Raw genomic sequence first — 144,179 nt, 5'->3', positions numbered from 1 at the left:
ATAGTTGTGGGGGACCAAGATCCACAGGAGCAAAAGCCTTGTCCCATGATTCTCACCCTGCCCAGGTTCTTCCTCCAAGACCTCCTGCACCTGCTGTGTTTCCAGTAGCTTGGGAAATGCCATCCAGCTGCCCACACCCTTTTGGGGGCAATTCAAGACACAGAGGCAGAGCAACAGCTGTTTCAGGACAGCTGTAATTCATGAGCATTTCTGCATTGTAAATGTTCTGGTTTAAGAGAGGAAAACGTGCTGCTCCTCTGCTCCTGCCATTAGTGCCTACCAGCCACATAAAGGAGGGAGGTGGCCCTGCGGTGAAGGATTTTTCTATCACGTAGCTGCCTTCCTGCCCTTATCCCATTGCATATATTCTCCTGTGCACTAGGCAGCAAAGGAAAGAATACATCACTGTGTAAAGTCATCCAAAGTAAAGAGTGCAGACATCCTGTTTTAAATAGGAGATGCTGAGTACTAAGTCACACTTATGATAGAAAAGACTATCGAAAAGACTAATTTGAATTTTAACACCCTCAGAAAGAACATTGCAACAACAAATTCAGGCCAGTTACTCAGAAAAGCAAAAGCTTTTGCTTACCAGTGTTCATCAACTACAAATTAAACAAATACAAAAGAAGGTCTAATCCTGTGAGGCGCTGAGAGGGGATTCAGCTGCTGTTCTGGATTTGGAAACACTTATTTTAAATGTTTTTGTATGAGTGGTAAACTTAAGTTAAAACTGGAAATGTCTCATGGTTTTAAATGGTGGCTATTATTGGGGCATGAAGGGAAGACAACAGCAAATAATGTCTCCTATACGACTATTTTCAATACCCCTATGGCTCAGAAGGCATTTGTTTCTGAAAGATACAGCTATCTATGGAGGCAGTGTAATGGTCATAGTGCTAAATGCAGAAACCAGTTAGAGACTCAGGATCCGACCCTCAGCAGTGCAAATTTACACCAGCTGAGAATCTGTTATATATGTTAATACCATTGGTTAGGTGTATTTACTCCCTTTCTACAACTTCATACTGTTTCTTAAAGAAATTAGTTTTCGTTAACTATGTTAAATAAAACTAAAAAGATTTGCTGCACATGAATTATAATAATTACATATGCCATATGTTTCAGTAAACAGAGTATTTTACGCATAACTTAATGCTCCTCTGAGTATTTAGAATCACTCAGGCCTAGTCTACACTACGGGGTTAGGTCGAATTTAGCCGCGTAGGTCGATTTTAAAATGAATGCGTCTACACAACCAACCCCGTTCCATTGACTTAAAGGACTCTTAAAATCGACTTCTGTACTCCTCCCCAGCGAGGGGAGTAGCGCTAAAATCGACTTGGCTGGGTCGAATTTGGGGTAGTGTGGACGCAAATTGATGGTATTGGCCTCCGGGAGCTATCCCAGAGTGCTCCATTGTGACCGCTCTGGACAGTGCTTTGAACTCCGATGCACTAGCCAGGTACACAGGAAAAGCTCCGGGAAATTTTGAATTTCATTTCCTGTTTGGTCAGCGTGGCGAACTCAGCAGCACAGGTGACCATGCAGTCCCCCCAGAATCGCAAACAAGCTCCAGCACAGACTGAAAGGGAGACACTGGATCTGATTGCTGTATGGGGAAAAGCATCTGTGCAGGCAGAACACCGATCAAAAACAAGAAATGCAAATATGTTTGCCAAAATCGCACAGGGCATGGTGGAGGGAGCCTACAACAGGGACACACAGCAGTGCTGCGTGAAAATTAAGGAGCTGAGGCAAGCCTACCAAAAGACAAAGGAGGCAAACAGTCGCTTCAGGTCAGAGCCCCATACATGTCACTTCTATGATCAGCTGTATGCCATTCTAGGGGGAGTGTCTACCCAACCACTGTCCATGGACACCTGCAAGGGGGGAGTCTCATGCAACAGGGAGGAGGATTTTGTGGCAGAGCAGGAGGAGGAGGATTTTGTGGCAGAGGAGGAGAATGCGCAACAGGCAAGCGGTGAATCCATTCTCCCCGGCAACCAGGACCTTTTCATCACCCTGGAGCCAATACCCTCCGAAGGCGGGATCCCCGACCCTGAAGCTGGAGAAGACACTGCTGGTGAGTGCACATTTGTAACTACAGTACAGGGTTTAAAAGCAATAGTGTTTAATGTTTGATTTGTCCTGAAGATTTGGGATGCATTTGCAGCCAGTACAGCTACTGAAAAAGTCTGTTCACATGTCTGGGAATGGAGCGGGAATCTTCCAGGGACATCTCCATGAAGCTCTCCTGGAGGTACTCTGAAAGTATTCTGGAATCATTGCAACACAAAGCATGGCAGCGAATGGTCCTGGGTTTTGGTCGCATTCAAGCAACATTCGGTCTATATCTTTCTGGGTTAGCCTCAGGAGAGTGATATCATGCATGGTCACCTGGTTGAAATAGGGGAATTTTTGTAAGGAAACAGTAAAAGGACCCCATTCATGTTGGGCTGTCTGCGCTTGGCTAAAAGAGATCATCCCGGAGAATAGCCACACAGTGGGGTGGGGGAGGTGTGTGTTCCACATCCACTTAAAAACCGCAGCCCCTCCTTTTAAATGTGAAACCCAACCCATTGCTTGCTATGGGAAAGGATGGCGCTGCAGTTTGAAACCATTCCCACATGTTATGCATCAGAAGCCAATCCCGCATACCCTTTGCTTTACCATGGCTGCATGAAAACTAAATTCTGTTGCCCAGCTGTGTGTTATGTGTCATCATATAATATCAGGGTTGGAAGGGTCCTCAGGAGGTCATCTAGTCCAACCCCCTGCTCAAAGCAGAACCAAGGCCCAATTTCTGCCCTGGATCCCTAAATGGCCCCCTCAAGGATTGACCTCACAACCCTGGGTTTAGCAGGCCAATGCTCAAACCACTGAGCTATCCCTGACCCCAGCAAGCACTCAATATAAAAGGCGAAATGTGACATTGAGCTGTCTGCTGTGAATTGCTTGATTCACTGTGAAAACGTCTCCCTTTTGTTCTCAGAAATGTTGTCAAGGTTCCTTCCCCACTCTGAACTCTCGGGTACAGATGTTGGGACCTGCATGAAAAACTCCCTAAGCTTATTTTTACCAGCTTAGGTTAAAACTTCCCCAAGGTACAAACTATTTTACCTTTTGCCCCTGGAATTTATTGCTGCCACCACCAAGCGTCTAAAAATATATATAACAGGGAAAGAGCCTGCTTGGAAATGTCTTTCCCCCAAAATCCTCCCAAACCCTATACCCCCTTTCCTGGGGAAGGCTTGATAAAAATCCTCACCAGTTTGCATAGGTGAACAGAGACCCAAACCCTTGGATCTTAAGAACAATGAAAAAGTAATCAGGTTCTTAAAAGAACAATTTTAATTGAAGAAAAAGTAAAAGAATCACCTCTGTAAAATCAGGATGGTAAATACCTTACAGGGTAATCAGATTAAAAACATAGAGAATCCCTCTAGGCAAAACCTTAAGTTACAAAAAGACACAAAAACAGGAATCTACATTCCATTCAGCACAGGTTCTTTTCTCAGCCATTTAAACTAAACAGAATCTAACACTTATCTAACTAGATTGCTTATTAGCCCTTTACAGGAGTTCTGACCTGCATTCCTGCTCTGGTCCCGGCAAAAGCCAACACACAGACTGAGAGAACCTTTGTTTCTCCTCCCCTCCAGCTTTGAAAGTATCTTGTCTCCTCATTGGTCATTTTGGTCAGGTGCCAGCAAAGTTATCCCAGCTTCTTAACCCTTTACAGGTGAAAGGGGTTTTCCTCTGGTCAGGAGGGATTTAAAGGTGTTTACCCTTCCCTTTATATTTACGACAAATGTATCATCTTAAATTTTACTCTCCCTTTTTATCTCCGCCCAGATGCAAATGTTTCTATGCTCCCCCATCATCTCCATCCCTGAGGTTATCACAGATTAGAAGGCAAAAAAACCACACTCGTGATGACATGTTTTCTGAGCTCATGCAGTCCTCCTGCACTGATAGGGCACAGTTGAATGCATGGAGGCGTTCAGTGTTAGAGGTTAGGAAAGCATTAAGTGAGCGCAAAGAGCAGAGGCAGGAGGCGATGCTAAAGCTAATGGGGGAGCAAACAGACATGATGAAGCATCTGGTGCAGCTGCAGGAAAGCCAACAAGAGCACAGAGCCCCGCTGCATCCATAGTACAACCGCCTGCCCTCCTCCCCAAATTCCATATCCTCCTCACCCAGACGCCCAAGAACGCGGTGCAGGGAAGGCTCCGGGCACCCAGCCACTCCACTCCAGAGGATGGCCCAAGCAACACAAGGCTGTCATTCAAACAGTTAGATTTGTAGTGTGGCTACAATAAGCAATGTGGCCTTGTCCTTCCCTCCTCCCCCACCCCACCCCACCCGGGCTACCTTGTCAGTTATCTCACTTTTTTTTTTAATTAATAAAGAAAGAATGCATGGTTTCATAACAATAGTTACTTTCTTTCGAAAGGGGGAAGGTGGTTGGCTTACAGGGAATTAAAATCAACAAAGGGGGCGGGTTTGCATCAAGAAGAAACACACACAACTGTCACACCAAAGCCTGGCCAGTCATGAAACTGGTTTTCAAAGCCTCTCTGATGTGCAGAGCGCCTTGCTGTGCTCTTCTAATCACTCTGGTGTCTGGCTGCTCAAAATCGGCCGCCAGGTGGTTTGCCTCAACCTCCCACCCTGCCATAAATGTCTCTCCCTTACTCTCACAGATATTATGGTGCACACAGCAAGAAGCAATAATCAAGGTCAGCTCCCAGAGTGCTGCGCTGGGCATCACAACATGGGGAATAGATGGCCAGCCCTCTGTGGAGAAAGAGGTGGTTAGGGACTATTTAGAAAAGCTGGACGTGCACAAGTCCATGGGGCTGGACGAGTTGCATCCGAGAGTGCTAAAGGAACTGGCGGCTGTGATTGTAGAGCCATTGGCCATTATCTTTGAAAACTCGTGGCAAACGGGGGAAGTCCCGGATGACTGGAAAAAGGCTAATGTAGTGCCAATCTTTAAAAAAGGGAAGGAGGAGGATCCTGGGAACTACAGGCCAGTCAGCCTCACTTCAGTCCCCGGAAAAATCATGGAGCAGGTCCTCAAAGAATCAATCCTGAAGCACTTACATGAGAGGAAAGTGATCAGGAACAGTCAGCATGGATTCACCAAGGGAAGGTCATGTCTGACTAATCTAATCGCCTTCTATGATGAGATTACTGGTTCTGTGGATGAAGGGTAATTGGAATCATGGCACCAGGAGAGCAGAGTTGCAGTGGAAGCGGTGGATGACAACAACATGGAGAAATTTTCTATTGCAACTGAGCTCATTTACAAGAGCAGGAGAGCAGACTTGCAACAGAAGTGGTGGATGATGACGGTAGGCAGTTGTACTGCATCATCTGCTGACAGCAGCACCCAGGACACAACAGCAGCGGTGATGGTGAGCTGATCTGAGCGGTATGGCGCCTGCATGGAAAAAAGGCACGAAACGATTGTCTGCCGTTGCTTTCACAGAGGGAGGGGCGACGGACGACATGGACCCAAAATCACCCGTGACAATGTTTTTGTCCCATCAGGCATTGGGAGCTTAACCCTGAATTCCAGTGGGCGGCGGAGACTGCCGGAACTGTGGGATAGCTACCCACACTGCACCGCTCCATAAGTCTATGCTAGTCACAGTAGTGAGGACGCACTCCACCGACTTAATGTGCTTAGTGTGGACATACGCAATAGACTGTATAAAATCGATTTCTAAAAATAGACTTCTATAAAATAGACATAATTTCGTAGTATAGACATAACCTTTCAAACACATGTGAATAGCAAGACAGAGTATCTCAACATTCCATTTAAAGTCTGTATCTAGATTAGCTCATTCAGTAAATGAAAATCTACAGCTCAGATTTATTAGTCAGTATAATAAAGATGAAAGATGAACTTTCTCACTTTGTCGGGCATGAAATATGCTAAAAGGTCTAGGCAATGGATCGCAGTGGAAGCATAACACCTCTATTCTAGTCTGAAAAAGTAAATCCCATTGGATACTGTCATACAATCATAAAAGTCAATTGAATTTAGATATAACATTGCAGTAGTTTATAATCAGCCTCTGTCATAATGTTCAACTGGGGTATCAAGTAATATTAATCTAATGAGGGGAGCTCAACATCCAAGTTGTGTGTTAGACATTAATGAGTTTATTCTTGTAAAATTGTATAAACACATTATAATTAAATCTTTATTTAAATGTTTCATCAAGAAATCAATTTTCGTATAAATTCTGGTATGGGTCTGGTCACTACTTCGTGGTGAAAAAAGAAAAAAAGATGTAGAAAACAATGCTGTGATTTTTCCTCTCTTGTACCCTAATTTATAGCTTCCGGAAATACTGCTGACCCTGAAAATAATTTGATGTCACAAGTAGTGAGCAGTTGGAAAATATATTAGCACATTGAGATTTCTAGTGGAAGCAATGTATATTATAGGTTTAACTCTAGCTAGAATTCCAAAGAACTTGGCAATGTACATATGAGAACCACAGAGGTATTTAGAGTAAGAAACTGTTGATGGCGCAGTGGGACTGGCAGGTTTCCTACCCGGTTCTGCTCAGCTCAACTCCCAGGAAGTGAAGACATGTCCCTCTGGCTCCTAGGCATAGGGGCAGTGTGCTGCCCCCGCCCTAGGCGCCAGCTCCACAGCTCTCATTGGCCAGGAACCGCAACCAATGTGAGCTGCAGGGGTGGTGCCTGTGGGTGGGGGCAGCACTCTGAGCCCCTGTGGCCGCCCCTTCCCCTAGGAGCCAGAGGGACGTGCCGGCCGCTTCCTGGGATCTGCTTGACATAAGCACCGCCTGGCGGCTGCACCCCAAACCCCCTCCTGCACCCCAGCTCCCTGCCCTAGCCCTAAACCCCCTCCCATACCTCAACTCCCTCCCAGATCCCACACCCCCTCCCATGCCTCAACTCCCAGCCGTGAGCCCCCTCCTGCACCCAAACTCCCTCCCAGAGCTCATACCCCAAACCCCTGCCCCAACCCTGAGCCCCCTCCTGCACTTCAAACCCCTTGGTCACAGCCCCCTCCTGCAGCCCAAACCCTTTATCCCCGGCCCCACCCCAGAGCCCACACCCCCAACTCAACCTCCTGCCCCAGCCCTATGAAAATGAGCAAGGGTGGGAGACAGCAAGAGATGGAGGGAGGAGGGATAGAGCAAGCGGGAGGCATGGCCTTTAAGAAGGGGTGGGGCAGGGCCTCATGGAAGGGTCACGGCAGGGAACGGGGCAAGGTTGTTCAGTTTTCTGCAATTAGAATGTTGGCAGCCCTAACTAGCTGGCAGCAATATTCAAGAATAAGGAATTAGCTTAACTGGAACAAGCAAGTGAGAGAGCAGCCACATGTCTGTTCATCAGTGCACAAATACAATTTTTCTAAAACTAAGGGTTGAATTCACAAAAGGACCTAGGCATTTAATTGACACTTTAAGCATCTAAATCCCAGAATCAGGCCCCACTGGGATTCATAAAGCCCCCACTCAGCTGCCGCTGAGCCCTGAAAGCATCTAACCTCACCTGGTACCTGTGTTTTAGCAGTAAGAGTTGCTGAGCTATGTTTCTGCTTTTGACTACACACATTGCAGCCCCCTATAGATAAACTTACATTAAATGCTGAGGTGGGGGAGGACTTCTTCCTTCATAACTTCTACCCTAGTGGCTAGGGTACTTAGCTGGGATGTGGCTAACACCAGATTCATCCCATCCCCCTCCCTTCCTGAGGGAAAGAAAGGCTTTCATAGAATCATAGGACTGGAAGGGACCTCAAGAGGTCATCTAGTCCAGTGCCTTCCAGTCATGGCAGGACTAAATATTATTTAGATCTCTGAACTGGGATCAGCCAATTTTGAGGTGAGTGCCCTAACCACTGGGCTATGGGATAATCTGATGTAGGGAGTCCTTCAATCTCTCCTGTTGAAGGTGTTCCACTGTGGAGAAATAATCAGAAAAGTTACTGGTGCAGGGGGACTGGTTCCTGGTCTTCCACCTCCCAGGTGAGTGCACTAACTACCAGGCTACAGAGTCACTCATATAATTGCTTTCTCTCTCTATGGCCCAAAGACTGAAGCCATAAAAATTTGTTTTGGGGTGATCTGTCTGAGGAACCAGAGCAAGCCTTTATAGGAGACTTAAGGCTTCACTTCCTCTATTGACAATAACAAAAACAGCAACAATGTTGATGCTCTTGAGACAGTTTTATGAAGCTTAGTGAAAATCACATGACAACTTGATTGCGTCCTCCACAAACTGTTTCACACAAGTAGAAGAGTATCTTGCTACACAAATGAACAGGAAAGCCAGAGGCTAACAAAGAAAAACCCTTTTCAGGTAAGCATGGGGGCACTTTAAGAGCAGATAAGCAGATTCCCAGAAGAATAAAACGTGCTTGACTTATATAAAATAATAGGAGGCTCTTGCTCTTCAACTATGTATTCCAGCAAAAAAGGATAACAATACGTAAGACATAACACCCATAACACACACACTGACACAGCCACTGTATGCAAAACAGTCTTTCTGCTCCTTCCTCTCCTCACCTCTCCTGTAAGGAAGGTATCAAATGCTCCCTCTCCCCCTGTCCTGTACCCCAAAAAGCCTCAGTTCCTAAAGGGGTAGTGGGATAGCTCTGCCTGCTTCTTGCACTACCCTTGATTGGTTGCTCTACCCCAGTAGGAAGGGAAGTAGGGCAGGCAGCCACCTAGAGGGGATTTCCCTCAGTCAGGGCTAAAATTTACCCGAGTGCTGGGACTTCTTACATCATAGTGAGATTGGCTCCAGCAGGTACCAAATCATGTTACTTGTAATGAAACCATGAGAGCTAGTGGCAGTCTATACTGTGTCACCTACAAGAAGTGAAAGGGACAAGGCGGCCTCTGGCTTCAGTCCCATTGCTAGAAGCAGGCCTCGGTGGCCATTTTAGATAAAGGCAAATAAAAGGCAGAGCTTAGAAAATCATCAGACTTATTTCAAAAACAAAAACCACCCACCAAATATAGTGACACTTGTAATAAAATTGTGATTGCTGACTACAGTGTCTTCTCATCCCCAACCTTTACTTCCAATTGTCTGGAAGATCTTGATATACATTAAGTTACATGATTGTGTTGGCTAATATTATTCAACCTCCTCTCCTGTGAGCCATTATTCAAGCCACATGAATTCCTTTGAAAATGTATGCTGATTTTGTAGCAGGGATGCTTAACCCTACCGCCATTTCAGGCATCTAGATGCAAATGCTAAATATTCATTTTTTCTTTCAAAAATATTTCAATGTTACTATTGTTAAAATTATATTTCACCAGTAACCCTCCCCTCCCCAACCATTAATACAGCTGGCTCAAAGAGTCTAAGAGAGCATCATGAAGCCACTTTATTTCCAGTAATAAAATGGGCAGAAATCAAAAATGACAGGGGAAATACATCAACAAATGTAACAATAAGAGCAACTCAGTGCAAAGAGGGATCTTAACATGACAGTTGGTGAGCTGCATGGCTAAGGTACACACACATCAGAGGGCAATGTCTCACAACGGGATCAGCTTCTAAAGGTGTGACACTGTATAAAAGAGAGAGGTGACCATGTTTATAATGATGTATCATCACTGATGTATGACCACTATTGCACAATTGTGATAAATCTTGTACAAAGTATGTCATGTAAGGTGTCAAGGTTCCTTCCTCACTCTGAATTCTAGGGTACAGATGTGGGGACCTGCATGAAAGACCCCCTAAGCTTATTCTTACCAGCTTAGGTTAAAAACTTCCTCAAGGTACAAACTTTGCCTTGTCCTGGAACCGTACGCTGCCACCACCAAGCATGTTAAACAAAGAACAGGGAAAGAGCCCACTTGGAGATGTCTTCCCCCAAAATATTCCCCCAAGCCCTACACCCCCTTTCCTGGGGAAGGCTTGATAAGAATCCTCACCAAATTGTACAGCTGAACACAGACCCAAACCCTTGGATATTAAGAACAACGAAAAATCAATCAGGTTCTTAAAAGAAGAATTTTAATTAAAGAAAAGGTAAAAGAATCACCTCTGTAAAATCAGGATGGTAAATACCTTACAGGCAGTGGTGAGCTGGAACCAGTTGATAAATTTAGAAGCCCTTTTAGAACCGGTTGTCCTGCGAGAGACAACCGGTTCTAAAAGGGCTTCTAAATTTAACAACTGGCCAAAAGTGGCGCCTTAGACGCTGACTCCTTGGGTGCTCTGGGGCTGGAGACCCACAGGGAAAATTTCATGGGTGCAGAGCATCCACTGGCAGCTCCCTGCTCCGCGCCTGGCCCCAGTTCACCTCCGCTCCTCCCCTACATGCGCCGTCCTGCTCTGCTTCTCCACCCCCCAGTTTCCAGCGAATCAACTGTTCACGCAGGAAGCCTGGGAGGGCTCAGAAGCAAGTGGTGGCTTCGTGCTCAGGCCCAGGAAGGCGGAGGTGAGCTGGGGGGGGAGGCGCGCGAGGAGGGCCGCCTGCGCCACAGCAGGTAAACTGGGGGACGGGGGGCGCACAGGGGAACCACTCCCCGCCCCAGCTCACCTCCGCCACCCTGGGCCTGAGCGCAAAGCCGCTGCTTGCTTCTCAGCCCTCCCAGGCTTCCCGCGCGAACAGCTGATTCGCGGGAAGCTGGGGGGGGTGGAGAAGCAGAGGGGGGCGGCGCGTTCAGGGGAGGAGGCGGAGCAGAGGTGAGTTGGGGCCAGGCCTGGGGCAGGGAGCTGCCGAGCACCCACCAAATTTTCCCTGTGGGTGCACTCCAGCCCCGGAGCACCCACAGAGTTGGTGCCCAAGGTGCCATTTTTTAAATGATCAGTTGGGGGAGCAGCCACTCCCCCTGCTCCCCCCCAGCTATGCTACCCCGCCCCTAGGAGCCAGAGGGACCTGCCGGATGCTTCCTGGGAGCTGCCCCAGGTAAGCACCGCCAGGACTCCCCACCTCACCCCCCGGCAGATCCCTCTGGCTCTTGTGGGGGCTGGGCACCCACTACGGTGGCCCATGCAACCCTCCTGCCCGGTTCTGGGGGCAGTCAGGGGACAGGGGAGGGTGGTGGATGGAGCAAGGGTCCCAGGGGGTTGGAGGTAGGCCACGACCCCTTTGTGGGGTGAGGGGGGAACCTGTTAAGATTTTGGCAGCTCATCACTGCTTACAGGGTAATCAGAGTCAAAACAGAGATTCCCTCTAGACAAAACCTTAAGTTACAAAAAGACACAAAAACAGGAATATACGTGCCATCCAGCACAGCTTATTTTACCAGCCATTAAACAAAAGGAAATCTTACGTATGTTCTAGCTAGATTACTTACTAACTTAACAGGAGTTGTAAGGCTGCATTCTTGATCTGTTCCCGGCTAAAGCATCACACAGACAGTCTAACCCTTTTTTCTCCTCCCTCCAGATTTGAAAGTATCTTGTCCTCTCATTGAGCATTTTGGGTCAGGTGCCAGCGAGGTTACCTTAGCTTCTTAACCCTTTACAGGTGAAAGGGTTTTGCCTCTGGCCAGGAGGGATTTTATAGCACTGTATACAGAAAGGTGGTTACCCTTCCCTTTATATTTATGACATAAGGTATCATTGAAAAAGTTATAGTCTGCTAAAGTATGATCATCCTGTTTACATGCATGTATCATTGTATATTAAGTTATGAAACTGCGTGTTTGTTTTTCAAATCTTTTGTGTTTCTGGGTAACACCCCCAAGATCAGAGTTTAAATTCAGTCTGAGCTGTCTGGAGCCAAGCGCTGGTAAATTTTTAAAAACTTGTGGGAGTCCCGGCACCTCCTGCTGGGCTGAAAGCCCGAGCCCCAGTGCGCCCCATGGGGCTGAAGCCCCAAGCCTCCATGCCACAACGCCCTCCCCAGGCTAAATCTCTGAGTCCCGGTGCCCCACCCCAGAGCTAAAACCCCAACCGCCTCCCCGCAACCCCACAGCTGAAGCCAGGAGTGCCAAAGGGATTGTGGGTGGAGGGTGGACATAATCTCTGAGATTTAAACCCTGCACAAAACAGATTGGCTAGCCAGTCTGCTTGATGGCCCATTAAGGAGAATCAGCTCTTCTAGGGACCCCTCCTGAGATCCCTTCAGGCAGCACCTAGGCAATGAATGGCTCATGACTCAGCAAGACCCAGGACTCCATGTTTGCACCAGTAACTTTCCAGGCACCTGGACTAAGACGTATCAATTGCAGATTGTCCCATCATTCTCGGACTTCATTCCTGCTCCATCTCTGGACTATGATTTCTAGCAATAATAAAGAATAAAAAAGACTGATGACTCCCCCAGTCTTTGGTGTGATCCAGAGAGATTTATTGCAAGCTAGCAGAATTACCTTCACTGCTAATATCCTGACCTACACTCTGAAATCAATTGTAATGTGTATGATTCCTTGAACCAATTAATAACTCTCTTCTTTTCTATTAAACAATCTTTAGTTTAGGCTGCAGCCTGGTATTTGGTAAGATCTGAACTATAGATTCACCTGGGGTGTGTGGCTGGTTCTCTGGAACTGGAAAAACCTTACATGTGGTGCTTTTGGTTTTAATAACCTGACGTCACAAAGGCCAGTTATCTCGGTGGTGATAGGGGCTGGATTGCCTATAGGTGACTGTTCTGGCTCCTTGTTAACTAGTTTAGTGATGCAGTAGTTCACTTTTGTTACTGGCTTGGTGACCTCTAATGATAGAATAAACCACCAGTTTTGGGGTATCTGCTCTGTTTCCTACAGTTTGTTCTGAATTGGGCATTTTCAGCTGTGACCCAAACCAGGTACAGTGACAAAGAGATTAGGGAAGCACAGTTGAGGTGAATACAGTGCTACTAGCCTCTGGGGGGGTCATTGCTCACTAGGGTTGTTGCCCCTTGGGAAGGAATGAGACTCAAGAAACTACTGGTTTGGGGTATTGTCCATAGTTGCTGTGATTCTGTGATCATGAGCACCCGTGATAAGTACAAACCCCTCAGAAAATTAGCATTAGGCACAATATCTACTGGGGCTGTTGCCCCATGGGGTGGAGCAAATGTGAGGTAAATCTAGCAGAAGGGGTCATTGCTAGTAGTGTAGAATCAGCCACAAAACTGCAAGCCTCAGACATCATTTACACATGACAGAGACTGTATAGGAAACACTCAGAATGACAGCCACACCCAACCCATAGCCCAGCCCAGCCACCAACTGCCTCTCGGAACTTCCTTCTAATTTACAGCAGGAGGGAGAAGAGCCAGGAGCCATTTTGAGCTGTTGTCCACAAGGAGCACAAGGTATCAGCCTCCACACTAAGTTGGTAGTAAGGCATATTATAACAACAGCACAACAAATGCCCCACTCCTGGCCAGTCTCACTAGCTGAACTCTGGCTATGGCTGTGTTTTGAAATGGGAGGCATTGCTTCCTGGAGATGCACTGTTGAGAAGCTAGCGTATTCAGGTCTGTCCTTCAGTGCCCGGGACAAAGCGTCAGGCACCATCCTGAGTTTCACCCGCACTGAACCTTCCCTTCTACAGTACCCATGTAATGATGGTGACCCTTGGGGACGCCCCAATCCAGCTGTGTACCTGGGACAGGTGGTTTTCCTCAGCACAGATGGATTTGAAAGTAGCCTCCTGCCACTGACCATCCCTTCTGAGCTAGAGACCCCAAATGCCTCAGTCAGTGCCACGGCCTTTGTGAAGAAAGATCGGTTAGCAATGGTGATAAATGGACGGGTCTATCTCTACATCTTCGTGGCTGGGGAGCAGGAATGGCTCCCAGTACAGGGGATCGATTCCTTGGTCACTGAGCTCTCGAACACCCACTGCTGCTACCCAGGGCAGGACCCAGACTGCCAGGCCATCAGTATGACTATTTTTGCCTATGAGACTGGGCATTCAGCCTCCAAAAGCCACATCTTCCTGTCAGAGGATGGGGGCTACACGTTCACCCCTCTGAAGCTGAGCCCAGAAGTGCACGGGGTGCTGCTTGGTGTCTACAATTTTGTTTCCCTCTCCCAGATTGGGATTCTCATCAACCACACCCAAAGTGGTAGGGAAGGGAAAAGAGGAGGGGCCTATTTCACATACATTGGAGGCAACATGAGCAACATGTACAGCCACATCTCCATGGGCTTCCACCTGAAGTCCACCGGGGGCCCAGATGTCCGGAGTATCCAGCACCCTCACCTGTGGGGCTTTACCATCCTCTGGACCAAAGACACACTGCTGATCTCCTCCAATAATGGCTTGCTTGTGGAGCCAGTGACTGTGCAGCAGCAACAGGTGCCTCCCACAACCTTCCATTCTTTCCCTGGCAGCGGCCTCTGCCACGTGGTCACCAGCAACAGTGAGATTGCAGTCCTGACCCAGGACCATCAGCTCTTCCATGGCAGCCTAGACATGGTCTCCAGAACTATGGTGCACATTGGAGAGAACGGCCACCAGAAAGGCCTGTGCAGTGCGGTGCTGATGTTTGACAAGGTAGGGATGCTAACCGTGTTGAGCCCTGTACCTACTAATAGTTCCTCTGCCTATAACTTCCAGAAATGCACCTTCAATGTGCAGTGGCTGCTCATGGACATTTGGCCATTTCTGCAAGAGTGCCCAGTTAAGATCCTCAAGGGCCATTTCCATAACAAGATCTATTACATCGACATGCAGCAGAAGCTGAACCTTAGTGCCACGTTTGTGCCAAAGCCAGGCACTGGGGCTTTTCCAGTGGTGACTGTGAGCAACCCTTATGTGCTAGGGTTCCAGGCAAAGATAACAGAGGGTGGGTACACACATGACAGGAACACCAAGTACAGCTTACACATGCAGCTGCTGCAGCAGTGTTTCTCTGGCATGGCAGACCCTCATTTCAGTGACACATTCCCTTCTGGCGGGATGTCTGTCCTTACTGTGGACATCCCCAACAAAGGCGCCTGCTGCATTGATATGCATCCTTTGTCTGCACTTATCAAAGTAGGTTGCCCACCTACTAAACATATTAAAGTTTTTAAAAACACAACAGCATGCAGCAAAGGCTTATTTAATCAAGGCACACTGCAAGATAACTTCACTTATTCTATCAGCCACAATTTATATGATCCAAATTTTCTTGCCACACCACAGTTAGATCAAAGTGATCTTGAAGTTCTGTACAAGTATAATGAACTGGGGTGTCCTCTTCTGCTGTATTATGACACTCCTTGGTTGCCAGTCCTTGAACTGTGGGAAAACAATACATTTGTGGAGTACGTTTCTGCTGACTTTGTTGTGTTTGAAGTCAATGGAATGTATAATTATGATTATCTCTTGACAGCTGCTGAAGCCAATTGTATCTCTCAACCTCAGAATTGGACTGCTTTGATACAAAAGCAAGATTCTCCAAATCCACATACTGCATGGAGCAGAATGAACTATGAAAGCTGTAAGAATCACGATGGACCTAAATTAGTATCACCCTCAGCCAAATATCAAATTCTTGCTCAAAATAAAAAGAACAAGATCACTTTTTCACACTATAATGGCTTTTATATCTTTAAAGTCATTGTTGTGGACAAATTATACAGTTACTGTGAATTGTCTGCAACTGTCAGTGTATATGTCACTGGAGCTCTCCCAAAGACTTTCTTACATGCTTGGACAATGCTGACAGCTTTTCTGACTATCATTCTGATTGCAATTTTGATGGGATACCTCTTACATAAACTATCACTTATGAAAAAATCCCCAAAAGTTAAAGTATTTTGAGCATAATTATTTAGAAACCTAGTATGGTGTTCAGGGAAATTAACGGGGGTAGTGTTAAGAATTCTCATAGGCTAGTTTTATAGTTCAGGAGAGCAATTTTTTTTTTTAAATGATAAAGCCCAATTGAGGCAGGCTGGTTAAAATAAGGAATGCCTATGCATGAAAGAGGAAATGATAAAAGGCACAGTTATATGTTTTCTAACTTTATAGATGTTGGAGGGGTGATGTTCTACTCCAAGCCATTAGATTGTTAAAGGGTGGATGTTCCTTTAGATCTATTTTAACACACTCATTTATCTTCCCCAATTCTTTTTCTCATTTTTCATGCGATAATCTTCCGTCTCTTGGCTTTTGTGAACAATCCTCACAGCCAGCTATTTTATTGCTAATATATTGCTTTTAAGTGTGTCACCTTTTATTGATGTAGTCAATTATATTAACCTATTCAAGAGCTGGATCTTCTAATCCAGCTGACCCTTTCTTCAAAAAAGAATAAAGATGTTCTTGGAGCATGGCCGGTGCTTGTTCCATGGACAGTATGTCAATGGAAATCCAACAGATTCCTGTTTCCTCTATTTTGCATTCCTGTTGTGATTAGGGTGTATATTTTCCTCCTCTCCCACCATTTGCAATATTAATTTTAGTTTATATCCCATTCCATTTGCTGGATGGCAGAATACTGACACTTCTATTGGGTTCTAAAGAACTCTCCATCAAAACAGTGAAGTACAATTATTTTCCAATATGAGAGAATTGAAGAGATTCTGAAAACATTACTGAGGTTGAATAGCACTTGCCTTCAATGGGATTACTAGCGTGAGTAAATACGAATTAACATGAATAAAGGTTGCAGAATGTGGCCCCTGGCTTAGTTCATTAAATTAGGTTTTTTAGTTGACAGACCAATGGTTTCCTGTTGTCTCATGTGGTCAACCAAGTATTGCCTATTTAATGAATGTACCGTGAAACTTTGTTGTGGTCCACTGCCATAATCAATTCATACTCCTCACCATTGAGACTCTCATCCCCCTCCCCTTTCTCCCCACCCCTACACTTGCAAGGACCTTTCAACTTGGTATAAATAGATTTAAAAAAAAACTTTATTGGTAGGCACAACGTATGGGCTAACACGACAACGGCATGCAACAGAAACAAACCAAAAACAACATTCATCATTTAAGAAACCAACTGGGATTTTGTCTTCACATTTCATATTGTCTTGACTATAGAAAAAGTATTTTAATGTTAATTAACATTTTAATGTAGCAAAAGTATTTTCGACAACTGTCTTTACATCTCTGTAGTAAAATTGTTCATTTTTATTTGTTGTTAACTGAGGGCTCATTTGTGGATTTCTTGTATTTATTAGTGTAGAGCAAGTGAAGAAACAATATAGTTTCTTCAGATAAGATGCTTTAGATGTGTTTTGCTTATAAAAACAGAACTTTTGCTTTTTTTACCTCCATATTATTTGGACATTATTAGATTTAAAAATAAAAATTTGTCAGTTTAAAAAAAATGGTAACAGTTTGTTCTGTCTATGGAATGTAAGATGAATAGTTAAAGTGAGTTCCCTCATGATTACCCCTTCTGTAAAATCCACCCCTCATGCTTTTCACGCTGGGGATTCAACTGTCTAGATCAACAACCTGGAAGAGACTCGTGTGTATTTGCAAGTGAAGGAAGGAAGGTGTTCTGTTGGGCTGAGTTTTCAACCTGTTGTTGGAAAGGTAATCAAGAAAAAAAACACAAGAAAAAAGGATTCAACAGACTGCAAGAAGCGGCAAAACTGTGTCACAAAACTAAATTAATAGGATGCAGTAAGGGCAGGAATTAAGGAGAAGACCTGCCCTCCCAGAAGGCGAATATGGTAATGAAAGCACAAAATACAACCTCTCTTTGGATTGATGAAAAAATGTTGACATATATTGTGAGGTATCCCTTTGAATAAACTGGCAGAGTAAATGAATTGCATAAGATTAATCAAACACATTATTTGATTATTCTTAAATGATGTACAACCAAGCTTATTTTAATAACCAGCACAAACCTACTTAGAAGAGATGAAATCTTGGACTTGTAAGTCAACGATAACCAATCAATAGCTATCCTGGAACTCTAGAAGCAATTATGCATCAGCTACTGGATAACAGCTACGTGGATGTTTGATATTCTGGCCAAACAGATTTTTAAACAATTTATTATGAATATGATTCTGTTCTTCAGACTTGCCCTACTGGGCTCTCTCTTTCCTTTACCTCTCACATTCAGACTGTTGCTAAATTGTACATCTTTTTGTTGTACAACATTTTTCAGAATCCATGCATTACTTTTCAACTCTACTGTCAAATCCCACAATTGTCCCTTGATAATCTCACCTAGGCTAGAGTAACCATCTTCTCAATAGTCACCTTGCTTCCCTCCAGTCTATTCAAAACGCCACCGAATTTATTTTCCTCACCCACTCCTCTGACTACATCAACCATCTGGACACATCTCTACTAGTTTTACAACCTTTTCATCATTTTAACCCCTTCATTCTTGCTTGCAAGGCTCCTCCCAACTCTGCCTTTGTCTACAACTCATTTTTCCCACCACTCCTCTGTTCAGGCCATGTGCTCTGCCATTTTTGCCTCCCTCCATGCCATTTTTTTTACTTTTCCCCTCCACAAGTACTCCTGTTTTCACCTCACTTGCCCCATACCTAGAATGTTCCCTTTGATCCTGTACACCTGGAAACTTCCTGCTCTTTCAACACCTTCCTCAAAAATCCTTCCCTTACCACATTCTTGGAAAGCAAACTAAGAACTAACACGTTGCATAGTGTGCATCACCTAACCCATTACCTGACTCTATATTCTCTCCTCTATCCCCAGTGGGTGATTATCTTCTCTGAGAGTCCTGTCTTGTGATCAGTTTAGGTCATAAGCTGTTTAGAAGAAGGATCAGGGGCTGACCGATAGCTGGAGTAAACTGTCATAGCTCTATAATGCATTTGCCCCCAAATCCTTATTTGCGATATAAAACCCCCTGATTACCACACAACAGTTTCTAGACAAATTCTAATGGCAAAATAATGTGTGGAATATTATCCCAATTCACTCTGCATGTGAATTTTAAAAAAACCTACAAACTACAAAGCCAGCAAGAAGAAAAACCTCCTCGGAGGGAAGTATGAGAGTATGCAATTATTGGACAAGCTGGCTGAACTACTGGGCCCAGTGTAAAAGTAACAGGTAAACAGAAAGGAATTGGTAACCGTATAATGAAGGCCATTTAGCACCATCCATTTTCAGTTACACTAACTTTCCTTAACATCGCAGCCATTCTGACCCACATTCAGTTGAACGTGTTTCACATCAATGAATATTTTAAGCTTTAAATATACAATAAAGATTCCAGAATCTTTCATTCGATTGCACCAAATGTTACTCTTGGTTATACTTTTTCGGTAAACATACCATGCTACCCATGGAGGATTCTCACTCATGAGTCCTATGCTTCTTAGCACAAGACTGGCTGACCTACCATAGCTCTCCCATTTTCTTACCCTTGAGGTCAGCAGTAGTGAAGTAGAGCATGCCCCAATATCTGTTAAATCTCATCTACTTTAACAGGAGCAGGTTAAGGCTAAGTGAAATTGCTGCCATACCAAACAAACATAACAGGCAATGCCAAGCTACAAATAAAAAAGTAAAAAAGTATCCATAAATATCTTCTCCAGGATATAAAATTAGTTTCAAATGTCTCTGAAGCCAATAATCTAAGTAACTGAACCCAAGTGAGGTCTAAACAATTATTTTTGACTCAAACTATTTGCACCACTCCCTACTGTGAAACAGAATTTTATTATAAATCCACGTCCCCAAGGGGTAATCCAAAGAATCAAGGAAAGTTTTCATCAGTACACAATTCAATTACCATTATTATGATAAGAGGATATAGTAATTATAGCACAAGCATGGACATCAATTGTGTTCTAGTGTCAGGTTTTATTAGCAACAACTTTGTACCTAATGTAAGATGACATTAAGTTCAAAAATAATATAAGCACAAAAGAACTCTCACAGAAGAACAAAACATATGCTCTATGTTGTATTTCAGAAATTCATTAAGGACTGTATTGTAATGTGTATACACACAGAGCAAAGTTAAACTTAGGCATGCAACTTCAACTTTGGCATTTCTGCACTTTTGATAGCTTAAATTTGCACAATTAACATTCTGACCAGTCTTTTGCATGGAATTTCCCAGGTTGCTGGGTTGTTTTTGTTTGCTTGGGGTGGGGTGGGGTGGGTTTTTCCTCCCCCCCTTTTTGGGTTGGTTGTTTCTGTTTCTTTGCGGGGTGGGGGAAGATTGTTTTTCAAGAATAGAAACAATCAAAAAAATTACAAATTCAGCATTAGGATTAATCTTAAATGAAATTCAGATGTGTTAAGGTATGGAACTGCACATTTAAAGCAAATAATCCTAACTCTGCCTGGTAGTGACACCATCCAATAACCACACAATTATGTTGGTATTTTGGTGTTTAAAAACCCAGATTGGATATACCTAATTAAAAAAAAAACGTGCTTTTCCCCACTTGCGATATAACTACAGGCCATAATTAAGGGTGTTTAGATGCCTTGTGTTTTTCCATGCCTTATTTTGATTTATTTTGGATTTAAACTTAATTTTTTCTTAGGTTTGTAATGCTTGTATTGGAATAATTACAGAGTTCGTATGGTTTTAACCTTGAGTTTACTTATATGCATTCAACCTTAACTGCAGCTTACCATAATACTTTTTGGAATTTTTTGTTTCTCGGTCTCTTGGAAAATATATACATAAGAAAGAGACAAAGAACATCCATATTAGGAGTTCTCGGGACTTAGAAAACCTAACTTAACTTAGTGAAGACCTAAGTGAAGCAAGTAAGGTTTAGTTCAACAAGTGTACCAAATTTGAAGTCTAAAGCAACTTTAATTAAAATCAAAGGAGACTTTTAAAAGCAAGGGAAAATAAAGTAGGGCAGCAAGAAACTTTTAGCCTTAAACCAGTTGTAACAAGGGAACTATAGGTTCTTTCTAAAGAGTAAACAGAACTTGCTTATCCTGTTTCCAAACCGTTATGTTGCCTGTGTAAATTACTTAAGGGAGTTGTTCTCACAATCCCACTATTTTAGATGCAAAAATAGGTTATTTGAAAAGAGATCACATTAGGGTCAATCCCCTCTAACTGAACGATTCCTAGCACACAGAATCACAAGGACAGTGGATACAACTTCCAACTTATCTGTATGTGTGTATATATATATATATATATATATACACACACACATATATATCTTCTTACTATATGTTGTATTCTATGCATCTGATGAAGTGGGCTGTAGCTCTATGCTCTAATAAATGTGTTTGTCTCTAAGGTGCCACAAGTCCTCCTGTTCTTTTTGCGGATACAGACTAACACAGCTGCTCCTCTGAAACCTGTCAGTAGTGGTTTAACACTCCAAAATTGTTTTTCCAAATCTCAGAATATGATTTTTTTGTCTTTACAATTAGTTAATCCTTTTGTCCCTCATACTAGAATGTCTAAAGCCTGGAAAGAAAAAGCGGTTTCCTGTACACTTCATAAGCAAATTGAGCCATTTAAAAGCTACCTTACAGCAAAATTCATGAAAGCTTTGAATTTGCTATGTCACAGTGCATTTTAAAACTAAAGCACCGACTTCAAAACTCAAGACATTTTCACTTTGATCAAGTTTTAGTCTATTCTGAGGAAACTGGCCAAGGAATTTTGTTTACTCTCATTTCAGCATTATACATGAGTGAATGTCAATCCTACTTCGAGAACCTTGCAGTCTATCAATATGGGCCATTGGCTAGATTCTTATTATTCAGAAATATTTGCTTAGGAATTTCCCTGAAGTATTTGATTTCTGGGTCTTTAACTCAATTCATTATGCAATACATGCTTGTTTGGTACAATCAAAAATTCAAGATAGCTTTGAAAGCAAACAACCGATACCAATCACTTTTTATTTCTCTTGGAATTTCATCTCAAAATTTCAAGCAATGTTTAACAAATTGTTTACTTAATCACACAGATTAAAATGAAGACTGAAGAATGTGGGAAAAGCTTTGTTTTTATAGGGATGCTATTGCTGAAAGCTAGCTGCACTGAAATTCAGTTCTGTAACACTGAATACTATTAGCCATCTTCTGATCAAAATTCCTTTAAGCTGGCATCTATGTTTTAAGAAAGCCTGATTGATATGCATTGGGATGAAGAGCTCTCAGCTAAGAAAATAATTCTTTCCCCACTATTTGGTTTGCAGGATCCCACAAGATTCATATTAGAACCTCTAGTGGGAATTCACACAAGTTTGCCACTTTGCTCAGCTGACATTACTGTAAATTATCTGGTAAAGGAAGAGCTATAGAAAGCCCTGTTATTTACCATAGTAACTGTGACTCTTTCCTATACGGATCTATGCACTTGGGAATTACATACACACACATTTGGAATTTCAGCTAGCAGTATCTGTTGTATGTACAAAGAAGGGCTGAAGACGGGTGTGGTCCCAACCACACACAAAAATTTGACAATTTACACCAGTGGAACTGAAACAAAACCTAGCCCTAAGTGTCTGCTTAATTGTTACCTTCCTCCATCTGGTGAGAGCTATTCATATCTATAATTATTAGACAGCATGCATGCCTGAATTTCTACAGACTTACTCACTTAATAATTGATAAGGATTTCACCTGCACAGTCACATAGATGCATCTGATGCAGATCAAGTTTTAACTCAAGATTGTGACAAGTATTGACTTCCTAAGTAAGTAAAAAACAGGACATGCTAAATGGGTATTAAGCAATGCTTTAATATATAACTTTCAAGTCCTCTTGGAATTTTTATCATCTATTTTCATCGTATTTATTCTGAGAAAATTTACAACTTGGCTGTAACAATTGACTGCAGGCTGATATCCAAAACATGGTCTCAAGTTTAAAGCAATTTTTAATATAAATCTCCAAGGAAAAATGTATTTTTAGAGAGACCAGATGACTTTTTCTAACTTAAGATGCTCTTACTGTAATTTAACTTTTCCACAACTCTGCCCCCACCCCACCACCCAAACCTTAGTTTTGTTGAATACACAGAATTAATCCATTGTGACATACCAGGCTGCAATCCAGACCAGTGAGGGGCTGTGTCACTCCTTCCTTGCAATCTTGGGTGCCTTACAATGCCTTGCTGAAGCAGCTCCTACCTGGGCCACTCACAAACATCCTTCCAGCATACAAGCCAGACCCAGAGTGTCTGTGTAATTACAGCCTGCCAGCCATACTTGGGTTACAGTCTGGCTCTCACTAGTCTTGGTTATACTGCAGGGTGACCCCAACACACACACCAGTCTCAGATTTCCCCCAGAAATGTATGTCCTGTACTGTCCAGCCCTCTCCTAGATAGTACAAATATTTAAAGTCCATTAATCCTTAAAGGGAATAATATGCCATTTTATTATCTCCAATAGTTATTCAGACACTTCAATTTAAACACGCTCGATTAGATAGAACAGTTTATTAACTACAGAGCAATTTGGAGTGAGTAAAAGTAACAAGGCAGAAGAGTAAAAAATAGTGACAAGACAAATAAAAGCCAAGACGTTGACTAACACTTAAACTGTATCAGGTTCAAGCAAGGTGTCTCACCACATGCTTTCAGCAGTGGTCAGCACCCCTTCCCCAGAGTCCAGCAAACTCTTCCTTTGCCCTTCGAGTGCCGAGAATGCGATGGGCAGGGAGAGCAAGAGAGGAGACCCTTGGGTTGTTTGTCCCTCCTTTTTATAGTTTCAGGGTCCCCCTCTTGAAAAACATTGCCAGCTGGGCACTAGGAGACAAAGTCTTTGTGGAAGGATATTTCCTGCTGGCTTTTTCTCACCTGTTTGAGCTGTCTTTGTTTCCCTTCCTGCTTGACGACCATTTACTGCTTAAATGCAAATTAAGCAGAGCACATATTCCTTCATTTAGGATAGAACTGTTTGCCAACTTCTGTTTGGGCAGGGCTGTGGGGTTTGGAACATGTGTTGTTAACACCATGCAGGGGAATGTTATAACTTTACATACCACGCTGCCATACATTTTTATCAGGATAATACTGACGAGCAAATTATGACTTTTCAAATGATACCTTACAAGACATGCCTTGTACAAAATTATTACAATAGTATGTAGCGTGTGAACACAGGGTATATTCTGTCACATCCATGCACACAGCTCTTCAGCCATGTCACTTCTCAAACTCTGTGGGTATGTCTACACTGCAATTAAAAACCCACAGCTGGCCCGTGCCAGCTGATTTGGGTTAAGGGGCTTAGGCAAAAGGAGTGTTTGTGTTGTAGACATTAGGGCTCAGGCTAATGACCAAGCTCTGCGACCCTCCCAACTTGCAGGGTCCTAGAGCACAGGCTCCAGTCCAAGCCCAGAAATCTACACTGCAATTAAACAGCCCCACAGCCTGAGCACCCTGCAAGCCAGAGTCAGTTGGCACAGGCCAGACCGGGGTGTCTAACTTCAGAGTAGACACATACCTTACAGTGTAGGTGTCATTACTCATGATTTCATTTGTTCGTTTAGTTGTTTGTCAGTCAATATTCTTTTCCACTATTTCAAAAATCTTCAAAACAAAACACAATTTTAAAAAAATTGTCCACTCTACTTGTTTAATGGATGATTAAGAAAGCAGGATGCTCTTTCCTGGCTTCTCCCCCCAACTTCAGACTAAGTTTCAGTATCTATTGGAATGATTTTTAGGTGTAAATTGTTCTTTTTATACTCAGAGGCGGACAAGCCTCTGTTCATGTTTCAACAGCATCAAGGACACGGAGGTTCTAATCCTGCTTCGAGCGTGTGGATACTACTGCACTAAACACGAATAAGCACTTACACTATCACTTTAAAACAATTTGTTTTATATATATAGAATCATAGAATATCAGGGTTGGAAGGGACCTCAGGAGGTCATCTCGTCCAACTCCCTGCTCAAAGCAGGACCAACACCAACTAAATCACCTCAGCCAAGGCTTTGTCAAGCAGGGCCTTAAAAACTTCTAAGAATGGAGATTCCACCACCTCCTTAAGTAACCCATTCCAGGGCTTCATCACCCTAGTGAAATTTTTTCCTAATATCCAACCTAGACCTCCCCCACTGCAACTTGAGACCATACTGATGCTCTCTAGTTTATACATAATAATATACAAGAGATTCTTATATACTTTATACACATATATAAGAATTGTAGCCTCTAGTATTATGAAATGTGGTAGATCAGTGTTTCTCAACTTTTCCAGGTTGATCACTCCATATTCAAAGTCAAGTTTCACAAGCCCCTTACACTTTACTATAAAAGAGAACAAAAATAAAATATCAGTGCTAAGCCTATGTAACGTGAGTGTTTCAAAACTTAAAGAATACTTGACCTTGAAGGATATGGGCATGCAGGGACTGAGCCTTCGCTTTACATCGTAATAAATTTTTAACACCTTCTGGTCTTTCCACCTCATCCCAATTGCCTTTTCTGACCCTCTGGGGGCTGTAACCTGCTGGTTTGGAAACACGGCCTGGACACGAGGGAAACTCAGACAGAGATCATGGACAGAAACTGATCAATTGGCTTTAAACTTGTAAGGTACTTCTAATTTTCAGCAATTTCCAGTCAACATGATTTAAGATAGGGATATTATACCTGTGCTATGCCCATCAGTAATGGTTAGTAGCCCTCCCTAGTATAAGCTGCCAGTTTCTGCAGTTGCCAACTATTTACTCGGCTGTACTCCCCAACTTCAGTATTTGCATCCCCCTTCATTTCTTCCCGGACATTGCTATCATCTTCCTCTTCAAGTGATTTCTCTTGGATGCACGTGGAAGATATTACATTTATCTTTCCACAGTGGGACAGGAAATACGATGGAAGATTCCTCAAAGTAGTGATATATTTACATATATTCCAAAGAAAGAGAAATGTGGTAGCCAAAAAAGGAGTTGAGTTTACAGATGAACAGGTAAAGATGTTATTCTGCAACTGGCACTGCTGTAGAACCTAAAAGGTACCATCTCTGCAACAATACCCACTGCTTATACTGAAATATAGTTTCCTAATGAGTACTGCCAACATTTAAGAACTGCCTTCGTCAGCAGCTTCTTGAACTCGCATGGCGTCCTCTGGCAATTCATTAAGGACAACAGTTATCCCCCCCCCCCAGTTTGTATTCTGTAATAACTTTTCTATTCTATTTTTTAATTTTCTGCTTAACATAGCATTCTGAAAATGAACAGTATTGCCATAAACTGTGAAACTTACCGGCAGATAAAGTTCAATTTAAATGAGCATTTGAGCTTTAATAATAAAATCATCATGTGGGTCCTCACTGGTGGACATCTCTAGAACAGACGCAAACAATTTTCATAATCTAAAGTACCGGGAAACTGCTAGAAACATAAGTATTGCTTTTGAGCAAGGCTGTTGTCACGAGCAGTTAGCTCAGAATTGACTATTTTAATTAAAAAGTTTGTCCTTTTCAGTTAAAATATTGCAAAAAGTGCTTTTCAGTAGGACCTTTCATACAGTTGTGTTGAGCAAAAACAATCAGCACATTTCCTTTTAACTACGTAGTCATATACTGAAAAAAATATTTCTCTCCTCTAATGATGAGGTCCTAGCCCTATAAACCAGATCTATGAGTAAATATTGCTAAGCTTAGTATTTGTCAGCTCTTCCATCTAAAGACCTGGCATTCGTTCAAAAGATAAATTCATTGGACTCATAGATAGAGTGAGGACATGGAAGCATCCATGTTGATGCAGCAGGTTCCAACGGCAGCTGCCCAGTCTTGTCTACACTACAGAAGTTTGGTATGCTAGCCATTGTTTAGACTCCTGGCACACCATTAAGACACCACATTTAACATGCTCTCAGCAGCACATGGGAGTTCATACTGGCAAGTGCTGGCTTATTAATCTGAAGGGTTCAAAGAGTCCTCTGACTACGGTCCCACAGTACACCAATCACTGTATACGTGGCCTGTCTAGCAGAGTTTCTGTACCCAGCTGAGCAGGGTCAAGTTTGCCATAAGCCCCCTTATCCTGTAGAATAGAACTGGGTTTTATTTCTTGCCAATTCTTTGCAATTAGTGTGTTTAAAGAAAGCACATTTCAAAACATGCATCTGAAGAGCATCATGTACCAACCAGCCCAAGGCTGATATCTGCACACTTATGACTATATGGGGTGAGAATGATTCCGTTTTAGCTAAACCGTAATTTGAAACACCCTGGCCTCTGACTGGGTATCCAAATGCCTTGTTAAACATGGCATTAGTCACTTCAGTAAACAGTGCCAGGAGGAAATAAGAAGACTGAAGATGCAATGTAACAACAGCCACCTCGTGAGCAGGGAGGAAACCCTACCCATTTGTTAATGAACTGGAGCATATTCTTGGCTTTTCCCCAGCGACAGAGCCCCGGATGCTACTGGATAGCATCCATCTGGCAAATTACAAGGAGAACAATGACACATCTAGCGTAACCCAGTTAGAGACCATGGATGAAGCAGAGGACCAGAGATGTCCGATATCATGCAAAGATTGCAAGACTTTTTCAGTCTCTTCAGCCCTGGAGACAAGCAGGAAAGCAGGTTTTGGTGAAGTGGAAAACACTGGCTTTTTTTAAAATAAACATTGGAGTAGGACTTACATGTATGGGGTTGGACAGAGGGTCTTCTGCATTTATGTAAGGCACCTCCATTATTGCAAGACTGGTGGATGCAGCCTCACATGAAGGCAGAAGTGCGGACTTTCCCCTACCTCCTTAAGATCCTCTCCTTCCCAACTCTGCTTCCACTACCGATGGCAGCTCCCTCCTTCTTGCACTTGGTTGACATTTGGTGGCCCTTTCCATAAACCCCCTCCTGTTCCACTGCATGACCTTCTTTCCAAGTAATGGCAAAAATCCCTAGGACATGGTAGCTCCTTGAGCTTTGCCATCCCATTGGATTCAGAGAGTTGTACCAAGAACCGGGGGACTCAGAGCAGTGCACTGTCACAGGGTGGCTGATCCCTGTAAGTGTCCAGTGTGTCCAGTTCTCCTCTACCAAAAGTTGAAGCTAGACAAATTCAGACTGAAAATAAGGCTTACATTTTTTTTTAAAGGTGAGAGTAATTAAACATTGAAACAATGTACCCAGGGGAATGGTGGATTCTCCATCACTGGAAGTTTTTAAATCAAGATGGGCTGTTTTTCTAAAAGATATGCCCAAGGAATTATTTTGGGGAAGGTCTATGGCCTGTGTCATACAGGTCAGACCAGATGATCACAATGGTCCCTTCTGGCCTTTGAATCTATGAATATGTGCTTCCAGTTTAGCCAACTGGGGAGGTGGGGGAGCAGCTGGGGCTTTAAAAGGGAGGAATTTTAAAAAGGAGGATTTTCTCCTCTCTTCTGAGGAGAAAATCTGGTTAGTCAGGGCTGCCTGAAACCACAGACTGGAGGAGCAAAGAAAACAGGCTGATGAAAGCCACTTCTGAGAGACAATCTGCAAAGTGCAGAAAGCTCTGCAAGCCCTCCCTGGGAAGAGCGAGGGATTGGCCTAGAGGCCAGCGAATGGGCTAGTTTGCTGACGGTCCTTAGCCAGAGAACCTGTGGAGGGAAGCTGAGAAGGGCTAAAGGCTACAAGCCAGCAGATGACCTAACCTGCAGATCTTCCTGAGCCAGAGAGTCAATACCATGAGGCTGAAAAGGGATGTGAGCTGTTGGACTGTGTCTGAATACGTGAATCATGAGACTGGTCACTCAGTGGGAAGGGCCTGGAGAGTGGGACCCTGGAACAAAAGCAGAAAGAACTGGGAATCGAGTGCTGGTGAACTCCAAGGTGGGTGCCTCTGAATGACATCCCTGGAGAGAGGGGCAGAAGATTTCTATACACCTTCACATTTACTGTAGGTTTGCTGAGAATGGTTTTACAACAAGGATTTTAGGGAAACAAATTATGCCCAGAGATGAAACTTTGTATGGAAAATAGAGACTGATCCTTTCACGGTAAAACAGAAGAGGAAACAAAGGTAGGTGCATGTCTGTACCATGGCCTGCTGCAAGAGGACACTCCAGCGGGGTTGCCTTCTGACAAACAGCAACTGCAGCTTTTGACTAGAATGCTGTATGTGTACATGGGCTGGAACTGCACCTAAACCAGCACGTCTAGTGTGGATGCATTGCGCCACTGCTATTTACACTAGCGTACAGCTTCTAATTAAGACAATCTTTGTTGACAGGCTACTGCTGTAGATAAGATGCGAGAAAAAAATATGCAACAGAAGTCTATACAGTGAATATGGTGTATGTTTTATTCTATTTACAGTACATTTGTTATAAATATAATACATTTCTTGAAAAGCTTAATTAACTTGAGTAGATTTTTTTTTTAAAACAGATCAACTCAGTTGCTATAGTTACATAATAAAGTGAATGACAATTTAAATGACAATTTCATGGTTGTGAAATAGTGCATTCTGTACTGAGATGAATGAGAAAACACTCATACTGGTTTCAAAATTATTTTCAGAACATCTTCGGTGAAGTTGTGTGTAAGCCATAAGGATCACTGGCTATTAGAACATGAGGACACAATAACAAAGCCCCAAACAAATTTTAAAAACTGAAAAGCGGAAAAAAAAACCCAAACCAAAAAAGACCCAGTATAAATTGCATTTAACAACCTATCAAACTTCACAGTAAGGTTGGCATTTCTGATTAATAATGGCTTTAGTCAGGAAAAGAGACAACAAGGGTTGTCTTCTAAAATGTCTTTAATATAGCCACAAAATATATTTAAAACATCATGCTGGAAGTTGTAACAGCAGTCAAGCTGCCTTTTTTATTATTATTATTATTTGGACAGGGCCTGGGATTCACAAGTAAATTCAAACAGTTTTATAAGGAGTATTTTAGTTCAGTGTTATGAGTATAAATTACCAGAGATGCAAGAGACATTAAAAAGGATATATGCATTTTCTGTCCAACGTGCTTTGCATTAAGAAACAAATTGGCAAGTAGTCTGAATATTTTGCTATTGTCTCCTACACGATCTTTTGTAAGTTAGATGTTGGGGTAACACATTCCAAAACTGGAATAAATGTCAATCCGCAGAATAAGAAAAATCAGATTCTTTTGGTTTTTAGTATGATCTTTCAGGTAATTGGTCAAATGTTATTGATGATGATCAGTGCTGGCATGGAGTTCTGCTGACTTGTTTCAAACAAAGTAACTTGGTCTGCTAACTTGGCAAATACTCTGTGAGTTCCAAGATTATAGACTCCTGTACGAACAAAGCAAGCTTTCAACTGCAAGCTACAGACCTCCTGGTTTTTAAGCTGAAGTTTGTACTGTGTTTGTCCAAGCCACGTGAAAGAACCATGTATTTCTAGTGCTTCTGGACTGAAAGAGAGAGGGGGGGGGAATAAAAAAAATCAGATATCTACTTCTGAACCTCTTATGCTTAAGTGTCTACCAAACACGCACACATTCGAAATGACTGTCCTACAAAAAATTTTACTTCACTGTGTAATATGTTTCCTGTATTAACTGGTATGCAAATGCACTGTATCTCTGGTGTTTTGGCTGTCCGATGTTTTTGAAAAAAGTGATTAGATGAGCTGACTAGTGCTCAGCTCTCCATTAATTCTATGAACTAATATATAAATGAGTTATTTACAAAATTGTTCAACTGGGATTTCCTGGTGGATTACTGTCCTTACACTCTTCTATCTGTCAACATTTGTATTGGAAGCCTGGCACATGGAGTTTCATACCCATCTGGCAACCCCTTGGCACTGGGCAAATGCATTCTGATTACACTGAGTTTTGCTAAATCTGTCTCAATTATTGCCCTTCAAAATCCATCTCTGGGAAACTTTTCAGAACGCCTAATTGGGACAATTGCTGAGAATACTATTCAGCTATTTAATTACACTAAGTCAAGTTTGATGACAATCAGGCACTTAGAATATTTTTTGGTATTCAACCACTTACATAGATTGTGGAATAAAATATTTCGAGACGAAATTATACACAGAATTCAACCAGCTCTCCTATAGGTAGAGCATCAGAGGCATCTGATTTTTGCCTCTTTCTATGCAACTTCTATTTTAAAAATCTCATTATTTGTTTTTAAATGTTTCTAACTCAGATGCATGGCTATATTTCCAAGTAAAAACTATAGTCATGTGCAGCAGTGGATACAATCTAAGAACCTGTGATAAGTGCTGTTAAAGAAGTTACAATTTTTGTTAGGATGAGAAGTAATTTGTCAAATTTTGTATTGCTTATCCTACAATATGGATTTCTACACAGTAATTCTAACAAACATAGCAATTACCTACACATTTTCAAAACAATGAACTCTTACTGTACACCATTTTAGAAGAATCTTAGATGAAAATAACTATATTTTAGCATTTTAAAAGTTAACTCTTGTTACAGTTGAGAAATTGTCTTAAACAAAATTAATAATTTTTAAAGAAAACAACATGTGTGTTGATGTTCCTCTCATTTTGCTGATCTCTTCATTGTAGGAAACATTTCCCCAAACCAAGGAGATTTAAACAGCAAAAAAATAAAATATTATTGTCCCACCTTTCTTTATAATCCAGTCACTGCTCCCAGCTCTCTTGGCAATACAATCCATTTCTGTTTTACTTCCAAATGGACATGGGTTTTTGAAAAATACTCATATTGACTTAATTACGTTCTTATTGAGATGATGAAAACCTCCCATTGACATCAATGGGAACACAGTGAGGATGAAAGTCCTATCCTAAATATTTGATACATTTAATACACACTTGATAAAATAATGTAAATAAAATCGGATTAAGAGATCTTAGTAGCGCTGTGACCTATATTCACAATAAACATTTGTTGTAATTTAACAAAGTTTATTACCTTGTTGTTTTATGCCGCAAATCAATTATTACATCAACATCAGCCTCAGAACAATTGGAAAGTAGAAGAGTGACAGGTACTAAACAAAGGCTGCAAGAGAAAATTTGTTTTACGATGCAAGATTTATACATATTACTGGTCAGTCCTGAGGATTACAAAATGTAACAAATCTATTTTAAAAGAATTCTTATGTTCTTAATTACTCAATCATGTAAACATTAAAATACATAGTGGTATTTTGTATGACATTATTACAGTCTAATATCAGCTCTTGCAGGCTGTCAGATAACCATTTTTACTTCTGAAAAAGGAAATTCACTGCAGTATATTTATGCCTGTGACCTCAGAGAAAAAAAATTATCTCCTCAGTTTGTCTAAATGAGATCTGGTAATGCAATACTTCATAGCGTAGCTTGATTTTTGCAAGCTTTCTATAAAAAGATCATGTACAGCAAGGTGCATTAATAACAAAGTTTAGAATGTGAAGAACATTTGGCCCAACATGCTGGTCTAAATTTCGACTTGCTGCAATAATATCTTTACACTTTCTCTCCATATATTTCTATCCCGTTCTGCATACTGTTGACTAAAAGGGCTATTTAAACTATTTGCTTTAGTTGCCTGAAGAAATACAGGCATTTTAGCCAGGGCAGGTGAACAGTGCTCAACCTTAGCTGGAGAAGTATGGACATTCGAGTCCAACTTATTGCAGGTTGTTTTTTTAAATTTAGGTATTGCTTTGTATTTAGTATCCTGAAGAATTCTACCTGAATACACTTATTAACACTAATGCTTTTATACAGAACACTCCTTCCAGAAGGATCCCACAGCACCTTTATACACAAATTTTTCAGGGTCGCGCCCCCGCTTTCTCTGGTCTGCTCCCCAGGAAGGGTAAGGGGGCTGTCATAAACATAAAGGGAAGGGTAAACACCTTTCAAATCCCTCCTGACCAGAGGAAAAACTCTTTCATCTGTAAAGGGTTAAAAAGCTAGGATAACCTCGCTGGCACCTGACCAAAATGACCCATGAGGGGACAAGATACTTTCAAAGCTGGAGGGGGGGGGGGGGGGGGGAGAGAGGGAGAAACAAAGGCTCTCTCTGTCTGTGTGTTGTTTTTTGCCAGGAACAGAAAAGGAATGGAGTTTTAGAACTTAGTAAGTAATCTAGCTAGATATGCGTTAGATTCTGCTTTGTTTAAATGGCTGATAAAATAAGTTGTGCTGAATGGAATGTATATTCCTGTTTTTGTGTCTTTTTGTAACTTAAGGTTTTGCCTAGAGGGATTCTCTATGTTTTGAATCTGATTACCCTGTATGGTATTTACCATCCTGACTTTACAGAGGTGATTCTTTTACTTTTTCTTCAATTAAAATTGTTCTTTTAAGAACCTGATTACTTTTTCATTGTTCTTAAGATCCAAGGGTTTAGGTCTGTGTTCACCTATGCAAATTGGTGAGGATTTTTATCAAGCCTTCCCCAAAAAGGGGGTGTAGGGTTTGGGGAGGATTTTCAGGGGAAAGACGTTTCCAAGCGGGCTCTTTCCCGGTTATATATTTGTTAGACGCTTGGTGGTGGCAGCAATAATGTCCAAGGGCAAAAGGTAAAATAGGTTGTACCTTGGGGAAGTTTTAACCTATGCTGGTAAAAATAAGCTTAGGGGGTTTTCATGCAGGTCCCCACATCTGTACCCTAGAGTTCAGAGCGGGGAAGGAATCTTGACAGGGGCCAGGGCTGGGGTTGGGTCAGGAATGGAGCTTTGGCCGGGGATGGGGCCTGGAGCAAAGCCGCAGCCAGGCCACGGTAGGGGGCTGGGGCGGGGCTAAGATTACAACTAGGGACAAGACTGGAGAAGAGTTGGGGGAGGAGCGGGATTCGGTGGCAGCTCCCTCCCCACCCCCCACAATGGGGACTGGCCCGGGTCCGCCACGCCCCCAAACGTTCTTCTGCACCCTGCTAGAGGGGTGCGCACCACAGCTTGTGGACCATGAACTAGTGGTATCACTTCATCACTGAAATGCATCAATAGGATTGCTTACCAGTGAACACTTTAAGACTGGAAGTAAAGAATGCCTTCAAGAACTGACCTCTGCAGGGGGAATTTAGGTAGTAAGCACATAACCCAAATTGGAATATGACCAGAATTAGACCCCTATTTGAATAAGTGCAGGCTCTCATCATTATATCAGTCATTTTTGTACTTCATTCCACTTATGTTAGTTAGTTTCACTTCAATATCTATTGTACTAGCATAAGAATGTAATAGTTAAGTTGCCAAAGCAGGACAAGGAAATGTATACATTCTAAAAACAAAACAAAAACATCTTTTTGCTAACAATTAAATCATTAATATCAAGTTTTGTAAATAAAATTCCAAAACAATCTAAATTTGAAACCTAAACTAGTTCCCTTTATTTTAGTTTAATGCTTACCAAAAAATTGACAAGACTGTCAATTCAATAAGAAGCGCATAACCACAAAATAGAAGCTACAGGAACACAATTATCAAAATGAAAAATCTTTTCTACAAGTGCTTTAGTTCATTGGTACTACACTAAGTTTCCACTTTCAGCCATGTTAAACATCCTTTTCCTGCCATACTTTATATCCAACTCATGTTAACATTTGGATATTATACAGACATAGTAACTAAAAATTAATAACTAGAGCAAGAAGTTCTTTTATCTGTTCATTCAAATATTGTCATTTTGCAGCATATATAGCGTTCACTTTCAACCCACTTCTTAATCACTGTTTATGCTGTGATTTTCTCAGGCTGTGAAGACAAAGATATTATAGATTTCTTCATCATTACTTTCATTAGCTACTTAATGAGTTATCTAACTTAACATTCCTATTTATTTTTAAAGTGAAATTATATAAAGCAAGGGGTAGTCAACTGGCAAACCACAGGCCAAATTCAGATGACCAGATGCATTTGAATGGACCCCGAAACCTTTTAATTTTCTTATTATTGTTTTTTTTATTACTTTCTCTGGCGTCTGGACTTTGACTAAACCTTGACCAAGAAATTTGGATCTTGATAAAAAGTAATTGACTACTCTGATTTATAGCAGTGGTTCTCAAAGCTGGTCCGCTGCTTGTTCAGGGAAAGCTCCTGACGCGCCGGACTGGTTTGTTTACCTGCCACGTCCGCAGGTTCGGCCGATCGCGGCTCCCACTGGCTGCGGTTCGCTGCTCCAGGCCAGTGGGGGCTGCGGGAAAGGCGGCCAGTACGTCCCTTGGCCCGCACCGCTTCCCACAGCCCCCATTGGCCTGGAGCGGCAAACCACGGCCGGTGGGAGCCACGATAGGCCGAACCCGCGGACGCGGCAGGTAAACAAACCGGCCCAGCGCGCCAGAGGCTTTCCCTGAACAAGCGGCACACCGGCTTTGAGAACCACTGATCTATAGTACTTCATTTTCATTTCATGTGTCCAATCGTCAACTGATAGAAAATACTATTGTGTTGCAATTTTACCAATACATTTACAAAAAAATCATTTTTTTGCTTTATAGCTTGTGTTTGTGTTGAATTTTTCCTTGTTCATGGCAATTTTATTTTATCCCTTTATTTCATCCTTCCTCAGAGCACGATCTAAAGAGGATTTTTATTAAAGAAACAGAAAAAAATAGTTTCCTAAAGGAATCTGGAAATATTTTAAAACGTCATATTAATCAAACCTTTTTTGATGAAATGAGTGATTAAAGGACTCTGGATAATGAAGACTAGTCTTGATAAGGTTAGAAAGCTGGTCTGGTGTTGGTCTTGTGGGTAGTGAAGAGCTTTCTGGTCGAAAAAACTTTAAGAAAACCATTTCTGGTGATTCCTAGAACACACAAATATTCAGACAACTTCATTTAAAATACTCTTATAAATACACTAACACAACACACTGTACAACAAGGGATTAACCAGACAGATGTTAATTTGAAGGTACTATTTTCTCCTAAGAACTGTAGCTTCCAATAGATTACACTACTGTGTCCCAATGTTTATGGGAGGCAATTAAGGAAATTAATGTGTCTTACTGTTTTAGGTGAGGAAGTGGTGCAATTCTTACGATTGGGCTCCTATATCACAGGCAGACTATTAAATTTCCTTCTCCCAAAACTGCTTTTTTAAACCAATGTGTTAAGAGTTCTGCAAATATGCATTACTGGTAAGATAAAAATGGAACAATGTTTAGACAGTGCACCAAGTTAATCTTGGGTTTTCACAAACCCAAGGGGAGGTTGCCACTAAGGAACTACAGGTAGCCAGGAAAGCTCCAAAAGTGGGTGGCATTGGGTGGGAAGGGAACATGTGGTAATACAGTACATCTCTAAAGCTGGAACCTAGGAAGCTCCTCCAGAAATGAAAGCTACCTTCCCCTCTAGACAGAGGAAAGCCCAAGGAAGGGAGGTGGTGGAGTACTCTCCCCCTTGGGGGATATCAACCTCCAGGACCGAGGGGATTAGATGATATGGAAAGGTGTAACTTCAGTGCATCACCCTGGCTGCATCTGGTTCAGAATCTAGATGATACGGTACTTGTCCAACACCATCCAGTCTGTTATCTGCTCCAATCAAAGTTACTGATGAGGGGTTAGCTTTCCTTATTCACTTATGAACCGTTGATGCAGAGTCAATAGTTAGTGACATAAAATGCATGCCCAGTAATCAACATGCCAGCAGCTGCTAAGTACAAGGAGTTGATTGATTAATCCCATTTCTGCACTTCACTAAGAAACAGTTCACAATATTCTTAGTTTATTGCTACACTTGTGTCAACAACTTCTATGACAATAATTTCTTAAAATACTGAAGACAAAACACACTATGAGAAACACACTGAGATTGTGACTTGAGTCAATAAAAGATAGCAGCGAAAATCCTGGCCCACACTGAAGTCAATGGAAACTTTGCCACTGACTACAATGGTGTTAGAATTTCACCCAGGAAATTTAAATAATTATTAATTATTTGCATTATAGTAGCATCCCCAGGTCTGGTCATACTAGGCATAGGTCATTAGATGACAGCATATGCTTGAAAAAAATTTAAGATTATGCCCTTTAAACCAAAACTGTAATTCGCTGCACTCAGACCAGCAACCTAAACGCTCAAGAAGCAAGAAGAATATTCTTATTAACAATGGAATATAGTTGGAAACTATCTTTTTAATTCAGTTGGCATTTCTGGTCCTGCTGTAATGGAATCCATCTTGCTGAAAGGTGACACCATGTGTAACACTAGCTATATTTAGAGACTATACAACTCCATGTAGGGTGTGGAGGGAAGGTTATAAGATTTATCTAACTGGAGAATATTCAATATTATCTTGGATAGCATATATCAACACCCTAGAAATTGCTCTTCCCCCTAAAGTCAGTTACCTGTTCCAAGTCCTCCCAATCAGAATTCCCGAGTATTTTTTTAAAACCCTACAAAAAACAAATATCAAAATTTATCTGGACAGACAGACAAAAATCAATAGGATAAGTTACAGAAAAACAGGTAGACAAAGTAAGTCTGGCATCATTACACTTCATTATTTGATTACTTAATATGTTTGAAACCCTTAGTTCAAAGCAACATTACACTGGTACTGAAAGACTGGCAACAGATTGACAATTTAACACCCCAAATTTAAGACTAGTCTTTTGGTTCCTAAATAAGACATCACTTTGACAACCCTCTTTGTACCCAGAGGATGAAATACTGGCTATGCTGAAGTCATGGCACAACTCCCATTGACTTCAATAGGGTCTGGATTCCACCAATAGTTATTATATTTGGGAGGAAAGGCTTTCAAAACAAGCACTCAGAGTGCTGGCTCTCCACTAACAACATCTCACTGAGTTTCCTTTTCCTGGAGAGTTTAGGAAAATCTAGATAAGAAACCACAGAATTAGAGAGACAAGGTGGATGAGGTAATATCTTTCAATTGGACTAACAGAAGTTGGTCTTGTAAAAGATATTACCTCACCCACCTTGCCTTTCTAATATATCTTGGGACAAACAAGGCTTCAATTGTCATACAACTGTCAACTTGTAAGCAAAAGAGATCTCTGTTCTCAGGAACAAATTTAAATAGAATTCCACTAATATCAATAACGAGGAGACCGATGGCACCTTAAAGACTACCAGATTTATTTGGGCATAAGCTTTTGTGGGTAAAAAAACCACACTTCTTCAGATGCATGGAGTGAAAATTACAGATACAGGCATAAATATACTGGCACATGGGTACCCGCATGGCCCCACAGTATGCCAACATTTTTATGGCTGACTTAGAACAACGCTTCCTCAGCTCTCGTCCCCTAGTGTCCCTCCTCTACTTGCACTACATCTTCATCACATGGACCCACAGGAAGGAGGACACCTGGATTTCAACAATTTCCACCCCACCATCAACCTCAGCCTGGACCAGTCCACACAAGAGATCCACTTCCTGGACACTACAGTGCAAATAAGTGATGGTCACAAACACCACCGTATACCGGAAACCTACTGACTGCTATACTTACCTACATGCCTCCAGCTTCCATGCAGGACATATCACACAATCCACTGTCTACAGACAAGCCCGAAGATACAACCGCATTCGCTCCAATCCCTCAGACAGAGACAAAAACCTACAAGATCTTTATCAAGAATTCTTAAAACTACAATGCCCACCTGGGGAAGCGAGGAAAGACTGACAGAGCCAGAAGACTACCCAGAAGTCACCTACTGCAGGACAGGCCCAACAAGGAAAATAACAGAACACCACTGGCCGTCACGTACAGCCCCAGCTAAAACCTCTCCAGCACATCATCAATGATCTACAACCTATCCTAGAAAACATTCCCTCACTCTCACAGATCTTGGAAGGCAGGCCAATCCTCACTTACAGACAGCCCCCCAATCTGAAGCAAATACTCACCAGCAACTACACACCACACCACAGAAACACTAACGCAGGAACCAATCCCTGTAACAAACTCCGTTGCCTACTCTGTCCCCATATCTACTCTAGCGACACCATCAGAGGACCCAACCACATCAGCCACACCATCAGGGGCTCATTCACTTGCACGTCTACTAATGTGATATATGCCATCATGTGCCAGCAATGCCACTCTGCCTTGTACATTGGCCAAACCAGCCAGTCTCTATGTAAAAGAATAAATGGACACAAATCAGACATCAGGCATGGTAACATACAAAAGCCAGTAGGAGAACACTTCAATCTCCCTGGACATTGAATAACAGATTTTAAAAGTTGCCATCCTTCAACAAAAAACCTTCAAAAACAGACTTCAGAGAAACTGCAGAGCTACAAGTCATTTGCAAACTTAACACCATTAATTTGGGCTTGAATAGGGACTGGGAGTGGATGGGTCATTACACAAAGTAAAACTATTTCCCCAAGTTTATTCCCACCCCCCGCTGTTCCTCAGAAGTTCTTGTCAACTGCTGGAAATGGCCCACCTTGAGCACTATAAAAGCCCCCCCCCCCACCCCGCTCTCCTGCTGGTAATAGCTCACCTTACCTGATCACTCTCCTTACAGTGTGTATGGTAACACCCATTGTTTCATGTTCTCTGTGTATATAAATCTCCCCACTGTATTTTCCACTGAATGCATCCGATGAAGTGAGCTGTAGCTCACAAAAGCTTATGCTCAAATAAATTTGTTAGTCTCTAAGGTGCCACAAGTCCTTCTGTTCTTTTTATTGGAAACATTGTTACCATTCAACTTCATAGATTAACTGAATTAGTTATAACACATTTTTAACTTAAATGAGAAAAAGCAAATATCTTTACATAATACCTGATCTCTGTTGCTTGTATTTCAAATGAGCTTACCATCACCTGTACTACTATGATCATGTACCTTATGCTGGTTTCTTCAACGTGGTTTTAGAATGTTTTTTGTAACCACACTAGAATCTCCATCCTGCATTAATATTGGTTTATACAAAGTCTAAGAATTAGTGTGTTCAAACTAAATTTAAATTGTTAAGCCAGTATTAAAGCAGACTTAGTAGACTTGTAAAGGTCTCCCAAGTAAGTGTCAAAAGGTGCTGCTTTTCAACAAGATGGGTGCCAAAAGGAGGTAAAAGCTTTTTTAAAAGCACATTCACCTTCAACTGTTTAAAATCAGTTTGAAGTTTTTGTACAATGAACGTGATCTCAAGAGGTGTTGGGCACCTTCAAGTCCACAGATTCAATGGCAACTCCTCCCAGTCACTTGACAATGTTTATGTGCTTTTTACATCTTTTCCGGATAATGTTAAAAATACTTGGTTTTAAAATTAACTGATGTATTTAGCAAAAAGAATACTTAATATAATTTTACACAAGTCTCATGCAGTTCCAAGGAGAAAAATACATGCTCTTAGCTGAGTTTGAAAGATTGAGATAAATAGGAAGGCAGCAAGAGCTGCAAAGAGAAGGCTCCTGAACCAACTGAGTAAGGACAGAGGAAGCAAGAGCTAGAGAGAAATGGAAAAATCCCAGATTTTAAGTGGTGTGAAGTGCCAGTGAGAACAAAAATAAAGGGATGTGGAGAAATTGGAAATATCGGGAGAATCTAATTAGAATCAGTGAGCTCTCGTTTCAAACCTCAGATTAACGCTATTCCCTCCCCCCCCCCCGCCCTTTGCCTACTTGTTTGCTCTCCTGTGTTAACTTTAAGTACCATTCATACCAATTCCTAATCATTTTGAAATTAAGGCTATGTAAAAGATGTTATACAAGACTGCATTGTATACTTTGCTCAAACCTAATTTAAAATTAATACTTTTTACATTATTTAGCTGGAAGAGTAAACAACACAGACAGGACTGGGGTGTCAAATTCAGCTGTATGGCTTCAGTGCAAGATTATGAGAGCGATTGGGCTCTGAAAAGCACATTTTTTTAAACTATTAAAAACTAAAGTCAGAGGAACCCATTTTGCTGGTGTGATCATGCTGTAAAAGAACCCTCTAATAAAAACTGGTATAAGAGTATACTAATACCCACAATATAAAAGTGACAACCTCAAAGTATTTGTCTCGAAATGGGTACTAGAGGGGGAAGATCTCCTGCGTTCTTTCCATAGAGACTCATGATGTGAACCAAAAGTATTGATCTATTTGTAACATCCCACTTTCTTATAAATTATGTTTAGCCTGAATAACCTATCGATACCCAATTTTATCCTCCAATTTCCTATTCCATATATGAAGCTTCACTGGCACAAGCTACCTCCTCCCTCTGAGAACTTACAAATAGTCACTTCACAACTACCAGTTTTTGCCCCAAGGTTCTCTTCTCTAAACCAAATTGCTCCAACCCAGTCTTTGGTCTTGTACAGACTTGGATTTAAAGGTGTGATATTAGCATGTGTTAGCTAACACGTGCTGGCACATTTTAAGAGTCTACTATAGATAAGTTTCAGAGTAACAGCTGTGTTAGTCTGTATTCGCAAAAAGAAAAGGAGTACTTGTGGCAACTTAGAGACTAACCAATTTATTTTCTTTTTACTATATATAAGGAACACTACCTTTAACTTGTGCCAACTGGCAGAATTAAAGCCTAGTGCAGAGCTAAAAACCACAACTTTAAAACCAAGCCTAGGCAAGGCCACAGTCTGAGATACTACCGGTATTCAAGTGTATGGCAGAGGCTTGAAACACTAAACCTTTGGATCGTTATCGTGCAGAACCAGACATCAGCATGGAAGCATGTCTTCTGGAATGGTGGCAAAAGCATGAAGGGGCGTACGAATGTTGAGCATATCTGGCACGTAAATATCTTGCAATGCCAGCTACAAAAGTGCCACATGAACACCTATTCTCACTTTCAGGTGACATTGTAAATAAGAAGTGGGCAGCTCCCGTAAATGTAAACAAATCTGTTTGTATTAGCAATTGGCTGAACAAGAAGTAGGACTAAGTGGACTTGTATGTGCTAAAGTTTTACATTGTTTTGAGTACAGTTATGTTAGAAATGTAGATTTTTTTTGTAAGTTGCACTTTCACAAAACAAGACTGCATTATTTAATTGAGGTGAATTGAAAAATATTTTTTATCTTTTTTGTAGTGAAAACGTTTGTAATAAAAATAATATGAAGTGAGCACTGTACACTTTATTCTGTGTTGTAATTGAAATCAATATATTTGAAAACGTAGAAAAACATTCAAAAATATATCTAATAAATTTAAATTGGTATTATATTAACTGTGTGATTAAAAGTAATTTTTTAATCAAGTTAATTTGTTTTGAATTAGCTACAATTGACAGCCCTACTTTTAATTAAAATTGCAACATTATCCAGCCCAATCTCCTTCCAGTCTTATTTTCTTGCCTTGAGATTCCTTTAGCCTGAATTTCTATCCATGTGATCAAGAGAAAAATGCTTTGACAAACAGTAAGGAATATTATAATATGGAGAAGTGGCTGAAGTTGAATGTGGAAAATTAAAAAGTAAAGGATTTCAGGTTACTGTAGGTTGGGAAACAAAGGGGGAGGAGATTGAGGCTGTTGAAAACTGAAGTGAGCCAAGGCAATTATAGCTTGGGAATAGTCACATTTTGAGCTTTGGCTAGCTAAAGCTAATTGGTCACTGCAGATGAAGATGACAGGTAAGACTCCAAGTGTTAAAAAAAGAGCTTCAGTATAGCAGTGTTAGAGGCAGTGGCAAGGAAAGTTCTTACAAATACCTAACTAATTTTCACTGAATTGCAGTAATTCCTATCCTATAATGAGTACTTTCATAGATGGACCTTTGTCCACAAATTTTACATATTAATGGACATAGCTGGTTTAGTACTAGAATATCTAAGCCAACAGTAGAGCATGAACATCCTTTTAAAAATTATTTTATATATTTAAAATATATATACATATACATATACAGAGAGAGAGAGTGTGTGTGTGTTCGTTCCTCCTCTGCCTTAGTGGATCCTGCGCTTATTGGCGGATTTGCTCACCTCAGAGGTTCACGGCAGCCCTCAGTTTGGCCACTTTCGTGGCTCAAATCTGCCGTTCACTCAGTTAGCTTCATCACAAGACAACATGGGGAAAAGGAAGAACAATTTCCCACAGTCTCTGCTGATCCACCTAGTGGGTCTGGGAACAGGCCAGAGACCTTCCCCTCTGGTGGAACCCACAGTCCAGTTCAACTCCTCTGGTATCAAGTAGGAGTTGGGGGGATGGAGGATTTGGGGGGAACCCGGGCCCACCCTCTACTCCGGGTTCCAGCCCAGGGCCCTGTAGATTGCAGCTGTCTACAGTGGCTCCTGTAACAGCTGCGTGACAGCTACAACTCCCTGGGCTACTTCCCCATGGCCTCCTCCCAACACCTTCTTTATTCTCACCACAGGACCTTCCTCCTGATGTCTGATAATGCTTGTACTTCTCAGTCTTCCAGTAGTATGCCTTCTCATCACAGCTTCTTGCGCCTCTTGCTCCCAGTTCCTCGCACACACCACAAACGGAAGTGAGCTCCTTTTTAAACCCAGGTGCCCTGATTAGCCTGCCTTAATTGATTCTAGCAGCTTCTTGATTGGCTGCAGATGTTCTAATCAGCCTGTCTGCCTTAATTGTTTCCAAAAAGTTCCTGATTGTTCTGGAACCTTCCCTGTTACCGTACCCAGGGAAAACAGACCTACTTAAACTGGGGCTAATATATCTTCCTTCTGTCACTCTCCTGTAGCCATCTGGCCCAACCCTGTCACAATATGTATATGTATTTAAATGGTAGGTTTATTGCCAAAGCTTGTAATTTTGTAGGCCAGACAGCTTTTACAGTAACATCTCTATTCAAATGTTCGGCTGTATTATTAGTTTGCTTGAATTGATTCCGTTTTATAAATAAAAACCCAATCCTCAGTTTATATTCATAAATTCCTATTTCTAATTTCTGCTTCATATTTTTGCTAGAAACTGTATTGTACCACTTAGTTCTTAAAGAACTCAGTCACACCTGGCCTAGTTTCCTTTTTTTCCCCACCCCCGTCTCTCTTTTTTGTGCTGCTCAAAGGAGTAAGCTACATTTGGCATTCTTTGATTCTAATTTTATCTCAAGAGCAGTTTCTCATGTGTAGACTAGGAGGGGGGGAAGCCAAGGGGATAAACAGATTCAAATTGTCTGTTCATTAAAGACACTACTACACTACTGCACATGAATCAAGTTTTTAAAAAGCAATGTTGCTTAGCAACATTAGATGCGTCAGAGCACATGGATGTAGCAGCACTGTCAGTTATAATTTCTATTTATAACTTATTAGAACAAAATATTAAGACTAAGATGTGCCAAAACAGATAGCTGACCAATCTAGTCCAATATTCTGCATCCAACAGTAACCAAAACCTAATGTAGAATATGAAAGTGAAAACTCCATCTCCTCATAATGCATATATAGACAGTGGTATAATACCATACATATAAGGGGAAAAATCTTTCTGATTTCCACAGGGAACAAGCTATGCTATGAAGCATATGATATTACTCTTGTGCTAGCTAGGATAGCAAAGAGTGATTTAGAATTCCTAATTTCATGGCCAAAAGTTTAGGGAAGGAAATGTATCCATTTGATGTTGAAAGTGCAATTTAATCAGTCTGGTAATATGCAATTATTCATACTGGAATTTGATTAGGTCCAGGATTACACTAAGTTTTTTTTTAAACAGTTCTGCTGGAATTATTATGGACTCCATGTTGTCAGCATCTTGGTTTTACAGTCTCCTTGAAAATTGCTATGGTTCAGTCAGTTGTGGATGATAATCACCTGCTGGCAACTGCTGGAAAGGCAATTATATGTTCTCAGTTTAGAAGCATTTGGTAATTGAAAAAAAATGGCTGAACAATTTCTCCCTGAGCAGCATGATTCCACCTTGTAATCTCTTCTGTTCAGTTACAGACAGTGAGGCCAATAGTTAAGGTTGCCCAACACTTGTAAGCCATTGGTTTCAGTTGCTAACTTAAGTCAAAACAGCTTAAATTTGACAAAGTTTTCCATGCCAGGTGTCTGCTTAGGGCTGAATTTTTGGGGGGGTTAGTTTCAGTAAAAATGGTTCAGCCATTTCTCAAAACAAAGCTACTTTTCAGCATGGCAGAGGTTTCTTTTTTTAGTAGTCACAAAATCCATTGTATAAGCCAGTTTCATGATATGAGGATTACACAAGAACAAAAGGCTTTATAATGTGTACAATTTTAGATAAAATAGTGAAATATTTACATAAATAGCTTTTTTAAAAGTACTGACCGGTTACCAGACACTAATGACAAAAATACAACCATTCGTACCAAAATGGTTAAGAACTCGGAAGCTTGCTCCTCTTAAGCATAAATGGCATTTGGATACCACAGAGGAAAGATGCTCTTATAGGGGAGGTACTGGACAGGAACCTAGGGAGACGTGGGTTCAACTTCCACATCTGTCACAGACTTGCTACGAGACACAAGGCAAGCCACTTACTCTGTGCCTCATTTTCTCATCTATAAAATGGAGTTAATACATCCCACAGAAGGGTTGTGAGGACAAATTCATTACATCTTCAGATGCTGCACTGACAGGGGATATGTAAATACCTAGACCAGGGTTCCCGAACTTGTTCTGCCGCTTGTGCCGGGGAAAGCCCCTGCTGGGCCAGGCTGGTTTGTTTACCTGCCACGTCCGCAGGTTCGGCCGATCGCGGCCCCCACTGGCTGCGGTACACTGCTCCAGGCCAATGGGAGCTGCTGGAAGCAGCGGCCAGTACGTCCCTCGGCCTGGAGCAGCAAACCCTGGCCACTGGGAGCTGTAATCCACAAAAACCGCAGACGCGGCAGGTAAACAAACCAGCCCAGCCCGGCCGGGGCTTTACCTGCACAAGCAGCAGAACAAGTTTGGGAACGACTGATCTAGATACATAACCATATCTGCTTTCAGATGCAATCAGAAAAAAAATTAGCTCTTGTCCTGGCAAGCTAACAGTATAAATATAGTCAAGTTTGCTATACGTTTTTGCAGAAGGGGGCTCACAGGAAATACATAAATACAGATTTAGGGGAAAACAAAATTAAGATAGCTAACATGTAAACAAAAATAGGCAGGATAGTGTTACTTAACTTTTAGTTACTGAGACTCACCTACCTTTACCTTGCACATTACTCGTTTTAAATTCTTCTTCACATTCACAAATACATTGGACTATTCATGTGTTCAGTATTACACTGAGTTAATACAGTTTTGTACACTACTAATTCTTGTAATTACCAATGCTGCACATACACTGCTGCACATACTCATATATTCACCACTTTGTTGCAGACCCAAATTATTCATTTTCTTCTATAGCTGTTTTTGTGATATCAGTGAGAACAGATATTTTAAAATTTAACTGATCGATCTCTCAATTCAGTTTGTCAGTTTCTCTAGTTATTTCCTCTGATAATTCTATTTATTTTTATAACTTATAAGTTTTATAGGGAAAGCTACACTAGTGCACAGAATACATCAGAATAAAAGAGATTCAAGCATTTTTATTTAATCCCTTAGTGCATCAAAACTCAAAGTCCTTATTTTGGAAGCAACTTATTTTATTTATTTATTTTAACCCAAGTTGATTGGGTCTTTTTTGTGTCAGAGGGAACTCACCCAAGTTTCACTACTATTATATTACCAGGTACCTTTCTTATACTAACACGCTGACTTCTCTATTGCCTCTTAATACAATATTGTATTAAGAGCTCTGAACTTTTTTCATCCAGTTTGATTTTAGTCCTGCAACAAAACTCAAGGAAGTAATTTGTTTAAGGCAATTATGCAGTTACATCTCATCTACATGGGTCATGGGCTTACTGCCTTTTTTCCTTTAACATGAAATTAAGTTAACCATTTTGAGGTCCAGTAATTAACACTACTAAAAATTAAGTAAAGCCAGTAAGTGTTAAAACACTGAACTTTAGCTCTTAATAGATTTGTCTGAATATCCTATGATTGTTTAATTAGGTTTAAAAAGCTTGCGCATTCAACGACACTCTTCCATATACTTGACGTTCCCATTATCAGCAGATCACTGAAGTACACTAACAACTTCCAAGACGAAAAGGAGTACTTGTGGCACCTTAGAGTAGTCCTTGTGGCACCTTAGAGTACTCCTTTTCTTTTTTGCGAATACAGACTAACACGGCTGTTACTCTGAAACTTCCAAGACATTATTCAGATCTAGTATGTAAAACATGTATTTAGAGAATCCTCAGTGCTTATATCAAAAGTATAATTAGGAACTATGCCATACAACAGTATCTAAAATTAAAATTTTATTCATGTCTTTGTCAAACAATCACTTCTGTTGCTTACACTTTTATATGTTAAAAACACCTAGCCAATATTACACGTTAACTCCCTTCAACATTTCATATGTTACACGGCACCAGCAGAAAACCTCTAAGAGAGTGGTTCTCAGCCTGTGGTCTGCAGGCCACTTGTGGTCCAATCAGCACACCACTGTGGTCCATGTAAACATTCTCAGGGCCACACAGGTAGTATATAATATAGTGTGGATGTGGCCCGCATAACACCGAGAGCTGCATATGTGGCCCAAAATGGTAACTAGGTTAACAACCACTGCTCTAAGACCTTAGATGTATTTACGTTTTCCACTGAAAGTTTTGTTTTTATAGTTGTGTCAGTTAAGACTTGAAAGTATGTTGCTGAAATTAGTCTAAAATTAGCAGATTCCTTTTAACTTACAAGATGTATACTTACAAGAGCTTTACAAAATTACTACTACAGAAGCCTTTACAAGGTAATTTCATTAACTTATTTAGATACACACATTTTGGAAACATACCAAACACTTTATAAAGGCTTTTGTAAAGCAAGCAGTTTTTAATACAAAAAAGTATTAGGATTACCTGCTTTTGAGGAAAGGAATAAGCCTCCTTCCCTACTGTGTGAAGAAGAATATGATGCTGGCCTTCTAAAATAAGCTGCTTGTTGTCTTCCACAACATACGCCTAAATACAAAGATAACAGACATTTAATATTTCTTAATTTGCTGCAAACCTCAAAAGTGTTATTCTCTTTTATGATACAAACTTTAGAAGTGATGACTACCTTGCATTTATACCACCTTTTATTTAGAAATATTCCAAAGTACACCATAATCTTTACCAACAGATTTACAAAATTATGAATAAAGGAACCACTTCATCTTCCAATAAAGTGCAATTACTTTGCAGTAGAAAGCTAAGCAGCTAATTAATAAATCCCATCTAGAACAGTCCTCTGCGTTGCCTTAATGTTTCTAATTCAAGGAACTGTGAAGAGTGGGTATGCAGTGTATTTCACAAAAATAATTAACAATAAAATTCATTTTAAACAAAATCTCAGGTGAACTATGTAAAATCTTAGGATACATTGTAGATACACTTATTTAAAATCAGTTTTGCTCCATTCTAGCATTGTGGTATATTTTTAGAATTATTTCAACACTACTAAAGATTACCGAGTCAGTGCTTAGTTAACATTGCAGCATATTTTAAGGGAGATTTTATGGAAGTCTCCTGGCAGCTTCTAAGCTGCTATCATGGGTGGGAGGAACCCGTATTTTCCACTGTGTTTACCAAGGTCCTATTCTGCAGCCTCAGAAAGCAAGACTCCCACTGAAGTCAGATCCTAGATGAACGCATTGTGAACTTCAGGGGAAGTCACTTATTTCATTTCAAATAAAGGGAATTTTGAATCTTACTGTTTTTGCAATTACTCTTCATTTGGAACACCACTGCATGTCAGCAGTTACAAGATTCAACACTTCTTTAGTGTTGCCAACTCCCTCTATAGGAACTCTTCACAACTCTCATTATGAATCACAGTCTCTTGCGTCTACCTTGGAAGGGACACTTATTCCCCCACTGTAGAGGGAGGTAACAGTTTGCAGAAGCTCACTTGAGACAGAGCTGGATCTAGACCTCAGGTCTCTAATATAATGAAGCCAAGTCCCATTTATTTTGTCTTTCAAAAACTACACTCTTAAAAAAGGTGCTGTGTTACACACTAACAGTGAGTGGACTCTGCGTTATCTGTAAATAGCTAAGCCATATAAAGGATTTTATGGCTCTGCTATTGCTTCTATACTAGGGTGACCAGATAGCAAGTGTAAAAAATTGGGACGGGGGTGGAGGATAATAGGTGCCTATACAAGAAAAAGCCCCCAAAAATCGGGACTGTCCCTATAATATCGGGATATCTGGTCACCCTATTCTATACTAACAGGTCATGATTTTGTAGCTCAAATGGTAGAGATGTCAGGTTCAGTCCCTGCAGACAATCCCAAATGGGGGCATTGTTACATTTAGCTATACTGTTTGTAACCACAATCTGCCCCCAGAGCCAGGAAGAGAAACCCTAAAGCAGGAATCCAGCAGTGTTCTACTGCTGTCTAACATGTCTTGCATGTATGGGCCAGTCAATTTAGGAAAACAGCAGGCTTTCACCCTCAACAATTTCTTCCATAACTGAAGTGGAAAAGTCTGGTGCTTCGTGGAAGTGAAAAAAAATATATAAAAGTTAGCATGCAGACTCCCGAACAAATGTTGGAATTTTATATTGCCAAACATAGTATTTAGATTTAGTGTAATTTGTTATGTTGATACATTTTTAGTGTTTATACTTGGTAATTAAAGCCACCCCTTTAAAAAGTGAGTGGGAGCATTACTTCAAATAAACCCTCTAAGAATGTGAGCAAAGTGTGGGAGAGTCTACCTGTGTGTCCAGAGAGATAAAGACTCTGGCTGCATAAGGTTCAAAGAGGTCAGAACTTGATTTACTATCTTTCAAAAAGCAAGCCTCATTCACCCTGAGGAAACATAGGCACATATGGAGGGGACAGAATCTCTCAAGTATTAAGCCAATCACATTTAAATCTAGACATGTTTCAAAAAATGGCTTTATTATAGTAATAATTTTCAGTAGTGAAACCAACCTTGGTTTCCAACCAACCAACCTTGGTTTCAATTAACTTAATTTCCTGTTTTCAGACAAACTAAAGTTTAATGAAAACAAAAGCTAACATTTGTCTGCAAATTAGGAGTACATCTCAAGAACATTACATTAGATATAAACAAAATCTCATTTGCTCTTATTTTCTACTAATCATGTTTCATAATCAAGCTACTATATGGATAATTGAGAACAGACCATACATACCTTCCAGAGAACAACAATATTCAAATCCACCTTACTACATTTTTGTATCAATCTGACTGCCTCATCAAATGACTGTTTCACAGCTCCTTGAAACATATTTGATTGTGTGTGTGTTCTTTTTAATTCAGAGGATAAGCTTCGGAAAAAAAAGTCTGCACACGGACTAGCTGAACTGATTATCTGTAAGAAAACACCACATTTTGCTTTCAGTACATGTAATAAACTGATTCAAGTTTAGTCTATGAAGGTGGAATTTCCTCTGTTGTAGAGCTTCTCAGCACTAACTCCCTGGTAAGCAAAATAATCATGCATATGGGCTTTTGCAAATCTTCTGTGCCACAGAAGTTAACTCCATACCAGCTCTAAATAAGCCAGTGTAGAAGAGAGGAATGGAGATAGTCCAGTTCTATCCCATGACCAAGGGGGAACCGAGGGTCTACTGTTCCAAATGATAGCCTGCCCTATTGAACTGATCATGGTTTGGGACTCCCCAACAGGCTTTAACTACCTGCTAACTCATGTAAACATTACAACTGCCCTATCTTAACTAGGCTTTTACCTCAAGTTAACCAACTCTAGTTAGCTAACCAGAATTAAGAACACCTCTTTTGTTGTAGTGCATACCCATATTTTACTCTTATTACATTATTTCAGTCATTTTTATAGGAAGCTCTAGCACGCCTATGATTTGGAGCAAAACACGATTTTTGAAAAGGATGTGCTGTTTGCAATCCCCAGAGAAATCTGGCCAAGTTATAAGCCTGAATATCACAGTTCACTCATGCTTATTAGAGGTTTGTTAGAGTTTGGCAGGTAATTTCTCCAAAGATTTGATCAGCAATGAACATGCGCCATTCCAACAGATCTTCTATGTGGTGACTAGACTATACACACATCACCCCCACAGAATGAATGTGCAGGCTCAATGTCTGGGCAGCAGGACACTGCAGTTGTTTCTTGGGGGCCAGACATCAGCACTGAGACCAGAGACACTCCTGTGCTCTCAGTGCCATCACTTCGGGACCCAAACAGCCCAGAGAAGAAAAGTAGCCTGACTGGCATGCAGAGAGGTTAGGAGAAAGACTGGGAAAGGAGACAAAGGGTTTGTAGCCACTGGACAACACATCCCTCTCAAACCTTGAACTGAATCCAGGATTCTGGGGTCCCAGCATTATACTGTTATCTGCAAACCACTGTGAAACCCACTGGTAAAATCTGTTTCATCCCTCTCTAGTGGCTGGTCCATATCGAGTAGTGTTTCTCAGTGACCGGTTCTTGGATCTCCATGACACAGTTTAGAAAGGCAGCAAGCCGGTCAAAAAGGTTGAGAAACACTGATGCAGAGGAAGACTAACTACTGCTATTTGTTACTTCATTGCCCAAGAGAGAGAGCCCTGTGCTGTAGTGCTAAAGGTTCCAGCCCTGCTGATGACTCTCGAGGGCATCAATATGGTTCAAGTGTTGCATTTGATGTTTTCCTGGAGGCTTCCCAATCCTGCAGTCCTGACTATATAAAAATTTCAACTTTCATTTAAAAAAAAAAAAATTAGTCCTCACGGTCAGAGAAGAGTTTGAAATTGTGTCCTGAGTACACACTGAAAGCTTAGAAACCAGAAGCAAAGAAAACCAAAAAAATTGGGTCTCATGATTTTCTCTCTTTTTTTTTTTTTTTTTTTTTCCCAGGCCAGACTAATTTTTGAGCTCTTGATGATAGCAATACTATGGTTCCCAGCATGAAATTAGGATACAACTTCCTGTGTGTATAAAATAGCAAACTTAAAAAACCAAAAAGCCATTAAAATATTAAGGCTGCAAAGTCTATACATGGGGTAATAACACCTCATTTCATTTTCATTTTGCAGGCCCAATCAATTTAACCAAGAAAGCCTCTTTCATTGCCCTTAACTATACCCAAATTGAGGCTTGAACTTTGACAGAGGCAGTGGCCAAAACCCTGGTCTAGGTCATTATGAGGGGAATATGAAGTTGGAGGACAGAAAAAAAAAAAAAAAAAAAAGATATCACTACGATCCATCACTTACTCCAGAACTTTTTCAACCAAATCTCACAGAATAAAGTAGCCGTTGAGGAGTCTGTCCTTGGGAGAAGACTGGACAAGGAGGTGGTGGCAATATTTGGTGCGTCTTCCTACTCCTTCATCCCCACCCTTCAGAGGTCTGTCAAAATGTCCAAACTATATTATCTTGTGCAACGCTGTTAGCTGTTGTGTATTGGCAGATTCCTCAGACCATGGGAGAGGAATGATCAACCCTGGGCTTGGGGAAGTAATAGTCTATGTGTCAGTATAATAATGCCCACATCTGTAATTTTCACTCCATGCATCTGAAGAAGTGGGTGTTTTACCCACGAAAGCTTATGCCCAAACAAATGCGTTGGTCTTTAAGGTGCCACCGGACTCCTCGTTGTTTTTATGGGAGAACTGTGTTTCTAGAAAGTTTTCCTACAAGGGAGACTGATGAGACACAAGGACTCTATTAAATTTGAAACACACACAGAAGAAATACTGCCCTGACATTTTTGTGGGCCTTACTATATGAAACTGCCCAGGATTTTTACACTTAACTAGTATTTGTATTCATATATCTGAAAGCCTGGACTAAAGACTGCCATTTAAACCCGTGCCAATGATGGGCAAGATACACTAACAATTGAGTAAATATCAGAGGGGCTATCTTACTGCTGCTTATACCTCCTGGTCCCCCTACTCCACTGTCGTGATGAGATGAACCTGCAATTCTATTGCCACTCAGCCACCCAAGTTCATGGTGAGATAAGGCACAGTGGGAACGGTCAGTCTCCTGAATTTTATATAGACACACATTTGGTGCATGATAGCAAGGCAGGCACAGGAGAATGTGACAGAAAAGCCACCTTTCAGAGAACCTTAGATTCCTGCATACTGAGCAGATCAATGCTAAAATGGGGGGAAATTAGCAAGGCTTTGCATTTGGGGCATTTTTGGCCCTGTCTCATGAGCCTTTCAGCCATTGAAGTAAATACAAAGGAACCTGAACACATGGCCTGCTATGTCTCAAACACAGAAGAGAGCTGAAGTCCACATGGAATTGGCATGACCAGCAAGAACAAACAGTTAAAATCTTCAGCCACTGATCGGGTCTGCTATGCTGAGCAATGTGGAGCAAACCCAATCATTAGGAATTTGAGGCTCAAAAAAAAAAATGTAGAATACAAAAATGTTGGAATTGATGCCCTTTTAAAAAGTAATGACTTGGACCAATTCATTCAGATTAAGATCTATTGTCTTCCACAGACACTTAGCTAAAAGCAATTTTGTGTTTTTCTGATTGTGAAAATATCCCACGATATCTGTATTTTCATAAATTCCTTACCAACAAGTTCAATCAGTACAATTCATACCACCAACATCAAGGCTACAAAGTGCCATGGACCTGTGCAGTGAGCTAGATTGCACAAGCAAGTTGCAATTGTGGCTCATGGCCAAAAGAAGCCACTATAGTACCTGTTGAGTAAGTAGCCTCTGCCTTGTGGCCTCCTTCCCCCCCTCCTCCAATGGATTTTAATGGGGGGAGGGAGGAGAGTAGCCTGGAAGGGTATAACAAAGCAGTGATAGAAAATTATTGGGATCCCAAACTGGTCCCAGGCTCCCCTTCCCCAGCCAGCATCAAGATAGCTTATCAGACACTTTCATCCACCAGGCTCTGAAATCCTCCAACAGAGCCCCTCCCCAGCTACCTCCCAGATACCCCTCTCCCCAACTACTCCCCATCAAATCCCTCTCATTCACATTTTCCCCCTTAAATTTCCCCACACTCCCAGCTGTCCCTGTCTTCTCCCACAAGCTATCCCCCACGCAGAGTCACAAAACTCCCCCACTAACTCCCCAGCCTGAACAACCATCTCCAGTTGTCCTCTCCCCTAGCCCAAAAATTCTGCTCATCACTCAGGTATGTAATCTTGCCTCACCTTTGGCTCTGACCTCTCTCTAGGACCTGACTTCCACATTATGGCTAACTCTTGCTGATTCTTTCTGCATAAGGCTTGAGAAATAAGACTTAAGACATGCCTTTCCTCTCCATCATCCAGCTAAAATCCCTATCCAGGGTCTCATTTCACATCTCAATTACTGCAACACCCTGTTCTCTGGCCTGGACAAGTGCAATCTTGCCCCAATGATATCCATTCAATGCTTCTGCAAAGACCATTTTCCTTGCATGTTCCTTTGTTCATGTCACCCCTCTCTTTGCATCCCTCCACTGGCTCCCCCTTTCTCTATTGCATCCAGCAGCTGCTTGTCTTCAATTTTAAAGCTCTACACAACCTATCCCCACTCTACGTATCATATCTCATTCACAATCAAGGTCAACTCCCACCTTCAGTTGGACCATGATGCCAATCATCCATTTGCTAAATTTTTAAATAAGCACCTTCATGTTTCTCCCATACTCCCCCTCATGCTTGCGAGATAATTCCCATAAACATATGCAAAGCTACCTCATTATCCTCCTTCAAATCCCTCCTGGAAAAAACCTTCCCCTTGCCATGATACACTAACAAAAACTTGACAATAGTTAGAATGCTAGTGTACTCAGACCACTGTCATTGACAATATTATCTCATTGTTTCCTTGTACTCCATCTATTTGTCTATAACCTTCTGTTGTCTCTTGTTATATACTCAGATTGTAAACTTTCATGGGCAGGGACTGTCTGTGAACCACCTAGCACAATGGAGTTCTGGTCCATGACTAGAGTTCCTAGGTGCTACAGTTATAAGTAAGTTCTCCCCCAGACAGCTCCTACCCAGCACCCACCTACAGCCTTCACCAAGCACCCAGCTTTATGTACCTCCAGATCCCATCCTTAGCACAGTTTGTGGCAGAGGGTATTGACCATAAGATGAAGTTTATGATCCTATGGTAAATATGTAAGTTAGTTCACATAACATCACGTGGAACTGTACAAAGCTTAGTGGTGATGCAGAATCTGTATCTTGGCCAGTTCTGAACTCATTTTCCTTTCTAGTATACCTGGGATGGTAGCATTAGTTTGCCAAATTTCTAAAAAGCAACAATTTAAGTGTACATGCTTGTCTTCCACTAATGCTCATCTATACATTGAGTACTGACTAAATGTTAACTTAATTTTTACTTATTATAGCTGAACTGATATCTAAGATTGTAAATAAAATTAGATGCTTGTGTTTTACTTGCTGTGAATGACAAGTCAACGATACAAAATTCTGTTCCAGTATATGCACTGCAAACCCTACATTCTTTGATTGTGAAAGACCGAGAGAGTGTCTTAATAGTTTAAAGTCTTATGATTAAGTATTTTAAATCTACAAAAAATGCCATTGAACTGGAACAGTTTGCTATAGATGAAACCAAGCCAACTCACGTTCCTAAGAGGATAGGAACCTGCTTGGTCCTGCTTCGAGCAGGGGGTTGGACTAGATGACCTTCTGGGGTCCCTTCCAACCCTTATATTCTATGATTCTATGATAAAAAGCTTTCAAATATATCAGCATGTTTTCACAGAGAAATCTTAGTGTTCCATGAAACAAACAGTTCTGTTGAAAATATTAAAAATGCAGAGAAACTGACTAACCCTTATTTCAAGATAACAATCAGCATCTTGTTTCATCTGTGTTCAGATGCAATCAAAGATGATCTGCTAAATAAGCAGACACCAAGAGAAACTGCTACTTCAGGATGAGGTGATACAGATTAAGCTGGGTGTTATCTGATGGGCAGAGAAAATTACTAAATGGCATTATAATAAGTAAGTAAAGAAAAAAAGCAAAGGAGCTTTATGAGTTTCCCCACTGATGCTCATATGAAACTACAAAAGAATAACTGTGTCTACCAGTGCTCTCATCTTGAAGTTTAAAAGTCACATTTACAGTTACTTCTATAGAATGTGCTGCCTTTCAACTACGTACAAAGTCAAACAAATCTTTTTTTATAGACACATACTGTTCTATAAAGTCTCAATATGAACCATTCCCTTTGCTCAACATGAACTGTTTACTGGTTTTGACACAAAGATACCCTAAAGCTTTGTATCAGTGTTCAATCTTGTTTCTACTGAAGTCATCATCAAGACCTCCACCAACTTCAATGGGAGCAAATCAGGCTCGTCTATGATCAATTTGACCGAAGGCATCAGATACGCTCTTAGCTCAGTAAAATCAGACACAGAACGGATAAGATATACTATGCATTTAAAGTAAGATTAAACCAATATTATACACAATCACATAAGGTATTTTGCATCTAACAAGCAATATCAGTGAAATCTCAACTTGAAGTGTCAGGTATACAAGCTAGTTAAAAAAAATAAAATGTAAGAAGGCACAACTGTTTAAAAATCTGGGCACAGTGGTCACATTTGAAGCATAAGTCTATGCTGAAAAGTGATTTTGAAGACAGACATTACCTTCTCTGCACTGAACCTAACATAGCAAGCCCCAATCATCATCCAGACAATACCATATTGTAAATACATAAAACTAGCACCTTTAACTCAACAAATCTACTCTCCATTTGCATTCAGAGTCAGAGGGCTACTTTATTCACAGTTCCCCCTGCCCTGCTCCACTCTCCCTCTGCTATAAGCATTCAATAACTATGAAAGAATATGGATTCTTCCAAACTCTGCCCTCAAATATACCTACACAATCCCACTGATTGTGTTGCACAGGTATATCTGACTGTAAAGTCTTTATTATTAGTGATAGTGCACAAGACAAAAAATACAGATCGACTTTTTGGACATAGGTGGGGTTTGCAGGACTGGCAATTAGGGAAGAGATCTACTTGCAACACAACAAGCATATCTGGAATTCACTGAAACACTCATGGAAACCCCCCTCCCCCTCCCCAGTATACTTTTTACAGTCACATATGTGAGCAGAACAAATTTTTAAAACTATCAACAAATGTAATAGTTATTTTTATTATTTCTATTACAGTAACGTCTAGAGGCCACAACAGATTAGGGTTTCTCTATCCTAGGTACTGAACTGCTTACAATCTAAACAGAAAAAACAGAAAGGGTGGGAAAGGAAAGAGGTGAAGTGAACTGCTCAGTGCCACAAAGCAGTGGCAGGGCCAGAAATAGAACCTAGGTCTTCAGATTATCCACTACCCTATCCATTGGATCATGCTGCCTCCCATATTGTCTATATCCATATTGTTTATTCTGTCTATGTACCCTGAGGAAGCAAGGAGAAAGACTTCAGGGGATAAGAATTTGTGTTTTTAAAATACTAGCACAAACATGAAGTGCAAAAGATAATTGTATGCCACGTACGGAGGTATTTCTTGGGTAATAAAGGCTGTGACTGGGTCATATGTACAAGACAGGTATTTAATATTGACAAAGTATTAAGTTGTATCAATTTACATACCTGCTCATTTCCAAAGACAATGTCTGCAAATGTGTAATTTTCTAAACGACAAAGAGAGAAAGTGTCACTTCATCTGCATGCAAAGTCACACCATGAGCACTTAAGTTTCATGGAAGGCACAAATACTTTTGAAAATCCCACCCAAAACCACCGTCCAATAAAGTTAAGTGAACCTACCTCCAGAGTTTTTGCATCTTACTGCTTTAAAGCATAGCTTTCCTCTCTCTCTACTGGCAAGTTTATAATCTGAAAGAAAGATGTTGAAAAAAAACATTTCCCATTGAGCTAGATACTTATATGGTTTCCACTACCACAGCAACTGAGCACCTCCCAAAACCACAGTCTTTGCAATCTGTAAGCCTGATGCACATAGGAGACTAACTATTTAGAATCCGATGAAGTGAGCGGTAGCTCACAAAAGCTCATGCTCAAATAAATTGGTTAGTCTCTAAGGTGCCACAAGTACTCCTTTTCTTTTTGCGAATACAGACTAACACGGCTGTTACTCTGAAACCTATTTAGAATCCGCTCATGAACCAATATTGTAGAAGTTAGTTGTCTCCAAAACTATAATAGAATTTACTTAGCAAATAAGAAATGGAATCCAAGTTAACAGATACAAAGAATCCATCTTGCTATAATTATCTGGTATACCGATACCATGAGTCAGTGAATGAAAGACTTTCATTTGCACCTCCTATTACTTCTAACTTAGAGTAGGAAATGTCAGAGTAGAGAAAGGAGAAGCAGGTATGGGAAAGGAAACAATTACAGCATAGTAATGTCTGACTGTTCTGGTCATCAATTCTAGTGCAACAGGAAGCCCAGATGTTTGGACTCATGTTCAAATAAGCAGAGAGCCAATTTTACAGGTATGGATAAAGTAAATTTGTGTAAACTGAAGTAGATTAAATTAAAAATACATAAAGGAAATAGATAACCGAATAGGTTAAGTATCATTCTACCGCTATAAAAATAAATAGATGTAATATAACAGAGGAAGCAAGGCAGAGGGAGATCGGCAGAACCAGAGATGTAAACTCCGCTAGTCAACCAATCCAAACAGCTTGGTTGAACTATCCATATACAGATGGATTTTTAGTTTATTGGTAGAGCAGAAATGTCTTTTAATGATAATGACAAATTAGTTTCTAAAAATGGTAAAACAGAATTACAAGAAATTTATTTAAAAAAGACAAAAGAGAAAACAAGTATATTTAAACAGTATAATTTGATGCCTTCTCTCATAAGATTAACTGTTCTTTGCCAAACAGAACAGTGACTAGCTTATACCTGATAAAAATACAAACCTTTGTCTTCAGAGAGATTTACAGCTTTCTGTAACTTCCAGTGCTTGCTGTTACTTGATACTTGTACTATATGAAATTCTTTAACCCCAGCTTCACTCTAAATAAGAATGAGAAAGTTAATTGTGCCAATCTAAACCAACTGACAAAAAGAGCAAATTTTTATTCTAGAAATGAAGAGCCCTATTTCAAAATATATGAGGCATCTGGCATCTTTGGGGAGGCCCTAATCCATAATATTTGTACAGGTATATCCAGAGGCTACAACAGATTGGAGTCCCTTTGTGCTAGGCATTGTACGAAGACAACAAGAAAGTCCCTGCCCTGAAGAGCCTTCAAATTAAATAATCAGTCAAGAGGACGGATGGAAGAGAAACAGAGGCATAGAGAGGTGAAGTGTCACACAGCAGGACAGCAGCAGAGTTTGAATAGAACCCAGGCCTTCTAATTCTCAGTCCAGTTTTCCACCCACTAGGACACTTTGATTTATCCATATCTCTATGTCTAAAATTACTTCGGTAAATATTCCACAACACATGGGCCAGAAGCACAAAACCTATGTTTTAAATCAACTTCAAGACTTAATGTGGCCTAAACTCCTGTTTTTCTTAACATTTCCCAGAATGATAAAAACATTCTGCACAATTCAGTTGCAACTAAAACACTAATTAAAATTGTTTTATTTGAGGCTGAGGATGCCTACTGAGGTCAGAATTCCTCAGCACCAGAAGCACTGTTACAGTGAACAAGAGTTAAATGCTATGTGGCCAGTGAGAAGCACACTTACAAGTGCCCATATACTAAACCTACAAAGACACAGCCTCTCACAAAAAACCATCTGCTGTTTCTTATCATGACCCAGTCTCTCAACGTTGGCTTGTAACAAGAAAGTACATTTGGGTTTTTGGGTGTAGTGTGGAAAGATTGCGAACCACAGCTATACAGATCATCCCAAGCTACTGTACCAGCAGCACCCATTACTTCAGTTAGGGGGATCTATCAGGTTGAGAGTTTGGCTAGTAGGTGTAAGCAAGAGTCAAAGACTCAGATTCCAAGTTCATAATGTTGAACTGAATCATTTTTTCATTTGCAGTTAGCAACAAAACTTGTGTGATAGAATGAAAGGCTTAGTTATGACATTCAAAGCTAGTTATCCATGCTTTGCAACTGACGGGTATCAAGAATGCTTCAAATGTAACTTACAATACACACCCTCTCCAGTCAAATAAAAATTGGCACCTATCACAGTTCCTAAAGCACATTTGGGGGGAGGGAGGAATTACAGTGGAACTTGTCTAAACTGAACTTTGATTTAGTGAAATTCCACTTGTAGTTAAGAGTCCTAAATTGTTTCAATGCATTTTATTGAACGTTTCGAACTTCATGTTTGTAATAAATATGTTTTGCAGAATAATTTGCCTTAATTAGTATGTTAAAGAGAAACTTGTCTATAAGCAGACCAAGCATATACTTACAGAAACACATCCAGATATGCAGCCATGAGAGTAAAGCTTGGTAAAAGAGTATGAAGAAAATAAAATCCCCTTTTCTAAACAAACTTACAGTATTGATATTTTCCACATCCACAAATACCAGCATATTGTCCCCTTTGCCTTCATCCTCAAGGGCATTACTTCTGCAGACAGTAGCTCGAACATTCAAAGATCGGCTGGTACAAATAACTGCAGTGTGTCTTAATACTCTATGACTAGAAAGAAAGTATCAGGTTCTAAATTGCAATACTGGTTTATCAGAGAAATTCTCATTAACTATTATGCTTTTACATTTAAAGGCAGATGTAAACAGGCCATTAATTTGTTTCCAGCTCCCACTGAAGACATCCTTTTCTATATAGCATCTCCGGACTCCAAGATAAAAGATATAGCAAGTTGATACTCATGTTTGTAGGTGTTTGAAAACCTGTACTACTTATTAGGCTCAAGGTCCTGGAGAATGTAAATACAAGAATCACAACAATGACACAGGTTCAGATCTAGCCAGATGCAGAAAGCAAGCTTCTACGGCTGCTGGTCCTAAATTTTAAAAGTCTTACTCTAGTGAGTACTTCATTGCTGATAAACATATATGTTAATTTCTTTAGTGCCCAAAGGTCCCATAGATCAGTCTGTATTTTGAAAAGTACAACTTTCAATTAGCTACAGTCACACACATATGCTGAATATGCAAGCACTTTGAAGTGTTGTTTTAGTCCAAAAAGACTAAAAATGGCACCACATTCAAAAACATAAGATTCTGGATGCACTACTTACTCCAGCAAAAAAGGCTTATCTCTAATCCTGTTAGCAGTGCAAAAGCAAGTCAACTATTGTGAGCTTTATATTTTTCTGGCTGGCAAGTACTTGACAAAGATACAACCATTTTCTAAAGGTCAGCAGGCCTGTCTGAAGTCTGCAATACACCAGAAATTGAGTTCTGCAGACCTTTTATTGAGACACCCTGCACTTGGAATAGGACAGGAGGCCTGTGAAACTCACAGTGCACAAGTATAATATGCTTATAGCAAAGTCAATCAATATTTGATGGTATGTACCCAGTTACATTATATGCTCTGAGGACACAACCCACTTAAGACTGTAGGATGGGTATTTATGGGGAGCTAAACAATAGAATTCTTCAGTCCAGTTTACATAACTCTCTTCTATTAGACTTGAGAGAGATGAGGTAATATCTTATGAGACCAACTTCTGTTGGTGAGAGAGACAAGCTTTTGAGCTCCACAGAGCTCTTCTCCTGTTAGATTTGGCAGGTAAACTGAACTGTAGCTAGGTTCTTTTTATGGACTACATCACTATAATATATAAGTATCTCAGGCCCATTAATTCATCCTCAACATCTGTTTGAGGTAGTGAAGTATTCTCACTTTACAGATGGGGAACTGGGAAAAAGACGAAGTAAGTTGTCCAAGGTCACATAGGAAGTATTGGTACAACTGGGAACAGAACTCAGATCTCCCAAGTCCCAGTGACTTAATCTAGGTAAAGCTAGAGGTTGAGAAGGTGCAGCAAGCCAAGAATATGAACAGCATCCCTGCACTGACTTGAAACTGTAAAAACAAGCCAGGACATAAATTATGAAGGGGAAAAAAATGAAAGGCAGAGAAAGAAAAGAGGGATTGAAAACACTGAATTCTCCACTCTGATCTATGAGCAGATAGAAATTAAAATGTTAGGTGAATGTATTGGTTCACTAGTGTCTCCTGAAGGCTCACTCCTCCACTGTCTGGACAATTGACGCCTGATCAACTGATAGCATGGTTCTTTAAAGCCTGTTTACAAAAGACTGAGCCTCTATCTGCTGCTACTCCTAAACTGTATTACCCAGGACAGGGACTGAACCTGAGAAGCAGTATAAGTCTCTCTGTAGAGCCATAGGAGCAAGGCACAATAAGGAAGGGCATGTTATGGGACCAGCTGATGCATCTTGTACACTCTTTGGAAACCTGGGAGTGGACAATGGATGCAAATATGGTTCACCTCTGTTAAAAGGGAAAAAAGGAAGACGGAATCTATGGATATTTGGGAATCTGGAGGGGTGATGGAGTGGGGGAGGCAGCCAAGCATTTTGTTGATGGCTCCTTGTGGCGGATATCCAATGCAGGAACTCTGTATGGAAGGGATATGGTTATCAGGTAATAGGGATTGGAAAAGGATTTGAAGGAAAACACTCCTTATGGGAGCTGCGGAAGGGGGTTTGGCGCCCCTATGTCTTGAACAGCAGGGAGCTGACCCCTCCTCCCTGCACTGTACAATTTGTTTCTGGATACTCCCAGCTATTAAAAGGAAATAAAGGTGCAGCCTAATTAACCCACATGCATGGCCTCCTGTTATTCTTCCAGTGTGGACAATCTCTTCTTGCCTATGTCAACCTGATTAGCTGCTATTTTGTAAGTGGTAACAAGAAAAGAAAAAAAAAAGTATAGAAAAAAATCACAAATTGTAAGGCCATCTTCTTTCCAGATGAGTAGCAAAACAAGTATCTTGAGTAAGAAAGCAAAAAGACATTACTGTGATTTTGTATTTGTGAAGAGACTATTTGTTTTTGAATATTGGTTGAAGAAATTAATAAGCTGGAACTGCTGGTCAAGTTCTGAAATGAAAGCAAACTTTCTTGAGGCTCTGATGTGGACAGAGCTTCCCTTTTACAGTATCCAATAGCATCCACTCCACTCTCTCTTCCCCTAGGAAAGTAAGACAACCCACGAGCAAGAACTAAATATGTTTCCACGGCAAAAGCCTGACTTCACATACATTGTCCTTTGCTAAGAATTCATAGAGATTTGTTTCATTCAGGAGAGTAGTACTTTGAAAAATTGTTCTGTCCAAAATATATGCAATCAGTTTGACAATTTAACCAGAAAGTTAATCTAGCAGCAGTGAGTTCAGTGTAATATATATATATAGCCACTAATGTTTATGCTTTGCTTTATTACTACAGCAAAAGTTAGACACCAGTTTGACACCACTTTCATTTTTATGGCACTTAAGTCCAGAAATATTTAACATACCTAAATACATTCAGTGTCAAGTAGTTTACTAGGTAAGACCTAATTTAGTTTGAAAAAACTTAGTTTAAAAACTTACCACATTTTTGAGTGTTTTTTAATACTTTCATAGTAAAACAAAAAGTTTATTTCATGAACCCCTTCTTCATCTGGTCCATGTAACCACATTGGCAGCTGGACTGAAGCCCCAGGGAGGAGGACAGAGTCAGGAAGTGGGACATGTATCACCTCTGGCTGACTTCCTGTGCCAACCCCAAAGTTTACAGAAGAAGCTGATGACATCAGTGCTGTACATACAGAGGTAGAATCTGTCACAACAGTCTTGTAAGCACTACAGTTTTCAGAAGCTGAGGGACTCAGTGGTGTTAAAACAGCAGTATTTCCACCAAAAGTAAAAAATTCTGGATGTTTTGATACAACCTTCAATGCAGTAAGAGGACACTTGCTCACATTCACAAATTCTACATATGCTTTTCTGATTTCTCCACAGAGCAGACCCGTAGGAAAATTTATAAAGAACACCTGCATTGGGGGAAAAAAATTTATAAGGTTAACAATTTAATAGTAACATATTTCTGAAAATAACTTGAAAAAGCCGCCACAGTGTTTATAAACTAAAATTCTAATTTGTCAATGTTAAATTTAACAGTAAAGGGAATCATATGGAACCATTGTAAATGAAGGAATTTTTCTGTTTCATTTTTGCTTTCACTGACCCCCTTCATACTCAGGAAATAAGGCTCTACCTTGGGAAATTAGGTTTTGCAACTGGAGATAGAGAAACCAAAATGCTAATTTGCCAGCTGTATTTTTTTTCCTTGCAACTTTTACTAATAAAGTTGTCTTAACTCAAATTCTGGCAGAAATGTGTATACTTCAACAGGGTCACAAATTTTGTGATGATACCTGTAACCCTCTGAAGTTTCACCTGAATTAGATACAAACTTGGTACTTTGATTTACATAATCCACTACATTCTGCCCCATTATAAGATTGCCATTTTGGATGTCAGGTCAAAAGACAGCAATGCTATAAATAAAGTTAAACCAAAAGTAAAAAATATTACTATTTTATAAAGGTATAGTTGAACGTTTAACTATGTGCTCAAATTATTATCAGGGGAGAATATAAAATACCTCCAACAAGGGCATTTCCTCAGTTATAATAGGATCTAAACGTCGATCTGGTCCATATTTAATGGATGTTTTTTCTTCTTTTGTATTATTAAGTCGAGGGCCCTGAATTTCTAAGTCCTGTCGTCCTCGTACAGACATCCCATTATAAACAAATTTTCCTGAAACAACAACCAGCAGTTTGAAACCATGAAGTTACATAAACAATATAGTTTACTTGTTATTTTTTCAGCCTCAAATCCTTTCAATTTCATGGCTTTCTAAAAAAGAAGATATACTTGAAAACCATTTACTATTTTTCATTTTAAGTGTGAACATAATGATTATTAATAGTGCCCTATCAAATTATCGGCCACAAAAAAAGCATCATGGACTGCGAAATCTGGTCTTGTGTACTTTTACCCTATACAATACAGATTTCATAGAGGAGATCAGCATTTCTCAAACTGGGAGTCCCAATACAAATGGGGGTCACAGGGGGGTTGCAAGGTTATTGTAGGGGTGTCACAGTATTGCCACCCTTACTTCTGCGCTGCCTTCAGAGCTGGGTGGTCAGAAAGCAGCAGCTGCAGGCCAGGCACCCAGTTCTGAAAGGCAGCACCAACAGGAGCAGTGCAGAAGTAAGGGTGGCAATGGGCATCTGAAAAGTGGTGGCTGCTGGCTGAGGGCCCAACTCTGAAGTCAGCAGTACAAAAATGAGGGAAGCAATATCATACCATGTCACCCTTACTCCTTTGCTGCTGCTGGCGCTGCCTTCAGAGCTGGGCTCCCGGCTGGCAGCTGCCGTTCTCCAACCACCCACCTCTGAAGGCTGAGAGAAGCACTGCAGAAGTAAGAGCGGCAATACCACAAGCCCCCTACAATAATCTTATGATGCCTCCCCATCCCCCTTTTAGGTAAGGGCCCCTACAGTTACCACAGTGACATTTCAGATTTAAATATCTGAAATCGTGACATTTATTATTTTTTAAATCCTGTGACTGTAAAAGTCACCAAAATGGACTGTGAATTTAGTAGGGCCCTAATTATTAAAGATTAAATGGCACCCTTAGAGACTAGCATTCATGAAACAGGAACCGCACTGCCAGTGCAATCTGCACCTGCATAGAAGCCATGCCTCAACTGTTTTGGAAGGACCAAAACAAGATATTTCAATTTTTTCCTAATCAGTTCTTATCCTCTCAGAAATGTCAGAAAACCCAATTACATGGGTCTTCTGACTTTTCTTAACTAGGAACTGGATTGAGACCAATCATACAGGCATAGATAGCAAAATATTTTTTTTCACTCCTAACCTTAATTGAACTTCTGTATAAAGTTAGAGAACAAAATCTTTCCTGGAAGATGGTTTAGAAGGAAGAAGAGGGAAAGATATAGACCTATTTTGAAATGAAATTAAAAATTATATGAAAGCACCCCCCACCCCCACACTGGTCAAAGAAAAGTAAAAAGGAGTGTAAAACATGATAGATAGAGCTCACTAAATGTGGCCATTTTGAAAGATTAAAAAGTAAGAGACACTAACCAGGGGGCTCATAAGTAGAACCATCCGGCTTACTCTACACAAAGTATGTATCTAAAGGAATAGCATGTTTTAGGAAAGAAAAAAGGGGTGACAACTGAAACATTTAAGAAGTTCTTGGCTGAAGTAATTTTTAATGTCATATCAAATCTGATTAAATTATAGCTTTATGACAAAATATGCCTGAGAACTTCACATTTTCAAAGCAATACTGGGAAAGAAAGCTGGTGATTATAAACAGGAGGAAAAGATGAAAGCCCAAGTGGCACTGAGATAGGAGAAGACAGCTAGAAGAGAAGTAAATGGAGAGGGACTCAAGAGAAAAGAAAGTTGCAATGGCTAAAGAATGCAAAACATAGTAAATGTGAATTTGTTTTGCTTCAGATTTGATTTTTAATTTTCCTGGTTTTTAACTTAAACCCAGGATATAAGTGCTGAAGGGAACGTAGTTTAGGTAACAGTGAACCTCTACTTCCCTTCCACCCTCTTCTAGGTTCTGCTTCAGTCTGCCACTTGTGTCCACTTACTTTATCAGTCTCTCCCTCCTTCTTTAGACATGCCCCCTCCACCACCACCAGCTGCCATTCTTTACCTGACAGACTTTAGTTCTATTCTGTGGTACAAACTAAGATTCTCTGCCATTTCTCAAGGGAATGCCATATCCTTACCTGCTTGCAATCCAATAGAAGGATCAATCCCATCTAACATCATAGTACCCTGAATAGTGCCAAGATTGTAAACGACTCCCAGAATATGTAGCTCCCCTGTTTGATGGGGAAAGAGCTTTAGTCTTGCCTGTGGAGATATGTTAAATTTTGTTGTTGATGCTACTAAGAAAAAATCCACTTATTTTTTACATTCAATGTCCCATTTTTACAAAAATTCATAGCAACATTATATAATCTCATATCAGATGCAACTGTATATTATACAAATTAAATCAGAAAAGCGTTAATCATAACTAACTCAATATCTACAAGATTTCTGTTTTTACATTTTTGCAGAATATTTCATTTGCACATCAGTAGAGAAATTATCAAGCACACAGGAAAAAATCTCTTCAGAAAACATTTCTAATCTGGAATTAGCCTATAACAGATCTTAAAAACAAAGGATAATACTGATGCAACAAGTACTGCAGTAAAAGGAAATTATTCCAAATGGAACTACCTTCTGTTTGATAGAAATGAAAGACAAGTTTAGATATTCTAAGAAAAACATTGTATCTAAATATACAATATTGGATAATGTGCATTCAAAGTGTAAATATAAACATTTACCTACTTACCATTTTTGTCTCTTCGCTATTAATTAAGAACTCAGCTATTACTTCAGCTCCTATCATGTCATTTCCACATGCCTGGGGAGGAAGGAAGGGAAAAAGGCAATTGGTTGAAGAGCTGTTTTTATATCTTTATTAACAATGTTCCTCTGAACTAAATTGCTACAAATATTAGTTCTTGCAACAGTGTGTTGTTTTAGGGCACTTCAAACAAGCAAAAGCATGCACAATTTGAAACCGTAAACAGGAACCTGTAGAAATGCGACCAGCGCCAGCAGATTTCCTTTATTGCCACTTTTAAGGTAGATAGGTAATTTTTAAGCACTGATCAACCTTCCAAGCCTAGTGAGTCACTTCGTTAATTAACAGAGTTCCAAAGACCAATTCTGTTGTTTACATCATGATAGCGCATCTGAGATTCATCATATGTTGTGAGATGATCAGCGCTGAACTATGGATTTCATTGAGAATTACAGAAGGTTATATAGGCTTGCACCCCTTGCACAGCAAATAAAAGAGTTTTCAGAAGGAGAAAGTTAGCCAAACCACAAGTATGAAGTTCCCTCTTTCTATGGTTGGCTAGAAATAAGTCAATCATTAATACATTATGTAAAAAAAACCAGTAGTCAGTTGAGAGATTAAGAAAGTGGTCTAAACAACACCTTTTCACAGGAAATCAACTTGATAAGAAATAAATGTACTAAACATTTCAGAATAACGAAAACTTTACAACAGATCTCTTTGAATAACAAGGGTAATTTTAAGAGGAAATTCTGCCAACGAGATACATTATCCAGAGTGCCATGATAAGTATAGGCTATTTTAAATATCAAGGGGTTGATTATGAAGTTATTGAAATAATAATGAAAGGTATCAGAAAATATTCATGTTACGTAAAAGACTACATGAAACAATTTATGTTAAAAGAAGCCAATGAGAACTGAAAATCTAGGCAAACTAACTCAAATGTAACATAAGGAATCAACTGGCCACAGAGCTATACTACTTGATTATAAATATTGCAGATTAAGTGACCCTACCTAATTAGTAAGAAAAAATAGGTATTGATGCCAAGGTTAAAAATGCATAAAAAAGTTTCATCCTGCTGCTGTTATACCAAGTTTCAACTATCTGAGAACAGATGACTCAAGCTACTTTAAAGGGTGTGTAATTTAAATAATCTTATTAAAATCAGAGATTAGATATTTACATAATGTCTGTACTTCAAACTTTTACACTATTTACCATTAAAAGACTAAGCATTTGCCAGCTTTTAACAGTCATCCCCCCAAAAAAAATTACAGCAGAAAATAACTAAAGTAACTCATATGGTAAGTGTTGCCTTTTTAATAAAAACAACATCTCAATATTATGCCACAGAAGAGTAAGTTTAAGAATAAAATTGTAAAAAAATAGTTCGGCAGTTAAACGTTCTTAATTACTCACCAACTCTTTTGTTTCTCCATTATGCTTTGCATTGAAATCTTTAGGTTGGAATTTCCAAAGCAACGATAGATCAGTCAACAAAAGTGGAACCTTCAATGGGTTTCTAAAGGCTACTTCCACTGTTACTGGTTCTATTAAAAAAAAAAGCTATTATGCACTTTATGTAGGAGTACGTATTTCAACAAGTGATTACACGCTATATATTCCTAATATGATCTGAAACTCAATACTCACCTCCAACAAGCCATATCACAAAAAGTAGCTTGGTTAGTTCCATAATAGCAATGAAACTTCCTGCTTACTTACTTAAACTTCCAGTTTACATTTAAAGACTTCTGATTTTTAAAGAATCCATACGCTATAAATTTACCTTCTACTACAGCAAGTGGAAACTTGGAGTTATCTGAATAGCTGTTCAAACAATACTGTGTCGGTTGAAAGTTTGATGGTATTATTCCTTTGTTAACCACAGCCACAACCTGTTCTTCAAGCTCCTTCCATTGGTGAGAAGATTCACAATCATATTCCTGATCAAGACTTATATGTGTCGCTGCCTGCTTTTCACCTAATAGAGAACAAATCAAAATTAACTGGCATAAGAGTGGTGCGCAACAGCTACAACATAAAGGGCTGTATTGGCAACTTGCCATTGGCCCAAGTTTCATAATCAATTTTTATATCTGATTAATTTTATAACACTTCCCAAGTGGGTCATGTGAGATACCTTATTCACATGTACTTGTGAAGTACAGTTCACTCACAAAATATATTCACATTTTCTCAAGCCATTTGATTTTAAAATGTAGATGCAGATAATCTTCAAGAGGTTCACACAATCTTTTTTAAATACACACACTTGTTATACCAATAAAATAAAAACCAGCAGGATCTTATTAAAGGGAAAAAGGCAAAAATACCACATTTATTATGAATACAGAAAGAATCATAGTAAGCAGTTAGTTATAGCTATAACATTCCATTCAATCTCATTTATTCACACATTCATTCATATACACATACACACACACACAGGTTCTGCAAGGTTGTTATCATAGTTACCAGCCTTAGAGTTGCTCATGCCAAGCCACTGGCCAGGTGGCCTGGACATGAGGAGGGAGCAGGGCCTTGTCAGATGCTCATCTGATGCTCCTGGAAGTTGGTTTGCAGAATCAGACCCCCCCAAAGTTCTCACTTTCTAGAGTCTATTTTTATAGGAATTTATTCCTAGGCCAGTCTATGGGAATTGCTTCATCATGCTGTTGCTGAATCAATCAGCAGATAGCACTTTCCTGTTGGCTCCATGCTGCTAGATGTTATCTTGTTCTTTGGTTCTCCCATCTTTGAGGCTGTTGGGTGGGTTCCAGTCGGCCCTCCAGGGGGGTCCTCTGGTTATTTCCACTTGATGCCTTCTTCAGCCGATGGACACTGGGTTCTTAGGCTAGCACCTTCCTGATCATTCAGTTATTATCCACACACACCCTCTATCTCTATTTTAATCAGAATTGTTAACAAAGCAAGATGAATACAACAAAAGGGTGGGGAGTGTCTGGGTGCTGTTTCTATGGTTACAGAGTATTGCTTTGAGTCTTTCTCCCTGTGAGTAGTTGTTGTTACAAAGAATTACTTTGAGAACAGACGGTCTTAAATGTACTAACACAATTAGCAGCTTGCAAGTTTCACACAGAGGGAGAGAAACAGTACCAAAAACCAGGAGACCTCTTAGTTAGTAATACCCTGGAATTTAAACTATGGGGAATCAAACTAATTTGTGATTTTAATACAGAACTTCTTTAATATGATCCAACACACTTAAGCGTGCAAGTGGAATAAAAGCTAAGCTGTAATTTAAGACAGCAAAAGTTCAGTTTATAGACTAAAAATCTACACTAAAATACAGAAAAAGTTATATTAATTTGTACTCAGCATTTTATCTGAGCATTTCAAAACACTTCAGACATTTTACCTGAGGAGGCAGGTAAGTATTATGACTATTTGGCACACAGATAAACAGAACCAGTTGAAGATTATGATCAGTGTTTCCCAACGTGTATAGTGCAGGCAGACATCTCAACTGTTCACCAGAGTCTTAGCTTTTACTTTGAAAAAGTGAAATCTGTTATGGTTGTGAAGAAAATCTTCAAAAGGTGAAGCACGTAACCAATGCAGCAATGGTTGCTTGGGCCTGAATCAATCTCTCTGAGATGCTGACTACCCAAATCATTTTAATGGGAGCTAACTCAAATGCCAGTGACAGTTAATGCTGATATAAAGAATTCCATTGCGTAATAAAACATGTAAGAAACAAGAGAAAGTATTACATTATGAAGATCTACACTAATGTTTCCCAAAGTTGGTTTAGTGATGACCTAATGGGGGTGGGAGGACACGGAAGATTTATACATTAATGTGTAGGCCTTCAACCACAAATAACAGAGGGTGGAGAAAACGCTTTCAGAACATTTGGGAAATACTCGAATAGCAGATCTGAGGGTCATCCTTGGCAAGTGTTGTACCTTCCAACCCATACCTCTTGGAAATTTACTACAGCAAATTGGCTCTCAGAATGAAACACCTAATGCCAATCTAGACCAGCACATACTCTTACTCATTATATGCATCTAAAAATGGGCTTGTAATAAACCCTGTTACAAAGAAGATACTCTGGCTATAAAGTTTTGTATAACTGAATATTTTTAAAAGTTCAGAATGCTACCTAGTCCAGCAAGTGATTATCATTGCTATTAACCATCAAATATAGATATTTCTATCCTGGCTCAGTAACTTAGTACAGATCCTTCAATTATTCATAAAAATCATGCTCAAGTTAGCACTCCTACATTACTGCAAAATATAGATCTTTTTCAGATCTCCTTACTTTCTCTTATTTTTCAGGCTAATTTATTCTTTAACATTACTACTATTTCATCTGAACTCTACCACATAGCGTATATAAAAGCTTCAAAACAATTTCTTTTACACATTTCCTCAGTTAAAGTTGTTTTCATTAAGACATTTATATGGATCCAAGCCATTTAAGAAATAATAATCACACTCATATTTTTCAATTTGTCTCTGTGTGCTCTTTTCCTAGCCTACTTAACATATTTCCCCCAAGGATCAAAAATACACAGTAAAATGTTGTCATTACTAATCTCCTATAAATACATCACATCTTATTCAGACACAATCACTACATAAAGCATGTTTCACTTATTTACAAAAAAGAATCAAGTAACGTAACGTAAAATAACATATACCACTGTTTCAGAGGAACAGCCGTGTTAGTCTGTATTCGCAAAAAGAAAAGGAGTACTTGTGGCACCTTAGAGACTAACCAATTTATTTGAGCATGAGCTTTCGTGAGCTACATCTGATGAAGTGAGCTGTAGCTCACGAAAGCTCATGCTCAAATAAATTGGTTAGTCTCTAAGGTGCCACAAGTACTCCTTTTCTTTTTGCATATACCACTGTGTAGAAGGCTAGGCAAATCTCTTTTTTCTTCTGTAAATTTTATGCCAATAAGTCAGCTCTGAAAGAAAATCCTCTAGAACTAGTTAAATGGAGATTTCCTAAAACTTAAACTTGAAAATTCCGTCAAGTGACAGAAAATATGTTTTCCCTTAGTATATGTACATAACTCACTAACATTTGAAAGTTATGTACACTAAAGAGTGAAAAATATTTGGACATTATGCATTTATTTATCTTTCAAACTTTCTCCAGTTTTTGGTGTAACAGTGTGGTGGTTGGCAAAAAAGTTTCAGTAATGGCACCTTTAACGGCCAAACCACTCCACAGGCCTGTTGACCATGTCTAGATTATGATTTAAAGTGTGATTTTAGCACTGTAAGTTAACACGTGGCTAATGTGTTTTGAAAGTCTAGTATAGACAAGGCATGTAGACATGTGCTCATCTAGTTAAAGGCTACTGTCTGTTTCAGTGGGACTTGCGCTGTCAGACGCTTTTGAAAATCCTATCCATAAGAGCCGAGTTTTATACGCAACATGTATAAAAAAATCCAGCCCAGGACTTCTTTTCTATGTATGCTTGTGTGTGCAGAACTTATTGAAAAGCAAAGTCAAATTATTTCTGAAACTTCTAGATCCATAGCTGTTCTTGCCTAATGAATGGACTGCCCTGTACAGACCAAGTCCAGCTCCTTTGAAAGTTCCCTCGCACACTCAAGAGCCTTCCCATATTGGTCAATAGTTCCATACTTTCAGTGAACACTGGTGCTGTGGAAGATCACAGATCATGGTGGATCAGCATTTCACGGGCTGAGTCTATAACAAAGCCTGGCAGCAGACAGATGTAAAAGTGTTCAGACTGCCTCGGAGGGACATTGCAGGATCAATCTGCCCTTCTGGTAATTAAAAAGGATGATACAAGGGGTCAGCCAGAGATCTCTTCTGTTGGTGTCACTGAAAAGAGCCACTTGACTGGGTTGATTTGACTGGAGCTCTAAGAAACAGTGGGACTTTTCAGTTCCCACCAACTCTACGTCCATCGCTCGAGCCAATCAGAAGCTTGAAGTCATCAGTTGGGGAGACGGAGGGTACACCAACAAAGTAATTTAGCAAGTTACCTCTTCTGGAATTTCTTACAATTGCCTGTAATTGTCTGCTGTGTCCACACTAATCAATAAGGTTAAGGACCTAAGAACTCCATGAATATAAGATGGCAAAGGGCGATCTTAAGATAGAACTTTTAAGGTACTCAGGAAGGAACCCACAGACTGAACGATCAGAGCTAAGAGGACCAATAATCTAAGGATTATGGATACAGGACTGGAGAAATATACTTCAGGGATCCTATTAATTTATACTGATTTATCTGCATTCTATTAAAAAAAAGTGCAACTTACCCTTGATGAATTCCTTGACACATTTTAGAAATAAACTCTAGTTACCCCCCTACAGTATTATTAATACATAATACTGAATAGGTGAAGACAGGAGTCAGACTATACAAAGGCCCTCAAAGAAATATAGATCTCTGGTTTGGGCAAATTCCCCAGTTGCCAATTCTGCTTCTGATGGCATCAGAACCTTTTGCTCCTGACATAACTATTTGGCATGGAAATAGTTGTGGCATACTGGAGAATAAGGAGCAGATGATCAAGTATTAGCAACAAAGCTTTTCATTTTATTTGTAGATGTCCTTTAAAAAAAACATATATCATGTTCATTTTCAAGTTTCCATAAGGTGTAATTATTTACGGATCCATTTCATGATGTTTATATGGACTCACATTGGAATATCCAGTAGCTACTCCCAAGCTACTAAAAACAATCAAAATAGAGGGTAATTGGTAGGGACCTAGTAATTCTATGGCCGTGAAAAATGTGTCTCAGACCATGAAATAAGCCTTTCCCCATGAAATCTGATCTCCCATTGGATGCTGGGAGCACCCGAGTCAAGGAGCTCCTAGCTGCAAGTCCCGGCTGGTCTGGGGAAAGAGAGGACTTGTCCTTCTCCTGTATGGCCACTCTCAGACTCACTTCAGAGAGCCTCCCCCTGCTGCAGCAAGCTCCAGCTCTGGAGGTTCCTGCAACTGGAGGAGACTTGCGGAGGTGGGTCCAATATCCACCTAGTCCTGGGAGCGCCCCAGCTAAGGGGACTCCTAGCTGCAAGTCCCTGCTGGGCTGGGAAGGGACAGGACTTGTCCTTCCCTTGCATGGCAGCTGGTGTGTGCGTCTGAGATCACACCCACCTCCGAGTGCCTCTCCCTGCTGCAGGTAGCTCCCTACCCAGCACTAGAGGTTCCTGCAGCTGGAGGAGACTTGTGGAGGTGGGTCCGATATCCCTCAGCTACTGGAAGCACCCCAGCCAGGGAGCACCTAGTTGAGAGTCCCTGCTGGGCTTGGGTGAGACAGGACTTGTCCTTCCCTTGTATGGCAGCTGGGAGGGCAGCCGGGGAGATCAGAACCATTTCTGGGTACCTTTTGGGTTGGGCCCCCCATGGTTACCACACCATGAAATTTCAGATGTGAACAGCTGAAAATGTGAAACTGACCAATTTTAAAACCCTCTGTGAAATTGATCAAAATGGACTGTGACTTTGGTAAAGCCCTAGTAATGGATACTGAGTGTACCTCAGGGATAAGGACCTAACTTATGGGGTGAAAGCATTTCAAACCTAAGATTCTCCCCTGATTTTGAGGAAAATTTAGTATAATTTAGTAATCAGCAACAAGGGAAATAAGTCTGACCTTCAAAACTAGCTTATGAGATATATAAAGCTAAGATAACTTAAAGAATGGAAAAGAGAAAGACTCTTTGTGGGGAGGGATAGCTCAGTGGTTTGAGCATTGGCCTGCTAAACCTAGGGTTGTGAGTTCAATCCTTGAGGGGGCCATTTGGGATCTGGGGCAAAAATTGGGGGGATTGGTCCTGCTTTGAGCAGGGGGTTGGACTAGATGACCACCTGAGGTCCCTTCCAACCCTGGTATTCTATGGTTCTATGACTGATCAGGCTGGAGAAAAGAACAGTTACTTACCTTCTCATAACTGTTGTTCTTCAAGATGTGTTGTTCACGTCCATTCCACACTAGGTGTGCCTGCGTCACATGCACGAGTGTCGGAAACTTTTCCCCTTAGCAGCTCCCGTCGGGCCGGCAGGGCCCCTTGTGTGGCGCCACTGCGCCGTGCACATATACCCCTGCTGCCCGACCCCCTCTGGTTCCTTCTTGCCAGCAACTCCGACAGAGGGGTAGGAGGTGGAATGGATGTGAACACCACATCTCGAAGAATAGTTACGAGAAGGTAAGTAACCGTTTGTTTTTCTTCGAGTGATCGTTCACGTCCATTCCACATTAGGTGAACCACAAGCTTACCTCTGGAGAAGGGTAGGAGTCATGGAACAACTGATTGGAGGACCGCTCTGCCAACTGCCGCATCCTCTCTGGCCTGCTGGTTGACTGCACAGTGGGTCGTGAAGGTGCGCACCGAGGACCAGGTGGCTGCTCTGCAGATCTCCTGGATCAGGACCTGTGCCAGAAAAGCTGTGGAAGTCACTTGTGCCCTGGTCGAGTGGGCCGTGACTGCCGGGGCCGGAACACTTGTGAGCTCATAGCACGTCCAGAGGCAGCTTGTAATCCAAGACGAGATCCGCAGCGCCGACACCGGGAGGCCTTTCATCCTCTTGGCTACAGCCACGAACAGCTGCGTGGATTTATGAACAGGTTTGGTGCGTGCCAAATAGAACGCCAGCGCTCGACGGACATCCAGGGTGTGTAGGCTGAGGTGACTCAGGTCCATACGGGGTTTTGAAAAAAATACCGGCAGACAAATGTCCTGGCCCAAATGGAATTGCGAGACCACCCTAGGGAGGAACTTGGGGTGCGGTCAGAGCTGCACCTTATCCTTGTGAAACCGTATACGGTGGCTTAGAGGTGAGAGCCCTCAGCTGAGACACCCTTCTGGACAAGGTAATGGCAACCAGAAATGCCACCTTCCAGGAAAGGTGGAGGGGGGAGCAGGTAGCGAGTGGCTCGAACGGGGATTCCATGAGCTTAGAGAAGACCAAGTTCAGATTCCAAGGAGGGACTGGGGGGCATGAGTACGGAAACATCCTCTCTAATCCTTTAAGGAACCGTCCCACCACTGGGTGGAAAAACACCGAGACCCCTGAAAACCCCGGATGGAAGGCGGAGATGGCCGCCAGGTGCACTCTGAGTAAGGACGGGACCAGCCCCTGCTGCTTGAGGTGCAGGAGGCACTCGAGGATGGCTTGCACCAGGAGCTGGTATGGTTGCACCTGTCAGGGCTCACACCAACAGGAGAACCTTTTCCACTTGGCCATATAGGTAGCCCTGGTAAAGGGTTTCCTACTGCCAAGCAGAATTTGCTACACAGGAAGGGAGCACTGGCTCTCCAAGGCGTTTAGCCACAGAGCTTCCACGCCACCAGGTGTAGTGATTGCAGGCTGGGGTGGAGAAGCTGCCCACCATCTTGTGTGATGAGGTCCCGATGTAGGGCCAGGACTACCAGGGCCTCCACCAACAGCTCTAGGAGCATTGTGTACCAGTGCTGGCGGGACTATGCCGGGGCGATGAGGACCACCAGTGCTCTGTTCCTGCGTACCTTGAGCAGGACCTTGTGTACCAAGTGGAGTGGGGGAAACACATACATCAAGCCCCCTCCCCACGGGATCGCAAATGCGTCTGCGACTGAGCCTGGGCTCTGGCCCTGGAACAAGCAAAACCGCGGGCATTGGGCGTTGTCCCTGGTGGAAAACCTCCACCTGCGGAAGAGCGAAAGCATGACATCCACTCTGAGCATCCACTCATGCATGCAATATGACCTGCTGAGGTAGTTCTCCCAGCTCGTGTCACACCCCCGGGAGATATGACGCCTCGAGGAGAATGGCATGAGCTATACAAAAGTCCCAGAGGAGGAGAGCCTCGCAACAGATCGGCAAGGAACAGGCCCCACCCTGCTTGTTTATATAAAACATAGCAGTAGTGTTGTCTGTCAGAACTGCCACGCTATGACCAATCGAGTGGCGTGAAAGGTCTGGCAGGCTAGACAAACCGCCCTGAGCTCCTTCACACTGATGTGGAGCGACCGCTCTGCTCCGGACCACAAGCCCTGAGGTCCCCCAGCTGAGCCCCCCATCTGTGGTCTGACGCGTCCATCACCAGCGTCAGGTCTGGTTGTGGGGCGGCAAAGGGGATGCCTTTGCAAACCACAGGCTGGGACTGCCACCAGAGCAGAGAGTCCAGCACATCCCTTGGTGCTGTCACCACCAAGTCCAGGGGGTCCCTGACTGAGGAGTACACCCAAGCAAGCCACGCCTGCAGAGTCCTGAGTCTCAGTCTGGCCTGCCTGACCAAGCTGCATGTGGCGCTTCACCGGGATCAACTCCGGAAGCGATGCTGGGTCGGTGACCTCGAACAGCACACCATTGCTGGCTTACCCCTCGACGGCACCCGGGGTGCCAGAGGATTCTCCCTGTATGGGAGGGGGCTCGTCGCCAACAGCTCAAAGAGGTCCTTTGCCGCCTCAAAGGTGCCAGGCATGGAGGGCTGATCCATTAAGTCCTCGAGCCCGTCGTCCGCACTGAGCTCACTTAGGCCTGGGCTCGGTGGGACTTGTGGTGCTGGAGCCGCTGATGCCAGTGCCGGTGCGGCGGCCTTCCCGCTCTTATTGGCGTTCGGGACCTTGGAAGGCGCCAGCCTCCTATGAGGCGAACGTCCGCGCCTTCCTTTTGGCTGCGCCGGGGAGGACGAGCGGTGCTGGGGCCTAGTCTGGTGCTGCGTGGCCTACAGCTTTCGGTGTTTAGCTGGTACCGGGTCTCCAGAGGGCTCCGGGGCGCTACGCACAGAGGAAGCCGGAGCTGATGTCAGGCACTCCAGGCCCGGTGGCTGCAATGCAGCTTCCATCAACAACTGCTCTCTTTCTTTCTTTGTTCTTGGCTTGAACGCCTTGCAAATCTTACACCGCTCAGTTTGATGTTCTTCCCCCAGACAACGTAGACAAGAGCCATGGGGATCACTAACTGGCATATGCTTGCGGCACAAGCCTTAAACCCATGGGCCTGCGACATGCCCCGCAGCCCAGGGGTGGGTGCTGGAAGCCTCCAAGCACTTAATCACTTAAGTGTCCACAACAAAAGTATGCTAACTAACTGATAACAGCTACATATAAGAGAAAGGCTAAGGGACTGCTCTCATACAAGAGAAAGAGGTTGTTCCAATGCCGTCACGGATGGTAAGAAGGAACTGAAGGGGGTCGGGGGGCAGGGGTATATATGCACGGCACAGTGGTGCCACTCAGGGGCCCCGCCGACCTGACAGGAGCCACTAAAGAAAAAAGTTTCCGACGCTCATGCACGCAACGCGCGCACACCTAATGTGGAATGGGATGAACAAGCACTCTAGAAGAACACTGAAGTTTCTTGTAGGTTACCTTATTCGTATCTTTTTTCGTCCATCATAAAAACAGTTGTATCAAACAGTCACTGAAATTTCACTAACCTTCTGCTGGTCGTCGATCATGTCCAAAGAATACTCGTGTTGCAGAATTATTAATATATGGTAAAGGAAGTTGTGGTAAAGGGCCATCGGGTGATAGCTGAGTCACATTCTGGAATGAGAATAGGGGGTTGTTTTTTTTTCTTCCCCTTAGATGCATTGCCTATACATAAATATGCTTTTTACAACCCATGTTCAAAAACTGGAGACCAACTTACAAATTCAGTTGCTATGTATTAATAAAAAAGCAAAAACATTAAATCTACTGCATCTATGCTATACTTTATCCATTTCTTTGCCCAAACATTAAACTGCCAAAATAGTTTTAAAAACTCAAAAATTAAACAGTGAAATAAAAGGATGGACATATCTTCCTATTTTAAGAGGGGGGAAATCTATGAAAAGGTTTGTAAATAAAAGAGTCAACATTTTAGTTCACTCTAACCTTAACTTTGTCAACAGGTTTGTGATAAACATTATGTTATAAAGCTCTGTTCTTTGTTTCAATATTTAGTAACAAAGTACATGGGTATCATTAAAATTACCCAGTAATACAGAACCAATCTTTATACTGTACTCTGACTATTTGTGAGATGTAAGTTCACATACCCAAATATTGCTTATTAAAATAAAGAATCTATTGTACTTCCCTCTTTTATATTTTAAATTAAGAGACTATTTCTCAAATTAATCTTTCCTACTAAACAAAGAAAAGTTTGTTACATACAAGTTACAAAATCCTAATCATATGCAAAGACACAAAGATCCAGCTCACTGAATTTAATCTTCTCTGCACAGGTAGTAGGGACAAGAGTAAGTATCTAATAGCCCTCTAAGAAGGCCCCTTCAGAATAGGTTGCAAGAGTGCAGAGATGTTTTGGAAAAACAGAACCGTGTATGTATGTATGTTACATTTCCCAAATCCAGGTTAAATTGGAACCATTCCTAATTAAGTCTCCGGATATATTAATGATTTTGAAACTGCAAAGCTGTTAAATATGAACTTAATATTTGTAAGCTTACTGCTAGATTTTGAATTTGCAATAATATACCTGGAAATTCAAAAGCAATCATAAGCAAAACATGTGGATATCAGATTCTCTCCTCTGTGCTTTTTTGGAGGATTTTAGGTCAACGGTTGCAAAACATTCATTAATTCAGGATTCTGGGTAAAGATTATACTAATTTTAAAATATTTAGGAAATGAAGTGTTTACTTCTAATATTAAAGTCTACATATACAATTTGCTAACTATTTGATATGTTCTTTTTTTTTAAAATAAGCTTTTCAAGTTGACATTTAATGTGTGTGCAGAAAGTGGTACTTCATGCACTCTGCATTCATTCTATGTTTACTCCTGGGGGAATTCTGCACCAAAAAATTTAAAAATTCTGTGCACCATATTTTAAAATTATGCTTATTTTATCTGTTAAAACAACACAATATAATCATGCCAGTTTCAATTTTGGTAATTTATTTCAAAATACCTGTCAGCAAGTAGGTCTGTAACAATACAGAAACACACAAAAAAAGATTCTGGTGATTTTTTTGACAATTTTTTTTTTTTGTTTCTTACCATGCATATGAAAACTACAATACTGAAACATGTTTCCTGCACCTGTCAGAAGCAGTGCAAAGGCTTGGGGGAGTAAGGGGTAACAGAGGAGCTGAGGGAGAGGGAAGGAGCCTTGAGTGAACTTGGTGGTTGTTGCATGTGTGGGGGAGAAGTACGGAACAGGGTGAGGTTTTTTTGGACGGGTGAGCAGGGATTGTTAGGGAGTTAGGAGCCCCCCCCATGCAGATCCTGGCTGACACCAAGCCTCTCCCATTCAGTCAGGCATATCTGCCCCTATCCCCCAACCCTCATGTATCCCTGCAGCCCTCCTCCCCCGCCCCCATGTGGCCTTGCACCACTACTCCCATTTAGCCCCTGGCTCAATGCTGTCACCCCTCTGGCTCTGAGCCCACACCCCAACCTATCCCCCTCACTAGCCATTCTAAACTGAAGTCTGTGACACACACACACCCCCACCAACACCCAGCAGACCGGTGTGCCCCACTCTGTCTGTCCACAGGCAAGGTGCTGTAATGAACTTCCACTCCTGGGGGAATTCTGTGCCACTGCACACAATATTATTTTTCCCCAAAGAAAATACATTCTGCCCAAGAAGTGCTGCAGTTCTGCCTTTTGGCCACCAGAGGCCACTGTGGCACCAGAAGAGCCTGTAGCCAGCTGCATTCCCGCTGCTGGCTGTTCTGGCACCCCAACAGCCTCTAGTGGGTGAAAGGCTGAAACTGCAGCACTTCTTGGCCAGAATGTATTTTGAGTGGAAAAAAAAATTCTGTGGCCAGACATGAATTCCGCACATGTTCAATAGCGCAGAATTCCCCCAGGAGTATATGGTGTACTATGTTTCAGAGTCAGGTACACCCTATCATCAAGCAGATGCAATACACCATCCTATAATTACTTTAACCCACTGCTGGCTGGAAATTCAAGTCTAGATTCCCCTAAAGCAGTGGTTCCCAAACTAGGGGTGCCGCTTGTTCAGGGAAAACCCCTGGCGGGCCAGGATGGTTTGTTTACCTACAGCGTCCGCAGGTTCAGCCGATCACAGCTCCCAGTGGTTGTGGTTTGCCACTCCAGGCCAATGGTGCACGTCCCCCGGCCCGTACCGCTTCCTGTAGCTCCCATTGGCTGAGAGCGGTGAACCGCGGACACTGGGAGCTACGACTGGCCGAATCTGTGGACGCGACAGGTAAACAAACTGGCCCGGCCTGCCAGGGGCTTTCCCTGAACAAACAGCGCCCCTAGTTTGGGAACTGCCCTAAAGCATACATTAATTTAATCCATGCTGATTTTCTGCAGTTGGGGCATTCTTTTAAGCATATTGCCACTGAATTAGAAGTGAACAATGCTAAGTAGATTTGGGGATAAAAACCCATTCACTACCATGAACTCTATTCGCTACCCTCTCTGACAGATGTCTGAAGTACCCAAGGGTACATATTGGTAATACTTTTATAACATGTCAGGTACTTTTTAAAAATTTGATGGAATAAGAGTTAAGTAAGGTTGCCAATGAAATGTAATGGTTACCAGGGTGGATAAAAATAAATGATTTAAAAAAAAATCAGATTTTTCTGATAAAATCTAAAGATAGTTTTAATTAAGACACATTATAGCTCAAAGATATCTCATCATGGAATAGGGATTATAAATTCTAATTTTATAGTATGAGACAAATTCATGTAATGTTTAAGAAAAGTTTTGTAAATGAGTTCCAATAGTTCATGGATTAGGGACGCAATCTTATGGGGTTCCAGGGGCTTCTGTGTAGATTATTTAGGTTAATCTTTCTTTCTATCCAATGGAACTCAGTGCTCAGTCTAGAAGATATCAGAGATGCTTAGTTTTGCAGTTCTCAAACTGTGGATTTGTGTCTCCAGAGATAACATGCTTGTAAACAGCAAAAAAGGTTTTTAAAATAAATATACAGAGGTGAGAAATAACAGACCTCAACCCTACTATCCCTCTGAAAATGTGTGTACACACAGAGTCAGTCCCTTACCTCTCTCTAAAACTGCAAAGTTTCAAAAAGTTCAATGAATAGAAGATTGTTGGGAGGTACGGAATAGATCTGGACAAGGAGAAGTCTCGAGATAAAGGTGAGAAGGGAGGGACAGGCAATAGAAACAAAAGTGAAACTGTTTGAGCAGCATATTCCAGAAGTCTTGAGGTCTTTCTGAATGTAGCCTTCATTGATTGGAGATCTTCACTGATTTGAGATGCCATTCTCTCACTAGAAGGGAAAAGCTGTAATGGAAGCAGTCCGTAAAGGAGACCCAGTTTGGGAATATTTTAATGAAGTTCCTCTACCTGTGGGTAAGACAGGCATGCGTGCAAAATGCAAACAGTGCAACAAAGAAATGCAAAGCCTGGTTGCCTGAATGAAACAACATTATGAGAAGTGTTCCTTCTCAGAAGGAAGCTGCGTTGAAGATAATGAAAGGAACATGTCTGAACATACAGGCTCTTCAGACTGGTAAACTTTTTTATTTCATACCTCTTTCTTAAGGACTGCCTGTCTTCCTTCTGGACTATTCTTGAATTCTCATGTTTGAGCAAAAAATATAGTTGTTACTCTATGGTACTATCATTTTAGATGCAGTTGTGATAAAAAATAAATCGTTAAACTAGACAGATCTTCCTTTTACAATTTCACCTTTAAAGTAGTACTGATTGTCAGTGAATGTAATGAGTAATAATACTAAATGAGCAGTATGGTAATAATAACTGCACTGACTTATTTTGTTTAGGAGAATCCATCCTCAACATACTGAAGTCTAAAGACTATCCACTTTCAAGATCACCATAATTTTCTATAGTTTCAGAGTTACCAATGATAGGGTTTCAGTCACATCATGTATGTCACATAGCCACAGTATATCACCTCTAGCAAAAAGATCTCCATCATCCAGAAACAACTATGGATAAATTTGTGATAAGAACCAGATTATAAAAAGATGTAATTGATGAAAAAATTGCCAGATTTGTTTATGAAACAAACTCTCCTTTCTGTATGATTGAGAACCCACATTTCGTTAACATGGTTCAGCCATTAAGACCAGGATACAGTCCACCCAACAGAGCAGCTGTCGCAGGCAAATTGCTGGATAAAGTGTATGAAAGAGAAATTGAGTGGTGTGCAAAAGGTCTAGAGGGTAAAATTGTTAACTGAGTCTTGATGGGTGGAGCAATGTCCACAATGATCCTGTTCTATATGCTTGTGTAACAACAGAAGACGGGAATGTGTTCCTTACAGAAACAACTGATACATCAGGAAATGCACACTCAGCAGAACACTTCCAAGAAGTAGCAGTAAAAGCTGTAACAAACTGCGAAAAAAATTCAAATGTCTAGTATGAGCTTGGTCCCAGACAATGCTGCAAATGTATCCAAGATGAGAAGAAATTTAGAAGACAGTGAAGAGAGTCCCAAGCTAATAACGTACGGTTGCAGTGCTCATTTGATGCACCTCCTAACCAAAGACTTCAGTGTTCCAGAAATAAAGGCTAATGTTGAAATTGCAAAATACTTCCGTAACAACCACAGAGCAGCTGCTCTGAAAAAAGTGGGAGGAACCAAGCTAACGCTCCCACAAGACGTGCGATGGAACTCGGTCGTGAACCGTTTTGAGAACTGTATCAAGAACTGGCCTAATCTGATGAGTGTGAAAAAATAGATGGCACTGTCATAGCCAAAGTTCTCAACATTGGGCTTAAGAGAAGTGTTGAACACATGCTGAGTACCCTGAAGCCTATTTCTGTAGCCTTGAACAAAATGCAGGAAAATAGCTGTTTTATTGCTGATGCTGTTGAAATTTGGAAGGAACCAAGTGAGATCTTAAAGAGAGACGTCTGCAATGACAGAGTTAAATTACAAGCATTAAAAAAACAAATGGGACAAGCCCTATCTTCAGCTCATTTTCTTGCAGATATTCTCAGTACTTGGTACCAGGGTCAAACCTTAACTGCTGAAGAAGAGGAGTTGGCTATGACATGGACATCCAGCAATCATCCCTCCATAACGCCAACTATAATAAACTTCAGAGCTAAGGGTGAACCATTCAAGAAATATGTTTGCTGATGATGTTCTAAAGAAAGTCACACCAGAGAACTGGTGGAAGTCACTTAAGCACTTGGATTCAGAGGCTGTTGAAGTGATAATCTCACTTTTAACAGCAGTAGCTTCTTCTGCCAGTGTAGAAAGAATATTTTCTTCCTTTGGACTAATTCATTTCAAATTGAGAAATCATTTGGGATCTGAAAAGCAGGAAAGCTTGTTTTTCCTTTTCCAGATTATGAACAAACAAGAAAATGAAGGTGAGGACGACTGAGTTAGCTGCAGAAGCCAATATTTCCACTTCTCATGTTGACCTGGTTGACAGCCAATTTAATTTTTGTTGGTTTTTTTAAATTCTTTTAACTATTTTAGTTAAACAAAAACAAACCTGATTTTAAAAAACTTGAACGTTTAACTAAATTCAAAAATTCATATGCTTGTTTTGTTAAAATATTATGTTTGTTGTTGAAGAAAAAAATCCAGAATACATAACACTGTTTTAGTTAAATAAAACTATTTAAATGTCCGTCTGGTGATGTTCTCCTCCTAATACAGCATAGCAAGAAAATCCTCCAAATATTAATGATTAACCTGTTGAATTTGAGGTAGTTCACCTCCCAATGACTTCATAAATATCTGCTTCAATTACCTTTGGTAAATGAAATAACCAAACAGTCAGTCATTTTCTGATATAGCTGTAAAACTAATCTGAAAAGTTTTCAGAATAAATCACCTTAAAAATGAAACCTACTCTATCTCTAAGTTGTGAAGGATATGTATTAAGGTTATAACCAACAAGAATGCACTTTTATGTAGAAATCCATTAATTAAATTGAGTCTTCCTGACTAGTAATTTAAAACATGATTAAATCAAATTGATTTAAATCAAATCCACCCTGGTGGTTACTGAAGATATTTTTTTAAACATCAAAATGTGACTTGTACCAGTGACAGCAAACTCAACATTGCATTCAAAAGGTATCTATGAAAGCAGAGGTGACAAAAGCAGCAGAAAAACAGTGGTTACCTGGAGTATAAAGGTAATTTGAGAGTTCCACACATATCCTTTCTTTTAGGCCTTAACGGAATGACCCGTAAAGAAAGCTAAAGAGTTTATAAATTACAAAAAAAATTCCTCAATTTCTCAACATCGACCTAGGCCACATTATAACCATGATCTATAGGTCAATGGAATAACAATTTGTCACATAGATGTCTACTACCAGGTGAACATCTAAACTAAACTGGGAGTGCAAGGAACTTCAGACAGAAAAAGGGGGGGAAAGGCCTGGGATTTTGTATCTTTGTGCATCAGTTACCATAAATACAAAGCATGGTATTACTGTGGCACCCTTCAGGCAAAGAATCTCACAGTGATTTACTAACAGTTACCCCTGTGTTATCCAGGCTCCTTTGAAGAACCTGATTACTATGGGGACTGGCACTGAAACAGAACCATCTGATTTCTGACCTTATTTAATCTTCAAATGGGTAATCTGTGGAACACACAAATAATCTGCTCTATGATACAGTGGTTCTCAACCAGGAGTCCAGTGCCCCCCAGGGGGCTGCAAGCAGGTCTCAGGGGGTCCTGCAAGCAGGGCCAGAATTAGACTCCCTGGGGCCCAGGGCAGAAAGCAGAAGCCGCGCCACTTGGGGCTGAAGCCGAAGCCTGAGCAATGTAGCTTTGTGACCCCAGGCAATTACCCTACGCCGGCCCTGGCTTTTGTATACAGAAAAGCAGTTGTTGTGGCACAGATGGCCTGTGGATTTTTTGCTGAATGTTGGGAAGACCTCAGAACAAAAAATGTTTGAGAACCCCTGCTATAATATGCATATGATCAGTGCAGTGGAAGTAAATATAGTATTTTAATTCTTCAAATACATAGTAAAATTCACCTTGGAAACTGAAGAATGATATAAGAATCAAAAAGATATTGTAAGTGCTAAAAGTCACTGAATTCTGTTTTTATGTAAGATGATTATTAGATAACAGAATTTTAAGCTAATCTTTACGAATAAAATATGTTCATCTTACCTTGTAAACATAAAGGTATTCTCTGAGGAAGGTCCCTTGTTGAGCAGCAGGTTGTTTGCTGTCATTGATCAAAATATGCCTGAAGGCAGACACAGCATTATCAAGTTGACGAAGAGTAAAAGACTGACGACCAATAGTGAAGTTAATATGATCCTCTGCAAGAGACCAACCTTTCCCTTTGTAAACTTGCATGGCTTGACAATAACAACGCAAGGCATGTTTCTTCTGCAAGAAAATGAAATTGAAACTGTTCCTCAAATATTACTGTGTTATTGAACCAATTTAATTTTAATGTTAGCAGACAGTCAAATAGAGAAATCATTTACATCAATGAAGATTTTAGTCAATTTTTTTTTAATTGTTATTGAAGGTAGGAGAGCAATGCAAGCAAGGAGGTAAAACACAATATCCAGTCAGCATTAACCCAAAGGTCAATGTAAAGACTGTTGCTATAACACAGTACTGTTGTGACAACTGGGCCTACAAATTTACCCTAGTTGTGAGTTTAACTGTAAAAAGTGAGTGTAAATTCATAACGTCACAATAATCTATAACAACAAATGTGAATGGGAAAAGATGCAAGAAAACCAGACAGAGAAATTGGATTAGTCTAAACTAGAAAGGTCATGTTGATATAATCCAAGGGGGAGGCGGGCAAAGAGGAGAAGAACTCTCAAAAGACCAAAAACAGAGAACAGATGGAGGCTACTGGAGCAAACGTCACCATGATGGCTGCCATCCCCACTATTTCCTGGGACCCCAGACTTCCATCATCCTGATTCTGAGAAGCGTCCTGACTAGACCAGGCCAGAGAGAGGGAGCCAGATGACTTCACCAGCCCCAGCTGAATCCCCGACACCTCGTTGGATTAAAGGACTTCAACAGCAACTCATCTCAATTAACCTCCCCCCCACCAAAAGGACAGTTATTGCCAGCCTTAGTAGCATCTAAGAGACTGTTACACAAGGGGGTGTTTTCCTTTAAAAACCCTGTCCAGCGAAAAGGAAAGAGAACAAGGGATGCTAAAATGAAAGCCTTATTTAATACTTTATATTTCAAATGCTTGAACTGATTTTCCTTCTTTACTATATCTTTAATAAAATATTTAAAAGATTTTTAATTATGTGTTTGCCATGGTACTAAGCAGACTGAGGTCTCTGTGTAACAAACCCTGGACCTCGTTTAACAACATTTAATGTTGGACAATGACTGGTTTATAGTAATGCCTCTGGCCTTTTCCATCTAAATTAGCACAGCAGTACTCACTATTAAATCTACATTCTACTGCAGTAAATTTTAAAATATTCAGTAATGGCTACTAACTTGAAGCATGCATGCACTCAAAAGTACTAAAATACTGAAACACATACTCTAGGAGTTGTACGTATGCCTAAAGGTCAAGTAAACGTCTCTCCTCTCTCTTATGTCCAGAAGTGCCTCACAACTAATGTATTTATCCTCTCAATATCCCTGTGATGTATTATCTCCATTTTACAGGTAGGAAATGGAGGCTCAGAGGGCATAAGGCCTTGTCTGAACTTAAAAAGGATTTGCCAGTATAGATATACACCTGGTAAAGCTATGCTGGCAAACCTCCTACTGGAGACACAGCTTATATACCAAACCAAATAAGTTAGAATGACCAAAGGACTTTTTTTTTGCTGGTATAACTGCATCTACATTACAGCTTTTGCCAGCTGTGTGTTTTTCTTCACACCACTAACAGACCTAGTTATACCAGTAATATTATTTTCTAGTGTAGACAAGTTCCCAGTAACTTGCCCACAGTCACAAAGGAAGTCTACGGCAGAGCAGGAATTCAACCCAGGTCTCCCAAGCTTTCCCACTGGAATTCCTCTCTGTATGCAAGAAAATTTTTCAAGTGTCCTAAGTTACACACCTAGATACACTGGGATGCGAAAGAAAGATTAATGAGCCTTAATGATGAACTGCAAAACTAAAACAAACTGAGGTAAACTAAATTGTAATAACAAGGCTATTGGTAGAATTCAGCACTCCAATAAGCTAACCAACCTTTCTGAAATTCTCCCCAAGGCATAATTCTGGGATATCTTATGTTAACTAAAAAGTGACAATGAAAAAACCGTGAAACATTGGTATTGTAAGCCATTAATTTCGGTCACCATACAGCAGACTTCCAGCTTCTGCATGATCCCACATCAAAGTCAGGAAATCCCACAATACTAGGGACCTATTCTTTAGGATTGATTCAACTGCCAATTAAGATTCAGAGTAGATAACAAAAAACACAACTGATTAGTGTCTTTAATGATCTTAAAATCATGAACACATCTTTAAAGTAGTGATCATCAATTTCCGGCCACTTCTTGGCCGTATCAACACCTTGTTACACCTAGCTTTTCACCTAATAGGCCAGTACCACAAATAGGAATTAAAAATTAAAAACTTTTTTAATGTTTTACTTTACAGACACAAAAGTTGTGATACTTCCATTAGGCTCAGAGTTTCTCAGGAGGCCACTACAAAAAACAGGACACTACCATTAACACCAGGGGCCTGATTCTTATCCCACACTTGCTTTCAGTTCAGTGGAGTGACTTCAGATTTATGCCAGCGAGAGAGCAGAAGTAAGGCTACTGCAAAATTAAATGTGAATGTCACTGCAGCCACTACAACATTAATGAAATGGTCACTCCAAATTTAATTGGTTTAGTTGTCCTTCACTATTTTGTATAAATTCTGATCTTAGAGAAATGACAGTTTTATTACATTTGCTACACAGATATGGAGAGTTCTGATTAATTTGTGCTTTTATTTGCAGACCAAGTATCTGACACAGCTTCCTGTAAAGTTAATTACAATAAGTATATTTTGCTGGCAATTGTAAATGACATGGAAGTCCAAATGATGCAGTTTCCTTAGCTCTGACAGCACATACAGCCATCAGCCAAAAATAAAGCATACATACTTGAATATATAAAAATGTAAAAAAAAACTTGAAATACCAATACATGTCAAAGCACAAATTTAGACCTGCAGCTCCATCTAGAGACCAACAGAAAAATACAGCCACTACACACCCTTTGAAAAAAGCTAAACAACTATGTGCTGAGCTAGATTGACTCCCAAATTTTACCACCTTCTTCCAGTGGAACTGTGGGAACTGATCCCTAGCAATAAAAAGGTGAACACAATCCCCACAGCAAGAAGCCCAATGGCCTTCCAGCAGCTCTACCAATTTAGAAAATTGGCAACTCTTTAGATAACAACCACTGCTGGAGGGGCTCCTATGAAGACCCAGTCACAAATTTAATCCTAGCTTTCCATAACAGAAGTCCCAAAAGAGGGTGATGCTATTGTACAGAGAACAAACTGGGCGCGAATCAACCAATATATTAAGCTTATTCCAAAATCTGTTCAAGAGACAAGGTCAATTTAACTTTGTAATACTAATCAGTTTAAAATAAATCAAGTTTGATAGCACATCTTTAAATAGTTTGCCCAGGAACTGATTATTTTTAAGGGGTTTTTCTACTCCCCTATTGAAGTTTACAAAGGTTTTTCCCCTGCCAGGGAGAGTATGAGACAAGGTCAAAGAGCACCCCCTACCCAAATTGCTAGTACATGACACCGAAAGAGCAACTGAACAGCAACCAAAATGCTGCACTGGTTATACACAGTGTTAAGTATGTAAAGTGAATAAAGTGGGGGGGGAGGGTGGTGGGAAGTACTTTTCCATTAGCTTTCAGTTATAGCTATCCTCAAACAAAATGTGATTTTTCAAGTTGGCATCTTTAAAATGTTGATTTAATTAAAGTAAACTTAGAGCTGGTGCACGAAAAACTAAGAACTATAGATAATATTAACAAAACAAACAAGTATGATTGCATAAAGTCATGAAAAAAATGACAGTAATAACCCCATTTACCTGCCATTTTAACTATGATAGTTCAGACTGAAATAACAAGGCTGATTTTTTAAGATATTTAGGGAGGGAAAATTGTACTGGTATATGGAGCAATCCTAACAAAACGGACAACAGGATGCTAGTACTGTAGTGGTTGGTATACTGTGCAGCTGGAGGGCCTATCTGTTCTCTCTGCAGAAGCTTATGTATCAATCTGCCATTAGGTGTGGAGCAGCAAACCTCTATTGGAGAGAGTCAGATCCTTGAAACTATAAAGTCCAAGCAAGCTGGAGTCACACTGATTAGAGAAATAGAAAAGCTGTGGGTTTCATTAAGCTCAGAAAGAAAAAAAAAGGGGGGGGTGTCATACAGGAGGTCGCATAAAGAGCATTCCAAGTGGTAGAACTACTGAGATTTTTAAAAGAAAAAAAACAAAAAAACCACTATTGTGGGAAAAGTCTGATCCTATCTCTAATCAACACAAGAGAGGGGAAAACCTACAATAGGAAGAGAACCCGGCTATGAGAGAAAGATTCTGAGAGTCGCTCAAACCCACAATGAAAGATATTTCAAACACACAGTTTTATATTACAAAGGTGGACGGTAGTCAAGACTGCTTTCCTTCATATCTTTAACTTGTTTTTGGTCCTGCTTCAGCTGAAGATATGCAAAGAGGGAAAACAGTTACATTTTGTAACTATTTATACATACATATACCAAGTGCAGAAACAGCTGCTGCTCTTAATATTGTATTGAGACAAACTTTTCCTTCCCCATTTAAGATGGCCCTACCACTATCAAGCCCCGTTGGACTTCAATGAGGCTCCACATGTATCCATCTGTACAGAGCCAGTTGCAGAATTGGGCTTTCCACAATAATGTTTCTACTTTAAGAAGTCAAATTTATTATATTAACCTAAGCTTAAGGTAAATACAATCACAATATAAATTAACACAAGAAGCTGGAATTGAAAAAATGCATGTTAAAGTGCAAATGGTATAAAATTGCATTTGTGAATTTAACTAATTGCCAATTAGTTCAACAGATTTAAAAGAGGAAGTATTATCTAGTGCAGGGATTGACAAACTTTGGCACGCATCCCTTGGCCCGCAGCGAACCGCGGCCAGAGGGAGCTGCGATCAGCCGAACCCGCGGACCCTGCAGGTAAAGAAACCATCCCGGCCTGTCAGTGGATTTCCCTGACGAGCTGCATGCCAAAGGTTGCTGATCCCTGATCTAGTGGTTAAAACACAGGCCATAGTCAGGGTAACCGGATTCCATTCCTAGCTCTTTTATTAACTGCTATGATGTAGTAAATCACTTTAACCTCTGTGATTCAGTTTCTCCATCTGTGAAATAGGAAGAGTCTAATTCATTGTTTAAGAAGCATTTGAAGGTCAGGTGGAAAGCACTACAGAAATGAGGATTACTATTTAAATTTCATTCAGGGTAATGAGCAACATCATTTTAGACACGGATTTAAGAGACCACTCTGTTCAAGGCAGGATGAATTAATCTGGCAGTCAAGAAGGGCAATGAGATAAATGTATCATTTTTCTGATACAGAATAATACCCACAGTGGACCTCAAAGTCACAGGTTATTTTTACGCAGAAGCATGACATGGAACTTGCTGCTTTTAACACAGTTCAAATCAACTACAACCTACAGTCCGTATTTTTTCAGAATATGAAATACACTTACCTGTCCTGCTTTGCTGTACCTATGGCCAGCCAATATCATATGAAAGGCAAACTTTCTAACCATAGGACTTTTCATGTTTATAAAGCAATGTGCAGCCTGCTCCAACAGAAGGGCACTGCGAAGGTCAGAATCCTATTTAAGGGGAAAAAATCATTAATCTCAAATTTGAAATAGACCAATGAAACTTCAGTAGTAACAAAACGTAGTTATACTCACGAATACAAACTCTTATAAGAGATAAGACTCAGCTGAAGAAGACTTTTAAACAGTAAAAAAATAAAAATCACATTACTGCTCAGTGGAAGACTTATCATAGGCAACATGTTCCAGCCTGTTGATCCATCCACACTTTGATCCCTCCTGCAAGCATTTACAATGTGATCAGGTTCCCTGTCCTACACACAGTTTTGAAGACAGGCTATTATGAAAAAATGATATACCTGATAATTGTTTTCTGTATTTACCTTGCAGAACGAGAGCGTACAAGATGGAGCCATGAATACTTCAACCTATTGGTTTTCTGATTCTTATGACACAATCAAAAACAGGGAGTCCTCGGACTTGCATCGGATGCCACTTACATCTGACGCCAGTTACGGCACTTTCCAATTGACCGCCCTTTTCACCCCTACGATGCTTGATTTGCATGAAGCTCACCTGCAATCAACTTCCTGGTTGCATTATACTGGTATGGATCTGGAAGGGGTTGCTTCTGATTGGCTTTGAGGCAGCAAGGTAGCTTGTTGCCGCTTGTTTTTGACTGGCTCCGAGCCCGGGCCTGGGAGCCAATCAGAAAGCTTGAACAGTGATTGGCTGAGACTCGGCATGTGTCCCCTTCTCCCTGGCTTTCTGAGCCTGTGTTGCTGGAATTCTGAGCAGCATATGAGAGTTTACATGTTTATTTGAATGCTGTTTACAAAATACAGTGTACAGTAAATACATTCATGTTACAACATTAGTCATCTATAATTCATGTAGATGAATTATAGATGACTGGGTTATTGTGGTGAAAAATCTGGGTTATTGTGGTGAAAACAGTGTATCAAGCCTTGGTTCAGGAACCAATCCCCCCTTCATACCATTGATTCCTATGGGAAAAGCAGTTTTGACTTACAACATTTCAACTTATGACACAATTCGTTCCTCAGAATTGAGCTGCAAGTCCGAGGACTCCCTGTATTCTTAAGAGAATCACTGGCAGACCCAATTCCTGAATTCCATTCTGGAAGTAAAATAAAAAATTTATGTAATCCAAAACAGCAAGCATCTCTCTTTATTAGTACTGTCCTTGCTTCCAGAGCCAAGGAATAACTCTATACAACAGGGGATGTGGCCCCATCACAAATGCTTATAGAAGGAATCAAAATGGACTAGAGCAACAGTCAAAGAATGCTACCTATAATAAATAAGGAAGTTGAGAAGCCCTCCTTATACAGATATAACAGTGTTATTTTCATTCCTATATTTGTTATAGATGTTACACCTGTTAAATAGATGTAAATTATATACATGAAAAACTGTTAAGAAATACTAAAATTGTTCTCTTCATCTGAGCCTTATGTTTACAAAGTTATTTCAGTGTGAGTACAGCTATGCTTTAGAGTCCCTCTTCAAAACTACACAAATCCACTAGCATGGGTAAATTCTATCTTATATACAGCCTGTTACTTTATCAGTGACCTGGAAAATACTGAAACAGATTGATATACAAAGGATTGACAGATCATGTTTATTTCAACACTCCCAAAGCCTTCAGCTACTCAGGCAGAAATTTCTAACACTTACCATTCCCATCCAAGTGAGCTGCTGCCATTTTTTCCCCCAGAAAAATTAAAAACAAGAATGTCAGCTTTAATACATTTTATTTTAACATAAGAACAAGTACAGAAATATAAGAAGGTGCAATTGTGGCACTAAATTTATCTGAAAAAGTTGGCAGTAAGTTTCCCAACCCATTTGTTTTAAGGTCATTAGTTCCACTTCATTTTGACACCTGAGTTGTCATTGTTTTTAAAGCTAGCAAGAAAATCAGATATCTGATAAACAGCACCCATTGCATATTTTGGGTACAGTCATAAATCATATACCCAAGAGCACACAATTACATTAACTGAATTTCACCTAACTGGATGCACGAAATGGAGTCAAACAGATAATCTGTGTGGCAAAACCAACCAATCCCAGAAAGATTAGTGATTTTGGAATTATAAAATGATTCTGACCACCAGATATATTACAGTCAATTAGGCTACTACTAAATGGAGTAGTTCTCTACCTTGTTATTTTAAAATACACATGGACATTTTTCCTTATTACATTAGATACAGAAGTCTACCTTTTAAAAATATTTTTCTGGGCTGTAACTAGGCTTGGTCACAACTAGAGTACTGCATGCATCGCAGAGATCTTGTGCACTGAAAACATCCAAGCCTATCATTCATGACATGAAAGAAAGACAATAAACCTTCAGCATAGTCAGCAGCACTCAATTTCCTTATGCAAATTTCAATGTCCGTTTCTTATTACATCTTCCAATTATTTAAGTTAGGATAGTAAAAAAATCAAAAGGTATGAATGAACAGATGTTCTATTAGCTATTAAGGAAATACAGAATTACCAACACAATTTGTTGTTAAATAAGCACCGAGGACAAATTTAGAGAAACTTGGCCAGAGTCTGGACTGAAAAGTATGTACAATCAAAATACTCGTGTGGTATGACCGTTTCATGCCACACTGCCAGTGCAACCTGGCCATGAAGACAGAATAGTCAGCAACAGGTAAATCAACCCAGTGTTCAGGTTAGGGTGACCAGATAGCAAGTATGAAAAAATCAGGACACCTTTTTCCGGGGAGGGGAAATATTTGCCTATATAAACACAAAGCTCCTAATATCAGGACAGTCCCAATAATACCGGGACATCTAGTCACCCTAGTTCAGGGGTTAGGGGAAGAGAGAATATCCTCCAGCAGCACAGAAGACACTATGACTATGCCAAACCTCCACCCTGCTGTCAAAGCTAAGTTAGTGAGATTAGCAAGGATGCCACAACAATACTTCTAGGGTCATTGGCAGCCAACAAGTTTCTCTAACTTACAACCAAGAATCAGAGCAGGCAAGCACAATGGTGAACTGTACACCACCTTTGTACTTCTTTATCTTGAGCTGTGCCACGTGCACACAGTAAGGTAGACTACATCCCATCCTACAGTTTATCAAGCTTTCACAGCTAAGAGAAAGACTTATCAGAACTGAAAGTGACACGGAATACTTAGCTAAAATGACCCTAACCAGTAATTACTGAAGATACCCCAACTGACACAGAACCTTATTTCTTTAGTTTTACAGCCTTTACTGACACCATTTCACCCACTTAGAACATGAAGACAGATGGCTTGTGAATAACATGCTAACTTTTTACTGTGCTGCTTTTTAAAGTCTAATCCCTCTCAAGTACTAACAGAGATGTCAAGCATAAAGAATAGATTATGAAGATAGGGACTAACAAATGTATGATTCAGGCAGGGTTGTGGTTTTTTTTTTTTTTTTTCAAATAAAAAATAATGTACATCACTTCAAGTGAAAGAAGAAGAAGATTGAACACAGGGTAAACTAGGTACATTTATGTAACAAGTTGCACAAAAGCATATAAAAATGACTTTTCTTGGTTTACAGGGGCAAATTGAGCTATACCCCAACACTCAAACTTTATTCCAGCCAGCTTCTGCCCCTGAACATCTCCACCTTCGGAAGGAACCCATGCACAAGAAGTTTATTTGGTTTAAAAATTTAGCACTATTATTTAAAGCCATTTGCTGTGGGGAAAACAGAAAGATTAAGCTTTCTCTACCTCACTGGTTAAACGTATCAGAAGAGCAGCAGCGTCTGAATATTTGCTCTGGCTTTTTAAAATTTCAGCACTAAGCAGCACACATCTCTCAGCCAGCATCATGTTCCTAAAACAACAAGAAATTAATTATGTGCATTATAACAAAATTTTTGGAGTAAATTGTAGAAAGCCTTTAAATCTGCCTGGCAAGAGCTGGCAAATTCTAGCTGTGTAGTACCTGACTATCCATATTATTTTGCTCTATGTAGGAATGCATGTATCTGTTTCTTATACTATTTTAATCTGATAAGATAATTCCGTGACCAAAAAAATGTTTTAATCTAGATAATATTGATAAAAATATATATTCCTGGTTGAGAACTTCATATGCTTTTAAATCAAAGCTGTTACAATACTTTTTCCTTAGGAACACATCCCTGTAAAGTTCTTAAAATAAATTTTCCAAAGCAACAAAGTGGTCTAATGGACTGAATACAAGCCTGAGAACCAGAGGCACAAGTTTTAATTGCGTCTCTGCCAATAACTGGTAAATAGGTTAACTAAAGTCTGAATAAATTCTAACTATCACAGTTTTACTTCCTTGGTGTACCGGTTATATACCTACTAGAACACAGGGTAGGCAAGTGATGTTAAATTTGCACTACTGTGTAGTGAAAGCAAACTTAGGCCATAGTACTGATCATCATCATTCACTGGATAGAACGGAAGGTAAACCACCACCTACTTGCAGATATCTCTATACGTTTGAATTGCTGTATCCATATAATGAGCAGGATACGGTCTAGGAGCCCCAGGCTGAAGAAAAGCAGATACTGCTGCCATTTCCTGCAGGATAAAACAAAAATGTAATTTAATGTTCCAAAATATCATTATGGCAGCATCAGCCATAAAGACTCTTTACCTGAACTGACACGCAGGTTTTGGGAGATTGGATGTTTAAACAATAACACCCGAATTTTCAGGAAGGTGACAGTGAACTTCATTTGCTGGTTTATTTACCACCTGCCATTCCACATAGGGCTGTGATCTCTAAAGAGTTATAAATTGAACAGGCACAATCCTTCTTACAACTCTGGAAAACCTCCAAGGAAGATTTAAATGCTGCAGGAAATGGGGCTGATGATTCAGCAGGCAGTATAGTTCCCTCCAAGTCAGCATTGAGTCACTACTGTAGCACAGGTCCAAGTGTCACTATCCTACTGGAGATGCAGTCTTTCCCACATTACAGTGGTTCTCTCCATTTGTGATACTTAAGTCTTTGTTTTTTTGTAAGCACAAAATTGGAGGTTAATGAAAGCATCTTGGGAAATTCCAGTTATGTTCTTCCTACACAACCTCCTCCTCTAAAATTCCAGTTGTTTAACTCCCACCTTGCAACCCTCCCAAAACGTGTTCATTTCCATGGCAGCTGAACAGACTCCTATGTATAGTTTATAAATATACGCTTCGGAACCCTTGCAGATGAAAGAAAGGTGCCATGTAAATTTAAGCTACTTTATATTACTGAAACATTTGAGGGTATCTAAATGAACTTTTCAAGTACAACTTCCTAGATCTCTCTCTCTCTCTGTATATATGTATATGTATCCATGCTACAAGTAAACCCATTAACAAATACTCATGCTTGCTGGAAATTAGTGACTCAAATTCGGCAACAGCCCTTAAAAAAAAAAAAAAAAATCAAGTGTGAGCACAAAAAACCAAAATGTTTTTTTTAGTAACCCCATTAGTTACTCAATATTTAGGTCTGTATTCTCTGATTGTAGGAGCATGAATTTACATATGAAGCTAAAAGGTAACAACAGAAATTGCCTGAGGGATTTATATAGGCATTAACAGAGTAAAGCCCTCAGGAGTCTTAATAGGAAATGCCAGTATATTTGCTATACTAGTACATGGATAGTAATATATTTACTAAAAGCTCCAGATCACTAAGTATTTTATCAATTTGAAATCTTACAATCAAAGTAAAAAATACTACAATCTTTTTTATCTGTTTCAAAATAATTAAAAGAACTACTCTGCACATTACCATAAGAGAACTATTTAAATTTAACCTATACCAAAAGGAGGTTCTCCCTCAAAAGTGTGTTAAGCTTTTTCCTACACAGTTAAGTAGCGACAGTAACTATCCTCTACACAGAGCTACGGAAAATATTAAGGAGCGTGATGCGATTTTGTTAGATATTGGCATCCACAAAAAACTTGGCTATGTTTTCATATTTGGAGCTAATAAGATTTTTTTTTTTAAATTGCAGTTTCTTTTTGCTGTATATTGTTATCTAGAAGAATTGTTAATATTCAACAGATTACTATAAGCAATGCACAGAATGCTTATATTATTGTAATGTACCAACCAGTGCTCCAGCTGCATAAAGCATTGCTTGATCATTCAAAAAGTCTTTCTTTGCTGTATGATAGCAACTATACGCCAGTTCGTAGTGTTGGACCAAGAAACACAAGTCTGCCATTTTCCTGATTTGCAGCTCTGGTGCTTCTGGGGGATACCTATAAATACACAAAAACAAACATTTTGCAACAAAAATATCATTTACATTTTAAGTGCCAATTTTCAAGACAAACAAGATAGATGCCAGCATAAAAAGAAAAAACAAACATTAAAAGGAAGAGTCATTCCCTGCCACGTAACCCCAGCCTAGGAGGAACGAGTTGGCTGGATGTTTATATTACTTCCATGTTTGCTCATTTTAGTACAGCTACTCAAACACAGTGAAGCCACCATCCTTCTGGCTGTGGACTGTATGAGACTTCCTTCAAATCTATCATTCACCAGCTGAAAGAGCCTGGTCTAAACCTGAAACTTGGGTTGAGCTAGCTATACCACTCTGGGCTGCGAAAAATGTTGCACTCTGTTCAAAAGAATTCTGTTAGACTAACGACCACCTCTCAAGGGGACAGATTTACTACAGCAATGGAAAAACCCTTTCTGTTGCTGTAGCAAGTGTATATGCTGCAGATGGGCTGCTGTAGCACCTGTAGAGCAGACACAACTTAGGTCAACAGCCAGGCCAAGGAAGTTTCTTTTATACTATGAAGTTGGCCGAAACAATGCAAAATGTTAAGTAGCTGCAACTGCAATTAATCACCGAGATACATCATCACTGTAACACAAAATGGCTTTATTCTGGCCCAGCAACAGAGACAGTAAAGGGAATGGCAGCTCCCTTCAATTCCCCACTGTCCAGCTAAAGTAGTAATGCTGCACACCAATGACTCCATAGCCTTTCACCCCTACACATGTCCTAACTATGGGGGTGCCATGAAAACCAAATAAGTCTACCTCTCCAGCTGTTGACCAAAGCTCAAAGAGATGACATCATCATGGAGTCTAGTCTCTTTTCTGTGCTGTGCCTAACGCCATTCTCACTCTTATCAGTTTAAACCCTGGCTTATACTAGTTTAGCTTGCATAAGTAAATTTATAGGCCCAAGCTAAACCAATAGTCAGTTAGAAAAAATGTGTTTCGCCATGTCAGTTTTTAAACCAGTGCAATTCTACTATGGATAGAGGCATATGAAAGAGCAGCCCTGAGCAGCATCCCCATGCAGCATGGTGGTAAGAATCCCGGTATACTCACAGCTCCTTCCCCAGTTTCAGGTCACGGACATTACTGAACAGCAAGGCTTTACACCTCTCATAACTGTCTGTGGCTAATATGTTTGGTCCTCTGGTAAAACTTCCAAGCTCCAATGTGAGTGTGCTAGAGAGACCAATATATTTCAGGGAGGGAGAATTAAGAGGAGAAAATCTGGGAGAAGGTAGAGAACCCAACCTGGCACTGGGTTCTCTCTTTTTATTCCTTGGCTAGTTGGCATCCAGCAACAACTTCAAGCTCTGTGCCTAAGGACAGGTGTTTACCAGGCAATGCTTGTGCCTAAATTTCCATTTCCGAGGATTACCTGTCCTCATGCATTTCATGTTATACCCAAAAAAGTTGCTCTGGTTTACCTTATATAAATTTTAAGTCCAAAAACAGGCTGTGTAGACATTCATTTCAGTTCAATTCAGGTTTATTTTGGTTTAGCTTCCATGTTGATTAGGAACAGGTTTAAGATAAAATGGAATAAGACACATACACTAAAATGACTATGTCCAAAAATGGGTTTGCACCATTTTAACTAAAACAATTTAAAACCTGATTTAAGTTCAATCAGTGCAAATTTTTGACAAGGCCATGGCTAATCTAATTTCTCTTAATACATGTTCCTCCATCCTTGTCCATGGACATTTTTTTGTAAAAACGTTTGAAATAAAGAAAGTGTAAAGACTGTATTAGTACAGCTGATTTGTTCAAAAACAAAACTTCTCTCACCCTCTATTTTAATTCAGGTTAGGAAAAAAGTTTAAGACCAAATAAAATTCTGCTATGCTTTGTTTTGCCCAAGTTCATACATTTTTAGTAAATATATCAGCAATTTTGCCAAATTTTGCTGATGAAAGCTACAGTACATTCATGTTTGCTCAAGTCAGCTTTAAACTAAGACCATTCTGAAGACATAACTTACACTTAGGGAGCTTCTCCAAATCAAAATGTTTAGTATTTTCACTGACACTTACAAATGGAAGATGAATAGATTTACTTACAACAACCCAGATGTATTTTTTAGCTCATTTATGCTTTTCTCTGGAACTTTACTGCCACTAAACCATTTTTTTGTTGCAGAAAATAGTGATCGACTCAAACCTTTCCTGGATATTAACTGGAAGAGAAAACAACAACAAAACAATGATGTTACTGAATTAACTGCAACATAAAGTATGAATTCCTTTTTTAATAGAAACAGTAAAAGTTCTCAGTATGACCCAGAAACATCCAAATTCCGAAGCTCTGTCAAGACTTGTGTACATAGTTTAAACGTGCAAGATGGTACAAAAACTGATATAGTTAAAGCAGTACACCCCTTGCATGGATTGTAATTATAGCAATATAAAGGAGCTTTTAGCAGTATAGTTTATTTCATAAATGTACTCAGTTTTAGAAAACTTCAAAGAATTCGACCAGTTCAACTACTTGTCATCTACTCTTGATTACAATATATAGTTCTTTTATCGTTGTGTTTAGTCCCAAACACAGGATGAGGACACATTCACACTAGGCTCTCCGGTAAAATTTTCCCATCATTGTACAGTGTACAAGGCTCTCGCAGCAACCAGTGATTCTATACACACCATGTTTATTGGTCAGCCCTGCTTTGAACAGGGTTAAATGCTGGTGGTTGCAGCTGCCTTTTCCAGACTTTCCCACCTGTGGAGCTGCACCAGCAGGAAATTTTCCACAAAAGTTTAAACCTTTTCTAAATTGGGGGAAAGGTTTAGTTTGCTTGTTTCTTTTATGTGATGAGAAGAGCATCACATTTCCTTTCAACAGCCTTAAAAAGTTTCAGTCTATTTTGCCTTACAAATAAAATACATTTTTTTAAATGTATGCCTTTGTCTGGCGATGCCAGAAAGAGGACTAGAGACATTGGATGTGGTTTAATTAGGCTGCAACTTTATTCCTAAATGTCTGGGAGTACTGGGAGATAAAAGTGTACAGTGCAGGTAATTCCATAATCATTTACATGTAGGGCCACTGGCATCCCTCCTCCTCAACCATCCTGGTCCACAACAAACCCACTGCTGAGACCTTGCCCCCACATCTCCTCGAATGATGGAGGGGGCTCTATAGAGGAGGAGGGGCTGACTCCCAGCTGTACCAGTCACAGGAACCCTAAATTCCCCACCACCACTTCCACAGGTTTTTAAAAAAACCAAAAACCTTCTTTAAATCTTTTTCCAATCCATTTTATCTGATCATCATATCCATTCTCTATGGAATACCTGCACTGGACCTGCCCCATACTTACATAAGGCGTTGTGAGACACCACAATGTACACCTCCTTTTGTTTTTGGCCCCCTTCAAGCCCCAACCCACTGTGGGGAAGGCAAAAAACATCCCACCTCACCTTCACCACCAGATTGGTCAGGAGAAAGATTCATTTCCATCCCCCCCACTCCATCCGAGAAAAGAACGACTACCTTAACGCCCTCTGAAGATCATGATGAAAACCCTGTATTTCAACTACTTTCATGGTTGAGAATGGGGGTGCTGCTCAGCCTGTCCCAGTGAAAAGAGGGCTTTCGTTGCCCAGACATGGGCACAAATAGCCCCCCCACACCTTCCAGTCACCTTGAGGAGGGATCCCCACCCTGATCTGGAATAGGACTGCCTCCACGTTGCAGTTAACACATTGGCTCTCTAGTTGCCCTTAACGGGGCAACACACCTTCTCCGCTAAACCTGCCAAAGGTCCCCACCAGGTAATATGCAGTGAGGTCATTCTGTGAATCATGAACTAACTCTTAAGCTTAATCACAGGACTTAATCAATGGAGTGCAAAAGGAAGGTTTGGAGATGAGCAATATTTCTAAAGAAATTAAACTTAAAGAACAATACAATGGCATGGTTTAGCATTGAGACATCAGGTGTTACAAAGGTAAGATTGTAAGTTCCAACCCCTTGTATAGATGCATTATGGCACAGATGCTTCTAGCTATTTGTGAAGTAGTTTGTGCTCATGCAACAGTACCCTAGGTTACGTGGGAGGAATCTTTAAGTACTTGTGGTCCTTATCGCAGGATTAAGGGACTCCCAAGTATCTAAAAAACAAAAATTCAACCCTTTCTTCCTTCCCAGTAAGCAACAGAAGTAACTGGATTACTGTGCGTATAGACCTTAATCTATTTGGTATTCATATGGTCCTCATCACCATAATATCTTTGCTCCTTTGAGAGAGAGAGAAAGAGAGAATTCTAAAGAGGAGAATTTGGTTCTAAAGAGGAGAATATTTGGTTCCCAAGGCAGTGAGAACCAGATTTCTCAGAGTAACTTTCATGCTCTAGGTTCAGCTCCTGTGGAAGTTCTGCTTGCATGTGAGCTGCCTCCTCTTGTTCAACACTTCACATGTGCTATCATGGGAAGTAACGGATGCAGAGGGAGAAGCAACTTCTCAAGTAGCTAGATCCAAACCCATGGAGACATTTGAATATTAGGAGAAGAGAGCAAGCAGTTGAAAAATGTGGCTACTGTAATTTGTCTTAATAAGCAAGAAAGCTGCTGCACTTTGTCAGTTGTACATGTCCCTCTATTTCTGACAGAGGTGGAATCACTAATAGGTAAAAGCTGAAAGGAAGACTGGAAACCTCTGACCAGTTCAAAGCAAACAGGAAGGGGCACAATATTCTGGCCAGTCACAGATGAAAGTAAATGGTTTTTGGTCATCATCGTTATTGACCATTCATTTGTGTTGAGATGTCAAAGTATCTAAAGGCTGAGGAAAAAAATACCATAGTGTCTTAAAGTACCTCACAGCTGAGGCATATGCTCTTGATAGTGGAGAAGTTACTGGCTTTGCTAAAGTAACTAAATTATATTATAGCTATGCTATCACCACAGTTGCTGGTGTACAAACAGATGTTTTGGCATGATTATACATCATGCCACAAGTTGAGTCACAGTTAAAATTTACAGGGACTTATTTTCAGTTCAAGTTGGATGAAGGGAAATAGTGTCTGTTTGATGCACTACACAGTCCAAAATCAGATAAAGTGTTTTTAACCTAAAGAGTTAAACAGACTATTGGAAATTATAGCCTACTTTTATTATTTTTTCCAAACATGCAGGCACCAAACACTGACCTTACTATGAAAGCAATATGTTTTCATATTCATGTTTTAGTTACACACACCAACCATTGATAAAGCACCAACCACTGATAAATTTGATGGGGACATAAGACTGAATAATCAAAAAAATTTAAAAATAAATTAACAGATACGGAGGGACATAACCCTGTTTTAGATAAGAAGTCTTTTGGATGATCAGATCCATGCTACAAAAGATTCAGGGCACCAACATTTATTAAGTAGGCAAAAATTGTTTTGCTGAGCGACTTACCTGATCATTAAGCTGTCGAATTGTTTTCTCTATATGTGGCAAAAGCCCCCTAAATGTGAACTCCTGTATGAATTGTCTAATTCGATCATGATCTGTGAGCGTTAAACATGTACCATGAGGAGTCCCAGAACTGGTCTTCTTTGATTCATGCGGCGAAGTAGTCGTCTTTATGTACTCAGTGGCATCAAAACTGGTACTAGTATCACTGAGATGATCCAGTTGAAGAGGGTGAGCCTTAAAGTTATTTGATAAACCATCTACTGAAAAATAAAAGGTTCTATTTCACTAGTTGTGCACTATTTCCTGAAAACAAAAATTTAGATTTTAAGTAATCTTTACCAGCTTATGTTATAGCCTGTCACACATATGCTTACTCTACCTTCCCCTATTCAGGGCTTTGTTAAATGCATGTATATGATTATTCACGTAACTAGTTGTGCCAACTTGTAAATGAAAGCTGTTCTCGTAAACCTGTGGATTGACCAGATTGTCAACAGAGCACATTGCACCAAGATCCAGAACCCTCTTGAAAGCTATGGCCATGATGGGAGAGGGAGGAGCAAAGTGATTTAAGAACATAAGAACATTCATACTGGGTCAGACCATCTAGCTCAGCATCCTGTCTTCTGACAGTAATCAGTGTCAGATGCTTCAGAAGGAATGAACAGAACTGGTCAATTATTGAATGATCCATCCACTTTAATCCAGTCCCAGCTTCCAGGATTCAGAGGTTTAGGGACATCTAGAGCTTTGGGTTGCGTGTCTGACCATCTTGGCTAATAGTAATTGACGGACCTAACCTCCCTGAACTTATTTAATTCTTCTTTGAACTCAGTTATACTCTTGGCCTTCACAACATCCCCTGGAAACAAGTTCCACAGGTTGACTGTGCATTATGTTGGGTTATTTTAAACCTGCTGCCTATTAATTTCACTGGATGACCCCTAGTTCTTGCGTAATGTGAAGGAATAAATAAGAGTAAACTTCCTAATTCACTTTCTCCATACTATTCATGATTTTATAGACCTCTAGCATATGGTCCTTTAGTCATCTCTCTTCTATGTTGAACAGTCCCGGTCTTTAATCTCTCCTCAAATGGAAGCCACTCCATACCCCTAATCATTTTGTCGCCCTTCTCTGCACCTTTTTCAATTCTAACGTCTTTTTTGAGATGTGGAAACTGAACTGCACATATTATTCAAGGTGTGGCAGAGCCATGGATTTATATAGTGGCATTATGATATTTTCCATCTTATTATTTATCTTTCTTAATGATTCCTAATATAGTTAACTTTTTTGACTGCCACTGCATACTGAGCAGAGGTTTTCAGAGAACTATCCCCAATGACACCAAGATCTCTTTCTTGAATGGTAACAGCTAATTTAGACCTCATCATTTTATGGATACTTGGGATTATGCTTTCCAATCTGCATCGCTTTGCACTTATCATTGAATTTCATCTGCCATTTTGTCACCCAGTCTTGTGAGGATCCCTTTGTACTGCTTTGCTATCAGTTTTAGGATTAACTATCTTGAGTAATTTTGTATTATCTGCAAATGTTTCCACCTCACTTTTCAGTCCCTTATCCCACAACGGCTTACTTTGTTCAAGAGCCTTTGGTAAGGGACCTTGTCAAAGATTTCAAAATGTCCAGGTACACTATACAAACCGGATCGTTCTTGTCCACATGCTTTTTGACTCCCTCAGAGAATTTTAGTAGTTTGGTGAGGCATGATTTCCCTTTATAAAAGTCGTGTTTACTCTTCCCCAACCTCTCGTATTCATCTAGCAGTAGGCATCCTTCAGTCTCGAGAGATCACGGGTATGCGCCCCTGAGAGGTAAAGAATTTACTCAGTTGGTTTTATGGCAGCCACAAATGTGTCTGAAGAGACCCACAATCTCTGCCACATCTATCACATTTAAAGGCAATGTTTCGACCATTTGGACTCTGCCTTCTGCGAGCTCTTTTCTCCACTGCTAAGATGGACTGCTTCCTCTCGTAACTCCGGAGACCTTTGTTAAGCTCTTGTTTTCAAAGGCTGAGGTCTTGAGTGTGATATTCCCATTTGCCCACATCCATGTCCATTTCTTTGGAGTCTGCAAATGAGACACCCTTGAAACACAATTTGGGGCATCCTTCGGGCCTTTTTCCAGAAGCCAGTTCACCATAGAGGATATCCTTTGGGATGCGCCCATCACTCATTCGGCACACATGCCCAAGCCAGTGGAGTTTGAGGAGTGTTTGCATGCTGGGTATGCTGGCCTGTTTGAACAACTCAGCGTTGGAGACTCTGTCCCTCCAGGAGATCCCAAAGATTCGACAAAGACAATGCATATGAAAGCTGTTGAGCCTCTTTTCCTGATGAGAAAAAAAGGTCCACATCTCGCTCTCATACAAAAGTGTGCTGATACAGGTCTTTGTGCATGTGTTGTCTGTTAATTTGTTGTTTCGCCATACCCTCTTATTCAGTCTAGACGCTGTTGTGGTGACTTTTCCAACGTGGATGCTGAGTTCCGTTTCAAGTGAAAGGTTGACTGGGATAGTGGACCCCAGATACGTGAACTCATTTACCACTTCAAGTTCATAACTGTTGATCTTGATGGATAGTGCTTCCTCAACTCCTTGTCACATTAGGTTAGTCTTTTTTAGGCTTACAGTAAGCCCGAAGTCTTGGCAGGCTTTGGAAAAACTGTACATTAGGCTTTGAAGATGAGTTTCTGTGTGGGTTGTAACTGTTGCGTCATCAGAAAAGAGGCGGTGTTGGATAAGGGCCTCTCGAGTCTTTGTTTTAGACCTGAAACTCGCAAGATTGAACAGCTTTCCATCAGATCTTGTGTGCGAGTAGATTCCCTCAGTTGAGGAACCAAAAGCTTGTTTCAGTAGCAGCAAGAAGATCCCAAACAGAGGTGGGACAAGTACACAACCTTGCTTAACTCCGCTACGAATCTGGAAAGCCTCAGAGACTGAGCCATTGTATTGTTTTCATATAAGTATTCATCTAGGTGTCTGATAATTCTGTTCTTTACTATAGTTTGAACCAATTTGCCTGATACAGAAATTATGTTTATCGGCCTATAATTGCCAGGATAGCCTCTGGAGACTTTTTTTTTTAAATCTTTGTTATATTAGCCATCCTCCAGTCATCTGGTACAGAGGCTGATTTAAGTGATGGTTACATACCACGATTAGTAGTTTTGCAATTTCATATTTGAGTTCCTTCAGAACTCTTGGGTGAATACCATGTGGTCCTGGTGACTTATGACTGTTTTAATGTATCAACTTGTTCCAAAACCTCCTTTACTGACATCTCAATCTGGGACAGTTCCAAGCCATTCTGTTTAGACGACAAAACTGAGGGTATGTGAATCTCCTTCATGTTCTCTGCAGTGAAGACTTATGCAAAGAATTAATTTAGCTTCTCCCCAATAATCTTGTTTTCTTTGAGTGTTCCTTTAACATCTTGATTGTTTAGTGGCCCCACTGATTGTTTGGCAGGCTTCCTGCTTCTAATGTACTTAATTTTTTTGATGTTCATTTGTGTGTTGTTTGCTAGTTGCTCTTCAAATTCTTTTTTGGTCAGCTTAAAAACTTTTACACTTGACCTGGCAGAATTTATGCTTTCTATTTTCTTCACTGGGATTTGACTCCAATTTTTAAAAGATGCCTTTTGGGGGTTTTTGGCCTCTAAGCACCTCTTGTACTCTGTTTAGTCATAGTGGCATTTTCTGGTCCTTTTGTTTGTTTTTATTTAGTCACATTTAATCTGAGCCTATGTTATGGTGTTTTTAAACAGTCCCCGTGCAGTTTGCAGGCATTTCAACCTTGTGACTGTTGCTAGTTAAACAAAATTTAAAAAGTTTCCTCATTTTTTGTAGTTCCACTTTTTTGAAGTTAAATGCTACTGTGGTGGGTTTCTTCGGCACTTTTCCCCTACAAGGATGTTAAATTTAATTACATTATGGTTGCTATTACTAAGCGGTTTAGCTAACAACCTCTTGGACAAGATTCTGTGTGCCACTTAGGACTAAAACAAGAATTGCCTCTTCCCTTGCGAGTTCCAGAACTAATTTCTCCAAGAAGCAGTCATTTATGGGTGTCTAGACATGTTCCTGGTCAATATGGAGATAGCTAATATCCCCCATTATTATTGGTGTTTCTGTTTTTGTAGCCTCTCCTCTCCTTGAGCATTTCACAATTACCACCACCATCTTGGTAAGGTGGTGGGTAGTATATTCCTACTGTTATATTTTTTATTATTCAAGCATTGAATATCTATCCATAGAGATTCTCTAATACACTTTGATTAATTTCATATTTTTACTATATTTGACTCTATGCTTTCTTTCACCTAGTGCCAATCCCCCACCAGCATGACCTACTCTGTCATGCCTATATATTTTGTACCCTGGTATACCATGTTCCATCGATTATCATCATTCCACAAAGTTTCCGTGACGCTTATTATATCGATACCCTCATTTAATACCAGGCGCTTGAGTTCACCCAGCTTAGTATTTAGACTTCTCGCATTTGTATACAAGCACTTATAAAAATCTGTCAATATTTAGTTGTCTGGCTTCATGTCCAGTAATTGAATGACTCTCATTTCATCAACTTCTATCCTCTCCTCTTTACTAGGATATAGAGTATCCCTTTAATAAATTCTCCCTAAGGGATGTCTCTGTCCAAACTTTCCCCATTAGGCTAGGGGAAACTCTTGTTAAAAACTCCGATAAATTTTATCTGCCAGCCATCTAGTTCCATTTTGGTTTAAGTGGAGTCCATCCCTCCTGAATATGTTCCCCCTTTCCCAGAAGGTTCCGCAGTTCCTAATAAACCTAAATCCTTCCTCCCGACACCACTGGTCTCATCCACACATTGAGCCTCTGCAGTTCTGCCTCTCCAACTGGCTCCCCGAATGGAACTGGAAGCATTTCAGAGAATACTACCATGGAGGTGCTGTACTACAGTCGCTGCTTAACCTAAATTTGGCCTCCAGGAGCTCTCCTACCTCTTCCTATGTCATCTGGACCTATATATACCACAACCACTATCTCCTCCCCATTACTCTGCAGTCTACCTAGATGTCTCGAAGTCCGCAACCTTCACACCCAGCAGGCAATTCACCATGCGGCACCCAGCAGGTAATTCACAAACCCAACTATCTATATTTCTAATAATGAATCCCTTAATACTATTACCTCTCTCTTCCTAATAACTGGGGTCCCCTCCTCCAGAGGGGCATCCTCAGTGCAAGAGGATACCATGACATCATCTGGAAGCAGGGTCCCAACTATGAGATAATTTCCCTCCACCTTGAGGGGCTCCTTCCTCAAGACTAATCTTCCTCAACAGTACAAAGGGGTGGGACCACTTTACCGTGTCCCTGAAAGTCTCTTATATGTACCTCTCTGTCTATCTTAGCTCCTCCAGTTCAGCATTCTGGTCTCAAGAACCCATACTCTGCCTCTGAGGACTATAAGATGCTTGCATTGAAAAGAGCAGGCTAAAGCCTTGTTAGTAAACGCTCAACCTAGCCTAGCAGGATGCTTGCCCCAGCACACGGTCCCCAGAACAGACCACACTATAAATGTCAATCAAGCAGGTGCACCGCAGGCACACAAACAAACAACACACTCACCCAAGGGTCACATGATTGCACTTGCTTGACTTGGAGAACTCCCTTGCAAAACTTCCCTGTTCGCTGCTCCTGTTCACTAGCTTCCTCAAGCAACTGATCATTTCAGACAAAATGATGTAAGATCATCTCTCACAATCTAGAGTAGTACTTCTTTTCCAGCGTGGAGGATGGGGAAGCATGTGGATTGAGGTGGCTTGTTTGGAATTTTTATATATATATATACACACACACACACACACATACATATACACACACACACATATACATATATACACACACACATTGCAAGTCTACTCAAAACCCCTCCAATTTCAGCTGTGTAACCATCATTTCTTTATGTATGGTCAGTAAAGAGCTCCACTCCTGGGAGATTTAAGAACAGTACCAAGCCTTGAAAGAGGTAACACTTATGAGTGGTTAGCTGGTTTAGATGAGTGCTCCAATCCATCCCCTAAAACTATAGAAAAATAGGTATCAATCCAGAAGTAACCCTTCTACAAACACTGAGAATTAATCCACCACATCATCTTGGAAATCACCACAGACTGGTGTGTCTATTGTTCCCTTGTGGTAGATAAAACTTTAACAGGGATTGACAGGCCTTGCCCTTTATCTGACAAAGATCAAACTCTGGCAACGAATTCTTACTAAAAGCACTTTTAGGATTTCTTAGAAGCATGGGACTCCAAGAAACGATTGTGTATTCTGTTCTCTTCTCAGTCTCTCAACGCCAAAGAAATAAAATGCTATGATACAACTAAATCAGGGGCTGGAACACCCACAGGGAAAAATCTGGAAGCTCTCCTCACCCCCGCCCCACCTCCCCCCGTGCGCTGCGTCCCTGCTCCTATGCTACCTCCCAGTGCTTCCCGATGCCAAACAGCTGTTTGGTGGTGCTTAGGACTTTCCAGGAGGGAGGGGAGGAGGAGCAGGGATGCGGCACTCTCAGGGGAGGAGGCAGAGAAGAGGAAGGGCCGGGGAGGGGAGCTGGGGAAGGGGTTGGAATGGGGCGGGGAAGGGGAAGAGAGGTAAAATATGAATTAATGGATCCTTGCAGCACAGCTACATTTATTTAGTGTTTCTTCAGCAGTAATTTAGTGGGGGACGTAAAGAATACAATTTGCACTGACGTCTTTGAGCTACTCATTGGGGGAGGAGATTCTTGGGGCAGCGGTACGAAGGAGATAAATGGACTCATTCTTGTGAATGATGTTAGTTACTTTAAATCTGTCTGTTCTGTGGAACAGGACAGGAACTTTCTTCTTTATGTATGACTCAATTCTTTTCTTCCCCCATGTCAGTGAGTTTCCCTCATTCTGTCTCTTCCCATTCTCCCAGTCACCTTCATTCTGCTTTTTAATTACTCTTCCAGTCATTTACTTTTCAAATCCTGTGGTCTGATTCTCAGGGCCATTTCCAACAAGGCCTCAGGTGAGACAGAGGGGCAATTTTAGACCTTAGGGCTAAACATGAACACTGCATAGAGCTGGACACATCATCGGCTGGTGTAAATTGTCAGAGTTCAGTGGAAGTCAGTGGAGCTATGGCTATTTACACCAGCTGAGGATCTGCTCCAGCATTTCTATTCTGTAGGGCTATTATAACGTATCTTAGGTTGCAGTGATGCGGCCCTCGGGCCAATGTACTAGTCCTTATGTGGCCCTCGTGGTGATTTGAGTTTGAGATCCCTGAACTAAACCATCTACCCCCTCTTGACACCAGATTCAGAGACAGCCAGATATTAGTATTTCAGCAAGGCCCTGAAGCTTGTTATGACCCTGAATCTGCATTGGAAGCTTTAAGGGCTTTGTCCATAAGTATGGATTGGAACACAGTTCCCCAACTCTTGTGGACCTGGTTGAAGAACTTAAAGAAATTGGAGCTTCATACAGGTAAGTGTCCTTCATCCAAGCATCAGATACAAGGGGTTTAAGACTGGGAAGTTTTTCTAAGGTGGGCATCCAGATTTTTTTTTTTCTGAGTTAATCACAAGATTAGAGCAGCTCATGTAACCAAAGTTACATGAGATGGTCGAGTTCAGGATCCTGACACAAGGAAGAAAGGAGAGCAGCAGAATATGGACCCTGGACTTCAGAAAAGCAGACTTTGACTCCCTCAGGGAACTGATGGGCAGGATCCCCTGGAAGAATACCAAGAAGCATGGGCTGGATGAATGGACTATAAGGTGGATAAAAAGCTGGCTAGATTGTCGGGCTCAACGGGTAGTGATCAATGGCTCCATGTCTAGTTGGCAGCCAGTATCAAGTGGAGTGCCCCAAGGGTCGGCCCTGGGGCCAGTTTTGTTCAATATCTTCCTTAATGATCTGGAGGATGGCGTGGATTGCACCCTCAGCAAGTTTGAAGAGGACACTAAACTGGGAGGAGAGGTAGATATGCTGGAAGGTAGGGATAGGATACAGAGGGACCTAGACAAATTAGACGATTGGGCCAAAAGAAATCTGATGAGGTTCAGCAAAGACAAGTGCAGAGTCCTGCACTTAGGACAGAAGAATCCCATGCATCGCTACAGACTAGGGACCAACTAGCTAGGCAGCAGTTCTGCAGAAAAGGACCTAGGGGTTACAGTGGACGAGAAGCTGGATATGAGTCAACAGTGTGCCGTTGTTGCCAAGAATGCCAATGGCATTTTGGGCTGTATAACGAGGAGCATTGTCAGCATATCGAGGGACGTGATCGTTCCCCTTTATTCGACATTGGTGAGGCCTCATCTGGAGTACCGTGTCCAGTTTTGAGCCCCACACTACAAGAAGGATGTGGAAAAATTGGGAAGAGTCCAGCGGAGGGCAACAAAAATGAGTAGGGGACTGGAACACATGACTTATGAGGCGAGGCTGAGGGAACTGGGATTGCTTAGTCTGCAGAAGAGAAGAATGAGGGGGGATTTGATAGCTGCTTTCAACTACCTGAACGGGGCTCCAAAGAGGACTGATCTAGACTATTCTCAGTGATAGCAGATGACAGAACAAGGAGTAATGGTCTCAAGTTGCAGTGGGGGAGGTTTAGGTTGGATATTGGGAAACACTATTTCACTAGGAGGGTGGTGAAGCACTGGAATGGGTTACATAGGGAGGTGGTGGAATCTTGACAAAGCCCTGGCTGGGATGATTTAGTTGGGGATTGGTCCTGCTTTGAGCAGGGGGTTGGACTAGATGACCTCCTGAGGTCCCTTCCAACCCTGATATTCTACGATTTTATGATACTCAAAACAAAAAAAAGTCCACTTCCAGCACCTTCCACTGGAACAAGGTTTTTTGTTTAGTTTTGTTAACTTCTACTCTAATCAAGCTATTTACAAGTAGCCTGCTCTAAAAAAAGGAAACTGCCAACAAGCTGACATACTGGAGAAATTCCAGTGTGTTACATGGTTAATGGATGAAAGAGGGTTCATGGGGGACATGCCTCTTTATATAATCTCACCAGGAATGTTCCATGATTGGAGGAGTCTAGATAGCCCCTTAATGATCAGCACTTGCCAGAAGGTTCCAGACTGTAGCACAACACATACCTCAAGCACATGCACTGATAGCAACAATACTCAAAAAATATTCTGAACTACAGAAAATTAATTTAACATTTAGAAGCTGAGATAGGAATTGCTCTATTGGATCAACCTGAAGGTTTAATCTATTCCAACATCCTGTCTTCAACAGTGAATGACATCAGATGTTTCAAAAGAAGATGTAAGAAACCCACCATAGGCAGATGTGTGATTAAGAATGTGATTGTATGACAGGGAGCAGGGCTTAGGAGCCCTGGGGTTCACTTCCAGTTTAGGTTTTATGTTCCCCAAAGCTCATGCTTCAGGCTTTCAGCCAGCCACCTGCAGGGGTCAGAAAGGCTCAGGGATGGCTATGGTGGAGACAGGACACTGGCCAGGGAGGGCCTGGGCTTTGAGGTGGCATTGAACATTCTCTCTCTCTCTCAGGTGCTTGGCTGGCTGGTTCTTGTTCACATAGTCAGGGTTTAGCTGACTGATGTATATAGGGTCAGGAAGGAATTTTACCCCAGCTCAGATTGGCAGCGACCTTGGGGAGTTTTGGCTTTCTCTGCAGCTTGTGGGTGCAGGTCACTTGCCAGGATTATCTGGATCAGTGGTTCTCAACCTATTTACCATTGTGGGCCGCATATGCAACTCTCTAGGTGTTATGCAGGGGTCCTGGAACAATTTGTACAGTGGGGGTGCTGAGAGCCATTGGACCAAACTGTAAACCCTGTACAGGATGGAAACCACTTCAATCCAGGGGGTGCTGCCACACCCCCAGCACCTTTAGCTCCAACACCTATGGTGCTGTGTGGCCACATTCACACAATATGTAATACCAGTGCCCAGGATGTATATTACTTGGGAGAGGAGGTGGGGGGAGATCAATCAATCAGTTACTGTACAGTAGTCAGGATTGTTCTGGGCTGTTGATCACTGCAAGGTAATTGTGAACCCCCCCCGCAATTTCTCCATGCATGGACACTTAGAAGCGAGGAGGCAGCACTCTAAGGGCATCCCTGCAGAGCGGGAGGGAGGAAGCAGTAGGCTGCTGGCTGACTGCTACCTGAGCTCCTCCCCTACCACAGGGGGCTGCTTTGCCTTTCCTGCTGGCAGGGAGTGCTCCAGCAGGACTCTGTGGCATCATCTCCCCCTCAGCCGGCCCTGGCCTGGCCCCTGCAGGGACCCAGGAGTGAGGCAATAAGCGGGAATCTTAATTTTTTTAGCACACAGTTGGGCCACGCAAGTGGCCCATGGGTAGAGAACCACTGATCTGGGTATCTCTCAATCATTTCCCTGTTGTTGAGAGGGCTTTGGGTACTGATGGACCTTGATCCCTCCTATTCTAGTCTCCTGTGAATTGTAATAGTTCAGTCTAATTTTGGTTGTTGGGTTCACAGTGGGCGATGCTAGGTGGCACTGGTGTCCTGTGATACACAGGAAATGTGACGAGATGATCTGGAGAACGCTTTTGGTCTTAAACTTTGACTACACAAAGTAACATCACATCACAATCACACTAGGTCCCATCCTAATTTCTAGTACTTAGAAAATGTCTAAAATCCTGATGCATGAGGTTTACTATCTCTTCCACAAATTGTTGTTGATAATTCTGAACATTCTTGATTTCCATGTAAGTGACTAATCCTTATTTGAATCTTGTTCTTGGGCTCTACAACTTCCTGAAACAGTGTTCCGTTTAATTTCATATTGTATGAAAAAGTATTTTATCGGTTTTAAATTTCTCACTTTTTAATTTCACTGAATGCCCCCTTGTTGTGTTATGAGACAAGGAGAGCAGAAATTCTCAATCTATCTTTTCCAGACTATGCGTTATTGTATATAATTTCATGTCTCCTCTTATTTGTCTCCTTTCTAAGGTAAACAATCCCAAACTTTTCACTCTTCTGATGAGAGTTTTTTCCAGTGCTCTTTGTCATTCATCACATTTCTGACATCCCTCTAGATCTGCAATGTTTTTTGAGATGGGGTGACTAGTAAGGCATGCAGTAGTCCAGATGAGGCCATACCACCTATGTATATAAAGGCATAATATTCTTCGTATTCTTTACCATCCCATTCCTTGTACAACTTAACATTTTGTTTGTTTTATCTGATCACAGCTGCACACAAAGCAAAGGTCTGCAGTGAAACCCAGGTCCCTTTCTTGAGCGGTTATAGTTAAAACTTAAGACCATGTGAGTGTGAATTGGTTTGCATTACTGGCACTTAATTTCATTTGCTATCATATTGCCCATTCCCCCAGTTTGCTCAGGTTTCTTTGAAGTTCCTCAGAGTCCTCTCTTGTCCTTACTAACCTAAATAACTCTAATCTGTACATTTGGTACCTCATCACTCACGACCCTTTCCAGATAAGTGTATTAAAACATGGAATCAAGAACTTAAGGCACCCTGTTGTTAACCTCTTGCTATGACAAAAAAATGGCCAATTAATCCTACTCTTTGCCCATTTCTCAGCCTGTTTTTGATCCATGACAATAGTTTGCTTCTCACACCGTGACAACTTCAATTGTTTAAGCAGACTATTGTGCAAGACCTTGACAAAGGCCTTTTGGAAATCTACTCTGTTGACACAATTCTAAGAGATTAGTTAAACTATTGTCCTTTATAGACACCACTTTGTCAGGCCCTGTCATAATATGATCTTCCAGGTGTTATTCTATATTTAAACATCATTGCAACCAATAAACTTTCCAAGAAAGAGTTCCAAATTTACAATTTCAGTTTGTGGATTGCCAGAATTTCGTCACACTCCTAGAATACACTTTTGGAATACCAAATATCAACTCTTAAAATTTAGTTATATCAACTACAATTGTGCAGAAAGTGTTGAATCCAACAAACATTGTTTAATGTTTATAATACAGTAGGTACCAAGACACAATCAGAATCAAGGCCCACTGTGTTATGCACTTTACAAACACACTAAGACATGATCCCTGCCCCAAGGAGATTATACGGAGACAAGATAAATGACATTTTACTTTACATTTACATGCCTACATTAACACTACAATTTTGAACAAAAATTAAAGTTACAAAAATACCTTGGATGTCATTATCTAAGCCATCAGATATTAAGTGGTCAGCATTCTTATTTGAAATTACACTATATGGACCATCATCATAAGATTCCTACCAGGAAAAACAAAAAGCATTAGTACAGCCAGTTTTTAAAAAGCTGTTTGCAAATCATTAGTAATTCCTGTCCTTTCTTCCCACAGCAATTTGATTATTCAGATATTACATTTTAGGAAGCAGTGTCAAACCATATTTTAAATGGATGCTCCTCTCACAAGTTACAAGTCAACAGCTAACTCTTAAAGCTTTGAGAAATTGCCTGGAAGTGTGAAACAAAAAGTCAGAGAATCAGGGGTAGATGAGAGGTTTAGAAAAGGTCCAAATTCATGACAGCTGGACCTCTCCAAGTTAGCTCATTAGAAAATCATCAGATATTTTAGAGATGTTATATCAAATAGAGTCAAGAAAGTAGGAACAACTTCAGCCTTCAGTGGCAGAATGGCTTTGACAACAAGTCCATTAAATTTCAGGTGCCACCATATATTTAGCAGGAATTGGGGAGGGACTCCCCAATACACTTTCATCTAAGACTTTCTATCAGTGAATATAGAGTAGGGAAAGAGGTGAGTCACGTCCCCAAAGGAGAGGAGCTGTTTTCAGTGCAGGTACCCCTCTGCATCAGAGGTTCTTTGGCTGTAGAAATCTGCTTCTCAACATACCTGTGACAAAGAGGATGCTAAATACTTCAGAGACTGACATGCACCACTATTAAACGTCCTGACACCAAAGGCAGATAGGGTCTATCAGACTGGTTTCAAGACCTCATCGCTAAAGAAGCACTTACTTGTTTCCTCTTGGCCTCTTTTTGTTCACTCATTTCCTACAACACTTTCAAAATCTTAAACTGATGGGAAGAAAGTTAGCCTGAGGAAACTTCGAGAAAGCAAGCATATGTAAAGTGCTTACGCTGTTAACTACCTGGAGCTGGAGGGCAAGAATAACTGGAGAAATTCACAAAGCATAGAGATTATTTCTCTTGGTGCTCAAGGATTCTACTATTACAATAATCGATTTTATAAATTTAAGTGGTACATAAGAAAAAGTCCTCTAAATGAAGATTGACCTAATGCCCTCAGAAACAAAAATAGTTGTGGGTTGTTCGTTTTTTGGTTTTTTTGGGGGGAGGAAGGAATCAATCTTATGCTATTGTGTTTGGGAATACCCTGGTGAATGATCAATCATGGCACAATTCCACAGGAATAGCACTGCTAATACAGAGCCATGACAAAAATTGTAAAAACAAAGTTAGCCAACATGATTACAATAGTCATTACAGTGTAGATTTCAAACATTTTTGAACACATACCTGGGTTTGGATACTGTTTTTCTGGAGATACTGACTCCAAGGATCTGGTATTTGTTCATCTGCTCCCCTGTTAGATCCTCGAGAATTTATTTTAAGTAAATAGCAACCCTGAGTTCCATATCTCTGCTTCATTTCTTCATATACTGAGTCAGCTCTGAAACGGAACATGTCAAATATAGTCAGTTTGACTCACACTGGAAGTAGCTTTCTTGAATTACTTTCTTAAAAACACAGTGTTCACAGATTTTCTGTCAGACAAAAGTTGTAGAACAGAAGTGTAGTTTGCAAGTTTTCTAGTGTATTTCGGCCACATAAATTGCTTGCAAATCTCACATCAGCATCTACAAAATGCTTCCCAACAGCTGTGTCTGCTACCTTCCCAGGCACACTTTATAGAGCAGTTCGCAGCAGAAACAGAGTAGCAGCCAACATAACAGAACGCCAGTGCAGAAACACTTTACCTCGGAAGGTGTGCAAAGGGAAACTAGATGTAACTGCTACTATTTGGCAGTAACTGCTTATTCTCTACTAAGAAGGGGGTGGGAGCAAGGAAGACAAGAAGAGAAGTTAGAAGCTAGAGAAGAGATCAGACAGGAAAGAGATATGACAGTAATAGACTAAAAGGAAACAAGCAGAGGAGAAAAAAGTATGAAGGAAGGGATAAACTGATCGGATTAACAGTAGTCCTAATGATGGCATTTCTATTGACCTGTGGAAAAATTTAGGCGAAAACTACCAAATGTATTATAGTAACCCACTGGATTATCACATGAAACAATTTGTTTATGTTAAAGCATTTAGGGATGCATAGCTGCAAAACAAGAGGACAGAAATGGGCTCATACCACCCTAACAATGGTAACGTCTCCTTATTTCCTAGCACCATTGTAGCCTTTAATCACTCTAAATTTGAGACACTGTTCTAATTAGACATTTTTCTTTCTTCAACATGCTAGAAATAATATATAATAGAGTAAGTGGTATTCAAGTCTGTGATGCCCAATCTGCCCAAGCTATTTGCAGTATAATCTAGCAATCTACAAAGATTTTAATTTTTAAAGCTATTTTAATTGAAGGTCATCTCAAACGTAGATGCTAACGAGTGGGGGGGTGGGAATTTGTTTTTTCCAAAAATAATAAAAAAAAATTAACAGGTTGCAATACAAGATATAGATGATTTTAAGATAATTCACTTTAGAAAGAAATTAAAGATACTAGATATTGCTTACTTCATAAAACTGGAATTAGTTCTTCGTGTATTTCACATGCACATTCAAAAAGAAGTTTGAGAGAAAATATTAACTAAGTAAATCTGCCTGGACCAGGCTCCATACTGGTCAATTATATTAAAATAGGCAACTGAATTTTTTGTACATGTGCGCGCGCACACACACGTTAATTTATACAGTCAGCATTTCAGCAAAACAAGCTTTTCTGAATGTCCAGTAAAATCACAAGGTAAAAGACAAAAAACCCACCTTTGTTCCTCTCCTGCACTTACATCATGCAGCAATACATAATATTTGAGTGTGTTTGGTATAAACCATTTTGGATATGCATATTCACTGCTGTGCTGAATTCTATGCTGCTCTTGTGACAGCTTCAGAAATTGCTCCACAGGTTCAGGTTCACCAGAAGAAACTACAAGCATACCTGAATTCACATTAAGGATATGATCTTATCACAAATACCATCAATTCATGGTATCATAGCCTGCTTGCTTCACTACGCTTAAGGTTACATCTATATTAATGGCTATATAATTATCCATTTTTGATTGCTGCAAAAGTGTATTTGCAGCAGAAATTTGGTCAAGCAATTTAAACAAGTGCATATTTATAACTCTAAAAAAAAAAGTCAGCGGAACCAATGGTACATTATAATACTAGATAATACTTAGTCATGCCATGAATGCAGGGAACTGGCCTAGATGACCTCTCAAGGTCTCTTCCAGTTCCATGATTCTATAATTATAAATAGTGGTGGGGTGGGGGGGAACTGGTAGGAGCTTAATTTAAACTTGTCAAACTCATGACTTTTTTGTAATGGCATCCAGGTGCCACTTATTAATATAAATATGTAAAGAAAATAACCTAATCACTGGTATTTTGGGGAAAGAACCAGTTCATTAGTAAAGCCAACAACAAGTGATTAAGGTGAACATGTTTGTCCATATGCATGACACAGTAATAACTGAACTATATTCCAAAGAAATACATAATTTGTCTTAGAGGTAAGAATGAGAAAGGAAGAGAGAAGCTTACTTAGTTTTAAAAAAAAAGACTGCTCCGAGAGTGTCCCAATGCTAGTCCTAGTAAACATGCCAAAGAATCCTGAACTATTTTTTTTTAAAGTACACTAAATTTAGGTGCTTAAACATATCATCTGATTTTCAGAAGTGCTGTATTTTAGGAGCTTAACTTTCTACTCTTAATTTTGAAAATATTTGCTTCAGTTTCCAATATTACTGATCCAGCATTAAATTGGCAAGTTCAAACAGAATATCTGAACTTTCAAGTTTAAACAAGGCCTATAGAATAACCATAAAGTCCAATATCAGGGGGTAGCCTTGTTAGTCTGTAGCCACAAAAACAACAAGGAGTCCGTGGCACCTTAAAGACTAACAGATTTATCTTGTTGTTTTCATAAAGTCCAAGTTAAAGATAGCACACAATATCAGTACTAATGCTGTTTATGTGGGGCCGTTTGAGAAAAAACAATATTTTGTTTGTGGCATTTTTAAAGAATCATGCAACACTTCTCTAGCTTTGAACTTCTTGCCTTTTGTCACAGATACATACTAAAGAATAATTTCTACAGTAATTAAAAGCTCTTTGCTAGGACAGGTACAGGCTTTTTAAAAACACCTACAGACTTTTTTAAAAGTGATATTAGAAATCACCATAGAATCCTCAGTGTGCATCCTATTTACTTCTGGTTTGAATGGGAGTTAAGATGAAAAAGAGATATTGGAGTTTATCCCATGAAGTATTAAATCTGTTTAATAGTTCAAGCCAAATTGGACAGTGGGGTAATACCCTCAACTTTTGTAGCATCTCAGTTCAATGAAGATATATTGGCAATCTTACTTAAAAGCATATAGCTAGGGGAAGAAAAGGAGTTACTAGATATTTGTAACAGTATGTCAAGAGGGAAGTTTAGTGCTATACTAACTAGGTTACTTGTATATGCATGTTAGTATTTGGAGGACATGAAAAAAATGTGTAATCCAGGAAGAGTACAAAACTTAGACAAAAGTCATCAACTTCACAATAAACTAGAAAAGAAAGTTGCTGTAGTTCAGTTAGAACTTCCAGTGTTAAGTTACCTTATGCAGTACGGTCTTCCCACTGCAGAATAAAAATGGCCAGCACTGCTACTTTTTACTGCTGATGTTCAGAACCCCATAAGCAACAGTGATATGGACACAATCAGGTCAATATCACTGCTGCTGTTTATAAAACACAACAGTGTACTAGTTTTCACTTGAGGAGAGAGACTCAAAACTAGAAGCTGGATCAGGATAGAGTAGCAGAGTCAAAACTCACTGTTGTGGCAGCAGGGAGCTCTGGAACAGGAAAAAAAACAAAAATTACCCGAAAAACACTCCTTGCCCTTACCAGTGTGAGGGACTTTTGAGGAGGGACTGTGGCTTCAGATACCTACCAAAGTTTTATATGACAATAGAACTGTGAAGCAGGGCTCAGAGATAACTTCCCAATAGAAATCTCAGAACACTCACCTTCCTCAGCTGTGGGGTGAGAAGAGCAGAGTGCATCTGACCTAGTCATTTCCACTTGAGTGGAACAGGACTTTCCCATCTTTTGTACTATGACTAACAGATTTGATTACCTGGTTACACTGTAAATAAGTGCTCTTGGTCTATAATAATTTATAACTCTCCTACATAATGCAGGCACTTTCTTCCTTTAGCAAGTGTGTGTAATTATATGTGCTAGAGCTAGAGGGATTGAGGAAGAGAAATTTATACAGAAGTAAAAGCACAGTGGCAATATCAATAGCTTTAAAGTTACATTCCAACCCACCCAATTCCTTATATACTAGGTTTCTGCAATGAAGAATCAGCTGTAACATTATGCCTCATTTAATTTTAGAGAGCCATAGTCCATATTTAAGACTCAAAGGATACATGCTACATAGTGGTTTAGGAATTCATGATCTGATGCAGGCATGGACTGAAGAAAGCTCTCTCTGTAAGACTCAAACCACGGAGTAGTAGCTGAAAGATACAAACAAAGTTGATAAAAAGTCTTAATGAGACTGGAAAATATACAGGAAGAATGAAACAACATAACTTGGCAAATTCTAACAATTAATAGCGGGCTAGATATGAATATGCAACTGTCCTCTTCTGATTTGTTTTTAAACCATATTTAACTGTAGATCTCATTTAATTTATTGAAGAAGCAAAAATTAAGATTGCAGAGACCTTTTCCCCTTTAGGTTGTCAACCTTAGAACAGGGGTCATGGATGTTGAGGGAAAGTGGGTTTAATCTGCATCTGCACTTTGAGTATTTTTAAATATTAACATCTTCCATATTTTCAGGTCATGTGGACTCAGCCAAGACTACAATAACCCCTCTTCAGCATCACTTATAGTCAAGACTCTGATTCCCTTAGCACAAGTGGTCAGATGTGCCTAAATTTTAGAATGTAGTACATCTGCTATAGCCATCTTCCATAGAATTGGAAACCAAACTGATTTTGGAATATACAGAGAAGTAGAATTACTGAATCTTTGTCTAAAGTTTTTCCAAATATTGTGACTGCAATTTAGGTATCCCTCAAAACTTCTACAAAAGACACAGCCTAGTTCAAGAATTTTTGGCTTCCAGGTCCATGCCCTGTGAATTCTAAATCTAGCTCTATCAGTGACTCATTGTGAGGTGTTGAACATATCAGTTAACCTCTTTGATTCAGTTTCCCCATTTTACTTCAAGAATAATACTTGCTCGTCTCCCAGGAGTGGAGAGTAAATATTTCTACAGGGCTGAAAATGTGGAGCAGTATAGTGGTAATTATTTCTGACATTATTACACAGTACAATAAATTCTAGAATAGAGACCAGAGCAAAGAAACAAAAATTGCAATTTAGAAGTCAGAAAAAAACAAAGCTGACCCAGGAGTAAGGAAATACATTGACAGTGAAAGATCATGAAAATAGGAAAATTGTTACATTTTAGTTAAATTGGCTAGAATGGAGAAAAAAAATCTCATTCCCAGCAGCATCTTCAAGTGTATGGTTCCAATAATTTAAAAAGTTTTGGAATACTTCCAATTTCACGTTAGGTAGGACTTTATACAAAGACAATGACACAAAGTGAATCCTTTACATCAGTGTTTCTCAAACTTTTCCACCTCATAACACACAAAAAATGTAGGGACTTTCCCCACTCATATCTAGGCATAGATGAAAGGATGGTTGCCACTTCCCTGGACTTGTTCACAAATCCCAGATTAAGAACTCATGCCTTATGTACAAAAAGAAAAATCACATTTATTTCCAATGAGATAGAATTTAAACAAGGATAATACTCTAACAAATACCTACAAGTAGTAAAAAGGAATTTCCTAAATTCCATAAATGAAGAGTTAAAAGGAACTAAAGAGTGATATTCAATTAGATTATGCCAGAATACCAGATCAATTTTTCAGCAATTACAGCTCAAACAAATTGGTTTAATTGGGAATACTTTCTCTAAAGTGACTTCAAGAAGTCAAAATATGAAAAAAAGCCGTAGAAAACAAAACATACTTTATTTTAGTGGACAGTGATTCAAAACAGGATAATTTTTTTTTCCTCATTGCCATGGGATGTTTTGATGGCTTAAAGTATAACTGGGTTAAAAAAAAAACCTATAAAAGTTCACAGAGGACAATTCCATCAATGGCTATTGGCCAAGATGGTCAGAGATGCAACCCCATGCTTGGGGCAACCCTAAACCTCTGACTGCCAGAAGGGGAAGAGGGGGTAAATCATTCCAGTTGCCCTATTCTGTACCTTCCCCCTGAAACTCTGGTACTGGGCACTGTCGGAGACAGGATACAAGGCTAGATGGACCACTGGCCTGACCCACTATGGCCATTATGTTTTCTTTGTAAATATTATTAATATTTCATAGATAACATTGTATTTGCCATAGAGGTGCACAGAGTATCATATTTCCTCACAGTGACTAAATTAATCTGTAAGCTTCTTTCTCCCCACTTCCAATAAGTGTACGGTGAGATGTCCATGATCAATTAGCTTTTCCAGTGATATCAATATAGCTGAAGTTCTTTTCACTATGTTATGTCAGGAAACAGGATAGGAAAGAAGCTGGTAGCATACAGGTAGGAGCTAGTGAGGAACAGTCAAATGTTAAAGAGTCTCATTTAAATACAACACGACGGCAAGCAACTCAATATTGCCAAAAGATACAAAGGTTTATAAACTAATGCCAGAAGCCTAATACTAAGATGGGAGAACTAGAGTGCTTGGCATTAAATGAGGATATTGATAGAAGCAGCATTGTGGAAACTTGGTGGAATGAGGAAAAAAAACAGAGTGCGGTAATATCAGGGTACAAAATATAGAGGAATTACAGTACACCTTGCTGGTGGGAGAGTGGCACCATATGCAAAGGAAATCAGAGTCAAGTAAAATAAAAATCTTGAGAATTAAACTGTACCATAGAATTTCTATCAATAGAAATTTGCTTAAACAACCAAAGTAGAGCAGTAAGAATATACTACCAACCTCCTGACCAGGATGGCTACTGTGACTGTGAAAAGCTTAGCGAGACAAAGGCTATAAAGGCAGAAAAAGCTATAATGGGGGATTTCAACTATCCTCATATTGACCGAGTATCTCTCACCTCAGGAAGGAAAGCAGAGATAAACTTTCTAGACACCATTAGTGGAGCAGCTAGTCCTGGAACCCAGAAGAGAAGAGGCAATTCTTGATTTAGTTCTAGGTGGGGCACAGGATCTGGTCCAAGAAGTGAATACAGCTGAACCAATCGGTGATAGTGATCATAAGGTAATTCAATTTAACGTTTCTTGTCAGGGGGGAAAAATACCAAAGAAACCCACCACAGTAGCATTTTATCTTCAAAAAAGGAACCACAAAAAAAAATGAGGAAGCTAGTTAAATGGAAATTAAAAGGAACAGTCACAAGAGTGAAATGCTTGCAAACTGCATGGAGACTATCTGAAAACACCATAATAGAGGCTTAAAATAACCATATACCCCAAATAAAAAACAGTAATAATCAAAAAAGTGTCACCATGGTTGAACAGCAAAGTAAAAGAGGCAGTTAGCGGTCACCTTTGGAAATTGGAAGTCAGATCCTAGTGATGAAAATAGAAAGCAGCATAAACTCTGCCAAGTCAAGTGTAAAACTATAATTAAGTAGGCCAAGAAAGAATTTGAAGAGCACCTAGCCGAAGACAAAAACTAACAGCAACTTTAAAAACAAAAAAACAAAACAAACAAACAAAAAAAACACATTAGAAGCAGGAAAACTGCCGAGCAGTCAAGTGGAGCCACTGGAAAAATCAAGCTGTTAAAAGGAGCTCTCAAGGAAGGCAAGACCCTTGCAGAGATCAAAAGAATTCATTTAGCTTCGGTCTTCACTGTCAAGGATGTTGGAGAGATCCCCACACCCATGCCATTCTTTTTAGCTGATAAATCTAAGGAACTGTCGCAAATTGAGGTGTCAATAGAGGAAGTGTTGGAACAAATTAATAAAACTAAACAGTAATAAGTCACCAGGACCAGATGGTATTTACCCAAGAGTTCTGAAGGAATTCTAATATAAAATTGAAAAACTATTAAGTCTGGTATGTAACCAATCTCTTAAAATCAGCCTCTGTACCAGATAACTGGAGAATAGCTAATGTAACATCAAAAAGACTCCAGAGGCAATCCTGGCAATTGCAGGCCAGTAAGCCTAATTTCAGTATCAGGCAAACTGGTTGAAACTACAGGAAAGAAAATTAACAGATGCATAGATAAACATGATATGTGGGGGATATCAAGCTTTTTGTAAAGAGAAATTATGTCGAACCAATCTATTTCTTTGACGGTGTCAACAAGCAGTGGACAAGAGTGACCCAGTGGATATAGTGTACTTGGACTTTCAGAAAGCCTTTGACAAGGTCCCTTACCAAAAGGTCTTAAGCAAACTACGCAGTCATGGAATAAGAGGGAAGGTCATCTTATGGATCAATAACTGGTTAAAAGATAGGAAACAAAAGGGTAGGAATAAATGGTCAGTTTAGGACAGTGGAAAAAGTTAAGTAGCAGAGTCCCCCAAGGATCTGTACTAGGACCAGTACTGTTCACCATATTCACAGATGATCTGGAAAAAGGGGCAAACTGAGGTGACAAAATTTGCAGAAAATACCAAATTATTCAAGATAGTTAAGTCCAAAGCGGACAGTGAAGATTTACAAAAGGATCACACTAAACTGAGTGCCTGGATAACACAATGGCAGACACAATTCAACATTGATAAGTGCAAAGTAATGCACATTGGAAAAAATAATCCCAACTAGCCACACAAAATGATGGCATCTATATTGGCTGTTACCACTCAAGAAAGATCTTGGAGTCATCAGGGATAGTTCTTTGAAAAAATCCACCCAATGTGCAGCTGCAGTCGAAAAAGCTAACAATGTTAGAAACCATTAGGAAAGGGATCACTAAAACAGAAAATATTATGTCACTACATAAACCCATGGCTCGCCCACACCTTGAATACTGCATGCAGTTCAACTTGCCCCATCTCAAAAAAGATATATTAGAATTGTAAAAGAATCAGAGAAGGGCAAACATTGTTTAGGGGATTAGGGATATGGAACATCTTCCATGTGAGAGATTAAAGAGATTAGGACTGTTCATTTTTACAAAGGAGAAAACTAAGGGGGCATATGATCAAGGTCTATAAAATCATGGATGGTTTAGAGAAAGCGTTATTGACCCTTTCGCATTACACAAGAACTAGGGGTCATCCAACAAAACTAACAGGCAGCAGTATTAAATCAAACAAAGAAGGACTTCTTTCTATACCATACAGTCCACCTGTGGAACTTTATGCCATAGGATGATGTGAAGGCCAAGCATATAACTGAAATTCTAGTTCCTACATGACTCGTTTCCTTTCCATACTTTGTATATACACATCATGCACAGAGATATATTCCACAACTCTAATATAGTTTTGTAGTATACAAACCAATTCACGTATAAATAGACTTGAAGGATAAGAGTCTGTATCACATTTCATTTCAAATTGTTCTTTGAGTTTCAAGAACCTTCAGTTCTCAAGTACAGTGTAGCAGGTACTGGTGTCACAAGCATAATGGAAAGGGAAGACACTTGACAGCATCTCACATTGGGACTCTGCCACCCATAACTAAGTTCTCTCCCATTGTTCCAGGAAACAGTGGACAAAGCAAGGGTATTCCAGCTGTTTATCACAATATACTGTATGCACTAATACACAGAGCGCTGAGCCTTGAAAAGCATTTACAAAGCCATGATAACTGGAGTAGTAAATACCACAAATCTCTCTCTAAAATCAAATACTGCAAGGAAGTTATTGATTTTTTTAACTGATTTTATGTAGAACTCTAGCCATGGTTTTAGGAAAAACAGACATTGCATCTGTCTAGATGTACACAATACTGCCCAGTGTTGCATTTAAAATGCAGCGCCAACCCTTTCCAATCCTCACTGCAGTGCATGAGGTTTAGAGTACCAGTAACAAGCACACCTGAAAATGTAATCGAGGTAGCAAATACTGCTCATCAGCAAATATTTTCCATATGGAAATAAGTCATTTACTTTCTATTAGAAGCCAAAAAAATGAGTTTAAATTTATCCACGTCTTACACACATTTTGCTTCTTGAGTAAACGGAAAGTGCATATATCAGAAAGTAGATATACCTGATGTTCCAGCACATTCAAGAAAAGGTATTTAGCATCCTATGAAAAGGAAACTTCAATAGCAAATATGATGTCTTTTAATTGCAGGTGTAACTTCATTGTGTACAGTCTTTAAGCTAAATATTTAAGAGCACAGATCTAGTTATTTTTATCTATTATAACAAAGGCTACGATTTTTTTCATGGAGGTCACGGAATCCGTGACTTCCAGTGACCTCCATAAACTCAGCCCTGTTGGCCAGGAGCTGCAGGGTCCTGGGGTGGGCCCCCCCGGAGCTCCCTGCCACCACAAGCAGTGTGACCACTTTGGGTAATGGGGCTCCTCTGCAGCTCCTGGCCACTGCCGATGGTTAGCCCCCCTCCCCCCCCCCCGGAGCTCCTAGCTGCCGCGGGAGACCCGGTAGCCACCGCAGGAGTACTCCAAAGCTGAGCCACCAAGGGCAGCTGGGCCCCCGGAGTTCCACAGCGGCCAGGAGCTTTGAAGGTGGCTTGGGTGGAGTGGAGTACCCCGGAGCTCCAAGCCCCCACAGGCGGTGGGGGCCCCCAGAGCTCAGAAGTGCCCCCTGTAACTGCCCAACCTCTGGAGGTGGTGTGGAGACCCCACAGCTGGGCTCCCCATTTTGTCAGGGATATTTTTAGTAAAAGTCATGGACAGGTCACGGGCAATAAAGAAAAATTTACAGAAGCCTGTGACCTGTCCATGACTTTTACTAAAAATATCCCTGACAAAATCTTAGCCTTAGTTATAAAAGTATGTGATGTTATAAATTAGCAAACTAAGTAAGAGCCACCTCATTTCTTTGGAACAATAATTAAGACAGAATAGCTCTTATACAGTTTTGAGAATCAATCAAAAAACAGAAAACTTCAGTAGGATAAAGGAACTTTACTGAATACCAATATTTGTACTAAGGTTATAAAATGAGCAATACTACTATTCACATAGAATAATTGAGGAAAGATAAAAGAGGGAAGTATTTTCATTTGAAATACTAGAACAGTCTGACAATGTATAATTCCATGTGACCAAACAAGGAAAAAAACCAATTTTTGTGTAATCTGTTCAATCTGCACCTAATTTAAAAAATTATTTCTGGTCATTCCATAGGGTCAATTAGCAGCAAGAGTAGAAATATGGATAATAGAAGACGACAAATCATACACCATCACCAACGATTTTTATTTTTGGAAAAAAATGAGGAACACACACATCTATGCCAAAGAAAGTGCTGAACAGCTACAGCAGGATGGTAAGGAAAGGGGGACGAGGCACATGGAAAAGGAATAGATAAAGGGCAATTTGGCAAACTCGCACCAATCACAAAAAAAAATACCTGAATAAAACGTGGATGTGTTCAGTTCCATCAGTGTGTCTTTCCAATTATTGTACCAAGGAACACTAGCTTTAACTGAGCGATCTGATAGAGAAAACATGGTATTATTAAGCTAACCAGTGTCAGGTGCATATATACTATCTGCTCTTATGTTTTGGTAATGTGTAAGAGTAAAGTACTGTACCACATCCGCCATCAGGGTCTGAAACAATTTGTCTCCTGAGAACTAAGTATTTCATACTACAAGTTAGACATTTCACTATATGCTATCAGAGATCTTTGTTTCTTGTGCGCCCTAAACTCCCATTGATTTCAATGGACATTGGGGTTCGCACGTGAAGAAGCAGAACCATACATTAAACATTTCTATTTGTCACAGTTTTTCCAAGTGAAAGGAGACTATAACCTTAATCAGCTAATCCTTTGCCAAATTTCTCAGATTACGGCAACGACAGCTATAACAGAATAGGGACGAAGTAAGAGTAATGAACAGAACTAGTTATGGCCCTCTTACAAGTAAGCTAAATTGTATAATGCATCACAGTTCTCTACGATAAAGATTCTTAATTTTTAAGCTGTACTGCAGTTGCTGGTCATTTCCTTGTTTTTTGCTATGAATAAAAAGATTTTAAAAACACCACATAATTGAAATTTCAGACTGATACCTTGTAGTAAACTGATAAAGAATAGTTTCATCTCCTACAAATAAGAACAGTGACTTAATTAAGAAAAGAGGCTAAAGTAATTTACAGTTATCACACCAAAAATAGGTATTATGGCCATGAGAGGCAGCGTCACAGGTTTGCAGTTAAATTCACAGCAATATTAAAAAAAAATTCATGTTACTTGTTGAGGGAGAAGGCTGTGGAACACCACTTTGAGTACTTTTCATAACAGCTTTCAGCACAGAGACCAGGGAGTCTGTCATGCCCTAACACAATACAACAGATTTACATTCACCAGCAAGAGCAGATATATCCTGGCAGTATACTGCTAGTTCCCCAGAATGGCCTAAAACAGGAGGGTACGAAAGCACAAAAAACTAATAAAATTCAGTTTAAAGATAGTATTCTAGGGGAGGCAGATTCATGCATCCAGAATATATGGCTCTCCCTATATATTGTCAGGAAGCCCCCTGACAAGGATGATTAGAAACAAGAAAGTTTTGACAGAAAGAACAGAGGCAGAAACAATCTGTGTGAGTGTGAGAGTGAGAGAGTTTCTTAGTTCTGAAACAGGTATTCAAAATAGCAGATAACTGGACCCAGGTCACTATTTACAACACAACAGGAAAAACAGATATTCCAATTTTACATTCAAATATACTCAACCTGAGAAAATTACAATGTTTGGAAGAATATTATGGGAGACTTCCTCATGAATAATGTACTAATGGAAACTGTAAAAGTGGCTCTACAAGCTAATTGTTTCTGCAAGAAACTGCCCCTGAACACTGAAATTTAAGAAATTAATCACCAACATTTCATATGTTACAGGGTTTAGTTCTTTAAAACTGAAAGACGCCCTACAATATTAATAGGTTTCAGAGTAGCAGCTGTGTTAGTCTGTATTCGCAAAAAGAAAAGGAGGACTTGTGGCACCTTAGAGACTGAGTGAAGTGAGCGGTAGCTCACGAAAGCTTATGCTCAAATAAATTTGTTAGTCTCTAACAACTTTAATTTAAAACTGTTTCAAACCATCAAAGCTGCAGCGAAGAATTTACACATGTCAATCTTAAAGGCTCAAGAACAAGAAGGCAAGCAAATCTTCCCTCAACTTCCCAAAGTTTATTTTTACAATCATGATTTTAAGAGCTTGGGGTTGGTAATACTGGAAGTTGTCAACATAGTGAGGATGAGTATAGGAAAAAAAACAAGTTAGGTACAGCTTCAAAATATGATGGTACTATTGTGGCAGTGTTATAGACTTGTTTTCACAGATTTACATGCCCCAGATCAAGTACACTATATGCTTACATTTACACTCAGTAAAAAAAATAAATTTTCTATAATACAACAGTGCATAATGCCTTAAATATTTTATTTCAGAATGAAGTTGACAGCTTTATAAACTTGAAAGATGGCAATAAAATCTGTTGGAAAAATATTTGCCCAAAATAATTGAGGATATTTTTATATAGATAAAACTTTTCCTTGTCACAATTAACAACCCACAACGGATTTAATATTAAATCTGATCAACAAGTGTTTTTAGCATTACATTAACATTTGGGATCACATTACATATGATTAAACAAGTTATTGAGTAAAAATTCTAATGTGTACTACCAAAGTATTTTAAATAAGCATCACAATATTAATAATTTAGCAGTAGTACTCAATCTTCAAGGAAACTGTATTAAGTAAAAACAAGCTACTACCTGCAAATGTTTTGAAAATGTAGAAAACTCCAAAGTAAGATACAGTGGAAAAAAATATTAAAAATACGCAGAATAAATTGTTACATACCACTAATGTTGAGATCATAATCTCCTGCAGTAATCACATTAGCTACTAATCCTTCAGCCGGTTGACTGACAGATACAACATCATTTAGAAGCTTCCGAATGCCTCCTGGCTGAGGTGAGTGGGTAATAATGTTGTTGACAGCAATTTTCAAGTTTTTAATTACGTGAAGCTGGTTGTTAGGATCTCTCATATGAACTAAAAAAAAAAGAACGATTTTGTTAAACTGAGTATTTTATTGCAGCACCTGTATTTTAGTTCTGGACGTATCAACGTTTCTTTGACAAAAAAGATATTTAACATTTAAAGAGAATTTACATAACTAAAAAGATTGTTTTTGGGTTAAATTACAATTTTCTGCATGCCACCCTAGTTTCATGCTGGAATAAGATAATCTTTAATACCAAAGTATTAAATGAAAATATATAGGCTAGGGCCCCAATCCTTAAATGGACCTAGACCTGTGTCTAACTCTTTAGTTGGCTAAGTCCACCATTTAGGCACCATTGACATTTTCAAAGCCACCATTCAGCTACTATCTAAATCCATAGATGCTTAAGCCCCCACCAGTCTGATACCAGCACTTATACAACTCCACAGTTAACAAGCCAAAGGTCTGGTGGCTCCCAAGTGGGATTCTCAAACTAAACAGAGAAACAACCACATCACTAGAGGACCCATTCTCAAAAGTGTGCTCTAAATATGCCTAACACTGTTGCCTGCCAGCCCCCACTTCAGGAAGCCCAGATGCATGCCATCAATAGATGGCAGAGCAGCAGAGCATCTGCACAAAAGACACAGGAGGGCACAGAAAAATGTAGGGCAAACACAAGAGTGGAATCAAGCATGAGGAGGAGACAGACACATCAGCTGCAAGGGCATGGAATACTGGCTCAGTTGAGCTGGCCTCGGTACCTAACTCTAGGAGAGGATTCACGGTTGAGGATCCCAAGTGGAAGGACTCGCCTATATGGGCCCATCAGCCAGGTGCACCAAGTCAGCCGCTCCTCAGCATTGCTCCTGGCTAGCTCAAGAAGCTCCCCATTCAACTTTCCATCTTCTGAAAATCCCTTAATCAGGCACTGAGCTCTCCCCAGGCATTATATGGAAAAGGTAGGCACCTAGCTTGAGGCTAAAAATTCCACTGAGGAGCAGACCACCCAGGGGTTAGGTGTTGTAATGATGAGCAGAGCAACAGCCAAGTACATTTAAGGACCTGGATTCAACTACCTCAATTCATTTTACTTCCATAACTCAAAGAAAACATTGGGCATGTGCATGTCAGTTGTAATGAGCGAGCACAATAACCCAAGTTAGGAAAGAATCCTCAATAAAAGCCAAACAAAAAGGCTCCCAGACACTTGTTATGGAGCTCTCAGAATTATTTCAGTGGAAGCTCTAATAGCAAGCCATCAAAGGTGACTTTCCAGAGAGATGTTTCACAAAACTAATATTTTCACAAACCAGAACAAAATAATTCAGAGATAAGACTATCACACCTGTGTTATGTTTACAAACTCTCACAGCCTCTAATTACCGTCTCCTGTTACATACCAGACATGCTGCAATACCTTGACAATAGGACAGACAATTAGCTTACCTTCAATGGCTGAAACTTAACTATGACAAAAGTAATGTTAATTTTGAATGTCTTTATGAACTAATTAGATGTCATTTAACCAAAGCCCAGAAACTTGGCTGTATTAGCTGGATTTTAAAAAGACACAAGCATAGCAAACTGCAAGAAGTTCCACTCAATGGTGTGTCAAAAATAATAAGATGACAAACTGCCAGTGTCAAAAATAATACCAATCATTTTTAATCATGTATTTTGATAAAGTCAGAATTTTTCTCACATGATTCTTGACAAGAATAGATTTCTTGTAAATGCTGTGACAAACCATGGCATATTCGTCAGCTGCCCATTAGTAAAAACCAAGATCCATTATTTAACCAAAATTAAATTTTGACTATCAAAATTGCAACAGTAAAAATATATTAACATTAGATGTTTTACATTGCTCCTTTTTAAAATATATATTCTGTTCAATATCCAGTTTTAATTCCAACTTCCTATGCAGCTTTAACAAATGCATGGGCTATGGTTCTGAATCTAACATTTTTAGTTCTCAAATTGCACAAAACCTACTTCATAAATAAAATAAACCAAGACATTTTAAAATCACTGAAATTGTGTTCCCCTGAAAGGTTTTCCATAGATGCAAAAAGTAGTTTTCAGATTTTTTTTTTAAATTTCCAAGAATCAAACATAGTTAAAAGCAAGATTTATAAACAGGCAGTCAAAAACAATGTTTAAATATCTTAATTAAAACCTTTCTGTGGGAGAGTCTACTGTTGTAACTAGATTTCTTAAACAATTAAGGGAATCTAGGGTGTTATGTGCTGCCTTAATCCCTAAGAGAACAAGAAAAATTTCAAGAGCTCCCAGGAAAGTTTGATCATGGAATGACTTAATAATAGGTCAGTTGACACCTGCAGAGAAATCAAAGGGGCTATATGTCAAAGAAAATGAGAGGTTTCAGAGTAGCAGCAGTGTTAGTCTGTATCCGCAAAAAGAAAAGGAGTACTTGTGGCAACTCAGAGACTAACACATTTGAGCATAAGCTTTCGTGAGCTACAGCTCACTTCATCGGAATCCGATGAAGTGAGCTGTAGCTCACGAAAGCTTATGCTCAAATAAATGTGTTAGTCTCTGAGTTGCCACAAGTACTCCTTTTCTTTTTTTAGAAAATAAGAGTTACTGATTAGCCAGCCATTCCATGTTAAACTGACATACTACAAACAAGAATAGTTCATCAAAAAAGGTGTTAAGACATTAAGAGTATATGTTCACTAGATAACTATCCCAGACTAACAAACCTACTATTTAAAGAAAAAATGGGTAGAAGGGAAAGAAAATTGTAGATAAGTTCTAAGTGTCCACATGAAAAAGTTACATTTTAAGCAATGTGGTTTATGAAAGCAGAATTTTATGCTACCAGCACAGGTAGATTTATGCTATCTTGTCCACGTGTGACTACTTGAGAGTAAAGAATCTCTTCCCATTAAAGCTAACCCCCCTCACTTTAGGACAGCCAGAAAAGAAAAAAGTTCCTAGATGTGAACTGAAGAGTTCATCATGACCAAGAAGAATGGTTCTTGAATTCTTGTCTATTCTTAACACTCAAATCCATTAAGACCTCAGAATGGAGAGGAGAACCACTACACTTTATTATGCAGTCACTGTAGGGACCATCTCAAGAAAGTGAACTAGAGTGAAGGTAATTGCCATAAATCCTAAATTTACCAGTTTAAATTACAAGACCTAGAATATAGCTGTTACAATTCCCTCCCATCACCCCAAAGGCATTACCATATGCAGGACTTCAAAAAACCTGCTGATGTGAAGAAGGGGTTACTTGTGTGATTTTTAAAAGCAAACAGTTTTTCATGATTTTTCAGAATGCCTCACACAATCATCTTTAGTTGTCAAGTAGGACAGAGACAAGGACACATTCACCAGCACTCTGTACTCTACATTAGACCCAGCACTGGCTTGGAAGCCAATTTAAAGTTCGGCTCCTCAGTCCCTTCCATTAAACCCTAAATGGGCTGAGGCTTGGTAACCTCAGAGACCAGCTTTCTGAACCCTACTCTGGAGATGCAATCAACAGGAATGGGCTGATTGAACCTAGGGTATGCTTCATAGGACCGAAGTGCAGAGCTTTGTCCGTGGACTCATTGGGGAACTCACTCCCTAAAGCCAAGTCTTGGCATCTTAAGGACGCATTACACAGGAACTGCCACATAGGATCAGATCTGTGGTCCATTTAGCCCACTTCCCTGTCTCCAACAGCAGTCAGCATCAGATGCTTCAGAAGACAGTGCAAGGAAATTGGCAATAAGCAATATGGTGGAGTAAGCTGCCCCCATGAAGGCCTTGCCCTAATCATTAAAGATTGGTTTAAACCATGAAACATAAGGCTTTATATTCCTTCCCAAGTTAATGGACTGCTCCTGCACCACTTGGAGTGTGATCCTTCAAGTTGAATGTCGATAATGGAAGACAGCTATTCTTCCTTTGTGGGCATTCTTTGAACAAGAAATTCTATGTTCAGAGTATAGGAAGACACTACAACGTAAGTGCTTTAGAAACATGACAATATTTTCCACAATTAGCGAAGTTAATTTGGAGAAGAGGGAGCACACACAGGGGAGAAATGGGTATAGAATTATCAAACGAGTCTTCCTCTTTTAGTTAGCTCAATTCTGTTCACCCCAGAACTAAAGTGTCTCCTTCTTTAAGGAGAACTTGGCAAAATTCCCAGGAGTTGGAGAATATATACCATGTCTGCACTTTAAAAGTTTCTTCAGTTTTTAAATGCAGTGTAGTTGTAGCCATGCCTGTCCCAGGATATTAGAGGGGCAAGATAGGTGAGGTAATATCTTTTCTTGGACCAACTTCTGTTGATGAGAGAGACAAGCTGTCAAGCCATACAGAACTCTTCTTCTGGTCTGTGATGCTGGGACTACCTTTCCCAGACTTGAAGAAGAGGAAATTTGGATTAATGAAGAAGGCATACGAACTTAGTGTGCTCTGTGACTGTGAAATAGCACTCATCATTTTTAACAGCTCTAACAAACTCTTTCAGTATGCCAGCACTGATATGGACTAAGTTCTACTCAAATACACAGAATACAATGAACCCCATGAGAGCAGAACCAACTCGGATATTGTTGAGGTAACAACTTGAAAAGATGATCAATTTTCTTAACTTCCTAGTATTTGTTTTGGCAAAATGTAGAGCAGTAAAGGGCTGTTTAAAGTATGTTAAGTAAAATATTTTTGAGTAAGCATTTTAAAAACAGTAGTTATTAAATATGATTTGCTATTTTTCAATTCTATATTTCTCAGTTATAGCTAATGTCACATTTAGTGGTCAAAAGAACCACTGTTTCCACAGTAATCCAATATTGTGAATATTTATTAATAGATATTTATTTGCTTCTGTGTTAATAGCTAAAGCACAACTACTATGAGAACTCATCAATTCCCACTTTCTGGTTGAATGTCTAAACTAAATAGTAATAGAAACTATGGATTTTCCTTTCAATTGTAGCCCTGCCATAGTGTGGCTGAATTCTTATAAAAGCTATCAAATCTTTCCTTGATATTAATGGGCCAAGTTCTGCACAGCTTCTCTTGTAACTGCACTGCTTTCAAAGGATTGCACAAGTGTAACTGAGCAGAATTTGGTCTGTTGTGTCTTATCTGTTGCACAACTATGTGTCGTTTTATTATGTGTCTAAAGTGTCTAAATCTATTTTTATGGCAAAAATGTATTGATAAATTATTTAATTTGTATTAAAACTACTTTTGTACTTTTTTAGCCTTTCAGTATTTTTCCTGTTATGCTCAAAAAGAGAGGATAAAACAATCAGAATGTGGAGGTTCTGGTCCTCTTGTTTGTTCACTATATGAAAAATATAAAAGTTCTCAACATTCCACTACTGTAGGTTTATGGTAGTCTTAATATTACTGTACCTTTAAAGAAAATTGTCTTACATTTTAAATAACTGTCATTTTTATTATTTTCCCTACAAATTTTCTTTAGCATTAATCTTTTAAAATAGGATTATATATTTATATTATATTTAATTGGGGATTGGTCCTGCTTTGAGCAGGGGGTTGGACTAGATGACCTCCTGAGGTCCCTTCCAACCCTGATGTTCTATGATAAGAGCTCTCTATGGCTCAAAAGCTTGCCTCTCTCACCAACAGAAGTTGGTCCAAGAAAAAGATCTCACCCACCTTGTCTCTCCTCTGTTTTTTAAAGATATTATTAGTGCCAGCAAAGCAATAGAATCTTTCAAAATGGAAGAAACTATGTAACACCTTTTCGCTGGTCTCTTAGAACCTACAGTGCCATTTAGATAAATGGCACACCTTCATTTGCTTTAAAAAAAAACAAGTCAGTGTTGATCATTACCAAAACACATTTTGTAGCTGTTATCCATATGTCTTATAAGGTTCTTGAACAATAAGCCTGAAAGCAACAAATCTAAAGCTATGGCATGTTTTCAGTTTCTTATCTCAGAAAGATTAACACACACACACACACACACACCCCACACATTAACATTTTGTAATAACTAGAAAATGTAATGAAAGTGATTTTTTTTTTAAAAAAGGTAAGACTAATTTTGTTGCCCCAATTATCACATTCCTTCATGTAAAACTCACTTGTTTCCATGTTTCTAATGTCCACGGGATCAAACCCTAAATCAGGATGTTTACGGATGTTGTCCATGATTCTGAGCATTTGTAAAAATGCTTTGAACCCATGCTTAAGATTTTCTACCATCACAATTCTGGCTATTTCTCAGAGCCTATTTTCTTTGATAGGCCTGTTGTTATAGGTTATGTTAATTATAGACAAAAATCCATACTAAAATTTACCATATATTAAAAAAGTGACTATATATGTTGTAAAAATTTCACATCAGAGTAGTTCATCCTTGGCAGCTGGTTAACTGGGGTGCAACAGTCCAGAATAAAAACAGTACAAGACAAGTTTCAGAGTAACAGCCGTGTTAGTCTGTATTTGCAAAAAGAAAAGGAGTACTTGTGGCATCTTAGAGACTAACCAATTAAAAAAATTTTCATGCAGTTGATAGATTTCCACTCCATACGGCTAAATGCAGTGCCTTGCATAATGACAGGTTTCAGAGTAACAGCCGTGTTAGTCTGTACTCGCAAAAAGAAAAGGAGTACTTGTGGCACCTTAGAGACTAACCAATACAGTACAATACAGTACTAACCAGTACAAGACAAGTAAAACTAATTGAGTAGTATCTAAATCTGTCATTTCTTTGTATAAAAGTTATTTGTAATGCAGTAGCACCTCAAGAATCTCAAACAGTGATTGGCCCTCCATGTGAAAGAGCTTTATACACCTACAAAGAGACAGCTCTTGTGCCAAACTACCAGAAACACAAAATAATGGAACTGAGAGACTTAAGATTCCCTTTTAGATTTCCCTCTCTAATTTGGCAGTTTAGTACTATCAAACATATAAGACTTATTCTGCATAATTTTATCTTACAAGTAAAGCCATACTTCTATGAAAGATATTATTTGTATTATAGTAGTACCTAGAGGCCCCAGCCATGGATCAGGGCCCCATTGTGCTAGACACAGTACAAATAGAGAACATGATGATAGTAAACTCTTTGGAGCAGGTAGCTATCTAAGATGTCACTGTTCTAGGTGACTTTTTGATCATCAGGCAATAATCAGAGGTCAATTAAATTAAACAAAAATAAAGGGTCAATTAAAACTTCTGCTCAGAATGTAGCAGTAGTCAACAACCCACAAACTGAGATGCACATGGCATGAAATATCTAATAACTTTCATATTAATTCCTGAAATGGTTGCTCTTGCTCAAAAATATATATATATATACATACACACACACACACACACAGCCAGCAGAAATCAGGGGTTCAGAGACAGGCACCAGCAACAATCAGAGAGGCATGAAAAAGCTCCCAGATGAAGACTGAAGAAACTGCAACTGTTCAGTTAGGAAACAATTATGAGAGGACACAATAGAAGTATACAAAATATTGAAATACCACCAAAAATAATCTGAGGACTCCTATAGTTACTTACTCTTTTCCATAATAAAATAGGATATTTGATGAAATTCAAAGGTGACAAATTTAAACTTGATTAAAGAAAAACATTTTTTAAAGACAATGAATAATTAACTTGTGCTCATGAGTTCCACAAATCATCATTGAAACCAATAGCTTTGCAAGATTCAAAAGAGAAACAGACATTTATATAAACAAGAGTATAAATTATATAGGATACAAAAAATTAAGGGATTCATTCTTCCTGCCTCCAACAAGTGCTAATCTGATGGACAATATGAAGAAACTTCCCCTACAGCAAAATTATTCCCTAGTTTTCCACTACAAGTTCTCCTGCAACTTTATCTTAAGCACCTAGTACTGGCTGATGTCAGAAACAGAATATGACACTAGAACCACCACTGATCTGGTCCAGTATGGCAATTCATATCTTCCCATTATATAAGGGCTTGTCCACAGGGGAAAGCTATTGCAAAATAAACTACAGTGTGAATCCAAAGCACAACAGCTATTCCACATTAACTCCCCACATTGACACTCTTATTCCACTGTGCAGTTTTAAACTAATTCAGAATAAGAATGTTCACAGTAGCTACTGAGGAATAGCTGTTGTGCACTATTTCCCCATCTAGACAAGCCCTTGCAAAGTAGGAATACACTTTTTCAGTGAATAAATTAACCTTAAAAAGAATCGAGCTACAAATTGGTTGCATTAAATTAATTGCCAGTAGGTGTGTCTACACTGCAGCTGGGAACAAGCCGCTCAGCATGAGCGGACAGACTCGTGTTGGGGTGCTAAAACTAGCAGTGTGGACATTAAGGCAATGGCTCAGGATAGCCACCTGAGCTAGGACCAAGAGGATAGCAAAGATACAGGTGGCATAGCAATGCCATAGCATAGACCGAACTCTCCATTTGCCCACAGTTAAGTACCTGATATCACATATTTTGCCGTCTGCTTTGCAGCAGCCTCTTGCTCTCCAGCTTTCCCCACAAGAGGGAGTTAAGTATAGTGTGTACTCCCTGTATTTTCCATGCAACTAAAGCAGGAGTCAAACTTGCAGCCAGAGTATTCCGTCTGCTGAATTAAGATACAGCAGCCAAAGCCCAGAGAGCCAAGCCACTAGAAGTGGCTACAAGCTCTTCATTCCCTGACACACATGGGACGTTTGGAACAAGGCAGCCAGGACAATGGAGACAAGGTGCCCAGAGAAAACAGTGGGAAAAATACATCCTCAAAAGTCATCAAATAAATCTTCAACTATGAGCTATTGTTGTATGTGTTTGGACGGAGGATTAAAGATATTTCACTGGATAAAAATAAAACCACATTGCTTTGGAATTTAGTTCCATCATGTCATGGAGTAAATAGGGCTGTTTATATAGGTATCAACAAAAGTAGCAGGTAGTGACTGAAGTCACAAACACAGACAGCATCTTTACATCACTGCCTACAGAATAAGTTATAGCTGTAATTTAGAAAACATGGAACATTTACAACTGGTACAAGAAAGGACCAAATCATGTCAAACCAGCACTGTTTCCTTCCTGGACTGGCCTACTGGATGAGGGAAGCAGTAGATGTGATATATCTTCATTTTAGTAAGCCTTTTGACACAGGCCTACGTGACATTCTCATAAGCAAACTAGGGAAATGTGATTTACATTAAAGTGTATGTATAACTGGTTGAAAGACTGTACTCAAAACAGTAGCTATCAATGGTTCACTGTCAAACTTGGAGAATGTATCTAGTGGGGTCTTAGTCTGTCCTGGGTCCACTATTATTCAACAATTTCATCAATGACTTGGATAATGTAATGGAGAGTATGCTTATAAAATCTGCAGATGATACTGAGTTGCGAGGAGTTGCAAGCACTTAAGGAGGACAGGATTAGAATTCAAAATAACTGACAAATTGGAGAATTGGTCTAAAATCAACAAGATGAAATTCAATAAAGTACAAAGTACTACACTTAAGAAGAAAAAAATCAAAGATACAAAATGGAGAATAGTTTGTGAGGCAAAAAAGTACTGCTGGAAAAGAGCTGGGGTTTTAGGGCATTACAAGTTGACTATAAAACAACAATGTGATGCTACTGTCAATAAGGCTAATATCCTGGGATGTATTAACAGGATGCAAAAAGTTAAGAAATTAAATCTTTCTGACTCTGACAAGTATAAACGGATATACATTGGGAAGAAACTTCCCCTATAGCAAAGGTTTTCCCTAGTTGTCCATTACAAGTTTTCCCGCAACTTTCCTGTCTTATGTAAAACACAGGATGTAACTGTCCCACACAGTCCTGTGTCTGGTTTTGTGCACAACACTTTAGAAAGATGTAGACAAACTGGAGAGAGTCCAAAAGACAGCAACGAAAAATGATAAAAGGTTTAGAAAACCTGACCTATGAGGAAATGTTAAAAAACTGGGCATGTTTGTTTAGTCTAGAGAAAAGAAGACTAACGGAAAACCTGATAATCTTCAACTATGGCTCCATCTGCATTTGGAGCTGGGGGTATGATTCTGGGCTCGACTAGATATACTCATGCTAGCTCTCATCAAGCTATTGTGCTAAAAACCTGTAGTGTAGCCACTATAGAATGGGCAGTGGCAGGCAGCAACATGGGCTAGTCACCCTGAGTACAAATCCATCTGGACCTTTGCATACAATTTCAGGGCACTCCTTAGTGCTCGCCATTGCCACTGTGGCTATACTACTATTTTCAGCAAGATAGCTCAATAAGAGCTAGCATGAGCATGCCTACCTGAGCTAAGAATGACAGCCCCCAGCTCCAAGTGTAGACATAGCCTATGTTAAGGGCTATTATAAAGAGGGCAACGATCAGTTCTCTATGTCCACTGAAGATAGGACAAGTAGTATCAGCCTAATCTCCAGCAAGGAAGAATTAGAAAGTTCTTCCCTCTATCTAACCTAACCATGAGGACATTTAAATACTGGAATAGGGTTCCAAGGGAGGTATGGAATACCCATCTTAGAGATTTTAAAAACTGGTGAGATAAACCCCTCCCAAGAATGGTCTAGGTTTACTTGGGCCTGCCTCAGCCTGGGGGAGCTAGACTAGATGATCTCTTGAGGTCCATTCCAGTCCTACATTTCTATGATTCACATGCAACCCCACGGATTGCTTATACAGGGATGGAGGTTGATCCTTAACAGCACATATTTCTTTTGGCTTTCTTACACAACAATCTGAGTATTCAATTAAACCTGGAAAGTTGGCATGACTTTTAGTTTAACGAAAGGTTGACAAGAATTGTATCTATAATAAAAATGTTAACACATTTGGATCTACAGTTTGGTCTTGAAGTATAGAACAAGTAGTACTAGAAATTACGTGATACGTATCAGACAGTTTTATCATTATGTATCCTTTAAAAAGAGAAGTTAATAAAGTTACATCCAGTAAATACGCAGAATAATAGACCAGCATGTCTCAAACCCAAGAGCAAATAAGGTCCAGCATGATCATTTAGTTTAGAAAGATTAAATGTAAGTTTCTCTCATATGAGTTTGACTTTCACATTTGCCTATTGGCAATTGTGAGAAATTCAAAGGATAGCAGTGGGTTGGACGAGGCCTACATTTGCTGCTACTCTCCTTTAAAAAGGGCTCACTTTTAACCTACTACTATTACGACACCTAAAATGGCTACAACTAAAGGACAGTAGAAGAAAAAAAATATGTTGTACATTGTGTTTACTATGCACATTTTGTTTGTCATCTTCCAGTCAACCAGATTCCTCTGTAGTTTGAGATTTTTTCCATATTGCAACAAAAAGAGGGAGACAATATTTTTGAAAGCAATAAAATATGGTTGCCATCAAAGACTGGCAGGTGAATTCAGGGCAGGTGTAGCCCATGGAACTACTTTTAACATTTTAAATTGATTAGATTTCAAGTTGGCAGAATCCACTGAAACGCTTTACAAAGTAACTCAGACGCAATTCAAAAAGTATTTTGAGGAACTTGACTTGCTTGAACTTCTGTAATTTTTTCCACCATAAGAAACTGACATAAAACTCAGTTCAGTTGATGGTGCTTAGAAAACAAAACAATATTAAATGCTGCAGAGCTACCTGCAATTCTCCTCATGAGCAGAACTTTAAAAGAGACATTCAATTTAAAATCACTGTTCCTTTAAAACGGGCCTTGCCAGAAGTTTGCAAGCATGTACTGCAGTAAGTGGGATGTCAAACGTTCTGGGGAAAAACCTGACCAAGCGAGATTTCAGGACACTGGCATTTAAAACAAAAAACTTCACGGGTTAATACTCCGCCCCGAAAAGAGAGTATACCGCTACGCCCCCGCAGCAGCCCAACATCCAGGAGCTCTCCTCCCCGCACTCCCCGGGTCAGACAAGACCTGACTGGGGATCGTCCCTCAAAAGCGAGTCTCTCCTTCCCCCGGCGTGACACGGCAGCGGGGCTCGGGGACACCTGCCCCGATCTGCATCTGTCCCCCGGCAGCCGCTCCAGCCAAGGTGTGGGGGGGCTCGCATCTCCTTCCCCCGACCGGAGCCTGGGGCCGCACGGCGGGGTGACGAGCAGGACAAGTACCATTCGGCCCGGCCCTCAGCAGCAGGCCGGGGCGGGGGCAGGACGCCCCCAATACCCTCCCAGCCCTCGGGTGGGTGCAAGTGACAGCTCCCCTGCCCCGCCCCGGCGGCTGCCATGTAAACAAGCCCCGTCCCACCCGCTGCCGGCACAGACCTTCCGAGGTGAGGCGGCAGAAGGGCTTCACCAGCTCGGAGAAGCCCAGGTTGTTCTTGCGGGTGAGTCTCTCCGCCTCCTCGCTGCACAGCGCGGCCACCAAAGGCACGAACGAGTCCTGGATGAACTCCTGCACCGACTGCACGCACTGGGCCATCTCCCCGCCGCAGGCCCCGCGCCGCTCCGCAGCCGCTCTCCTGGCCACCGCCGCCGCAACCTCCTCCCTCAGCCCCGAGCCGCTCACGCGTTCCGGCCGGAGCAGGGCCCCACGCACCCCAAGCGCCACCAAATCTACCCCGCCGGCTCCTCAGCGCTCGCCCGGAGCCGCCATATTGAGCCTGAACCGAGACTACAGCCCGATCCCGGCAGCCTCCGCGGCTGCCCACGTGATGGGGTGGAAGGTAGGGGCGGGGCCGTCAGCTGAGCGGAACGTCGGGGTCGGAAGTGGGACTGTGACGGCCTCGCGCGCAAAGCGAGAGTTCTCGCTGCGGTGGGGCCACGCGTCATAGTCAGACGGCCGCGTGCCTTCGGTCTCAGGGTACCAACATAGGCGTGGCTGAGTGCTCGGGCGCGCGCTCCTCTGTCACTCCGGCAGGGAGCTCCCCGTCCCCCTTCTGCCCCGGAGGGCGCGTTACCTCCTTATACAGCGCCCGGCCCGGGGTGCCCCGTGTCCAGCCCCAACCTGCCGGGGGGGCACCGTGGCCACCCAAATGCACAGCTCCAATCTTCCAGCGGGTGCGGTGCCCCGCTAAATGCACAGCTCCTAACGTTTCAGAGTAACAGCCGTGTTAGTCTGTATTCGCAAAAAGAAAAGGAGGACTTGTGGCACCTTAGAGACTAACCAATTGATTTGAGCATAAGCTTTCATGAGCTAACGTGCCGGGGCACCGTGCCCAGCCACATGTGCAGACCCCAGCCTGCTGGGGGGCATCACGTTCACCCAAAAGCAC

At 40.3% G+C, this 144,179-nt stretch overlaps 2 protein-coding genes across 13 annotated transcripts; one reads left to right on the top strand and one right to left on the bottom strand.

Moving 5' to 3' along the window:
- The first annotated feature begins 13,392 nt into the window (after nucleotides 1-13,392).
- Nucleotides 13,393-15,723, top strand: CATSPERD (catsper channel auxiliary subunit delta). The gene has a single exon (XM_048837236.2). It carries the CDS (start codon nucleotides 13,393-13,395, stop codon nucleotides 15,721-15,723), a length of 2,331 nt encoding a protein of 776 aa, XP_048693193.2.
- A 13,365-nt stretch (nucleotides 15,724-29,088) lies between these two features.
- On the bottom strand, nucleotides 29,089-143,596 carry TRAPPC8 (trafficking protein particle complex subunit 8). 12 transcript variants are annotated; one of them, XM_048840532.2, is made up of 32 exons: nucleotides 143,230-143,595; nucleotides 130,840-131,034; nucleotides 128,372-128,455; nucleotides 121,232-121,321; nucleotides 118,560-118,734; nucleotides 117,083-117,236; nucleotides 115,743-115,830; nucleotides 103,528-103,787; nucleotides 100,176-100,291; nucleotides 97,928-98,078; nucleotides 96,295-96,395; nucleotides 95,571-95,676; nucleotides 93,506-93,526; nucleotides 91,721-91,852; nucleotides 86,128-86,352; nucleotides 78,467-78,575; nucleotides 68,856-69,050; nucleotides 68,486-68,616; nucleotides 67,046-67,117; nucleotides 66,426-66,552; nucleotides 64,239-64,396; nucleotides 63,182-63,624; nucleotides 60,144-60,288; nucleotides 58,584-58,680; nucleotides 57,451-57,519; nucleotides 57,274-57,314; nucleotides 49,861-50,040; nucleotides 47,568-47,669; nucleotides 37,086-37,133; nucleotides 35,392-35,537; nucleotides 31,708-31,797; nucleotides 29,089-30,201 (listed from the first exon to the last, which is right to left on the bottom strand). In XM_048840532.2, exons 1-32 carry the CDS (start codon nucleotides 143,384-143,386, stop codon nucleotides 29,967-29,969), a joined length of 4,443 nt encoding a protein of 1,480 aa, XP_048696489.1. In that variant the 5' UTR covers nucleotides 143,387-143,595; the 3' UTR covers nucleotides 29,089-29,966. The 12 variants fall into 12 exon arrangements, with proteins under 12 accessions (XP_048696489.1, XP_048696490.1, XP_048696498.1 ...); XM_048840533.2 differs by having other exon boundaries at nucleotides 103,528-103,784; XM_048840541.2 differs by lacking the exon at nucleotides 49,861-50,040 and having other exon boundaries at nucleotides 143,230-143,596.
- Nucleotides 143,597-144,179: the final 583 nt, after the last annotated feature.

Source organism: Caretta caretta, chromosome 2 (assembly GCF_965140235.1).
Source record: "Caretta caretta isolate rCarCar2 chromosome 2, rCarCar1.hap1, whole genome shotgun sequence".
NCBI lineage: Eukaryota > Metazoa > Chordata > Testudines > Cheloniidae > Caretta > Caretta caretta.
The sequence above is the reverse complement of the archived record's forward strand: the minus strand, read 5'-3'. Positions and strand labels throughout refer to the sequence as shown.

What these genes read in the sequence shown, in the direction of transcription:
- CATSPERD (XM_048837236.2), top strand. Translation starts at nt 13,393, where the DNA reads ATGGGAGGCATTGCTTCCTGGAGATGCACTGTTGAGAAGCTAGCGTAT.
- TRAPPC8 (XM_048840532.2), bottom strand. Translation starts at nt 143,386, where the DNA reads ATGGCCCAGTGCGTGCAGTCGGTGCAGGAGTTCATCCAGGACTCGTTC. An exon ending in AGCTCACTTGGATGGGAATG is followed by an intron (nt 91,853 to 93,505) that starts GTAAGTGTTAGA and finishes CCCCTTAAATAG; the next exon opens with GATTCTGACCTTCGCAGTGC. An exon ending in ATGTGGAAAATATCAATACT is followed by an intron (nt 58,681 to 60,143) that starts GTAAGTTTGTTT and finishes ATTCTTATTTAG; the next exon opens with AGTGAAGCTGGGGTTAAAGA.